A 141,955-nucleotide genomic window follows, 5' to 3' on the forward strand; every position below is an offset into this window, starting at 1 on the left:
TCCCACTACGTGGATCAGACACTGAGAAGGCGGAGGGAAAATGAAGAGTAGAGGAAGGCAGGAGGGGAAATAAATACAAAAATTCTTTTTTTCTGATTTTTTACATAGTCTAGGGAAAAGGACACCAGCAGGGGCCGAATGATATCTGAACACTGCTGTGCTAGCATGACAGCTTTACGGGGAGGCAGTACTGAGGCAGAAGCCTGATTCTCCCTACTTTTGGTTCAAGGACTGTTACACAGGGGAAAGACAGACATTTTTCAGGGTAAAAACTGTGGTACGGTGGTAGAGAGCCGACCTGAGACCTTCCTGTGCCCTGTGACTGTGTGGCGTGGTTATATAGCTAAAAAGTATTGACCCTTTCATTTGAAATAAGGGCAGAAGAGGAAGGTAGAACGCGTCCTGTGCAGCTTGCTGCTTTCTGCAGGCTGCAATCTACACGGGCGATATCCTCAGTCCCACTGACAGCCCCATGGCAGAGCAGGCATGTGGGCTCCATACTGCAGTGCAAAACCTGAGGTCATGCAACTGTAACATTCCTCCTCCATTGTTTGTGCTGGTTTTCCTCCTTTCTCTCCCCTCTTACACCTGCCTGCAGCCACTGCAGCCTGCTTTCTCTCTCCCTCCCACCCCCTGTCCTCCTGTTCCCTTGTTTCCCAGAGCCTCCCTCTGGCAAACACACTTTCTGTGGCCTAGGGAGGAGAGAGATAGGAACCAGGGGATGGCAGGTCACCTGAGTGGAACCAGAAACCAGCAGAGTTCAACCTCAAAAACACGTTAGCTGGTCAGGATGCTGCCCTGGGCTGGACAGGACTGGGGAAGGTGATTACCGTTCAAGGTAATCTGTGCTCACAGCTTTTTCTAGGCTGCTCTGATAGAGCGGTGTAGCCCAAGCCAAAGGAAATTCTGCAGTGGATTCCACAAACAGGATAAAATCTATCGTGTGCCTCTGTTGGCACAGGCAGAATTCAGCCCTGAAGGTATATGAATAATGTTTCCCTAACTGGCACCCGATACTGCTCCTTGCATGACACTCCTGTTAGCGAGAGACAAGCAAGGCCTCTCTGACCATCCAGCGGTTCGGTGGTGTTCAAAACTATTAACACCCACTTCAGGCAGGAGGAGGAACAGGACAGAATGCGATACACAGCTTATAAATCATCACTCTGATCCCAGCTAGAAACCAGGCAAGCGGTCCCGAGCCTGTTCATCCAGTTACGTGTGTACACGTGCAGACACTCAGCTGCAGGTGACATCACAGCAGCAGATGACTTCAGCGTGCAACGCGGGCAGGGGAAAGCCCTCCCCGCGCCTCCCCACAGAGCTGAAGTAGACCCATTTCTCGCGCTGCCCTTACACCCTGCCTGGAGCCATGGGTTGCTACGCCTGCCATGCTGCTGGTTCAGTCACACAGACTAAGTACGCTCTTCTCAGGCACGGAAGCTATTATTTCTTTGAGGTGAAACAGCACCTCACACTCTTATTAACCTGTGCCCTACTTCAGAAATAAATCTGTGGCTTTTGTAGTTAGCTAGTGCTGGTGTCGGCTTGTTGCTGCATCTGCTCTGGCTCTGCTGGATGCATTTACACAGAGCCATGCGTGGCAGAGCTGTGGCCTGTAAGCATTACTGCTCCCAACAGAATAAGGAATTGGGGGGGTTGGAGCTTTTTGTTTCACTGGGGAAAGGAAAAGTAAGAGTACAAATGTTAAAGATGTCCCCGCAAAAATGATTTTTTGTGTTCAGCAGAGAGTAACGTGCTGCCTGCTAAATGAAGTTTGCCATCCGGGATATTCCTGCACATCTGGTCACCTTCCACAGTGCATCTCAAGAGTCATGTCGTACGAGAGAGGAGAGAGTTTCAAAGGATTCACTGGATTTCTGATAGCAAACATCAAACAAAATGGGTGTTCTTTCACAACAGGGAAGTAACAGGGAAAGTAACAGGGAAAGGGAAGTAGAATCTTTAGTGATGGCCACCGCGGCAGCAGTACATACAGTAATTTATGGGTACGTTCATCTGTAGATTATGTTACCTAATGAGCAATGTAAGAAGGCAAAGGAAACCTAAAACCTTTTTAAAACAGTGCTCGGTATTTTCACTTACAGGCAGCACAGTTATTTGACTTTTTTGAAGGAGTCGAAGATAACTATATTAAAACCACAGAGATGCGTGGAGCACAAGTGACTTTTCATGATCTTCTTGGCGGGGGGAGGGGAAGAACAAAACTGCGATTTCAGTTCCTCAGGGATTCAGCTCCATTCTGTGTCTGTCTGACGGGAAGACTCCTGTTGGGTCGGTTATTTGGGTAGTGCCTTGGTGTGTTTACGTGGCTGGCCACTTGCAGCTGGGTGGAAGTCAGCATGCGACCAGATTAGCGTCTCGATGGCTGCCATCAATTTGCAGATTGTTTCTCCTGTCCTTTGAGCCAGTTGGAAGATAAACTTTGGTCAATGTATTATACCATGCCCTTTGTAATGAAATAACAACGGATAATATGTGTTTAGTGGGGATTTAAATTCCCGAGCTGATTATGAGTAGCTGTTAAGACTTGTAGGGTTTAGCAGCGTTCGAGCCTGGAATGATGAGCCTGGAATGATGGATAGCGTTGCAGCAATGCGCGCTTTCCGAGGGTGCTGAAAAGACTAGGACTTTGCTAGGAATAAATCCAAAAGCATAAAGCGACTAAAACTGCCAGCAATACAACTTGGTACTCCGTAAGAATTTTAGCGGTTGCCCAAAAAACTGAAATTAGCTTTAACAAGTTGCTTGCACCGAGGTCCCCGGTGTGTGACAACGTCTCCGTGGCTTCCCCGCAGTAAAATGAGCGCGGTCATATTTCCTGAACGTTACGAACCGCGACTAATGGCTGCTTGCAGCGGTGAAAGGTGGGGGACAGCACGCAAAAGGGCTGTTGCCTGTTCATGCAGGTGGAGAAGGAAGGGCGCGACTCCCAGCGCCGCCCCGCTCTGGTTCGGGTGCTGCCGCGCTGCCGGGCCCCGCGGCGGGTCCCGGTGTTATTGCAGCCCCTCCCGTCACCCCTCGCCCGGCAGCGGGTAAGAGCCAGCAGCCGGGGGGGCTGCCCACCGCCACCTGCCCGCTGCCCACGCCGCAGGCCTGGCCCCCGCCCGCGGGGTGGCACCTCCGCCCCCCGGCCCCGGGCCGCTGTGCAGCGCCCAACGCCCGCTCGGGACGCGGACCCCGAGGCGGGGGGTGTCTCCCCCTCGCCCGGCCCCGGGCGGGGGAGCGGGGCAACGGGGCAGGGGCGGCCCGGGCGCGGGTGGGCGCGGCTCGCCCCGCCCCGGCCCCGCCCCCGCCCCTCCGGCCGCCCCCGCCCCTCCGGCCCAGCCCCGCCCCTCCCGGCCCGGGCTGCCACGTCTGCCCGCCGACGTCACCCCCAGCCGGCTCCTCCCCAGCCAATCCGCGGCGCCGCCCGCCGCGCCGAGCCGCCGGAGCCGGGGGAAGAAAGGCCGCGCCGTGCGCATGCGCCGCAGCCGCCGCAGGGGCCGTCGGGAAAGCGAGTCCCTCAGTGCGGCGGCGCAGCCCGGCGGCCCCGTGGCGGACTCGGTTTCCCGGCGTGCCCCGCCGCCGCCCCCCGGCCATGTAAGCGCTGCTCGGCGAGAGGCCGCCCCGTTTCCTGGTTGGGCTCTGGCAGCCATTTTGGGCTGAGGAGCGAGCGCGGAGGCCGCGGAGCGGGCAGGGCGCCGGCGGAGGGGTAGGCCGAGCCGAGCGCCGGGCGAAGGAGGCGGGAGCCGTTGGACGCCTGCATCCGCGGAGCGCCCGCCTCGGCGGCGGGAGGTGCCAGGCCGCGACCGCCCCCCCTCAGAGCGCGCTCGCCGTCCCTCGGGCCGCGGGCCCCACGGACATGTCCAGCATGAATCCCGAATAGTGAGTGCGGCCCGCGGCGGGGGCCTCGCTGCGGCCGCGGGCTCCGCTGCCCCGCGATGGGCAGGCGGGGGGGGAGTAGGCCGCCGGGCCTGCCGCGGGCGGTGGGGGGCGGGAGGGAAGGGCCGGGCCTGCAGGGCTGAGGGCTTCCGACGGCCCGCCGCCGGGCACCGGGGCGGCCGTGGGGCCGAGGGCAGGCGTTCGGCCTGCTGCCGCCGTCCGCGGGGGGCGGGGGGTGACGGGTACGGGGTGGGGGGGGGCGGGTGGGAAGGGCGGGTATGAAAACTTAATGATGTCCCCGCTGTGAACCGGCGCGACGGGCCCGGTGACCCGCGTGGCTCCGGCTCCCTCCCCGCGGCGGCTGCGGGCACCCCGCAAACACGGGCGCGCTCGATGGGGTTTTTTCCGGGGCCTCGCAAATGCAGTAGGGCTCCAACAAGTGCCGGGGAAAGCCAGCTCTTTGTGAAAGCCGATCTTCCCGGCCGGTTGCTGCTGGCAGCTTAGTAGTCGGAGGTCCACCCTTCACTTTAGCTGCAAGTCATGTGTGTGTCACATGGCTCTTGCAAAACACTTCTTGCCTATGTAGATTTTGCAACGCTGTGACTTGATAATGAAATGCTCTTGGGGCTGTCTTGAGCTGAAATAGTACTTGCCTAGAAAACCTGGTGATGGCATAGTTTTTGTAGGTTTTTTTTTTTTCTGAGGGTCGTTGTCCCTCGTGATGTGACTGTGGCCTTTTTCTCTAATTGGGCTGCTGGGCAGTAAGGGTGGCTGAGCCCTCTGGTCAGTAGTTGTCTGTATCCTGGCAACTGTAGGAGCAGTGGCTGGCCCACCAGGATGTCGGGACAACAAACCTCGTGGCCTTTTTGAGCGAATAAGAGGAGAGACTTGGGATTAGTTTAAAAAGAGCTGTAAAAACCAGCTGCTGCACTCTCAACAGTTTAGTGTTGAAGAGTGTTCCTAGGATTCTGCCATGGACGTTGGCTTTACTGGCACTCCAGTGGGGGCCGATGAGGCCACTGTGCCCTTTAATGGAAGCAATTATGGTGTTGAAATGCACGTGTGGTATGACACTGCTGCTCTAGATACCCATTGTCTCTGTTCATGGATGATACTTCAACTACCTCTGTCCTCAAAGCATGCCTTTCCACACAGCTGAGGCTACTGATTTGCACGGTCATGGCTTTTGTGCTGCCTGCTTATGGCAGCATGGTTGCAAGTGCTCTGGGCCCATTAAAATCACCTGAAGAGCAAATGGGAGTAGAAGACAAAGTAGTCATCAGCTAGTGCAAGGGAGTTGGTGAAAGCAAAGAGGTACAGCCAGGAACTCAAGTTACATCTTGGCAAGATGACATAACAAGCTTGCTCGTGTGGTTTTGGGAAATGGCAAATCAGTAGCTGGAGGTAGCCTGTGGGTGAAGCACCAACAAATTGTTGGTGCTTCTGTGGTCGTAAGGACTCTCAGCATTCAACTTGAGTTTGCCTTGCAGACTGGTGGGTTTTGTAGTGTCAAACTGCCAGAAAAGCGTTAGGCAACTAGCACTGTGCAGAAACAGATCAAAGGGGGGCTTTTTTCCTTTCCTGAAGCCTCTCAGCTTTCTAAGCTCACGAAGAGCATAGCTGCCCGCGATGAGATACTGAAGCCTGCTATGAAGATGGGGAGAATGTTTTGAGGGAGACTCATTCTCTGTGAAGAGTGTTCATTCCTAGTGGTGAGGACAGCTGAGTTTTGGGGGGGGGCGGGGGGGGAACAAAACAAAAACCAACCAGAGGAAAAGCTGCAGTTTAAGATTAATTTGTAGTATTAAATGGCTACTTCCTGCCAGTGTTGTCTGCAGGATGAGGCTAGGTGGTGGGAAGGGTGTGGCGAGACGGACAGAAAATATCTGTCACAGTAGTGTGTGTACTTGGATCCATGTTAAACCAGGAATAAGACTTACTGGGTTATTCCTTCTAGTTACCTGTAACAGATACAGATGTCTGTTTATCCTTTTAGAAGTGCCTTGTCTATTATGTGACAGTCTGGCTTCCTTATCACAGCTGCAAGTCAGGCTGTAGCCCTGAATCATCCTGGGCATGCCAGAACTCTATCAGAGGTCAGTGGGATAGCTAGTTAAAAATTGATTAATAAAAAGTCCTGCCTCCTTCAGTTTGTCTGTTAAAGTTACAGGATTAGAAGCTGCTGGTGCAAGGGTTTGAAGGGGAGTGTGTGCGCTTCTGAGAGTTTCCATGAAGCTTGAGGGCTGTGGGACAGCATAGTGAGCTAGTTAAGTGTGCTTTTTCATTTGAGTGCAGGGGCTGAAGAGGGATGGATGAGATTAGTGCTAGCATTTGGAAGCTAAATTCTTAGAACACCTGCCTATCTAGCACTGGGATGTGTTCCACCCTGCCTTATGGTGTTTAAATGAGCGAAATGTCAATATTGACTGTTGTGACTCGATCGTGTCAGGTTCGGCATTTCCTGCCCCTTCTGCAACTTGTGTGTAGTAGTAGGCTGAATAGCATAAACATGCTGGTGGGTGAACTAACAGCTGAGAGGAATTAAATCTTGATCAATGTTCTGTAGTGGCTGGATCTTGTTATCGATGCCTCCTTCAAGGAGAGATGAGGAAATTAAGTGGCTTTTGGGGTAAATCTGGGTTTTTTTTGCATTCGTCAGAAGTATTAGGGAATACCAGGGTGTGTGGGGTGTTCAGTCTTCTATGATGGTGTTCAGTAGGTGACAATTGACAGCTTCTGAGCTGCTGGAATAATCTGAAATTGTTTGTGTTCTTAACTTCCTTAAACAGCAGTCTGCAATGCAAAGTGGCATTATGTCTTCTGGATTCTGTTTACCTACACAGCCAGTGTGTAATCGGAGTGACTAGTAGTGCTCCTTGCTCCTCTTCAAAATATCTTGGGTGGTAGAACAGAGACGGGGCTTGAGGCAGCTGTGAGTACTTGTTTACAGTAAACTCGTGGCTGACATCAGTGATTAAGGCACATTCCCGCAGTTCCTTGTTGGGGGTGGATGACTACCTAGTCTTGTTTGGTTTGGCACAAAAATTTCCTGACACTTAAAAATCCTCACGTTACCCACCTGTACAAACAACAGTAACGTAGAGGCCCACAGGTCCCTTGTTCTACACGGCTTTGGCCAGGTCTGTCCTAAACTTGACTTCCTGGTCTTCTGCTGAACTTGCTGACTACTTCATGGAAAATGCATGGAACAGGAGGATGCTGCCTCACTGCTCAAAAATTTGACAGGGCTGTTTCGGAGGCGTGGTGTGTGTTCTTTTTTTTTGTTTTGGCAGGAGGCAACTAAACTTGAGGTATTTATCCATTATCTCTTTGGCAAGAGAAAGTGACCATATCCTCTTCCTGACGGGGAGGATTAGAAGGCTTCACTCTTACTGACAGTACCTGCCTACCCTCCTGCACATATTCTTCTGGTGTGCTCTTATGGGTGCTATGTATGACTTTATATAAATAAATGGTGAGAAATAGTGTAATGATAAATCTGAATTCACACTCTTAAGTAACATGGAGAAGGCTATGCTGCATAGCTCACCCTGCTTTATGAAGGCTCCCTGAACTGGAAGATTTGATGAGTTAAGTCTTCAGTTTGGAAGAGCAAAATTCAGTGGTTTCAGAAATGGTTTTGTGACTCCTCACAGGCAAAATTAACCTGCATGGCTTGTTGGACACGCTGCTACAGCCGAGCCCATTAACACAAATATTCTAGCAGTGTAGTTTTAGTCTAGAAATAGATTTCTGAAATTTTGTAGGTTTTCATTTTTGTTTTAAACTGTTGTTGTATCCTGAGAGCTGTCTCTAGCATCCCACCATGTGTTACAGACTGCTCATTTGGTTAGGGCCCCTATATAGTCACCTGCTGTATCTTAAAAGGTCCTAAAGCAGCTGGACCTAGAAAGGAAGGCACTGTTATTGGAATGTAGAATTATTTTAATTTCTTTAAACCTAAATAGCAAAGTCCTATTTAAACTATCTCTAGATTGGTGCAGATCTAAGCTTATGTGCCAGAACCAGGCTTTTGTGGCACAATACCCATTTCTAGGGTCAAGAGACAGCTAACTCAGTAGAGGCTGTTCCCTGGCTGGCAGTGGCCTGGACTTTGGGGGGGGGGGGGCGGGGGGGGCAGGATGCTGAAGTAATCATATGAGCTTGGGGTTGTCACTTTCTTCTAGAAATACTGAAGCCCAAAGTGAGGGTGGGTCTTAATAACAAGGCTGTCAGACCCAGTGTTTAAGGCTTCTGGGTTCTTGTTGCATTAACAGCAGTGCTGTGTGTAAACTATTACTGCTCTTGTTTGCTTCTGAACAGGAAAGGGTTTAATGGCAGAGTAGGTCTGGTTGGGAGCTGTTCTTGGCACTGAGAGTAGCAGAGGAAAACAAGGTACTTGAAGTTTGGGGACTGGGGGGACCTGAATTCCCTTTGGAAGCAAGGGGAGGCTCTGAAGTGAATCGTTAAGACTCATAACTGAAGCCTTACCTACACCAGGAAGGAATTAATTTTTTTCCTACTAATTTTAGTGAAGACAATATAGTGGCAATATTCCTGTTACCATTCCTAAGGGATTATGACATGCTGCAAGCTCTAGTACTTTCAAGTGTATTAGTGTTTACTGTAAGTGATAATTCAAGTTCAGGGTCACTGAAAATTCTGGTTTTGCAGAGAACTGAAACCAAAATTCCCTGCTGTAGTAGGAAGGAGCTGTTTGAAGGCTGAGGCAATTGTGACTTCGGTTGATGCATGATCCTGGGGAAGAAGGTGTAGGTTTAACAGTGGACCAGGTCTCAAAGCTGTTGTACCTTACCCTGCTCTCCAGGTTACATACAGTATCACTACTAGTCTTGGGAGATTAAATTATTGGTGGGGGTAAGAAGGTTAAATGCCTCTTGCTACAGCTGCTGTTGGGTAGCCCCTTGCAGCAGTTCCTGGGTGATGTTGGTGTTGGAGAGGCAGCAGAGCTGCCTAGCTGAGGGTAACAGTAAAACTGGTCGATACAGTCCTTTTTTCAGTGATCCTTACGCTTAAAACATGGCGAGGGGTGGGTGGGGGTGGGGGTGTGAGGTGGCAGCTGTGGTTTGTGATAAACCACAACTGTGCATGCTCAAGTACTAGCTCATTGGTGTGGCTGTGGTGGCGTTTTGGCAAGTGGAGCTACAGGAAATATAAAACTGTTCTTCTGAAGCACACAGGGAGGCAGTGCTCCGGGCTGTGCGGAGCGATTTTGGTGTCACCTGATGGGGAGGCCCAAGTGTCAGGAACAGGCTGTCTTGTCCGCCATCACCAGTGTTACTGTGGGCAGTGGTAATGCTTCTGGTCAGTAAAAATGCTTCAGCTATCTTGAAGCCGTTATGTGGGTTGTGATGTAACTTATCTCACCTAACAGTTTGGGTTGGTAACCATCTTGCCTTGTGTTGTTAGTGTGTGACTTGACAGGTGGAATAGCAATTCTGTGACTGTAAACTGCTAGACATCCTTTGACCTCGATTTTCTTTTTTAATACCTTGAGTGCTTTTAGCTTTACGCTGTGGGGGAAGGTTGCATTTTAAGGATCAGCTTATTAGTTGCTACATTTACCACTGACTTCTCTGTAGCCTTGAGAGAAGTGCTGCAGGAGCTGATGAAGGTTTCAGTTGAGCATGTTCTTGCAGCCTGGGACTAGGCAAGATGGCAGGCGTTTGGGCAGGAGCAGTGAAAAGCGGGGCAGTTGACCATCTGCTTGGCTGTTAGCGCTAGGGATGGATGCAGTTTCCTGGCTGGATTCCTGCCAGCCAGAGTCTGTGGCGATGTTGGGGAATAATAGGTGGGGAAGGTTGATTTCAGGCATTTGCATACATGGTACTTTCTTAGCTTGGTTAAGTGGGACTAGAATGAAATCTGTGGTTAATAAGAACTGGACTCAATCCTGAGCACTGTGGGGCTGAGGAGTTGCGAACCTAGAATGGGTTAATCTAGTACTTACAAAGCAAAATAACTTGTGTAAGTGGCGGTTGTTGCTTGTTCTTTGCTATGTGGTCTCTAGTATTAAACTGGCCCTTTAGTCTTATGACTAACACAAAACTTGATATTTAGTCAACAGTGAAGTCTTTGCTACTCTTTAAAGTATGTCAGTTGGTTGTTGATGATGCTGAGTTTGGTCCCTCAGTGTTGGGAGGACTCAACATGAAGCAAAAAAAAAAATGTCACCTCTTCTGATATGACTTGAGAATTACTAATATTGCACCTGATGTCCTGTAGAGGATGAATGAATCCTCCTCTGGCAGTGGCTTTAGCTGTAATTCCTGAAAGGCAAGTGGAGTGTGTGGTCGCTGTCAGCTATTAATAGTCTGTCGTGGGGTGGATGTTCATTTTGCTTTAGCAGGCCACTGAACTTAGCGTTCACAAGTTGTACACTTAAATTGTGTTATTGTGCTGTTGGGTTCTGCTGGAGCTTACGTTTGGGTAACTTAAAGTGAGGAAGGAATTGGTTGCTTTTGGCCAGCTACGTGGTACTTGTGAAGCCAGGCAGCGGAATCAAGCCTTTGCCTTCAAAGAAGATGCAAAGATAATGGCTCTGGTGGACAGCTGGCTGTTACTGCCCTCTGTGTGTTACTTAAGTGCAAACCTCATTGTTTGGTTGAGTGACTTAATTGTGAAGCATGATTTTAATCTTGGCTAGACCGCAAAGGGCTGAAATAGGGCTGTGTTACTCTTGCTGATAGTCACGCTAATATCCCCAGGGTAACTTCCTAGGAAAGCACTGTTCTACCCCAAAATGCTGCGTTCAGAGCATCTGCCTTACTGCTTTTACTGAGTAAACTGTGAGAGTGTCTAGACTGGATAGAGAAGCTTGGAGTTGTAGGTAATTTCCCTAGTAAATTAATTTACCCTTGTCAAACATGGTAATATACTAGCTATAAGGAGCACGATTCTCAAGAAGTGTTTTTCATGAAGTGACTTAATATTTTTTTTTTCCTTCTGCAGTGACTATTTATTCAAGCTACTTCTGATTGGAGACTCCGGTGTTGGGAAATCTTGCCTTCTACTTAGGTTTGCAGTAAGTGATCATGCTTGAAAACTTTACATAAAAAAAAAAAGCTACCTGGTACTTAGCTAGAACATCTGTGCTACAAGAACTGCTTGGAAGGACTGATGTCTGCTGGGTCTGATATACCAAGGGATGATTGAAGTATTGCAAAACCCTCCTGTCTTCTGCATGTGTTTCTAGCTAATATATTTGAGTAATACAGAAATAACATAAAGAACATGTCCAGTTAAGTTTCTCATTTTCCTGTTACTTGAGAACAAGATATCTTAATTTAACTTCCATCATTGCACTAGTGATGGAACACTGAAGATGGAGGAATGTACTTGAATTCTGGGGTGTGTGCCTTCAGGCATGAAGAATACAAATGTGTCAGTTACTACTTGATCTGAATATTTTCAGCCGGATGAAGTTTGATATCTTCATTCAAAAAGCCTACCAGTTGCTTAGCCAGAGGGAGAAGTAATTTAAATGATACTCTAGGAATAATAAGGCCTTATGCTTTCTTTAGTGAATGAGTATATAATGAATGTTAAAATTGCTGGTGGGCCACTGTGGCTGAAGTCTGGTGCAAGAAGCTGTAGTTTTCCTGTCAACAGGAAAAGTTAAAATGGATTTGACAGTTCTAAGTAGAAAAAGCTGGAGTCCAGTGAACTCCTTGTCTACATCTGCCAAAGTGCAGCCTTATGTTGACATGGGAGGAGAGGAAGGATGGGAGAATATGGGGCATTAGTTTAGAAACTAGAGTTTGATGCTGCTGCAGGATGATGGCAGCAGTTTTACAGCCTAAACAGTTGCTCTAGGCACCTCTGGAAGGAGCCTCTTCCATGTTGTTAATGTGGAATGATGGTCTGGTGTGTACAAATAGCATCACCCAAGTTAAAGCCATTACAGCTGCTGTTGGTGCAGTGTTAGGACAGGGAGACACTAAAGCCACCACGAACACTAGAAAAACGTAACCTGCTCTGCTCCCAGGACTGGAGGCAGTGGTTTGGAAGCGACACCAGGGCTGGAGCAGCACTCCTGCATCAGTCTAGCCTGCTTCTCTTCCAGATACCTTGGAACTAATTTTGGCTTCCTGCGAATAATCCAGCTTTTTCTTTTTTGACAGCTACCTTAAGTTTGTGCTCAGTTATCTGGTGTTTCTTCAGCTTTTTCCTTTAGAAATTTGACTTTCTAACTGAGCTATGTTACCCTGACATAAGGTATTACCACAGCATTCGCTTACCTGTGTTCTTCCTTTTGTAGGTTAAACACCAGCAGGCTTTTCAAACATACCCTTTCGAGTATTGAAATGTGAAGGAAATAAATGTCACGTCATTCTGAAAGGCTCAATGCTTTATTCTTGCTTGCACGTGTTCCCTCAGGCAGATGTATTATCTAAGGTGTCTTCCATTCACAACCCAAAAGAAATCCCTTGCTTTTGTGGTAGCTGTTGGTTTCATAAAGCCTTTTGTGGTGCATTTTACATGAAGTTCTATCCTACTGGTACTTTGGGAATAGAAACTTCCTCCATGCTGGCAAGCTAGCAGTCACTGAAGGTAGCAAGGACTGATCCAGCGCTTCCTGTGTGCCTTCAGGCTCGCTGGAGGCTGTGGCCAGGGCCGTGCAAGCTGCTGGACCAGTGCTGCGTTCCCCTCCCCCTGCTCCGCAGCCTGTGCGCACAGCGGACTTCACACAAGTGCCCGAGCAGTAGCTCTCAACTGCCCTGGCAGCCAGCAGTGCCAGCAGCGGGTCTGAAGTTCAGGTGTGGAGCGTGACTGAGGCAGAGCCTCTGACTTGTAGGTAGCAGCTGTGTAACAGCTGAAAAATCATCAAAGGAAAATAAAAATTGAGGCATTTTAAGATCATTGTGGTTATGCTAAGTAGCTCTTCAATCTGCCAACCTGAGGAAAGACTTTTTTTAAACTGTAGTTCAAAAGGACTTAACGCTGTGGGATTTCCAGAAAAGAGGCTTTTTGACTAGGTTTTGGGAACATAAATCTTGTTGTTTGAGCTGTTTTTTAAAAAACTTTGTGGGTTTTGGGGGGAAGTAAGCATTCTGTGAAAGTATGTAGCTACCTAGTGGACTTCGCCGGGCATCATCAGGTGGTTTTGCTAGGGAGCCACCTACCTCTGTCTGCCTGGGGCAGCCTGCCTGTTGTGTGACACAGTAGGTGACTGCAGGAGAGGTGCAGCTGGCCTGACTTACGTTCATTCTTTCTCCTAGGATGACACGTACACAGAAAGTTACATCAGCACGATTGGTGTGGACTTCAAAATCAGAACTATAGAACTAGATGGGAAAACAATCAAGCTTCAGATAGTAAGTAGTATTTCTCAACTCCTGGGTACTTTAATCTGTTGAAGCATGGGATTACATTCATAACTATTGGTATTATCTTTGTACTTTAATCATTAAAATACAAGCGGTATCTTCCCTGTTACAAGAGGCTAGGCAGTTTTCACAAGATTACAAGACTTCCCGTGACCTGGCCCTTAAAGACGGGTGCTCATCAAGGCTATCTGCCTGAACGAGGAAATGACCTGTTAGAACCTTCTTTCCTGGGAAGAGAAGAAAGCTGAAGTAGTTAAAAGGTGGTTATGGGCTGGGAGCTGAAGAAGGGTAGAATCCTGTGCTGGACTGCTGTCGTATCAAAACTGGTCTAGTTCTGCAGTATTTAGCAAGGATTTGTCTAAGTGCAAGAATATCCCACAGTTGTCAGAGATGCCCAATTTCTGCAGCAGCTGTTTGTGGCAGACTGCGCTGTCTAGCGCTGCTGCTTTTGTTGACCTGAATGGAAAAACTGACACAAACACTTGTAAGTGGCCGGCCTGCCTTAGCACTGGGCAGTGTTTCCTGGTCTTTCACTCAGAGCAAGCAGGGGAGCAGGCTTGGCAGTTCTTTCCTCTAATCTTGAAGCACTCTAAAAGGGTGACTGGTGTAATGAAATCTAATATCTATGCAAGGTCACACAATCCTTGTCAGCCACTGCTTCCAGCTCGAGCCAAGGCTCTCAGGACTGGGAGGCAGTGACTCAGGGATTCCAGGCTGTGCTGTGGAGCAGGAGTCCAGTTTACAGCCAGAAGTCTGAGCCTGCAGACTCTAATGTAGCTGTCCTGAGTCCAGAGCAGCACGCTAGGAATGCAGTTGCTACTGAAATCTGTCTGTGAGTGACTTAATACGCGGCTGGCCCTGCTCTTGATGTGGCTCCAGGGAGAGGAATGTTTGGGCGACTGCTGTTCCTGCCCTGATGGGAGGAGAGGTCAAGCATGTCATGTCCCTCCTTAGCTCTCCCGGCAGGAGGAGGGAACCAGGTTTGGTTTGAGTTGTTGCACTTCACCCTCTGAAGAGGAATGTTGCCTTTAAATACCTCTGCTCCTGCTCCTGTAGCAAGGAGGTTGAAAGGAGCGGTCAGGTTATAGACCTGTGTTTCTCTGACCTTATTCCTAGCAGGTTTTCAATCCCTGGCTGGTGTTTGTTCTTCTGACCACTGAACCATGGCTTCTTTGTGGGTCAAAACTGCTTAATGTTTTCCTCTGTGAGATCTCTTGACTACACTTGTCTGAAACCAAACGAATGAGCGCTCCTGAAAAGCACCTACGGAAGTGTCGTTCTTCTCAGTTAAAATACCTTGAAGAGACAGTTCCGTAGCTGAACTTGGATGTGCTTGTGGTTGGATGGCTGATCAGCTGAGCTGTATTTCTGGAAGCTAACGTGTAACACTGGCGCAGCTATGTTGCAGTAACTGATCCTGTTGCTTTTCTTGTAGTGGGACACGGCAGGACAGGAGAGGTTTCGAACCATCACTTCCAGTTACTATAGAGGTGCTCATGGCATCATAGTTGTGTATGATGTTACAGATCAGGTAAGTGTTGAACCTGTGCCTGGAGAGTTTCTCCAGGTGGCATATGTTAGGCTGATAAAGTAAATAAAACCAGGAATTTAACCACTTGGCACTTCTTAAGTTGACAGTGACTGTGTTAGGCTGTGTTAAGGTTTATCAAGCCAAATGTATGTGTTTAGTCTCTGGTTGGAGCCTAAACAGAAATAAAAGGAGCAGTGGGATTGCTGGCTCTAAAGCAGTTGTATCTTAGGCTTAACCTAAAGCTTGCTGGGCATGTAGTTGCTTGTTCTATGTGAATACTTCTCGCCCTGCCTTTGGTAGCAGGAGTTTGAGTTACTGGTGGAAGCTGTTGAAAGATTTGTGAATGTACTTGAACTTTGGTCTACGATAAAACTGGCTTTTGAAACAGAAAATTGCCAGCATGTGTGCAGGATACAACTGAGCCAGTGTTTTCTGTGAAAGAATCTCTGAAGATTACTGGTACAGTTGTCATGTTTGAGGGACTCTTAGGAAGTGTAGAGTTTCCTGAATTAATAGGAGAACAACAATCGGGTTCAGTTGTGAACTTGAGTATCAGTTCTGCATTTCTGCAGTCAAAGATCGTTCCAGCATCTCTGCAGTGATGTGGTTTGCACTTGATACCTGGTGTTTTGCAAGTGCCTGGGATTCTTCTAGTTTCAGCTGTGTGCTGTGCCTTATCTCTGCTGCAGGAGGAGAGAGAGTTCCAGGTGGTGGAAGTTCTTAACTATTCAAGATGTGGAGCAGGGAAAAATCATGGGGGGGAGTGCGGCACAGGGCTGATTGTGTGGGGCTTGGAGCAGGGGCGAAGGAGCTCCACGGGCCGTGTTGACTCGCCTGTCGTAGGCAACTGAGGGTCCTGTTGAGTGAGTTCTGTTGTGGCTGTGAGTGGCACTGATCAGTACGCTGCTTCATATTCTTCCCTGGTTGTTCCTGAATAGAGCGGAGCTTTCCCCTTGGTTAAGGGTCTTGCTTACAGTTCTCTTATCTCCTAGGAGTCTTTCAATAATGTAAAACAATGGCTGCAGGAGATAGACCGTTATGCCAGTGAAAACGTCAACAAGTTGTTGGTGGGGAACAAATGTGATCTGACCACAAAGAAAGTAGTAGACTATACAACAGCAAAGGTATGTTGATACCGATGTGTTTGGTTGGTTGAGTGCCTGGTCTGGATTGTAATGCACTTGATTGGAAGTGTCGTGGTACACGGATGCCAAGGCAGGTGTGAGCAGTTCCATGACACCGTGCAGCGCGAGTCGCCGTCAGGCTGAGGTTTGGGAGTAGGGGGGTGGTCTAGGAACTCATGGCTGATGCAGCAGCACACCAGGAAACGAGGTGAGGCGTGAACCGGTGTATGAGCTCACTGTTCACTGTTTCTCGGTTTGCAGGAATTTGCAGATTCTCTTGGAATTCCGTTTTTGGAAACCAGTGCAAAGAATGCCACAAATGTAGAACAGTCTTTCATGACCATGGCTGCCGAGATTAAAAAACGAATGGGTCCGGGAGCGACAGCTGGTGGTGCAGAGAAGTCCAATGTTAAAATTCAGAGCACTCCAGTCAAGCAGTCTAGTGGAGGTTGCTGCTAAAACTTGCCTCCCCCCTTTTGTCTCACAACAATGAATTTGCAATCTGAACCCAAGTGAAAAAAAAAAAATTGCCTGAATTGTACTGTATGTAGCTGCACTACAACAGATTCTTACCGTCTCCACAAAGGTCAGAGATTGTAAATGGTCAATACTGACTTTTTTTATTCCCTTGACTCAAGACAGCTAACTTCATTTTCAGAACTGTTTTAAACCTTTGTGTGCTGGTTTATAAACGTGCTATCCTTGTTGCTTTTCCTGATACCAGACTGTTTCCTGTGGTTGGTTAGGATGTATTTTTGTTTTGATGTTTCTATTGGCATGTTTAGATGTCAGGTTTAGTCTTCTGAAGATGAAGTTTAGCCATTTTGTATCAAACAGCACAACAGTGTCTGTCACTTTCCATGCATAAAATTTAGTAAGATATATGTAAGATCTGATTTGCTAGTTCCTTCTTGTAGAATTATAAATGGAAAGATCACACTATCTGATTAATAGTTTCTTCATACTCTGCATATAATTTGTGGCTGCAGAATATTGTAATTTGTTGCACAATATGTAACAAAACTGAAGAAATGTTTAATAAATATTGTACTTATTGGAAGTAATATCAAACTGTATGGTGATAAATATTGTCTTACTTTGTATGGCTAAGGGGGAAATCAGGCTCGCATTGTGCACAGACATCCCTGTGTGCAGCCACGGCGCTCAGCCCTAGTAACCAGAGACCTTCCCTGCAACTAAAACTAGTGACTATGGCTTAAGAGACCGCGGTGTCGTGGTGCTTGAGCCACGTAGGCTGTACCAGGAAGGCCCAGCCACTGCTGGTGGAGGCATAATGCACTCTGAATGTACAACAGTTCCCTCACTTAGCCTCGGAACTTAATTTATTGCTCAAGGACTCTACGGAGGGAATTTCTGTCAGCTTTGCGTAGTGGGGGAGAGAGCAGTATTTCCCTAGCAGGAATGAATTCGGTGTAGCCTTGAGGTGGTACAACTTTCTACCAGTATATTATGTCTTTTCTATATACTGTTAATTCCATCCTCTTCTAACCAGTACTTCTGACTTAGTGCAACAGCTTAGCTTCTATTCTGTTACACAGAGGCATCGGAAGGATGACACGGGGACACCAAGGCCCCGCAACAGACTGTTGCTCAAAGTAGGCACTATCTTGAACAATTTGGAACTAACCAGCAGCCAAGAGGTTTTGGACAGTGTGATTCTTTGTACAGAGCTAATCAAATCATTAGTGCCTGATGTCTAGCTAAAAGCCACAGGAAAGCTAGCCTATAACACTTCCTATACATGTAAAATTGTTCAGCTTTATCTAAACTCAAATGTTCAGCCTATTCTGTAAATAGTCTCATGTTTGAAAGACCATGTAACATTCCCCTAGTAGCAAATACGCCCTGTGATAGTAAAAATATAGCCTAGGTATGTTGTGAGGTATAAACTAAAACTGGTGCAAATATCCTCTGATTTTTTTTTTTTTTTGGGGGGGGGGGGTGACTTTGGCTAACAGCTTTCTTCAACATAGTTGCATAAATCAACAGGCAATTGTAATACATAAAGTATTGTCATGGTTAAGTTGAACTCTTCCACTTGAGACCTTCACAATAAAGTGATGTGCTTTCTATTAGAGATGTGCTTGTTGGTATAATTCATTATATAATGTGACTTGCTCCTCCTCGAGAGCGGGAGCAGTAGGAGTAGTGAGTGCCGCTAAGATCAGGAAGTGAACCAGGAGGTGTATTGAGGGTAAAACATCTTCCCTTCAGAGAAGTGCACAAATGAACTTAAATGTCAAGATGCCTGCTACATACTATCCAAAACAATGTTAATATATACAGTAATAAAAGCATTGCAAAACCAACTTGGGCTACACCAGTTGTTTGGTGGTGGTTTTTCTTTTGGTGGTTTTTTTTTTGTTTGTTTCCCCCCCAAAGTCATTCCTGTGTTACCGTGCTGGTGCTGTTACACACTCGAGCCTGTGGCTGCCACGCTGGAGGCGTGTGGCAGAGGGCAAGGCAGGCCTGAAAATCCTGGGCGAGGGGGCTGTAGCCTCTTACCTGTGAGCTGAAAAGTTAAATACCTCTGCCACCACGGGTCAGGCTTACAAGCAGTAGCAGAGGGGCGGCAGTTCCTCCCCTCACCTTAGCGCCCATCCTGCCCTGCTGTAGCCTTTGCTCAGGCATCACCCTGAATGCCCCTAGGTGGGGACCTGGCAGCAGTGGAGCCAGTGAGACCTGTCTCGCTGTAACCATCTGCTGGAGCCTTTTTGTTGAACTTGGGCTGATCTATGAATTGCCACCTGCAACTTGGCAATAAAAAAATGTGCCCTTGAAGCTGAGAAGAGGGGAGAGTATCAAAACCCCCCACAAACCCCAGCAAATTCTTTTCTGTTGGTAACAGCTTAACTGTGCTTTCACCTTGTGCAATACAGATGCTTTGTCGTGTTCACTGGAACAGGAGGAACTGATGTACTCTGCGCAAGAACGTGGTAATTGCTGTTTAGCTTAAAGGTTAATTAAAGCCAAGTACCAATATTCTGTGGTTGGCTGGAACTTTTTGGCCACTTACCTCATTACGTTGCTTCAGAGATGCCCTTTTCTGTTGCAGAAGGGGCCGGGAAAGCCTCTGTAAATGTTTTTTGTGAGCAGCGATCAGCTGCGGTGGCTGCAGGAGGGGCAAGGCGCGGCTCTTCCCCCAGGGAACCAGCACTAGCAGCTACCGCAGGTAACAGAGTAACAGGTAACACAGCTTGTACAGGACCTGCATCCTCCCCGAGTACTCACCTCTTTGTTATTTTATTGAGATTCATGCAGCACACCGGCTCTCTTGTCTTTATGCATAAGAAAACCAAAAGTTAAACAGTCTGTGCTTCAGCAGGGAATGGTAATTATAAACAAAGAGTTCAGTTTGCTCCCAAGAACCAGGAGGAGTTTCTATTTCTTGGCTTCTAGCACCTATTTTTGAAGAGCATAAACAAAACATGAGAACACGGCTATTAAAATCACACGCCTTTACTTAGAAGTGAGTTGCACGGCACACTATGGATTACTCAGTTAAAAAAAACAGTGTGTTCCAGACTTTCTGCTAACACATGGAACAGGCCACTTCAATAAAAAAAAATAAAAAAAAAAAAAAAGGAAAGCTACTCTGAAAAACAAACCCAAAAAAAAAAAAAAAAAAAAAAAGGCCAGCTGTACTGTCCTTGCTCTGGGAACATCCCGATGGAGCCAGCACGAGTAGCTTGGGCATCCCAGCAGCCAAAGAACGGCAGTACCGCTCGCCTTTCTCAAGCCACGGTTCGAAAGAACAACGAACCACAGCGCACTCAGCCCAGGCTGGCTGACGCTGAACACACAGTGGTCGTCCGGGTTTTTGGCATCTCTGCAAGAGGAGGGAGAGGTGCTTCGGTGCTGGCTGCAGTTCTCAGCCGTCCCGAGGCTGGCTGGCACAGCCCAGGTCTGATCGAGGCGGCACCTGAAATCAAACGGATTAAGTGAGGTTGCTGCTGCGCTTTGGCTGCCGGCCAGCAAAGGAAGAAACCCCCCGCCACGCTTAAACCACCTCCACATATGCTCGATAAGCTATAGCACGTAGCTATGTATATTTAGCAATTAAAAAACCCCAACAACCTACTTTTAAGATACTGTTGTTCTCCTCTTAAAGCGCTGAGAAGAGTATTTCCCCTTCGCAACCCCCAATGCGAAGGCGTGCGGTGGAGGGGGCGGTGGGGAAATCAACAGGCTGAGCTGACGGGGGTAGCAGGGGACTGGGACGGGGCTGCGGGTGTCCTGCAGTTCCTAAATCCCTGCGCTTCCTGCTCGGGAGCCGTTAAGAGCCTTCCTGCCTCTCCGGACCCAGCGCCTTCCCCAACACCCGTGACCGTGATTTTACAGTGATTTTACAGTGATTTTACAGTGATTCCCATCACGGCGCGAGGGGCTGCCCTCCACCACCACGCACCGCTGCTGCCCCCTCCAGCCCTTCACCTCCCACTCCTGCCGTGCCCTCCCGAAACTTTTGTCTCTGCAGTTTTATTTGAAGGAAAACGGTCGAGAAATGAGCAAACACGTTCCCTAGCCTCCCTCTTAACCCTGAATTCACTTGCTTCCCTTTCCCACCATTACGTGGCAAACAGAACGTTTCTGAGAAAATAAAAAGCCAAAAAACTACCCCTTCCTCGTGTTTTGTCTGCTGTCCCAAGTGATTTGGGTGCAGCAGCTGCCTGTGCTGCCTGCTGCCGTCCCCTCCACCGTGACTGACGGGGACCTGCCTGCCGGCCCCCTCCCAGGAGCTGCCATCGCTCTCCTCACGCTCTTGGGTTTCATCAGCTGGTTCACCGACACACTGTGCTGCCCCTGACACATTTAAGGGTGATGGGGCATCCATTCTGAGGTTGCCCTTGCTTTCTTTTCCATGTAGGCTTTCCAAACACCACATTAAAATAATAGTAAAGCCTGATGTATAGCATTTGCTTAATTTGTTTATCTTCCTATGCTTCCCTCCCTTTCCCCCTGTCGCGGAAAGGCTGGTTTGCCCCCACCACTTACCCACGGAGCAGCCGTCTGCTGCACCCCCTTGTCCCCCAGCCCGTCCTCGCCCTGCACGGGACCCACGGCAGCTAGGACGGACTCGTACAAGCGCTCCGCGTGGGTTTCTAGCTCTTCTGACTGTTTCGCAATCAATCCCAGCGTGTCTTTCAGAGCTGGAAAACAAAAACGCATGAGCGGAGGTGGTAGTAACGAGACAATTCAATGTCCGTAAGAGCAGTAAGAGTCCCACTCCCCTGGGCAGACCTTTGAAGGAAATCAAGTGTTAGTAGAAATCAGTAAGCTGATCTTCACCCCATCGCCAAGTGGTGACGCAGGGTTTGGAGGGGGTGAGAAGCCACCTAGGAGGCTCCAGGTTAAGAGTGCGGGTACAGAAATAGGGGCTCCTAAAGGAAACCGCTGGGACTGCGTAAGAAATCCCACCTGCGATGCAGCACTCGCCCACTAAAGCTGCTCTGGTGACCGCAGGCGCAGCCTGCCCTTTAGCAATCCCTTGTGCAGGATGCACCAAGTCACCCGAGCGGCTGCTCCCTGTGTGCTGTGCCACCAGCCAGGCAGGGCTGTCCCCCCAGACTGGCTCCTGACACCTGCCTGGGATGCACCGAGCGCAAACAAGGGGCAAAAATCACCCTGCTGCTGCCCTGGACGAGAGCAGCTCCTTCCAGCTGCAGGCCGACAGCGTCCCACAGCCCAGTGGCAGCTGGCCACGCTGCGGTTAAGGTAAAAACCTGAGGGACCCATAGAAGGCAGAACACGTCCATCACCAGGATGGACGGCACGGCACAAGCGTGGTGCAGCTGAAGCCGCTCCGGAGTTATTGCTTCAAACCTCCAGGTCCCCGGGCAGCAACGCGGGCGTGAACCCCTTTACATTCCCAGACAGCTGCTGAATGGCAGACTCTGCCCACCGCCTCCCCACCCTCCCACACGTGGGGCCAGGGATTTCGGGGGGCAGATGCGCCACCGGCTGTGTCTGCAACCAGCCCCGCTCAAGCGTTCCTTCTCACCTGGCGAATTCGATGCCATGCAGCTGAGGAGAGCTTCTCCCCTCTCCAGCACGCTCTCTGTCAGGCTCTGGTGGTCGGCCACATCTTTCCTGAACTCCTGGGAAGGAAAGGAGAAGAGGAGCGCTGCTTAGGAGGGTTTTTGGAAGAGACGCACCTGCGGCAGGTTGCCTGGGGAGCAGGTTCCCCCAGGCAGGTTCCCGGTGCTCCCGAATTCAGCTTTGCACACCCGGTGCACCCGCCAGGGTTGTGCCGGGGTGCCCTGCTGTGCACTGCTTGCTGCCCCAGTGGGGAGAAAAGCCAGCGGTGGGACCTACCAAGTAGCGATGCAGCGATGCCTTCACGCTCTCTGCATCCGGCGAGGGTGGTACCCAGCTGTCGGTGATGTCCGCCACATTGTACAGCCAATGAATGAGCTCTTCCAGCTGACAGCAAAACATCTACTTAAAGTATAACAAAAGGGGTTACTGATCGATTTCTGCAACGAAGACAAGGCAGGGCCAGGAATAGGTGATGGGTTTTGGAAAGCACCTGCTCCCGGCCCCTCTCCTGCACACCCACCCCCACACAAACATCCCTAAGCTTGGGAAACCAAGAGTTAACAGAAAAAGAAAAAAGGCAAAAAACAACTTAAGCCCCTAAACACCCCCCAGACCCACTGAGGGTCACCACGAAACGGCTGCTGCGGGGAGGTGTTGGGGGCCAGCAGCAGCCAGGCTGAAGGAAGGGCTTTGCCTCCTCCACCTCCCAGCCGAAGAGACACCCCTCTCCTCCTGGAGCCGGGCAGTTAATTAGCAGCTGCTTTTCCCCAAGGGTTTGTCTCGTTCAATTAAGCGCTTTCATTTATTTTTAAAGCGTCTTGGTAACGGATTATTTTTGTAAGATGCTGCACGAAACCCAGGGGCCTCCGCTCTCACCAAGCCCAGGCTCCAGCCCTGCGCCTGCTCCTCAGTCAGGGCTTTGCTCTAAAGCTGAGCTGCTTCTCCCGGGCACCGTGATTTGGGGCGAGAGATACACTCCGATGCTGACAGTAGAAAAGACCCTTTTAAATCAGCAGCATTATTCCCACACAAGAGGGGGGGGCGAGCTGCGCTGGTGTTTGCAGCTCTGTGCACGGTAAGAATCGCTCCCTTGCAAACAGCGCAGCTTTACTTCCAAATTCAGCCCAGGGCTGGGGCGGGGAAGAAGGCAGAGGCGAAGGCAGGGAGCACAGCACCAGTGGCAGGATGGCCATGAGGCATCACTTGGCCAAAAAGTAAAAATCCACAAAATAATCAGGACATTCTTCAGAGAAGCCCCACCCATTCTACCCAGCCTTACTACCCCCGAAGCAGGACCCAGCCTGGGGAGGACGAGCGAGCCCGGGCTGAAGGGCAAGTCCAGCCCCACCACATCACCCAGTCGGAGCTACGGGGCAGGCAGCAAACCCTGGGTTTCACACTTGTCCGGCCCCAGCTGCAGCTCCTGCCTCTTCCCCGGGGCAGCAGGATGGGTGCGCTGGGGGAAGCCAAGTGCCACGTTTCCACCGAGCCCCAGCCCTGCGACGCTGAGCCCAGGAAAAGCAAGATGGGCTCTTGCTCCATCAGAAAAAATTATCTGCACAGGTGAGCCCCCCTGTGTAAACTACTACCAGCTGCCAAGGCACCAAACATCATGCAAGAGGGGAAGCCTTAACTAAGTGTGCCATAAATACAGGCACATTTTAGGCGAGGTCTTCCCGTAATAAACATTATTTCTGGTCTCAGCCTACCTTCACGCACTGGGCAAGGGACTCGCTCGGCTGGCTCTTCTTGGGATGCCCCTTGACCCGCGGTTCATCTAGGTACGGCCCATCCAGCGCATCCCTGAGGCCGGTTGACAGGTGAAGCCCCGGCAGAGGATCCCTATGGATCCAGCCACACGATTCAGTGTTTTCCCAGCTGGGCTTTTGAGAGCTGCAGGGGTGCCACAGCCCAGCATAACCCTCAATATTCCCTCTTTCGTCCTTGCCACCCGCCTCTCTGAAAGGAGCCAACCTGGGCGAAAGGGGCTGCCTGCCATCGCTGTGACGCGGAAGGTTACGGCGGTCGTGCCCGGGCGTCCTTATACTTAAGGAAAGATTGGACAAAAACTGAGCCAGCCTTTCCAGCTCCCGCAGTCTCGGAGGCAGGGAGAGAAATTCTTCATCGCCCTCCCACTCCTTCCTCAGGGGGAGCACTCCTGTTGTAGGTAAAAACCTGCCAGTGCTTTTCGCCTGCCCTTTGTAGTTCGGGAAGGGACTCCCTGCGGCACGCCAGCTTCTCCCGTCCGCAGCAGGGCGGGCAGATGAGCCTGGTCCAGCTGACTCTGCCATGACATCCTCAGCAAAACCCCTGGCAGGGTGAGAGGAAGCACTCTTTGCGAAGGATGCTTCTGCAGCAGGTAGAGGTTCGTAGCACAATCCAGCTCCCGAGCGGCCTCTTTTTCCAGGCCCCAGGGCGGAGAACCTCTCTGCAGAGGCCAGGAGCCCCCAACATCCATCTTCTCCACTTCCCCCAGCCCGCCCACCTCGGCTGTAGATGCTGGTGGATCTCGACGTGCCCTCAGGGGAAACGGAAAAGCTGTCCAAACCTATTCCTGAGTCATGGAAAAAAGGCTCTGGCATCTTTCCCAGCTTGTACCTTGGCTTCAGTGGATAAGCATAATCCAGCAAGTCCTCGTACTCTTTATTGGGGTTCCAGTGGGGCGAGCGGCGGTCCGGAGACGGGGGTAAGGAATCCGGTATGGCACATGCCCAGTAATCGGCTTGGTAGGGTGACACCTCCCTGATGCGCTGCGCAGTGCCGGGGTCAGCGAGCAGAAGGCTGAAGGGCCTGGGCACCCGCGGTGCTCTGCCTGCTGCCGCAGCCCCCCGCCGGCACAGCTCCCGGGCGGCCGCGGAAGGCAGGTCCGTGCTGGCCAGCCAGCGGCGGGGTGGCCCTTCGGAGGGGCCGTTTCCTTCTGAAGACGGAGTGGAGAAGCTCGACGCGGAGCGGCTGCGCAGGGCGCTCTCAGGGCTGGGGGGGGTCTGGGGCCGCAGGAGCTCCGGGGTGGAGGAAAATGGGGATTGAGCTCCCGGCCTTCGGCTCTGCCGGCTGGCAAGGGCGTCGTGGCAGCTGCCGGCGAGGATGCTCCCCTCGGCAGAGCTGCGCCGGCGGGGAGGGCCAGGCGCTGGCTCCCAACGGCTCGGTGCCTTCACCTGCTCAAGGACAGCGGGAAAAAGGAAAGGGAGAGCGTGACGCATGAAAGGAAGCACAGCACCCAGGCCAAAGGCTCCTTCGTACTGGGACGTGGAGAGAAACCCGCCAGCCCCAGCCCCACCGTGAGGAGAGGCTGGAAGGGGAACTCTGCTCTGCCTGCGGGGCGGCACGCGCTGCCCGGAGCCCAGCGTGGGGCTTGGGTTCAGCGAAAGGCATCCTGAGCGCCTGGGGAGCTGCACGAGTCACTTATTTCAGCAGCCCCGTCCCCAGTGACTTCCCAGCTCCGCGGTGGCGATACGGGAACGGAGACCGTCCGTCGGGCTCCAGCGCCACAGCCCTGCCCCACGGCACGGCCCAGCCCGGGGGTGGGCGCTCCGGCTGGAGGGGACGGAAAGCCTCTGCCAGGACAGCCCAGACACACAAGTCCCCACCTCACCTGCCCCCCTGGTGATGCTGCAACACCTGCACGTACAGCGCTCTCACCTGCTGCTCTTCTGCGGAGAGGCACTGCTGACTACCACGACGAGGCACATCCCCGCCATCGGCACCTCCGCACACCAGCGTCCCTGCCCCCGAGAGGCTTGCTCTCGCTCTGGGAAATCGGGATGCGGATGCTGAAGACACTTCTTGGCAGTAGCTTGAGCCTCCCTGGGTAACACCAGCGCCCAAGTGACTGCGTCTGCTCATTGCCACGTTCTCCGTCCCTTGCGAGCAGGGCTTGGCTTCTTCCGTCCCTAAAAGCCAGCACAGGCTGTCCGTCTCCCCCTCCGCGCAGTCCCACCTGCCATCACCCTCGGCCTTCCCGCTCAGGGAGGCTTCAGAAAGCGATTTTCCCATATCCACGGCCATCGGGGCAGAACTTCTTCCACAAGATGATGACAAGCCTCGGGCTCTCTGAAATACACAGGGCACAGTAGTGGCAACTCGCCAGCCCCCCTCGCCTCCACACCAAGTAAAGAAACTGGGTATGTCTAATAACAAGGAGATTAAGCATCTTCTGGGCCAGATCCCACAAACCATAAAGCTGCATCTCGGTGCGTCAAGTGGGACAAGAGGAAAGAGCAAACTTCCTCGTCCCAGCAGCATTTGCTGGTTCTGAGGACGTGACACACAGGGAAAATCTAATTAAAGCTCCGACCAGACTGAGACCAAACCTGTGCTTTACACCTTGCCGGCATGGTGCAACCGTCTCCTGAATTAATGCCCAGTCTCCGTTTGTGCACCATGAGGCTACTGGGCCCAAATGAGCCATCATTAACTGGGACATAAAGCACCTATTAGCGTGGCTGAGCCCTGAGGGCCGCTGGGGTGGAGACTTGAGGGTTTTTAAGAGACAAACTCAAAACCCTGCAATGGAAGCCACCCAGAAGTGAGAATCACATATAAAAAAAAAAAAAAAAAAAAAATCAGAGGGGGAGGTAGGAGGTTGTAAACCCCAAACTCGGCGCTTAGCTCTGCAGTTTCCACCTTAATTAATGAAATTAACTCTTTGAGCAAGTATTGCCATTAATTAATTTCACAACCAATGACACATTTTCAAGCGTGCTGTACAGCCAAGCTCACTGCATCTTGCTGCAAAACCTTCTAATATGAGATACTGTTCTCAAAGCCTGAGCCCCAGGTGCTCCACACGTGGAGATGCTCCACCACCCTGGTCCTGCTGCCCACGCTGGACTCGAGTGAGGAGCTGCACAGGACAATCGATGAGCCAAATCAAGGAGAGCCAATACAGCAGACAGAGGACCTTATTTTGTGAACACCAGGCAGAGTCAAGCACCTCTGCCTGCATTCGCCAAGCTGGCAGGGCTCAGAAATACTCTCAACATAAATGACATCTCGTGGGCTCCCCACAGAGCATCAAAAATGGTGCTGCCAACCCTCAGCCACAGGTGGGCATCCTCGGAGCCCCAGCGATACCAAAGCCTCTTCCAGCAACTCCAGCCTGAAACAGAGCGGAGAACATCGGCAGAGCGGCTCTGCCAGTACTCGCCCAGCTAGTGCCGGGCTAGCGCTGGGGAGGCCAGCCAAGGGAGCAGCAACAGCAAATGCAAAAAGAATTTTTTTTTTTAAAAAAAAAAAAAAAAAAAGGAGAGAAAAGGAGGAAAGAAAGTATTCCCAAACAATACTTGGAAGTGGGAAACAAGTTGATACTCACACCCTCCGTCAGCTCTTTTGTGGTGATCTGGTTTTATGACCCACCCCTCTGGAGAGCGGCATTTTCCCACGGCAGAGCCCGTGCAGGCGAACAAAGCGCGGTGGGCGCTGCCGGGTCTCCAGGGGAGCCCCAAAGGCCAGCACAAGCCATGGCAGGCACCGCAGCTGCCTCCCCCTCCCCGGGGGCTGGCAGCCCCGGTCACTGCTGAGCAGCTATATTCAGCGTGGCGGCAGCTGCCGAGGGGGCGAGTGAAGCCTGAGCCCCCCCAGCCCTCCGGCCAGCCCCGTCCCTCTGCCCACACCTGGACTCACCCACCCGACCGCTTGAGTCGCTCCCAAATACAACCCCACACACATCATGTTATCCTAAACCAGATGGCATTGCTTTTTCCTCCAAAAAAAGTTTCTATATCCAAACAAAAAGGCATGGTAATTGCAATAAAGGTAATTGATAAACCTTTCCCTGCTGAATTCCTTACGTATTATACAACATATCGTTTAAATGTATGTAAGCATGTAAATTTTGTTTAACAGAAGGCAGATTTCTGATGCTAACAGAGTATCCCAAAGCACTCACAGTCCTTGCATTTCCTGGGCCCTTTCTTCACAAACCTGTCACATCGATTTTTAAGGTCTCCCGACCCCCAGCAGGCAGCCCCCCGTCACCTGCCGGCCTTCACCGACTCCCATCTGGCCCTTCTGAATTAGTTCTGCGTGGACAGTTGGGCAAGCAAGTATTAGCAAATCAAATAGCCAAATCCAACTTACAAGTGCTTTAAATGCCCAGAAAATCCCGAGATACATCTATTTACCGGCTCTGAAAGCCAGGGCCTCGACTCGCAGGTCGGATTCCTCCTCTTCCAACAAAAACCTTAAAAGCAAAAAGCCAGCGGGGTGACGTACCGCAAGGTACCACGTATTAAATTCCAGGATCCAGTTCAGACTCCAAAAGTCTGCTCCACATTCACCATTTTGGGTACTTTGCTCCACGATGAGCAACCAGCGATTCCGCAGAGGGACGTCACTAATTATCATCACATGAACGGGTGTCCCAGTAGCTCTGCTCCCCGCCCCCTGCATCTGCCGGCAGCACTGGACGTGCAAAAACCATCCCATCAATACAGATCTTAACAGAGGGGAGGGCACCAGACACGCATAGCTTAGGGCATAAATGTCCCATCCCAACAATCGGTTCTTGTTGCGGAGTGATTTTAAAAAATATGTAAAAGAAAGAAAAGCTTAACAAGGCAGACTTTATAGAGTTTTAAACGGAACGTGCAGTAATTAACTGTCGACCTCGGCACCTCCTTACTCTCAAGAGGATGCCATATTGCATTCAAAGTGATGCTGAATATCAGTACCCCCATCAGATTTAGTGGCTTGAGTCACGTGTCGGTCAGCCCAGTAAAAACAACTATAAAAACCACATGTAAGCTTGGCCTTAAATCTAAAAAAGTGTGTTAAGCAACATTTTACAAAATAATTACAGGTCACAACCCATCTGTTATTTTTGTAACTGTGTGCAGGAGCGCAGCGGTTGAACTGTTCTGAACTTTCAAGACTTATCTGTTGATCTTAGGGACGCAGCATGCAGTCATATACATTTCTATGATGATATCGGGCTTTAAAAAAATGTACTGATTCACATGTTCATTAAGTCTCCAGAAGCTAATTGGAAGCTAAAGAGAAACCAGGAAACCTGCCAATACACACAAGTGGGAGTAAATCTGCTTCTTTCAGAATCTGTAAGAATATGCAAAGGGACTCTGGAGACTTCACTGCATTTTTAAAGGTCTCTTAATTCAGGCAGCTAACTGCAATTAATTTCAGGGGGAGCTGGACACTAACTGCACCTGGCTGCACAGTGGATGGGGAAGTCACACACACCCCCCCCCCGTAGGCAGAACCACCAGGTCAAAAGTGCTATTTCAGGACAAAGCGACAATGCTAACGCCACTAAGCACCAGCTCCCAGCGCCAGCAGCCAGACAACAAGGTTTCTCACCATTTTCCAAGAAAACCAGAAAAAAGCAGAGGTCAGGTTGCCAGCAGCGGTGACGCAGCAGGACCAGCCCTCACGGTGGGCAGGAGCAAGGCCTGATCCTCGGACCGGACTGGCAGGGCGCTGGGGAGGGAGGGATGCACCACCCCAGCTTCAGGCACATGGAGAACTCCCACCAGCCTTAAAACCACGGGAAAACCGCCCCAAATCCCGGCTGCACCCGGGCCTGCCATCGCCTCACCAGTGACGGCGGCACAGAAACCCTACCCGCCACTGGGGCTGAAGGTAACAGGTGAAGGGGGACAGTTTCATCCATCCGGAGAGGGGCAGGTCCCGCAGAAACTCTCAGAAAAAGCGATCCCTGAGCTTTGTCAGCCTGTCCCAAGCCAACTGACGGCCCAGCAGCCTGTCCCCACCAGTGACACCCACCGCCTGGGCACCCTGCGGCCCAGCAGCCTGTCCCCACCAGTGACACCCACCGCCTGGGCACCCTGCGGCCCAGCAGCCTGTCCCCACCAGTGACACCCACCGCCTGGGCACCCTGCGGCCCAGCAGCCTGTCCCCATCAGTGACACCCACTGCCTGGGCACCCCGAAGCCCAGCGGCCTGTCCCCACCAGCGACACCCACCGCCTGGGCACCCCGCGGCCCGCAGGGGTGGCGGGGCTGCTCCCGCCCCCACCGTCCCGGCTCGGTTTTGCTGAGGGGGGCGGTTGTTGTTTTGGGGACACACCCCCCACCCGCGCCTCTCAGGCCTGCGGGGTCGGAGTTCTGGGAGTGTTTTGCTTCGTTCCTGGCATGCTTTCTGCCCGAAAAGCCTTTCCGCAGCTGAAAAACCCGGCTGATTAACCCATATAAAATAAAATAAATATTAAAAATAACATACAATTAGTTTTTTTAAAAAGGGAAACAAGCCGGGGGGGCACCGCACCCTGCGGCTGCCCTGAGCTGCGGGGGGCACGGCTACAGCGCGCCGCGGGTAACGGGACGGGCTCCAAACGGAAAGAAAGTCGCTCGCTGTCCCCTCCCGGCCCGGCCGCCCCCCCGCAGCCCCCGATCGCCCCCGGCCCGGCCCACGCCCGCCCGCCCCCCCAGCAGCCCGCAACCCCCGGCCCCGCCGCGCCCAGGCCGGGCCCTCACCTACCGAGCGGCGGCCGCGCCGCCCCGCCCCCGCCCCGCGTCCCAGCCAATGGCAACGGGGCTTGCTACGTCAATAAGAGCGCCCTTGCGGCTCGGCAGCCAATGGGAGCGTGCCGCTGGGCCTCGCCGCGCGGCGTGGACGGCTCCGGGGCTGGGCGGGGAGAGGCTGCTCTGGCCCCGCCCCCGGCCCGCCCCCGGCCCCGGCTTGGCCTCAGCGCCGCTCGGCCCAGCCCGGCCCCGCCCCGCTCCCGGCCCGCCCCGGCCCCGGCCCCGATCCCGGCCCGCAAAGTAGCCGCCTGCCGGTGGGTCCTGGGGCAGCCCCCCGGGCGCGGCGGGCGCTGCCGTTGCCGGAGCGGGGCCCCCCCCCAGCGCTCTGGTGGGGCCTGGGGCGGCCCGAGGGTGCGTTACCCCACACACCGCCGTGCCGGGCCAGGCCGCACCTTACCGTGCGGTTCCTGGGGTGGGAAACCACCGGGAAAAGGACGGTGCCTGTAACGGAGAAGGGATTTTAAGGCCCCTCCAGCCGCAGGAGGGCCGGGGGCACGGGCTGGATGCCCAGTGCGGGGTCTGGGTCGGGGCCAGGCCAGCAGCGTGCCCAGGGGCTGGCTGCCGGCTGCCCGCCGTGCCCTCCGGCCGTGCCCTCTGGCCATGCCCGCTGCTCTGGCTGTGCCCTCTGGCCGTGCCCTCCGGCCCCTCCGGCCGTGCCTGCCATGCCCTCCAGCCGTGCCCTCTGGCCTTGCCCTCCAGCTGCTTTTGGGACAGATTCTCCTGCCATGTCCTCAGGCAGGTGGCTCTGGGCTTTGTACCTGGCCAGGCGCTTCTTTGGTGGACGGGGTAGCCGTATCGATGTGTGCCCTTGTCCCGTGAAACATCCACCCCTTTCTCCTTGCTTCTGTCCATAGGCTGATTCTGGTTTTTATCTGCTCCTGGACTTTATTTCTCCCATGATTTCCTAGAGGTCAGTCACTTGATAAAGCACTCGATGAAGGACATCACTGTCAGCTTTAGGCTGTGAAGGACCAAAGAGACACCTCGGATTTGCTCAGTAGTCTGGCGGCAGCTGAGGGGAACAACGCGGGTATCCCAAGCCCCTGGCTAGTGCTTCGGTCCGCTGGCCACGCTAGCCCTGCAGCGTGCTCCAGCTCTGCCACCCTGTGTGTCATGGTCCAGATTCCCAGCTGCCATCATCTGGGTTTGTTCTCCTGACCTCGATGGAACCAGGTCATCCTGCACGCATCCATGCTGGATGATTTGCTTTTTTTTCTCCAAGAGAAACAGTGGGAATATTTTTTTCAGGCCTGCTGCAAAAAAGCAGAGCTATAATGCCCCAGTATAACGCGGTACAGCACTGTCAGAACTCAGTCGAGACAAAACCCGCATCAGCTCTGTTCCTGCGTAATATTTCTATATTCGGGGTATCCTTGATGAATGTTACAGCAGGTCTTCTGGAGGGCTGCACATCCCCTGCCTTGGATGCACGCTTTTGAGAGCCGGCTTTTTGTTGGAATTCACACAGGCAAAGCTCTTGTGAAATAAAAGTCCTTTAAAATGTTGTTTATTGCTCATTCTCCAGGCAGCCGGTTGCCTGCCAGTAGAGCCCGAGCTGATTTCAGGCGAGTCAAAAGGCTGAAGCAAACACTGACGGGTCATGATTCATATCCAGGCTCGGCTGTTTTTAGCTGATTTAAATTTCTTGCCAGCTGCCAGGCATTGTTCTCGGAGCTGAATAGCGCTGGGCTGCGGCCTCAGCCCCGGCAGGAAAGGTTCGCGTCCTGTTCCGCCTCCGATCAAACAAGTGCCAGGATGTCTGCAAGAACAGCCAGAGCACCACAGAATCTTTCCCCTCTCCTTAGGCTCATGCTGAGAGGGTGTCTATATTTTTTGTCTATATTGTCTATATTCTGTATACAAAGAATATATTTGTATATTTGTATATATTCTATATACAAAGGGGGGGGAATAAACTGGTGGTCTAAAGGAGTGATTATTTTAAAAATTCAGAGAAACTATACCAATTTTCTTCCGCTAAGATCTGGCCCTCTGTTAGGAACTTTGCTGAAGAGGAACTAGCTTATTTGATCTATAATACAGGGTCAAACCCAGCCAAATTCACTCAAGGCTGGCAAAGACTAACATGGATATTTTCTTGCTGATTTGAGACCTCGGGATTCTTTGATACTGGTGTTTTTCAGCAAGAAAGTTCTCCAGCAAAGACAAATGATTTCACTGCATCTGTGGATGCAATAATTCAGCAGTAATCTCCTTACCTATGAGGTGAAGTAGAGCTTGCTTATGATAATCAGATTTGAAAGCGGTACATTTCTAGTATATGAGAAGACGGGATAGGAAGACTCCATTTTCTTCAAAAACTTCTGCCTTCTTGGTGGGAATATCCATGTTTCTGTGCAGAGCTGTATCTGTTGGGAGCAGCAGCTGTATGTAATCCAGGGTTTTAATAAGCCCGTAACTGATGATGTGCTGTAATTCAGAGTTTTCAGCACATCTATTTGTAATTTTTTTCCACCTTGAATGCTCTCACACTACAAGCCAGTTAACGCTCTGCGATGAAACCCGAGGCCTGGATGTGTACCATATGCTCTTGCAAGAGCGTTTGCACCATCTTCAGCGTCAAATTTCAGTCTCACAGTACAAACGTTTGGGATGGATGAGATGTCGGCAAATGCAGGGCTTGGACCTGACCTGTTTGTTCCCAGAGCATTGCTAGCAATATTCATAGAGTACTGCAGTGACAGGGAAAACCGCGTGTAATCATTTTGCCATCTTTTGGCCAGCACTACGGCATTATCTATGGGGAGGATTTGCCTGCATTTGGAAAATTATTCCATTTTTGATGCAGTGCCTCAGACAGCCAGAGAGGTAATATTACATGTAAGCTGTTAGCACACCTGCCTATCTTCCAGTGCTACCGTCGAGGTGGGAAGGAGCTGCCACAAGCCTTCCTTGCTTCTGGTGGCTACATCAAAGCGATTGGCATTATTCCTCTCCCATGCTAAAGCTGCTCAGACACTGATTTATAACAATACCTATGTTGTAACCCGACAGTGCTGCATTCCTTGCTCCTTAAGGATGGGTGGGCTGGCACGCTCTCTCACTGTGGTTCTGAGCAAGAGCTATCTTCGTACAAACTGCTCAGGACTGTTCGCTGCGCACTCGCTCTGCCTAACTCCTCTCTGAAAGGTGCTTGCAGGGAGAGGTCCTTCTCTTCTTGAGGCTAACAACCCTTTTCTTTTCTCTGGAGGTCAGGATTTCCACGTCTTGGACCATTCCCCTTGTTCTTCTCTTGCTTCTCACTCTTTGGGCCACCTTTCTTTGAAGCTCACCACCTAAACCTGGTCCAAAACTCCAGCATGGGCTGGGCTGTGATTAGGCAAAACCAGTATGGTAGTCCAGGCTGCATTCCTGCTTACACACCCTGGTATAGTATCTGCTCACAGCACAGGGCATTGACTCATGCTTCTGACTGCCCATAACGTCCTGCTCCTGCTCCTTAATTGACTGTTTCCCGCCAGTATTAGTGCAGTTAATTACTCTCATCTAGATTAATTCTTTGCAGCCTCTGTTTCCCAGACCCCTGTCTCAAATTTTCCTGTGTTGCTATGAACTTCAGCCCTGTGCTTTCCCATGCTCCCAGACCTTCTCCTCCAGGTAGGACCTGCAGATTTTAGCTATTCCAACATTTGTGTCGTTAATCCACTAATGGTCCCAGATGTACGGTCAGCCCCTGAGGAGTCCACTCGTTCTGCTGAACAGTTGCTCTAGACACGTCTAAATCAGCAGGTGCAAACTCAGCCACGTTGCTTTAGCTTCTTTATAAAAAGTCATGAGAAGACTCATTGAAAACCTGCAAACTTCCCCTCTTTAGGTCATCACAGCTACTACTATACCATTACTAAATATTTCCTAAAAAAGGTAGCTACTTTTTTTCTTTCTGATTTTGGAGAAGCACTTTAAAAGAGTGTTGAGGAATACTGCACTGAAACTGTCTGGAATTAACTGCTTAGCATTAGTAGCTAAATTTGCTGAAGGCTTAGGCCACAAGCTGTGAACTTTCACCCAGATATGTAGAACTTTTACCTAATTCCGCGAAAGAGGGCCTCGAGAGCCGCTTCGAGCTGGAAGCTAAGAAAACAAGGAGGGCTGCTACGCTCATCAGCAGAAGCTGCGACCTCAGAGGTAGAAGAGCAGCTCGCCCCAAGGCAGCGAGGGGACCCGGTGAGCAACAGGAAGCCCCCAGACCCTGATACTACTACCTGTCAGAGCTGTCACAGGAGGGGTGAGGAATTTAGATTGTAAAGGTGTAATTGCCCAGGAATTTCTTTGTTCGGGGTCCCTCTGCGGAGGCAGCCAGCTTGAGCTGTTTCTACTGCGGTTCCACTCAAATAAATTCCCTTATCGGACTTGGAGCCTGAGATCCTGCTATGGGATGCCCCGGGTGGGGAAGCTGCTTTAACGTACGCACACCCAAGGCAGCTGACACATGAAACCTGTAAGGCAGGATTGATGAAGAACAGAGGGAAGACTAGAGCGGCGTCTGTTCTGGTGTTGAAGCACGAGCAGTGCCCCCGGTGCCAGCGGCCGGGCAGCCCCGCTCTCACCGCCGGTGCGCAGCCGGAGCGGCAGGGAAGGGCAGCGAGCAGCACTTCTCCGTTCTGCCACACGATGTACCCAGCACACCGCCAGAGCGGCACCCAGCCGCAGCGCAGCAGTCCCGGGTTTCCATACACCCCCCAAAAAAACATCTCCTTACCTCTACCCACCCCCCTAAAGCAGCCACAGCCGCAGGTCAGGGCCAGGAGCCCTGGTGCGGGAGGGGGGGGGGGGGGGGATGGAGGGATGGATGGGAGGGAGCTGGTGCAGTCCAGACACTTCGCCTTTCCTCTTGCTGGGAGAAGGTGACACTTGCTGTGAAATAAATAGGAGCCAGATGGTCAAGAGGTGGTGGCAGCTTTTGATCGATGTGAATTATAATGGACAAAGAATATTTGGAATTCATTTTACTTCTGAAATGTGAGATTTTGCTACTGCTTTGAGTGGGGAATAGGAGAGACTGTTTCATTCCAGTTGCAGGGATGTCTCGGCCCTTTGTCATTTGTATGTTGTCCTGAGAGGAACTGAGAGGCTCTTCAAAACCAGAGCTGGGATCTGCAGGAACGAGTCGTCAGTGCAGAGACTTGGAAAAGAAATGTTGGGATTGGTATGAATGAAAATCCATTTACATAAGCATCAGAAGAAACAGCAGAGCAGAGGAGTTAAAGACGGCTGTATTCGTAACAAATGACACCATTGCCAGCAAAAAATGTGAGACTATGTTGGTTTTGTCAAGCCCAGAAGGTGTGCACACCAATAAGACCATAGCACGCACACCTCATTTGTGAAAGACCCTCCTCCCTGATAGCAGGAGGGTGGCAGCACATCATGTCTCCCACTCCTTCTCCTGGCAGCCTAGCAGGAAGAGAGACTGCAGCGAAGGATGACCACAAAACAACCATCAATTCCTAAGGATTGTTAAAGAAGTGTCCCCAGACTGGGAGGTTTAGTGACGCTTTGACAGCCGTCATCCCTTGTGTACGTTGCATGCAGGTGATGGGGGCCAGACCGCTTGAACAACCACATCTCGCTTGTGAGTGTGAGTGAATGAAATCTGTAAGAGAATGAGTGCAGGTGTAAAGCCAGCTTAAAATGTAAATAAAAACCATATTCCCCCTCTGTAAGGCCTCACGCTAGGTTTGGCCACACTGGTTTCCTACCTCAGCAAGAACGGTACTGCCAAAAGGACAAAGCCTGGTGCCTTCAGGATGCTCAGTAAGTCAAATCACTCGAGTCAAGTATTGATGCAGTACCAGGGAAGCTTAATCTTAACGATGTGGATGTGGGTTGGAACCTACTCAGTTTGCGAGATTTGAGTTGCAAATGTTTGTAGGCCCCCCTCAAACTCTAGTAGCTGTAGGCATCGCAATTTAATTACACTCTAGCACAACACGGTGAAGAGAATCCCGATCTGCCTGATTGTGTACGTGTTTTGGTGACGCAGTAATGACAGTAATTTACATCGTGCTGCTCATCACCACTATCCTGTGGAGACGTCGAACCGTCGAAGCCTGTGGAGTGGCTTTGTGTTGCGTCTCTGGTCCTAGGTTTCACAGCCAGTTTGCAATTTGTCTGGCCCCTGGCATGTATCTTGGCAAACCCAGCCCTTATTATCATGAGGATAATTTTCAAAACGTGGAACTAAGATCTACCCGGCCTGCCCAGTTTAAAACCACAGGTACCCTCCGTAGCATGATGGCTCGACTCTAACATCCAAGATGCAAGAACCTGCAAGAACCAGCGAATGAGCTGTAAGCTTGCCAAGCTATTTTCATGCACATCACCGCTCAGCAGACTCCTTAGAGGTACAACACACGTGTACATTCGCTGGAATGCTCCTAATGGGGCGATCGCGGGGATTCTTCAACAAGCTAGCGCCAGCCTATGTATTTTAAAGATGACCTGTTAGCGCAGCTGGTACCACACAACCTGTTTGACTCAAACCATTCATCTCACAGCAGAACAAAATGGTGTTGTCTTCTGTTTAACTCACAAAGCACTTCCCTATAATTATATCTATCTTAATCAGACAAACTGGGAATTAAAAAAAGAGGACTAACCTGCTTCTTGGCCATAACTGGATTTCCTCTGCAAATACTAGTTACAACAGTAGCAGCAGCTTTTGTTATAAATTTATTTTAAAATGCTTTTTCTTCATCTGAGCTAGACAAATCTGTGTCGCCTGCCTAGAGCTTTTTAGAAGGGAGAAGTGAGGAGCACTTTCCCAAAACTCTCTTCCTCTCAAAAGAAGGTGAAATTATTAAGAAGTTGGAAAGCATTTGGTAGCCAGATTGGTAGGTGGTGGTAGAAAAAGAGAATAAAGTCATTGAACTTTAATTAGAACTTCTTCCAACTTTTATGTCTTTCTTTAAATATCATACGAAACTTTATCTATTTATCTGTAATCGTGCCCAGCGAGCTCTGATAATGTCTGGCTTGAGTCAGGTGGGACCCAAAGGCTTGACTCAGTTCTCGGTAAAGACAAGCAACCATTACACGGTTTCCCACGGGTCTCGTAACGGGGTTTTCTCTTCATGGGTTTCAAAGGGCGAGGGCTTAGGGCTCCGCCAAGCACCACTCACCTCAGATTTCAGGAAAGCTGCTTGTTCTAGGCAGCAGCCATGCCTGCAGGCAAAGCTGATTGGGATGGCTGGAGGCTGGGGCTCAGGAGGACATCCCTGGTAGCTCGCTGGTCTGGCGTTCCTCCAGGTGCCTCCTCAGGGCTCCAGCTAGGAGACAAAGGCACAACCGTGGAGTCAGATAGGGTTTTTGGAAACCAGCACATTGATGGCTTTGTAAAATTTACATACCAAGACACAGTACCAGGCACAATTGTAAGCCATACATGGGCAGGTCCTTCAAATTCTACTCTTGGTACTTGCAATTCTTGCAAATTTTGCACCCTTGTTTATTAGCTGTGGGACCAGAATGCAATGCTTGAAACTAATGAAACTACACTTACCCAATAGATTTTTTTCAGGATTTGTGATGTTCTGCATTGTGCATCTCTGGATAAAATCTACCCTATGGAGACGTTTGAGCTTTTAATGGAAAAGCTGCACCAAAACCACTTTGAGAGCAAACCCAGGCCCTCAATTCTGAAACCAGCACACTGCTCAGTCTGACTGCAAAATCACCCTGAATTTACCAGTCCAGTCGCCTACTGCAAAGGATTTGCTAGATGATTTCTCCCACTCCTCAGTCCTCCTCCAGGGAGCAAAGTCCATTTGCTTGGCAGAAGAGGCAGCAGGTCTGTCTGTCAGCCCTCCTACTCCACTGCGACACACATCAATAGGAAGCAGCGAGTAACCCAGGCTCTCTGGAAGCCCTTGGAGCACTGAGCACCCGTGCAGAGGGCTCGGAGGAACACTGCCCTGCACAGGCTTGCCTGGGGCTCCAGGGGAAGGGCTGAAATGGAGTGGTAATGCTGATCATCAGTGAGGCAAAGGGCACGGGCTGGGAAAGCGGACCCAAATCCCAAGTTACGACAATTCTCGTTCAGGGGCATTTCCAAAGGAATCGAAGAGAGTTTGCTTGGGTGACAGAGCCCAAGAGCCCAGAGCCCAAGACACCCAGCTGCTATTGCAACACGGATCCAACTAAAAGGCTAGGTCTTCTCCAAACAAAGATGGAAACATGAATTCTGTTTGGGGTTATTTTTATTTCAGATTGAGAAGCTACACAAAAGGAGAACAAACATACATTTCCATGAGGGAAGGGGAAAAGAGAGAGAACATCCTGTTGTGTCACCCTCCTACAACAAACCATCTCAGCCTGAGCCACGGGGCTGTTTTCTCCCCCGGGCAGGCAGGGAGAGTTTTTACACTGAAGGGTACACGACACAGTAAACATCTGTGATACCTACCCCAGGGTCACACCCCCAGACACAGCAATATGGTCTTTTTCTGCATATGTGCACGTACGTCTGTTCTTGGTAGATAATAAAAAGGCTGATACAGAGTCACATGGATCAAACCCATAGCTGTAAAAGAGGAACAGTTACAGATGTTCACAAGGATCAACACACCCACATGGCACAAGTACTTACTCAACAGAGTGGTTACTCTAAGCACTAGGTTTTACCTAAAGACAAATACCTTTGTATCAGTGATACTGGATTGTACTGGAGCAGATGGCAGTGAGTTCCAGAGTTCATCTGTCTGTCATTTTATTAAAGTAATTAATCAAATGGCTTAGCATATAAAAATACAAGAATCCTCCCTCCTAATCAGGGCAATTTTTGTCCATGTAGAAATAAAAGCACACACACGCATACATACATCGAAGCAGGATTGCTGACAGAGAGCTTACAGGATAAAGAAAAGAAACCCACTTTCCCTGTCCCACACCAGGACTTCATGTTCTTCCTCCTGTCTCCAGGGATAACGGAGTCTCTCACCTTTGGTGCATAGTTATAATCGAAAGCCAAACAGCAACTTGGAATTTGTCCTGAAGGGAACCAGGACAAGGCACCTTTAAGGATAATAAGGCAGATTGTACACCTCCGCTGTAGGAGACTCCTCGTGTCTTAGGTGTGGTCCCGCTGTCCCCAAATCTAGAGGGATTAACCAAAATCTTATCAAACTCTTCACCTTCACAAAGCATGAGTGAGTCAGTCTCAGCTTGCTCTAACCAAGAAGCAATTCAGACAGAGAGGCTCATCTCCCATCAGCAGAGGTGCGCTCAGCTGTGGTCTCCATCCCGTAGAGCATGTGCTTGGTGGATGACCTTACAGAAGTGTAGCCAGGGTAGCAACGGAGAAAGTCTAAGTAAGACTATATTCTTAAAAGATTGGCATTTTCAGGGATAGCAAACACATTACCTCCACACTGGTTACTTCAGGGAAGTAGTATCAACAGAGCCTCTGCTGCGGGACGGAGCAGGGAGGCAGTCAGGGCTGGGCTAGCTTGGTCACAATCATTTGACTTATAAAGTGTAAAAGATGTCATTAAGGTATTGCTTTAATGAAGCAGGGTTTCTTCAGCCCAGCCCCATCTCCTACAACATCCCCTCCTACCAGGATGTGAGATAGTCTATGTCCTCGCATAGGACCAGAATATCTTTAAGTTTAATCCATGTAATACAAGACCCTGGTCCTGCTGGGGTTTGGGCAGACTGCAAGAACCACAGCAGACTCTGCAAGGGGGATACAGAGAAGGAAAACTGATCAAAAAATGAGGAAGTTTTGCTTCTGCATAAACACTGACCATCTAGAAAACATTTTTCATGTGGGAAGCGCCATGTCGTAAGAATACTGTGAGCACGCAAAATGCCTCTAGTTATAGCCAACAAGTTTTAAAAATGCTTCTTTACTGCTGCTGTACTGAACATGATAATCTTAAGAGGACCAGACCAAACCCCTATGCTGCTAAGGAGGTATCTCCATCAGAAGCCCACAGGCCACTGAAAGCTCAGGAAACTACATTAATGCACACCAGCAAAAGCCCTGGCCCGTCTACATTGCGGCATTCCTTCTGGTTCTTAAAAAAGCTACAATCCAAACCAGTTAATATTTGGAGTATTTTTTTATGGTTAAGCACAATTCTTCCTGTGGGAATGTAATCCAGGGGGATTCAGGCATGTGCAAACAGTTTCCTTCAGAAAAGATTTCCCTTGGTAATTTCTTTCTGCAACATGTAACTGCAATTAACTCAAGTTGCACCAACATGCCATAAGCAGTTTAGCATCAGTTGCTAAATACACACTTGCAAAAGAAGGGTATTACTTTCCCAGTGGTGTTATCAGAAGGAGCAAGCGACAGCTATCCTGAGGAACATCTAATACCAAATTTCTTGGTTTCTGTGGCTTAAAACCATGTTAACTTTGCATTACAACAGGGTTGGCTCAGAATTCATTTCCGCGCGCTGGTTCCCGTCGGCAGGCCTGCCTGCCTGCCTGCCAGAGAGCATCCCTGGCCTCGGGAAGGACGAGTATAGATGGTTCTTGAGCAGGACATCAAACAAGAGCAGCTGGCCTGCTGAAATGTCCTCAGTCCTCACCTCCTGCTGGCACCGAGATCAGTGGTTAAATCCAAGCGGGATTTCATGGCTGTTGAGGATGATATATCTGCCGACGCTGAGACAGAGTTTGATAAGTAACTGTACTGTGACCTCTTCAATTAAAGAGATGTGCTTTTTCCTTTTCTATTAGAAAATCCATTCTAGAGGGAAGATAACTCTCCTACGTCTACTCTTCTCCCCTTCCATCCCTCCAAAAAAGAGAAGTGATCATCCTGCACTAACACACTATTATTACCATGGTATCAATACTCAAATACACTTAGAAACCCCCGGACATTAATTTTTTTAGGGAGGTGATAGTTGTTAGCTGACAGTGAACTTGGCTTCAGGATTGAAGATCTGCTTCTAGCCTGCTTGGTGACCCTTTGCATGATTCAAGAAAGCATTCTTTCACCTTTTTCTACGTGCATTCTCTTCTACAGCTGTGAAACGGTGCCTGCTGGTCACAAATGTCTGTAAAGAACCCCATGTGGAGAATGAATATCATGTTAACATGAACTTCCCGAGCCAGCGCTCAGATGTGAAGACAGAGTGCTACAGGAGCCAAATAAAGCTCTTGATCACTCCTCACCAGACTTAAAACATTCAGTGGCAACTATCTCAACGTGTTGCCCAACATCTTGAAAAAGTTTCGTTTTCATACTCATTTTCCTCTTCCCTGAAGCAGCCAGCGAACAAGGCTTTCATCAACATGCTTGCATAGATAACAAGGCTGCCTTTGTCCTCGGAGAAGAATGGCTACCACACATTCATCTGAGGAGCAGCTATCCTGCAAGGAGGAATGTGGGTCAATCCCTGATCCAGAGCCGTACCGTTATTTCTCTGTGGTCATGGCTAGCAGCCAGAAGCAGCTTATCAGAGCCCCACACTGCACCCTGCATGCTTTGCTGTTGCTCAGTGACAATGCGCTTCAGAAGCATCAGCACTTGGCATCCGCCTCCCCCTGCAAATCCCGGCCAGTCAGCGGGCAGGGATTTGCATCATTTCTGCTACATGCCAGGCAAATGCCTGCGGTCTTTTTGTTGCTATCTGTATCAAACCGCCAAGGAAAAGATGCTTTCTTCAGGTCCTAGCTTCTTTATCCGCTCGCTTACCCTGCCTTCTGTGATACTCTCCCTGCAACCCTCCAGCTCTTCCTTCTTTTTCTCCACCTTTTTCACCCATCCTGCCAACAAGACAACTTGTTCTTTTAGTTGAAAAGCTCTTTCTTGCATCGAACCTAGACAAAAACCAAGCTGTCAAGACTCCTAATTTAGATGTTGAATCCATGGTGAGGTCTGTTAATTTACCTGAACCTAAACTTTCATGACATGGAAGAAGGCAAATATAACAGGGCACTGGGCCCCCCCTTGACTAAATCACATCTGCTTTTTAAAATGCAACTCACACTGACGCTCGCTCCCCTGCTTCCCCTGAGTTAGCCCAGCAAACACATATACTGGATCTCCTTTCCATCACACAGTCATTCATACTCCAGCACAATGCAACCCTGACTTTGTGACACATAACTATTTGATTCCTTTCAGATTTTTGAAAAGTTCATTATTATTGAAGATTTAGTGCTCTCTGTCTTAAAGAGCGCTTTCCAAATGCTGCGAGTCACTACCCTCCACACTCTTGCCTGTGAGGGACAAGTAAGTATCTGTAAACTTAATTTACAGAAAAGGAAGCACAGGCAGAGAATTTACGTGACCTGCCTAATTCCGTACTGTTCATCATGATCAGTTATTACGGGCAGGTCTGCAAGGGATTATGAACTGCCATGGCCCAGTTAAAATCAGTGAAGATGTGACATTATTAGGAAGAAACTCTTTACCGTGAGGTGGTGAGGCACCGGCACAGGCTGCCCATGGCAGCTGAGGGTGCCCCATCCCTGGCAGTGGCCAAGGCCAGGCTGGACGGGGCTGGGAGCAGCCTGGGCTGGGGGGAGGTGACCCTGCCCGTGGCAGGGGGCTGGAACTGAGTGATCTTTAAGGTTCCTTCCAATGCAAAGCATTCCGTGATTCTACGATTTTTCCTTTGGTGAGAGTTTGTCTTTTGGTCCTTTTCCTACGTGAGGCCCATAGCCCACTGCCCATGGGAGGGTCAGGATTAACAACTGTGATTTTCAACAGGAGGGTGCTTTCCAGCAGCTACAGAAACATGCTGCACTAGCAGAGGAGCAGAGTGAAGATTCAGCCAGGATTGTTGCAGATTTGCAGAAAGAGATGGTGGGTTTGTACCTTTTGCAAGCTCTCAAGGACATAACCCACAATATATGACAGGGTGGTCAGGCACAAAGACACCAGGGCCTTTGACTTGACTGAAAGAGGAACTGCCCTAAACATCTCAGTTTTCATTATTCTTGCTGTAAAATACGGAGGAACCACAGCAGAATGAGTCTAAAAATGGTGACGCGGGGTTACGTGCATCTCCGGCGCTGGCCACAGCAAACGCCCAGGGAAGACCATAGGAACAGAGCAAGCACATATATAACCTAACCTTCCTGCCCCCCATACCGTCCCCAAAACCTCTCACCACCTCCAGCTCGGGGCACTGCCTCTTCAGGCAGTAACAGGGCTGCCCAGAAAAGACCAAGCAGAGACGGTTTCACCAGCTGATTTGGTATTTTGGCTGGTTCCACATTTCTGTTATGTCCAAAGGACAAAGTCCTGCCCGTCACATCCCTGGATGGGGAGCCCTGGGTTTGACTCTAGTCTGGTCTCAACACTAAAGCCACCCTGATTGCAAAAGATAACCCCAGAAGGGTTTAAAGTCCTTGGCAATTACTGAATCTTGTAGGGCAATTACCAACACCACATCTGAGACTCAGCTAAAGCTCAGTTCCTAGGAATAACGGGTCTTAACTGAAAATTTCCTAATAGCAACCAAGTGCTAGCACCCCCCATCACTCACTACAGCTTTTCGGGCATCGATAGCCACATCTCACGGCACAGAACAAGCACCTTTCTCAGGACAAGAGACAGATACTGCCCCACACTCTCAGAGTAACTCTTTATATTAGTAAGTTTCACAAACCTCTGGTGAGTTAAGGACAAGGAGCAAGGCAGAATGCAAACTACTTTCTCAAGGACCAGCTGGAGCCCTCAAAACTTTGTCCATTCTCCCATTTATACCTGAGCCACTGATACATAAAACCAGCCCAGGGCATTCCAGGAAATGGGATGAAATCAGGCAATGTTGGATAAAGCATGGAGTGGAAAGCCAATCCCGGAGAAGTAAGTAATAAAAGATGGTTCAAAACAGTCAGAGAAACTTCACTGAAAAAGTTAAAAGTGGAAGAATGAATGGCATCAGAGAAAAAATGGGATTGACATGCCAAAGGCTTGCAGGGTCCTCTCTTCCACACTCCCGCATCTTTCTCCCAAAACACAATCGCTGTACTAGAGGGTAGGACATGAGCTGGTTTTGTAGCCTTCTTTCCTATGGAGAGAATTTGTACCTTCCAAAAAAAAGACTAAAACCAAAAAGAAAAATAGCATTTTCTAGATGGAATTTATTTCCTCTTGAAAGAAAAAGCAACTGACTAAAGGTCTCCAGTTTACAGTCATGTTGGGACAACACAAACGTAAGTCCAGTCAAGAGACATTGGAGTAAAGTACCACATCGGCACCAGATTCGCGGAGTGCCTGGGTGAGAGCAGAGCAGGTACTGCTGGCTGCACCTCCACCGCTGCCGAGTACCTGCTCAGCTCAGAGCCTCTTGAAGTGAGGCCGCACCGGACCTGAAACAGGGAGCTCCCAGTGTAACACACTGCACTGCAGGTCAAGGACAGCATCTAAAATGCACATCCTTCGATAGCCCTTTCATTTTTCTCCCAATGGCCTTACCTGAAGACCTTAACCACTTGAAGCAAATGGTAAGTCTTCTATCTCATCGGGCTTTCGATCAGGATTCGCATTACAAGGACAGTCCTTGGAATGCATCAATTTTTTTACAGTCTGAGAGTGTAATATTGGATCTTTCACATTTGTACCTTAAGGAAAAAAATATTTGAAGCCAGGTTGAGAGCCCTAGAAGGTACAGCACGGCTATCATGAGGAATCAGAACATCACAGAAAAATCAGAAATGTGATTTCTGGCATGGATGATCCAGAAAAGACCAAGATGTTCTGCCAAGCAGTTACTCAGCATTCCTGCTTCCATGGATCCCTCTTGCTGTAAACAAACAACAAAAGAACTGGCACCTTTGTAACTCTATAATAAAGTAGGGCTTCTGTAAGATTACAGATATCTAGCAGGTTAAGACTGGAATACTCATGGTTCATATAAATCCTATGGCACCTGTTTCCAGGAGGAGGAGCATTAGATTTCCTTGGTTACACTCCTGCTACGAAAATGATCTGATCTCCTTAAACCTGACTGCTCTAACAAGCTTTACATGGGACTAGACATCCACATTGATGCAAAACGTGGCAATCAACTAGTGGGGAGTGAGAGAGACATTATTCAGCAAAGACTTTTGCTCAAGTGTTGCTTCTGCACTGCTATTGGAAAATACTAAGACAGCTCTGAGGTATTGGCTTTGATTTACCATCTCCTGGGATCTACTGTCAGGAAGAACGTGCCACAGCCTATGGCGTGCTGCTGCAAGGATGAGGCACAATCAAGCTGCAGCACCACAGGGAAGAAAGATCAAGACAGCAGTGGCAAGGTGCTGCCTGCGAGGAAGGACTCGCCTAGGCTAGTACTTTTACCTGTGGGCAACACCAGCCTTGAGCTGGAAAAAAATAAAAGTTGAGAAATGTTCTAGTCCTAAATGGTGCTGTGATGCTTCACGAGAATTGTCATTTGAGTGCTGCTTGTTCCCGTGTCCTGATCCCAGCTGCACGTGTCATGGTGAGGGAGAGCATCAGAGGAGGCAAATATTTGATGGGGGATAAAGTGCAACTACAGAACCCAGCCCACAGGGAACAGCCATGATTTTCAGCTTCTTTGAGACATTCCACATACTACTTTAAAATCAAAGTATTTGGGTTCTGGTGCATTCAGATTTTTCAAAGAAATACTTAGACTTGTTTAAAAAAGAAAAAAAGGTTTTGTTGAGAACTTATTTTTTCAAACCTCCAACATTGTTCAAAACACCTCTTATTTGTTGACTTTCACCGTCAGCTACAAAGTGCGCTTTTGGTTTCCTGAGTTGAAAGGAGTTGGGATGATTGTAATAGGAGGAAATACAAAGTTTCAGTGGGTCTTGATCTGCTAAAAATGAAATAATAAATAGTGGGCGAAGGATGTCCCTAGCGAATTGTTTGTCTCCTTCCATTTTGCAGATGAATCAAGGAATGACCACATTTTGTGGACAAGGTTATAAATAAACTGGTTAAAAAGAAACTCCACCTGCAGTTTCTCAGTGGACTGACTAATCTTTTCCTACTTCGAATGTTTGTATAGCCCTGCTGCACGTGGTTAAACAGCCAGTAATGACGCACTCACTGTGTTTTCCCTCAGAGGTAGCCACATCTCATTCTGAGCCTTTTTGCAAAATTCATTGTGTCCCTTTACCAGCAAGGATGCTTTGCAAATGAAGGCTGCTGCTGCTGCTATGCAACTGGAGCTGCCTCTTCCTAGTGCCGTGACCATAAACATCAGCAACCGGGTGTCTTTCCAAGATAGCTTCCTCTGAAGCAAGAGAGGAGAAAGGAAAAGGGAGACTTAGCATTACTTTGTATCAAAGCCTAAGTGTAAATATGTATTTTCTGAATTAACAGTGTGGAGACTGAACATACGCAATCATCTTGCGAAGGCAGCCAAGGGAAAGTGTCACAAATCCAGGCAAACCTTGGCATATGCACAGCCTAATTTTATAACTATTTGCTGTCCAAAAAGCCAAGATAAATCAACAGGATCTTTGCAATGAGTTTGCCGGACTTTGTTTAGGTTTAGGGTGCAAATTCAGGAAGTATGTTGTAAAGGAAAAAAGGTGGAGTCGGAATCCAGGAGCATTTGGCTCAGCCTCAAGCACAGGTTACCACCTGCCACTAAGCACCACGGTGGCCCAGCACCACCCACCATCACTAAATGTAAGCTGCGGCTGGAAGAGCATTTACAGCGGGACCAAACTCCTACGGGAACAGGTGTGCGGCTGTCCCGGCGCACGGAGGTCACTGCACTACACAGGGTTACCACCTCACCTCTTCCCCTTCCGAGCCAACACTCAGACTTGCCTCTTGTCAGTTCCCACGTGATGTGGGTTCAGATTTTCCCCTGTTCAATTTTGCTGGAAGAGGCTGGAAAAGGCATATGACTTAAATCTGTTTGGACTGACCCATTAAATAAACATGAGCAGGACACGGCATGCTTAGCAAAGGAGCATGCGTGTTTTCATGAAAGGAACCAACTTCTTGATTTCTCGATGTTGTCACAGGCAAGCCTCTTTCAGACGTATTTAAGCTGGAACAGACCCTGTATTTTTTCAGCCCCATAGGGATTGCTTTAACAAAATTTGTGTTTTCTCTGGATTTTTTCCTTAACAGCTCAGTTAGAGGAAAGGAGAAACCAGTCCTTAATCTACATGAAGAGCTACGTTTGGTCCCAAAGTTTGGGAGTTACTCACCAAAAGGCAGGGAAGCTGCTATGAGCTGCAATGCAGTGGGGGAATGGAACAAGGGTTAGACCTCTATAAGCTACTAATTCAGATACGAAACAAAAAAGATTTTTTTTTAAAAGAAAAAGCTAGTTTTCAGGATATATTTGCCGGTTTTAAGGTATTGGAGAACAGGAGAAGAAGGGGAGTGGGAGAAAAACGTTGCTTCGTATCATGTCTGTAATGGTCATAAGTGTTTCCAGGCCAGAAAATAAATTTAAGTAATGCTTTCACTCAACCTGGAGTTTCTAGACTGCATCTCCATTCAAACAGCAGCACAATAAGCTTACTAAATTTTCCTTACAATAAGCACATACTGGGTATGTCTACTTCCCCATCTCCAACCCACGTGAGCCTTTACTAACAGAAGTCTTGTTAAACCAGAAGTCTCAATGGCATTGTTTTCACATACATGTGTATGTGTGTGCACGTGCAACACATACACATGTATACACACGAATTATCAAAATAGTGTTATGAAGTGAGTGTTCTTTCTCAACAGCCCTTCGCTGCCCACCCCACCTCCCTCCCCCTCCCCAGGCCAGCATATTTCATTAACAGACTGGAACTGAAAGTTTCAAGAGCTATCCAGCCCTTGTTAGCACTGCAAACGTCTAGATGCGTTAACAAGTCCCAGTCCACCTCTAGCACGTGTGAAGATGAACGGCCTCTAGTTCACAACACTGATTCCTTGGATTCCGGGTCTGCTGTACTGGTTGTGTTGGAGACTTGATTTTTGTGGGTTACCAAAGGCGACGTTTCCCCTTCAGACTTGCTGTTAGCAACTGCTTCTACGTTGACTTCCTTTAGCTCCTGCTCTTTGTCTTTCTTTTCTTTCTCATTCAGGTAATTAAGGATGCCTGCTCCTAGGGCATCCCCTTCCACATTCACAACTGTGGTGGTTCGGTCCCTGGTTAAGATCACAAACAAAAAACAAAGGGGCAGGCTTTTAGCTTAAGAGAGTTAAAAACACAATAAGGGGAGCTGACTCACCCCTGCTGATCCACTAACATCGCTGGAGCTAGACAAGGGAGATGTCATTACCATAGGTATTTTCCACAGAAGTATCTTCACCATTTCAGAACTAAAAGCATGCACCAGAGCTGGTTTAAGGTTGGCCCAAGCATTACTGGTTCTGGTTTCTCAGCGGGCTGGAGCAATGGTACTATTCTTTCTCAGACATGCTGCTTTTCCCAGCCCACCTCCTTTCCCTTTCCCTTCCCCTTCCCCAGGCCAGCATTTTTCAAATGCAAGTTCAGAGCAGGAACTTAATTTGGGGTTATCCAGAAGGTGACGCAGAGTACCCAGCTCTCCTTTTTAACTACAAAAACTTGTACCTTAACCCAAACATCTACTCAAGGTTTCTCCTGAAGGCAGGCAGAATGGCTGCGTTCTCTCGCTTTCTGCTGGTAGCACCTGTCTTAATCTTTGGTCCTACGTGTCCCAGGGTCTAATGGAGATTTACGGGTCATAAAGATGAACAATTCACGCCTCCCGTTAGTCATTCTGCAGCCTAACTTCAACATGTGCTCAGCTTCTAACTGTGGTCCTCTCTGGTAATTAAATGGCTGGTATTTAAACGAGACACAGGACTTTTCACTCCCCCCTTTCCCCTTCTGTTACCACAAGGCTGAGCTCCCTGACTAGAACAACAGTGTGGACCACCGCAGGACACTACATATTGTGGAACGAAGGCAGCCGGCACAACACAGGCTGAGGGCAGCCCGGAGCGAAAGGAAGGGCAAGCTTTCCCCTCTTGCCTCCAAGCACTTGCAAGGGCAGCTTGCGGAACACACAGCTACTGCTGTAATCCGTTAGGAAGATGGGATACAAAGGGCTAACCACCGCTTCGCCTGTCTCTCCCATCCTTTGGAGGTGGCTGATCCCCAAGAGGTGACAGCAAGAAAGAGCTCAATGGCCCTAATGAAGCCATAGGAATATGATTAGGCTCCATAGACACGCGTGGTGTGGGAAGGGAAGGAGGCAATACAGCTGCTGCCTCCCCCAGCCTCTGGAATTCAAGAGTGTCCTCAGGCATCCCGATTACATCTGCTATGGAAGTACATCATCTGTACATAGAGGCTGGTGTTTCCAAAAAGCTATGCAGAGGGATTACGTAGACTCTAAACCAGGAACTGCCCAGAAGTCTACCAACTGGAAAAAAAAACCCAATGGGACTCAGATCGCTGGACTGACCAGCCATTTCAGCCCACTACCCAACTTCAACAAGATGGCTTGAAAGCAGATTATGCTTTTCAATTCTCAGATCATGCTTACTTCACTAGCATTTAAATGCTAATCATGCTGTAATTCTTGAGTGCTCAGAGAAGTCCTTCCAGTTTGATTTTCTAGTATTTGAAGAACAGCAGTCAGCCAGGTTTGGTCAAGGAAAAGCAGAGACACCGCTTTTCCACAGGGCTTACCTAAGCTCTAAGCAATCACCTGCATGTGGCATTTACACCTATCACTCACTTGTGGCTGGCTCCCCAATACTTAAAGCAAAACAAATTTTCTAGGCTTTCCTTAATCTACTTCAAGTGGTACAGAAGGTAAATTTACACCTTGATAAGGACATAACTACACTGAGGGGTGAGATAAGCTCTTCCAAACAGAGCTGGGCAAGGAGATAAGCTCCCACATTTCAAGGAGGGGAACAACTCTTGGAAAGGAGAGAAGGAGCTGCCTGACTTCTCACCTCTTTCCTAGAAGATGGAAAGGAAAGGTGGTAACATTGTACTAAACTTGTGACTCCCAGCAGCGTGTTCCAGCTGTGACACTGCCCGCAGCTGTGATGAGTGCCACAAACCCTCTGGGTCCCTGCCCTGCCAATGGATTGGCACCTCTCTGTGATGCTTGTGTGGGTGCCCAGACCAGTCTTGAACTGTAAAAATAGTTCAAACCATGGCTGACAACAGCTTCTGATGGAGCCTGCTTCCCATATGTGACCAAGAAAGCTTTCCATCACTTGCCAGACTCTATTTCCTTTTTCTTCCTTCCCTCCTAGCATCCAACTAATCACCAGCAATATCAACACCTCCTGAACAAACTTTTAACAATCCTTCTAAAAGGAATTGAAACCAGGAAGAAATAAGTTTCAATAAAGGCTGAGTAAAAAAGCTGAAGAGGGATTTTAGCACACTAACTGCTTTAATTGAGAAGGGACCGTGTTTTCCATTCTCTCTCAAGAGTTACCTGTCCTATAGACAGTCGTATCTCGTAGGGTTTTATTTTATACTGCGCTACTTGGACTATCCTGCCTCATGTTTCCAGCTGAGCATGCTACATGTCATACAACAGCAGGTAAGTGTGTCCTAAAGTACTTACACAATCCAGTCCACTGCTAATATCAAGGAGAGATCGTTGGTTGGAAGTCCAATGGCCTCCAAAATGATGGCGATGGTGAGGACTCCTCCGGCTGGGACCCCGGCTGCGCCTACGCTGGATGCAGTAGCTGTCACACTGCAAATCAATTTGTGTACCTGGTTAGCAGGAGCTCTGCAGCACTCCTCTTCTACACTTGGGTCACACATTTCCCCGCCATGGGAACTGTAAACAAACTCTACAGCATGTGACACACAGACCATTCGCTTCCTAGGCAAACCCTTTCCTGCCTGCTGATGCAAAGTAACAGGTACAGAGCACAGCTGCTCAGCAGGCATCCACAGCAGCTACCAAGGCAAGGGCTATGTGTTTAATACCATGATTGTCTTTTCAAAAAAAAAAACCCAACCAACACAACTATATTGCAGCCTTACTAATATACCCATTTCCAAGGCATTTATCAGTTCAAGTACGTTGAGTGCATCACATCTCCTGGCCCCAAATGTACACAGGTAAAGCTTGCCATGCAGGGTACTGCTGCTTCTCTGTATCTTGTTTGCATTCAAACACAGACCCTAAATCAGGAGCTGGAAACCTGCGGTGCACGTGCTACAGACATGGACCACGCGCCTTTTCGTGTGCAGATGTCTACGACTGAGTTTTCCTTGGGCCATAACTGCACCATCCTCGGGCCTGTGCTAACAGCTGAATCACTAAAGGGTACCTGAAAGGCTAATTGGGTCATCTGCAAAGAAAACAGACAAACAATATACTGGGAAATGCAATAAGAAGGAAAATAAAACCTGGCCAGGGAGGGTCAAAAATGCCAGGAACCAGCACTAGGAGGCATCTGGTGGATACAGCTATGGCTTTTCAGCACAGTCAGGGGCCAGAACGTCTTGTAGGATTGACTTAAGGAATTCTGAGGGACGTGAAGAGGATGACACTTTGTGGGATATGGGACATGGAAGGAGATTCCAGGCATGGAGGAGAGAAAGAGTCCTAGAGAAGGAGGCAGGACCGAGGTGGTGGGGGGGATGATGGAACAAAGCGGTCAGGAGGGGAATGATAGCAGGTCTGACCTAGGAAGCTGGCAATGTGACGGTAGGAAGGGCAGAGACAAGCAGGAGCAGAGTTTTTAGTGTAAAATTTATACATAAGGAACCGAGGAGGTTGCAGGAGGATCTTCCAAGACATCCAGAGGGGGAATGAAGGGCAGCTTTCTGGGTAGAGCAGCATGCCTCAATTACCCAGCTTAATGGTGAGTTGAAGGTGGGGGAGCGAGATGCTTAAGGAAGGAGAATTTCCATGTCAGAAACAGCTTTAAACAGCTCAAAGTCTGTTTCAGAATTCAATTACCCCTCCCACGTTCCACCTTTTATTAAATAGAGATTCTGGCAAATCTTATAAAGCTTGAAAGACTCCATCCTTTAATTACCGTATAATTATGTTTCATAGCAGTTTGCAAGCTTTAGGTCAGAGATGTGGAATGCAAACTGCTAGCTATTAACAGAAAGACCACAGACTTGAATGTGTCTAGGGGCCAAAAAGATGTGGTTGCAATAGCAAGCAACTTACAGAATTGTGAAGATTTGCCCAGGGTTGAGGTCGACATTGTTCAGCTGAGCAATAAACACAGCTGCCATGCACTGAAAAATAGCAGCTCCATCCATGTTTACAGTCGCCCCAATGGGAAGGATAAACCTGCTGATCCTCTTGTCGACTCCATTGTTCTCCTCAATACACTTGATCATCGATGGGAGAGTGGCTGAGCTAGAAACAGAGAACAGAAAAAATCAAACACAAAGCATCAGGGTGCACTGAATGGAAAGTCACTCTCTCATGGCTTTCGTATCTCTGACACGCTGCAGACGGGACCGTCAAGACATTTTATAGTCCCTCTCTTGTCATGACAGTAATGAGGGACCCCCCTTGTTCATCTTGAGCAGTGGTATTTAATAATCTGCTTCCATCCAGAAATAGCTGATCAGGATTCTAATCTCCCAGAGGCAAGAACTCATGACTTAACGCAGTAAGCAGCCGAACGAGGGTGTGGAATGACCAAGTCTCAAACCACAAAAATACACCAATAGATACCAATATAAACAAAACAGATACAACAGCAATCTCTGTTAATGTTGTACTAGCACCTTCTCAAATGAACAGACAAATAATAAAATTTTAAAAACAATCACTGTTGGATTTATTTCTTGTGTTATAAATGACACTGGTTTATTCATAAACCCTCTCCTACTTCATGTACTTCAGCTCCTGTGACAGACATCCATCTGCTTTTGAAGACGACCTGAAATGGTTTTATATAGTTGTGGTATTTGATCAGGTGTTTGCCCTTTGAGAAAAGTGTAAATGACATGTTTGGTAGCTTGGTTATGACGAATAAAAGCTGATCAGGCCAGATCTTTGAAATCAGAAATGTTAAAGTCCCTTTACACTACCCAATAAATCTGTTTTGCTCCTGCAAAATTAGTCTAAAGCTTGTTCCAGATCCTTCTGAACTTGGAGAACTAAACTTGTCAGGACAAAATCCCTCGCTACTGACCCTCACTTTACTTAAAATTGAAAGAACAGCTGGCAGAATCTTTTTAAGGCAAACACTTTCACCTTTTCCCCACAAAATTTCCAACTCAGCATCATGCTACAGTCCCATTATTTTGAGGAATTGTTTTTCACAGCTCATTACGAGTATGTGCTGTGTGGCAGGCCGCTGACAGCAGTGAGACTCTACGCTCAGAAGTCTCTTTTTGCAATCTCAGGAACAACATTCACACCTAAAACTCAACACAGTTTGGTGTTGGGATATAATCAGTTTACAGTGACAAATATAACCAGGCTATAATTCCCAAAGAAGCACAGAAACCCACCTGGAGCAAGTGGCAAAAGCAGTGGTTAGTGGTGTGATAAGCCCTAAGAGGAAGCGATATGGATTTTGACGTGTGGATGCAAAATAAATAAGCGGCAGAATGATTCCTCCATGGATGAAGTGGCCCAGAATAGAGGCGAAGATGTATTTTCCCAGACTGGTCACCAGAAGCACAATATCTTCCATTTCCACAATCTTGCTCCCAACAAGGAACATAATGCCAATAGGTACATACCTGCATAAATAAATATCGTCTGTCATTAAGTACGAACAAAAATCCATAAAAACCATGCCATTTCCCATCCTGGAGATAAAATTCTCCTAACGAGTATGCTGCTGCTGCAGGGTACCACCTTATCCACCACACACTCAGGTTAAGCAAACTTGGAAGGCCTCTTTGAACACTCTTGCTTGTTGGAAGGCAAGCAGTCAAACTGCAACAGCTCTGATCCCCCAGACCCTCAGGGACACAGCCAGCAGAGTGCCGAAGGGAAGCCAAGTGGGAAGCAGAAACGCTGGCAGAAGATATCAGGACAAGACACTGGTGTGGAGTTTTAGTCCATCAGGGAGGCAAGCAAAGACCTAAAGCTGAAGTCACTGTGGGAAGGACAGCAGGTGGCAGGAAAGAAAAAGGAGCAGTTATCGTGTCACTAGAGCACAGAAAGGGGTGGAGGAGTCGGAGCCCACACATGCGGTGCCTACCAGCACAAGTACGGAGCTAGGTCATTAAAATGGCAGACATACTGGGAGCCAACATATTCAGCATAGCAAAGCAGCAGCTATGCCCATACCAGAGAGCTCAGCTAAAGGCACATGCCAGAGACAGCAATTAACTGCTATTTGCCTGCAAGAGACTAAGTTAAATGATCAGATTTCCAGAGCTTCCCTCAAGCCAGCAGCCGCGTACATTCGTATGCCTCCTGTCTAGAAACATGCCACGTCTTAGGCTGCGAGCATTTGAGGTTTCCTTTGTCAGGAACACCCAGAGCTGCTCCAGGGGAAGGGCCACAGCCACACCTCCGGTCCCAGCGGCGCAGCTGGGAACAGCCCTGAAGAGGCAGAATTGCCCTTGCACCTACAGCACAACAGCTACTAAATGAACTGCAGGAATCACTTCAGGCCCAGGGTCCATTCCTCCAAAGCTCTGCTTGGGATGCCTGTGTCCGAGTGCCTCTGCTCATGCTGCCAATGCTCCATCCATTTCTGCTTCTAAGATTAAGAAACACTAAAAGATCACCCAGCCCTCCAAACCCTGCCCCAAGCAAACACGGGGTTACAAAAGATCTGCCAGTACACCTCAGGAACAGAGCACAGAACAGAGCACATTTTTCGCCCGCTCTCCCCTCCAACCCAAAGCCCATGTTCAGCAAAGCTGATCTGGGACGTGAGGACAACCTCCGGGGCTGGTTAGGGTTTGGAAAGGCAGGCAAGCCTTAAGGTCACCCAGATCACTCCTTCCTAGCCTGCCTCTCCCTCAGCGGCTCTGCAGGTCCTCTGCTCTGTGCAGAGCACCTCCATGTCCCAGATCAATGCCAGCACCCTCTCTCTGTCCTCCCCTGGCCAAATCTCTAGCGGGGGGGATGATGAACCTTCTCCGCTCAGCCTCTGCCAATTCTGCAACATAATGCCTTCGAACGACGTTTCTGAGCACCCCGATGAGCCAGATCTCCGTGATCCCTGGTCCTGCGCAAGCGCTGCAAACATGAGCACTGGATTCTGAGCTGAGCATGGATCCCTCCCCTCGAAGAGGGAGGCTGGAAAGGAAGGAACTGAAAGTTGAGACCAAAGTGCTGCTAAACATGGGAGCAGCCGTTGAATGGGACCAGCTATGAGCTCAAGGTGCCTTTTCTCTTGGTAGTACGATTTCACCCATTCCAAAGTATCCTTTGGGAAGTACATGCAGCTTGACAGATTTTGAATAAATACCAGGACGACAAAAGAGCCTTAAGGAAGGAAAGAAAACAAGTAAGGGCTATGGTGCACTGCAGTGTTAAGAGTCAGTTGTGGTCCTGATAATCCTTTACTTTGTGGATTATACACCAACTGATTGGCTTGAAGTGTTAGCACCGTAATCAGCTGAATACAAGAACTGCCTCTTATCAGTATTCAGTGTCCAAGGAATTACACTCAAGAGTAAAAGACTTAAGCTGCTTTGAGACTGAATTTTTCAATCCCCTATGACGGCAACTAACAGAGAGATCTGCCTGTGTAAAATCAGGTGTTTTGTTAAAACCTTTCTACTTCTCAAAGGGAGGAAAACAGTAGGAATGAAAAATGCAGAAAAAGAAGGGAGGAAAAATACCTCCACTAAGGTAAGCTTATAGCTTTTCCAACAGCTTTGGAAAGAGAGTGATAAATGTCCCACTGTTAATTTGTGGGACTAGCTGTCCTCATGAGTATTTTTATTTTTGCATGTGACATATTAGTACTGTTGATTTCACAGCAGCAGTCTCGACCCATCCAGCTCCACACGAACAGCCATGACACTGCTGTGAGGCCCAGGTTCATCCTACCTGACAGAAAACCCAGTCAGGAGGCTGGTCCTACCCCAGCTTAGGTGGGGTAGAACTGCTCTCTAGACATGCCTGCCTCCTCCAGTGCTGGTTTCTTGCCTAGTGAGGAAGTTCAGTGTGCTTCAGTTCCTAATATACAGACTTTTTTGGCGTCAAAAGCTTCGTGAAATCAGTCAGAGTCACATTCACCCCATAAACATGTGAAGGGTAGTAAAATAATGGATTTGCTCATTAATAGGCAGGAGATAAAATAATCAACCTTAGGAAATACCAACTGTCAGGGATGTGAAATGAAAAAGAAAAGAATCTCTAGAGAAGCAAACATGAACAAGAAGCAAGCAGCTGACTGATGACTCTGCTAGTAACATTAGTTCTTGCTTCACCCTAGAAAATGAAAGAGTTCTCAGAAGAGGAACAAAGATTTAAAGATCCACTGTATAACTCAGGCTCTGACGACGGTAATAATGACAAAACACTCAACAGGCAGCACTACTGTTTCTGCAGGATGGGGAGCATAGCCCTGGAGACTGCTCCTCCCTCTTACACAAAGGGATGCAGGTTCTCCATCGCTCTTTGGTACACGTGGACAGGTGGGGCTCTGCGCTCATGCACTCAACAGGGTTTCTCTCAAACCAACACCAGTGAGTGGGCTGTCTTCTGATCTTCTCAGGTATTTTCCAGGTCAGTACAGGAAACCTTTTGACCAACAGAAAAATGAAGGCATGAAGCTGCGAGTCTGATTTTAGTTACACACCGCATTTGCAAGCACTCCCCAAGCACAAACATCCCCGGCCTTCACATGGAGCACTCCTCACTTGCTCACATCTCCTTTATTCATTCAAGGCCAGTGCCTTTAGGCACAGGATGGCAGCTAGACACAGCCTTATGCTGCTTTGAAACGAAAAGTCTTCTTTCCTCTAATTCATCAAAAAGAAGTCCCGGAGAGGATTTTTTAAGCAACCCTCTGAAGTGTTCCAGACTGATACCTTAAGCTATGCATGACTGTCTAATTACAGGGCACAAGGAAGAAGAAAAGATGCCATCATGTGACACCGTGACATTCACTTTTGCTGCGATGAGGGATCTGACAGGAAAAAGCTGGAGAGGCGGATAAATGGTGAGATTCCTGAACTAAGCATAATATTGTACTACAGACGTATCTGCAGCCACACACTTACCACATAATCCAGGAAACCAAGACCATAGTTGCCTCATTGAATGAATTAAAGAAGCGAATCAAATCTTCCCCTTCCTGGCCAAGCTTTTTCAGAGCCACTCCTAAAACCAGAGCAAACAGCACCAGTCCCAGGATATTCATCCCTTCAATTTCAGTACCCACAGGGACCTGTAGAGGCAAAAAAAGGCAGCCTGTTAGATGCAAGACCCACACAAAACCCAACAATAGGGTCACCTCATTTTGTTGGCTGCATGACTGATCTGAAATCAACAAGCTGAACTTGTTTTGGGAAGGAAGAACCTATTTTGTCCAAGGGAACCAAATGAGATCTGGACACAGTACAGATACAAACCTCCCTAGTGATGAGCTGGCGGGGATCCACTGGGGAAGGAAAGGGCCTCCCACTACCTCCCTTCGTGCCCTTCAATACGATACAGGTGCCCTCAGTGACCTGAGCAGGACACCTCCCCAGTTTACTCAGGACAAGCACCACTGCAGAAGTGAAACAACATGGGCACCAACCACACATCTGCAGTTAAAAGACAAACTTTCCTCCCTGTTTTCCCAAGAGGGAAGATGGGTGTGGGAGAGAGCGCAGGTATGAATGGCAGATACTGACGATACTGACTTGGTAGCTCTGCTTATTCCACCGAGCATCATCCACTGTTGCCACTATGATATTCTACTGCCTAAACAAATCATACTTGCAAGAGGCTGGCGGCAGTCTGGCCCCAAACATGCTCTTATTTCCTGACACCTCTGATGGGAATCTGCTCTTCCAAAATGCCAGCTCCATCACCTTAGCACAATATTGATACCAAGGTGAAAACCACAAGAAAACAATCAATGTTATGAAGCAGAAAGGGGGGGAGAGGGACAGAACAAGGTAGCAAACTGTGGAAATATACTCGTTCATCTGTCCACGTCAGCCATGGGAGATACAGAGAGAACAGAAGAAATACCTGTTCTGCTTCTCAGAAATCATGTGGCTGCATGGTAAAAGGATAAAACCAGGACCCACCTATTGACAAAAACTAGTCTGCTCTGCTGGTCCTTCAGTCTGTTTCTCAAAGAGAGCTGGAGCTTGTTTGGCAAGGTGGTATCATACGAACTGAATGAACGTTCTTGTGGCTATGTAAAAAATATAATTGTTTTGACAAACTGGTTCTTTTTCCTCCCAACTTGGCAGTACAAGCTCAACATGTCAAATTGTTGTTTTATTTGGAAGAACTTCTAAAACAGATTAGGTTTGTGTACAAGTTTTGGCCTTCTGGCTAGTTTAAGTAGACACTAGCTCAATACTAGGAAAGAAAAATATATTCTGATCTCAAAGCTTGAAATGAACATTGACTGAAGAACTTGGGATGCTGGATCTGCTAAACCTGAGAAAACCAGCCTGCTTGAGAGGATATTTTTGCTGGAAGTATACTATTGAACTGGACTGTCTCTTAATGGCAGGTGGAAACAAAGTACTGCAGGGAAGAGGATAAAACAAATTACACGCAAAAGCATGAAGGCTAAACTGCTGTTAACAAAAGCATTTACAAGCAATGAAGGTTCTGTGTTTTTTCATTTGTTAGCTACAAAGTAATTAGATGTGGGACCTTCAATTTTTTAGGGTAATTACTTGTTCAGGGCTAAGTTATCAGTATTTATTTGATTTCCAATTGAAAGAGCTGAAAACACGGACAGGATATCAAGAATGGGGCACAACGTATCTCCAGAGACGCCTGAAGAAATGTGCTGTTTTCTCCACACACAGTAACACTTTTCTGTCTGGACAGTTTTGTCCATATTCTGTTTTGTGTGCCTGAAAGCCCTAAACTCTTCTGTGGTTAGAAAAGACAAAAAATGACACCCTCCCATTAACTGCATAAACTGTGCGCATGGCATGCACACATTTTTCCAATTTTCACTTCTGTTGGCAAAACATAGCTCTAGGGTAGGAGATAAAATTTACCATAAGGCTGAAAAGAATCTTCAAATTTCAGTGACAATTTGCTGAATTTCAGCAACTTGTTTACTGGAATTTTATTTCAGTGACAATTTACCAGTAACAGTGTACAAACTGATGTATAAGTCTCAAATTTTATGACTTTTAAAATGATTTTATTATAGCAGGAACAGAGTCAATGCGAAGTAAAATAATGCTGCATGTCATTTCATCAAAACCAAAGCTTTCTCTGGGAAATATCAATTTAGGCAAAATGTGAACGTTTTTTGAACAGAAAAGAAACACTTGTTTCATTCACATGGAGTGAATGCAACACTTTTTCAGTTTGACACAACTTTTCACCTTGTTGTTTTTTGTTGGTTTTTTTCCAAGTCATAGTTTTATAATATAACATCTTATATTGGGTTCGTTTTTGATACAAGGCTAATATGAAAAGTTCAGCTTGGAACAGAATTTTACCGTAATGGGCTAAAATTTTTTCCATAAAAAATATCTTGAAAACATTGAATGCTCTTTTGTTCTGGTTCTCATTCAGAAAAAAATATTATGAAACTTTGCTATGAAACAGGAATTCAGTGTTTCAAGCTGCTGAAAAGTACCCAGCATCCTGACCTGGATGTTACTGGGACAGAATCTCATTATACTACTTAATACCGATGTTTTGCAAAACATCTCCACCCTTTAAACTCCTTCTTCCAGAAATTTGCTTCTCAACTCATTAAATGCAGCACTGTGAGCCTGAAGCCCAGAAACCTGCTACCGTCTGGGCTTCTCAGAGATCTAGGCTCAGGAATGAGACAGAAACGTACTGAATCTGCAAGAGGATTGCTCAGCTTCCCACCAGCCGTGCAGGTGGTGGGTCACAGAGCAGGACAGAGCTCGAGAGGCATGCAGGACAACCAGGGCCAGAGCTCCTGGTGCTTAATTTGGAAGGTCACTTCCCTGACTAGAGAAGCCCAGGGCTCTTCTAGGTCATTCAAACCCCACAAACATCAGTTCTACCTTCTTCAGAGCCATGGGTGCCAAAGGCTTGCCAAATTTTCTTCTTGGGAAGCTAGAAGAGAGCAGGAGAGAGTAGTGTCTCCAGTTAACTACAGCCAGGACCCAGGTGGCTTCTCACCTTTTATCTTAACCTTCACATAACATAAACTGGCCAATTCTCCTCCAACTACCCTGTACCTCTCCAGAATGGCCACACATGGAATTTAGCCTTCTCTTGCTCCTGGCATTGTGATCACTGCCGCTGCTGTTCTCCAGGTGCTCACACTTACTAGCCCTTCAAGCCTAGGTCTTGTGATCTGGGCACCCCTAAATTCTTGGTGACCGGAGGGAGGACTCTGTGCACAGCCACCAAAAACTTCTTAGCTGTTTCCCTCTATTCACTGTCATCCTGTTCCCCTTCTTTCACGTCTTGCTCTCCCCTCTTTCTCCCTCTTCAGCCAATTTCTTTACAACACACAACATTTACCGTTGTCTCCCATCACCTCAGATGCAGGCAGAAGGTGCATCATTTGCACAGAGTAGTAACTTACTGCAGGAAGTTGCTCCCTGCAAATCAAGGAGGACAATCTGCAGCGTTCAGGGAATTTCACCTCCTTGCAGCACAAAATGGAGAGAGTCCAGCAGTAAATCCTCAGCAAAAGATCCTCTCAATCCCAGCCTCTAAAACTGGCAGATGCTGAACAGCCTTTTTGTACTCTTAACAGAAGAGTGCATCACCCCAAAGGAGCTGCCAAACCAAGCAGCATTGTAGACACCAAACAAAAACAGCTTTAATGAGAGCTTTGTTCCTGGATAAACTATGGGACATGTTATCGTTTGCTGGAAATTATGTGTTCTGGTAGGAAGATTCATGGAGCTTTTCTGGGCCTTGAATCTCTCTGAAGATCCTATTGTTTTTAGCTCTTGAAACAAAATGCTTATAAAGGAAACAACTGCTGATGTTGAGCTGTGCCGGTAGTAGGTGGCTGAAAAAATGCAGCCGTGTGATGTGAGGAAGAAGAGCAATCACCAGTTTGTGTATTTTTACTGCTGTCACAAGAGGAACAGAGTCCCCCTGTGCTACAGATGGGGAACTGAGATACACCATGCCCCAGGAAGCCTTGCTGCCAAAGGGGGAGAGAGGATGCAGCATAAAAGCTAGGTAAACACAAGGGGAGCGCATGAAACAACAAAACCGACATGGCTACGCAGACATCTACGTGCTCCACTATTCATATCATCAGCGAGAGATGACAGGGCCTATTAACCAGCGGGGGGCGGGGGGGAAATATAATCAATGGAAAATTTTGCTCTACACTGTTCATATGGAAAGAAGGAAAACATTTCTCCTCTTCAATCAAATATTCTGCTGATGAAAGAAAACTTTAGATAGGAAAATCATCTTGTTTCCCTGGAACCCAAACCTATTGCTATGATATTTATGCTATCTGTTACCCAAAAATCATACTCCTCCTTTCCAAACTTAACCCTCATCTGTCCATAAATACTGTGGTCAGACCAGTACCGAAACCAAGTTAACAAAACTGAGATGACGTTTTCTTTCTCTTCAGTCCACTCTTCCCTAGACACAGTAGGGCGTCTTCTGGAATTAAAGAAGCTCAGCTCTGGTTTTGCTCCAACAACTGAAGAAAAGTTTTGGAAAAGTAATAGCGGAAATAACTTTTACATCATAACTGCTGGCAAAAACAGGCACCAGTGACAAATTTAGAATATTTTTTCTGATATTGCATCAAATAGGAGCCTGATAAGTGGGAAAAGGAAAGAAGAAAACTAAAAAAGAATCCCACATTTTAAATTGCCAAAAGATGCATTCTTACCTCTTGAGGAAGAGTGGTGGTTTTGAACAAGCATTAAGAAAAAAAAAAAAAAAAAAAGTACTTGACAGCCAAGCCTATGTCCAATGGATATGGTTGGCCCTAATCCATGCTGGCCTGCCAAGAAGCCCCTATCAAACTTAACACTGAGGATGAATAATGAGAGTTTTACTCAACTTTTGCTTAAATACCCCTGCTTAAATGAAGAGTAACTCTACACCCTGTAAGCAAACACACGTGTCTGAATGCACAGCTTTTCATATTGTACCTGGGTTTTAGCAGCACGAGGCTGCGCTGGCACGTATTGCCTAAGGATACAATGGCATGAGAAGAGAAAGTGCTCTTTTGGGGTGACATGGCCCTTCTGCTGTCATTGCTGTGCATCCGTGTCAGACAGGGTGAGTGCAGATCTGGGCAATGCAATCTTACAGGCACTGGCAGAGCCTGCGCAGACGGACCTGCCTTCTTCCCCAGCGTCATAGCAGGCTTCTAGGCAAGGGCTTTTTCCCCTGCTCAGTTCTTGTGCCATCCAAGTCACCTGCCACCCTGCCTCCAGGGCTGGGGAAAGTTCTGCCTGTCAACCAAACGCAGGGTTTGGAGACACACTGTTCTGCACCACCTGCTCACGCACCATACACGACGAGAAGTTAATGGGGCCAGTGCTTCCTGCACCCAGGGATATGCTTCAGAGCCCCTCTGGATGAGCATAAGCTATTTTTTCCTCGATGGTTTTAGACTGCTGGGCAAGCCCTGGCTGAGCCCTTCTACGACAAGTACAAACATTACAAATCTTGCCCCAGGGGCATGCAAATCATATTAAAAAATACAGTAACACACCATCTGATACTACTCTCAGATAGTCAGAATGAGCCTGAGAAACAGAAAATAACCCCAAAAGTCATTTCCAGTCTCAGACCCCTCTCCCCAAAATGCCATGAAAGCACGGGATACTTCATTTGGAGTGAGGTGACATGCTGCAGGCTGGGACACCAGATTGTTTCATAGCATGCTGCCTGTAAGGCCACAGTAGTTATTGCTGGACCTGCAATACGTTGGCCCTGGCCAACAACAAAGATGTTTGATAGCCCTGTGCTGCTGGAGAGATGCCGCTCAATGGGATATAGAGCTTCTCTGAAAGTCCTATGAGCTACATATGGAAGATAACATTCTATCTTAGCCACCCCTGCAAGTTTCCTTTTTGACACCACTGCAACAGCAGCCTATTTGTGATATACCGTCTCTAATTTTCACTCCTTCAGACCACTTGTTCCTGCTTCAAGCAAAATTTCAACAGCATGGCAACAAGAAAAAATTCTCAACTAACCGGGTTTTTTTGTTTGTTTTTTTAGAAAGAGCCTTGGGTAGTGGAAAAAGGCTCATTCTCTCCAAACTGTTAATGAAGAGTAAGGTTTAAGGGACTGCTTTCAGCCAGTCTGATTGCTAATTAATTCCAAGTCTACAGAAAGCTATCTGGAAACATTAGGCAGAGCAACTAATGAAAATTTAGATCAAGTGAGACCAGGTCTAAGAAAGCATAGCCTAAAAATAAGATCTCAAGGCTCAGATCAGTTGAATTCAACTCTCTTATCCATCACAGCTTTCTTGTGTGGCTGTGATTAACTCATCTGGCTCATGTGTGCCTCAGTCCCAGGCGAAGTACAGTACTTTTTTCTTTCTAATGACTGCTGGAAAGGATTAAAGACTGTGTAGTCAAATACTACAGTTGACAAGGGTTTGCATAAAAATATAAGAAGTAACCTTACCTTTTCCTCTGTGACATTTCCAGAGGTAGTATTTCTGAGCAGCATCTTATATTCTGTCGCATACTGCAGGTAAGAAAAAAAAAAACACAACAAAACTCCACAATGTTTGCTGATCAGATCATCAATACGACTGTACCATCTAGCATTTCACAAGGAGGAGATTACGGGTAGGAAGATCTTTTCTGGAGGCCAACTAGCCTGTCCTGTGCAAGAAAAGGGAGTGACAGCATATACAGCCCCTTCCCCGTGTGGCAATGGAGAACTGCTGTGTCCCCCCGAGTTCCCAGGTTTGGGAAGCAGCCAAGGAATTCCCCTTTCCTGCACCCTGCTGTTCCTCACACACCATGCTGTCACACTGGCTCCTGCAAAAGGCAAGTGGCACTTGTGCTATTTCACTGTTAGAAACGGCGAGGCAGGCATTTAAATTGTCAGTAAAATATCGAAAATCTAGGGCAACAATTTACTTTGCTGAATGAGCTAGACACCTTGCAAAAGCAGGGCACCTCTTTCGGCTTGTTTTCTTCAGGTATAAAATAAGGGAAAGAAAAGCTTATGTACTTGCCAATTACCTGTGACAACAGCAGCACAGAGGAAAGGATGACTTCTTTATCTCATCCTTGAACACACAGAACCCTGACACCTGAGGTATCACAGAATATCTTTTTCTTAATGGTATTTTTGTACTGCTCTTATTTTTATTTATGGTACATCGACTTGTACTGTATCATATACACATTCAAAATGGAACTTAATTTAAGAGTTTGGCCTTGGTTTTGATACAAAAGCAAACCCACAGAATAGCATGAAGGCAAAAACTATTATTCTGCTCCTGTATCATAAAAAATGACTCTGCCCCACAGCAATATTCTCAACAGCGTTTATCCCAGCACCTAAAATTAGCAATAAGAACTAAATCAAAATCTTGTTGGTGCCCCACAGTTCCTGTCCATCAGTTTAAGCCACACTATATTCTGGTGTCAGTTATCATCCCACCACACTCAGTCCTCTGTTGGAAGAGAAGCCAAGCAGAGCACTTAATCCAGTGAGGGATACCATGGAAGATAATGAAAGCATCAGGTAATGCTTACACACATGGGAGCCTAAAAATCTTTAGCCTTGTCTGTTCTAAGCCAAGCTCCAAATTATGTACCCTAAGGTTTCCCAGCTAGCTCCCACAACGTGACAAGCAGCCTGGCACAAAGCAGAGCTGCCACTGCTGTCCAACACGGCACCCAAAGTATAAAAGTTCAAGGAACATTTTTGGTGGAGGCACAAAACATAGGCTACAACTATGCTTTTGTTTGAGGAGTATTTTTCAAAATCAAACCATTTGCCATGGAAGTTGTATGTCTGATTACACCAGAGTGCTTTTAAAACTCCTACTTACTGTAAATAAATTAACTTCTGGTATTTTCTACATCATCTTTCTAGTCCTTTTCTCAAAAAAAGAAAGCAGTCACTTGGTGTGCTGTCAGCTCATGTCCAAAGTGCACACATATCTTACCGTTCGGAAAGCTGCAGCAACAAGATTTGAAGGAAACAGGTTTCTGTAAAATACAAAGAAGAAAATGAAGTATTTCTTGTAGATCTTCTGAAACAAACATACCAAGGTGTTTTACTGTCAGAAACAGAATTCTATTTGCAAAGGCAAGCACATTGGCATCAGTGAGGTACACACTACAGAAGATACTCTGGCAGCACGGAGCAGATGTCTTGCTATCTCTCCAGAGGCATGAATGCCACCTTCTTTTGCTCACATAAAAAAAGGTCCCTGCTTGTCTGCCACACCAAACCAGTTGGGTAGGGACAGGGACACCAGAGGCAACCAGACATGATGCCAGTTACACACACCCATCAGGCAGTGGCTACAGAAACTGGCTTAGCCACACCAGCTGCAGCAACAGCTTATGGTCTCCAGGGTCAGGCAGATTTTTAACATTACTCATGTGATTACTCTTTGCTCGCTGCATCAACATGAAGGACAATCCAATCAGCAAAATCCACTTAAGAGAATGGCTTAACCCTTCAACACAACAAGGGCAGCTCCGTGAACACCGAGGTAAAGCAGAACAATGTCACGGGCCAGATGCAAGGGCTTAGGTGCTTAAACAGCACAGATGAAAGTAGGGGCAACTCATACAGAAAGTGGCAGCAGCTGAATTTGGCAATGCCTTCATACAGAAATACAAAGGGTTTGTACAGAGGATAGCATGCACAGCGATGTACGCTTCTACTGCACATCCAGTGTATATGTGCACCTACAAAGCGACAGGGACAGGAAGAACCATTAACTGGCCCATGGGAGAAGCAGCTGCTCCTTGTTGCATTTTATAGTTGATTAATGCTACACTTCCTTTCTCCCTTACAGTGGGCAAAGAGCACGTGTCCCCCTAGCCAAATGGCAGCTTTTTTTGCTGTGTCAGAAAGCAGAACAGGAATAATAGCTGACCTCTAGGGCCACGGCAGGAGCCTAGCTAGCAACAGCACGAAGGTCAGGGGTATGAACGAAAAATACCACCAGCCAATGCATCAAGGAGGCAGGAGAACTCTTACGGTAAGGAAACAGAAGACCTTACCCAGAGCCAGTTAACTGTGGCAAAAAGCGTTTAGTAGCTGCTCTCGTCCTTTGCTCTTCGCACTGATCTGAGGGGGCTGCAGCTACCTCCGGGCTGTGCCCTGCTAACCTCCCCGCAGCTTTTGCCATAGTTACACCAGCAAACATGACTGGTTTTTTTCCATTGCAAAGCTCTGCTACTCTGCCAGGCGGTGAGGGCTCTCCCACAGCCTTGATAGCAACATAAAGCACACGGACCTTCATCAAGCAAGTGGCTGCTGTGAACTACTACAGCCTCTCTGATGCGTTACAAGTGTACTAGGAGGCAGCTGCAAGTGCCAAATTGCTCTAAGAATAATTTGGCTTCTGGAGGCTATGGTCCACTGACCACAAAAGAAACAGCTACTTTTTCACCTTAAAATTTGTCAATACAGCTGTCTGCTTGAATGTAGGAGGGCAAGCTCTAACTCTGCAAAGATGCTTAAAAATTGGTCAAATAAGATCAATGGAACAGCAAACATGAATCAATTCTCACATAGCTGGAACAGTGGTGGATAAAAGCCTCACGCAAAGTAAAAGCTATCTTGCTTTTATCAGGAGTAAAACATCACACATACAAATGGGCCAGCTCAGGGCACAGCTTTAACAAAAAAAAAAAAAAAAAAAAAAAAAAAAGAAAACATGCTGTTGGGAAAATAAGGGTATTTCTTTTCAACTTTTCATAGCAGGATGATTACATTTTCAAAAAAAAATAATTGGCTGAATTTTGAAGAAGCAAAGAGATGAAAAAAGACTGAAAACCAAGCAGAAACCGAGTAACTTTTTTTTGGTTATAATCAGCTTTTCCATCCTGACAAAACAAAGCCAAAGGAAGTAATTCTAAAGCCTAAACATTATGGTTCTCCAATGTTTAAATGTGGCCGAGAAACCAAACCTCCATAATTTACACAGTATGTCAGCCACGGGCCTCAGTAATTAAATACTAACTTAACGCAAAGCATATACTTAAAGCACATACTTGAGTGACCCCAGCAGCCCCACTACAGCAAGGCAAGGGGCAGGTTCTTGCTTCGAGTGTGAACAGCACTAAAGCTATTCAAATACAAGCATATAGCAGGCACTCTTCTTTCTCCCTGGAGCACCGGTCACAGGACTTGCGAAGGACAGGGAAGAGCATTTTTGACAATCCACCAAGTAAAAAAATTTGGATCTTAATTCAGCAGCTTAGAAGGAGCTGTGCGTTTTGTTCAGTCCAACCAAGTACACCTAGCTGCAAAGTCCCAGCAACACGTAAAATAATGTTTTGTTCCTCTGTTTCAAATCCTGAAGTTGAAAACGTGTTGGGTCATAAAAAGCAATCAACAAATAAATGGCTTCTCTTGAAGGCATGAGTTCTGCACATACTACACTGCTTTCTCACCTAAGATCAGTCAGTGTATGAATTAAATTAAACTTCAATTATGGGCGGGCCAGACCGCAGGTTTTTACCTTAAGATGGATTTGTGCAAGAACACCACAGCAGCAACTGAAAAAACCCAACTGGTCAGGATGCTGCATGCTCCAGGGAGAGCCAAAAGCTGGCTGGTGATGTGCCTGGGCTCATCGTGTGCTCGTGCCTGCAGGCTCTGCTCACCGCGCGGCGAGGCAAAGTTCACCCACCACAGAAACCCAAATCCAGCTCTGTCCCTGGAGCTGGTATTCACCGTGTCCCCAAGCCCAAGCAGAGAAGTCGCACGGGGAAGTGCAAACATCCCTCCTGTCCGAGTGAACTGGCAAACAGGAAAGCTGATGAGCTGGGTAATTGGGCATGCAAATTAAACATGGGTGTCTGCCAGCTGGTTTTTCCATGCAGACCAAATGTTGAGAAGGGTTTTTTTGCTTTAAAAGCCTGTACCAGATGTGAATGTGGAATTTAAGGAAATCAACACGGTTGTATCACTGGATTGTGGACTGTTGCTGCTGTTTCTAATGGCCCCGTCCCTGCTGCTGCCATGCCCTGCGCCAGAGAACACCGCTGCCTTTTTGAAGATGCAGGCTACTGCAAGAACACACTGCTGAGAAAAACCTGTGACTGTGCGATAAGGAGCCCCGCACAGCTGTCTGGGATCAGGCAGCCTTGGTCCTATGACACAGAAAGACAAAACTTGCTATATGTGGCAAGAATGAGACGAACCAGCGATGCGTGACATTCTGGCAGGGGGACAGACATGCTGCATGCGCCCCAGGTGCTCCACAGCTGCTGGGCCCTTGCTCCACAGAGCAGGATGGATTTCCCACGCACAGACCCAACCACCTTTGCGGCATAAAGGCAAAGCAGGTGGCACAGAGAGCCTTTACACCCCTCGCCAAGCACCGGGCAGGAAAGTCTCTCTCTGCCTGTTGCAAGTTGTGCAGACAGCTGTCCCCTGCTCCCCCTCAACAAAGAAAATAAAATCAGAAATCCATCAGACATGTGTCCTGGGGCTGAAGCGGCAGCTGGGCTGAACCACAAAACCCCTGTGTACCTGCGCAACACACAGTGTGAGAAAGCACCCGTCTCAGACCCTCTTAAAATAGGAACCAGAAAGCAGCAGCACCAGGGGCGGGAGTTTCAGGGTTTGAATGCCTTCTGCTCGAATACTGTGCTCATCAAACCATCTCCCCATGCACAGCTGGATAAACCCAGCTTTTTCCTTTTCTCCAGTGAAAAGCTGCTCCTACCAGTCAAAAAGGGACCATTACTTGCCTAACCAAATGCAACAGGAAGGTCTCACTGTATTTTTGCCTTTCTTAAACTAAGAAATCTTAGTTTAGCTGCAGCATCCACTGCTGGGAATCCCAGATGACTAAGGAAACCTGGAGCTGTAAAGGTAGGAAAAAGGGGCTGTAGCTCCCACCCTTCTCAATTTTGATATTACAGTCAAATTCCTCTCCTTTACCCTGTTTCTTTCCACCAGCAGGGTAAGGATGGGACAGGAAATCCTTCATTGCATGTGTAAGGGATTATTAGTAATAACTGTTTCTAAATGATTCTTTTGCTAGAGCTCTGCAAACAACTCTGCTCTGGCAGCAAAAGTGCAGCAGAATGAAACCCTAAAATACTACACATTCCTCTTTCCTTGCTTCTTACAAAAAGGTTCCACTTCTAAGGCCAAAAACCTTGCTGTTGGAAAACATATTTTTCTGAGGAAGCCTAGGGAAAAAAAAAATCAACCCACTGTGTTGCGTTATCTCCTGGCTTTTTTTCAGTGAAGTGTTTTCACTGGTAGGAGTCCACTGACAGCAACTTTATTGCCATCTGTGGCAATCTGCAAGAGCCCGGTTTGGATTGCTCCCATGCCTTTACTTTTCTTTCTGTCCCAAGATTTTCATTCAATATCACACAAATTTTCTCATCTGCTTTTTGATATGTATGTGGATGCACAATACATGCCCTGGACATACACATGTTGCCGAGTACTGCATTCGCTTTAACACAGAGAAATTTGAAAGTGTGTTCACTTAGATCAGACATTTGATACTTTTTTTGCCTTAATGGTCCAGTCTGCATCTTTGTTGCTCAGAAAATAAAACATAACTGGGGGGAGTCAATAGTAAAAGGCAATGAATATAAAGAATAAAAGAAAGGAGCAGAAATGTTCGGAGGCTTTCTAAAAAGACCCCACCAGATAGTGCAGGCACATCAATGAAAACGTTGAGTTCTTCCTACAAAAATCAGTCAGCAATCCCTATACTTCCAGAGAGGATCCAGGATCAAAAAAATGACACAAGCGAAGGTGGACATTTACTACTTTCCTTATCCTGATGGCACCCCCGAATTAAGAGCTAGCCATCCTAGCTACCCAGTGGTTAGCCTACCTCTGGGACCCACTGTTGGTGTACTGCAGCGGCTCCCCAGCCACTTCTTATTCTGTTTATCACTACAAAGGTGGCACCTCCTCCTCCTCTCCTAACAGTCAAGTTTTGCTCTTTCCACATTGGGATTTGAGAGTTTCTCCCTGCGCTCAGGCTCGTGCCTGCCTTCCCTCCAGCTCGAGAGGCGCTCGGAGCCAGCGCAGGGGCTTGCTGAGGGCGCCACGGGTACTCCCTTTGGCAGTGGGACAGAAAGGACACTGAGGAGCAATTAAATTTAAATTGCTTTTGCAGACTTGCCTGGCAGCCCGAGAAACCCTGACATTACTGCTCGGGGCAGACACCTGGACCTCTGTGTACCCTTCCTATAAAAAGCAGTTGATGCTACTGTCTTCTTCCCTCCCCGGACTGTTAGGGCTGGATTTAAACCAGAATCCCCTTCCCAAAGCCAATTCCACAGTTTCAAAACATGTTCTCATCCCAAAATTGGGCAAAGAAAGCCTGTTCTAGACCTTTTTTCCACTAAAAACAATAATATAAAATACTTTGTTGAAATGTTCCTTTTTGATGAGTGAGATTTTCTTCTTAAGTCTTTTGTATAAAACTATGGCAAAACATTGACCTCACTGAAATGAAATGCCAAGATCACCCACTGTTGGAAATTTTGACAGGATCAATAGGTTCCTGTGAAACTGTTTATTTTGTTAAATTGGCAAATACAAATCAGAGCTAAAACAAAACTCTGACCTTATCAAAACATGCAGGCTTGACAACTGCCCATCAAAAGTGTTAACAAATCAATAGATTCTTGCAAAACACTTGATCCTGCCATTTCAGCCGCTTTCCAACAAGCCACAGGTGGGCTGTTAGCTGGTGGCTGGAGTCACCACCTCTCTCCTCACCTGTTTCTCCCTGGTTAGATGCCCAGCACAATCAGAGCCACGCTGGCTCTCTGCAATATCACCCACTCAGGTGGGTTCTGAGCCCCAGAGCCCACCATATCACAGCTGGCCTCCTTCTCCACCTCCTACCCACTTCACAGCCAAGCTGACAAGTGTTTTTTATTCCCTGTTGCTCTGCCTTCTCCACCAAACAAATGAGTAAGGGATGAAACCAGAAACTCTAAAATTTCCCTTCACCCTCCTCATCTTCTGCTGGCACTCAGAGCTCACCTGCTTGGTACAACAGAGCTGGTCTCCATGCCAGATGCTCTGGAGATGTTCACAAGGTCCACCTTCAGCTAAGGCTGTGTGGAGTAAGAGTGAACCAGAGCCTGGCTTAACATAAAGAGCCTGAACTGGCTGCTGTGGAGAAGCCTGTCTTTCTTCCTTGACACAGGACAGAGTTAAGGAAAGCCAAGGTCCCCCACTTGGCTTCAGAGCACATCCCACTTTTTTTTTTTTTTTTTTTTTTTTAAAGCCATCAGCCTTGTGGAAGAACCTCCGAACTCTTGCTGGATCCCTCCCATGATCACTGAGCTGCAGCCTCTTCCTACCTTTGGCCACGCTCGTCTTTTAGGGAGCTCCAAAGAGCTGCCCACATGACAGACCTGAGATGAGATGAGCCATCAGTACCGCTGCTGTGGGGCACAAAGGCACCTCCAGGACAGCTCTGCTGTCCCCATCCCACATCCTGGGGCAGAGGATGGCTGCCTAAGCCCTGGCCAGGCAGCTCCAGGCTTGCCTCCTGCACTTGCCAGAAAGGAAACCAGGAGGGTGCTCTGGCACCTCCAGCCAGACAGATTAGACCCAGGAGGTTACGGTCAATGGACAAAACAAAACAGAGACAGCCTTACGGTTCACCGGTGAGTCATCATTCATTTGGTGCTAAGGCCCAAGACAAATCTCTTTTCTAGAGGTTGTGTCTGCATGCATAGGTACAAGCTTTAGACTTGGAAGCATAAAAGCATGACCAAGAAATTAAGTTGGCATGCAGACATTGCTGAGACAATGGAAAACAACATCTCTGGTCATTAACTAACACACTTCCCAAAAGCAGAAGGGATCTGCATCCCAGGAAAGGCACCCTGTGTCATCCCTGCAGAAGCCGGGACATATACAGACTCGCAGCTGTGATTTCCTTTTTGCCTGTTTCTTCCTTGGGCCATTTCACATCTGCTGTCACTTCTGTAGGGGGACTCAGCTTGCCCATTTGCACCTCATTTTCACCTTTTATCTGAAACAGTAGTGAAGCCTTGAAGGAAACAGCCAGTCTTGTGGCACAGTTTCATGACCTAAAGTGAGAAAAGGAAAAGCAAAGAGGAGGATGCTGTGGGACCCACCCACGCCAAAGGCAACAGAGTCTCCAGGCTCTACAGACTCAAGACCTTGTTAACTGAAGGTGGGGTTACTCTGGTACCTTCCACCACAACAGTGACCACGATCAATGCTCAGACCAGAACACCCACATTTTCAAGAATGAGTTAAAAAAAAAAAGTATCAAAAATTAAAAGGCAGAGGGAGAGAGATGATATTTCCAGAAAAATCACATAACCCACTCCATACCACTGTCAGGGATTTGTGCTGTGAATTTTAGTAACAGCCGTGTCCAAACACATCCTTTCTGGACTGGATTTCACTGTCACTGCTGTGACAACTGGACTGCCCAACAATGTGGCTGCAAGAGCCCTTCCCTGGGGCTCCAAGAAAAACCTGAATTCAGAGTCCACTGTACATGCACTGTGGGAAAGCCCCTGGCTCCTCGTTTCCCAGAAGGAAACCTCTCTGCAACCTGTATGCTTTACCCAAGTCTCATCATTGCGAGTGTTACTTTAGAGTTAAGGACTCAATTCCACCAGTTACAACCCCTTTGAAGATAAACCCTCCAACTGCATTTACAGACCAGAGCAAGAAGCGGTTTTCTGCTCCCAGCTTCACAGACGCTGTCCACAGCCTGAAGCTCAAGCTGTTTCCCAGCTACATCCTACTCCACGCTGCGTGGCAGCACAGGAATGAAACACCGGCTACAGCAGCCACACCAGGATGCAGCCAGGGCAGCCACCGCTACAGGCATCTTCCCAGCTCTCCCAGTTGTGCTGATTCCTTTTTTTTTTTTTTTCCTTTTTGGTAATTTTCCTTCACTTGCCTACACTTCCATTCAACTCCATATCACCTGCACAGCCAGCCAACTACTCCCACTGTCCTGTTATTACTTTTTAATGTGTTCTGTTAGGAATTGCCAGTTCTTAAGAGAGGTCCTTAATTGTCAGCAGTTAAGAGAGGTGGGGCTGAGAACACACAGTGTGTAGCTGCCAATGGGACAAACCAGAACTTACTTTCTGTCCAAAAAGGAACATACTTCTCTCTGGGGAACAAAAGGATATTAACATGGATTTGCAAATACAGCTGGGGGGGCGTTGGTTGTTTGGGTTTACTTTAGAAACTTTTTATCATTGTTGCCATATCTGTTTACCCAGACAGTGAAAAAGTCTCTCAGCTGAAAAATTGAACTCCCAAGTGCAAAGCAAACAATCTAAATAAAAATCCCACACTCAGCTTTGCAATTACCAAGGTATCAACTAAGTACAACTCTCCCGACACTTTGCTGGTACACAGGTCACCTCCCTTACTCTTCTGTTTGCATCTTGATAACAACATCTACCACCTCCAAAGCCATTCATCTTCCAACATTTCAGCAAACCTCCATGCTCCCTATTGATGTGCTATCACTTCCCATCACTCCCTCAGCTACACTTGCCAGGAAAGACCCAGCTGCCACTGCTCAGTTTTCCTTTATTCCACCACTTTTCTCAGGTACCTACAATACACTTTTCCACATCTGCCCAACACTACTCAGGTGCGAAAAAACTGGCAGAGCCAGACCTGGGGTAACAAAACAGATCAGCTGTTCACATCTGGGGTTCTGCACCAAGACTCATCAAAGCACGAGAGATTGCAAGTCCAATACTCAAAAAGCTAGCTGTATGTCTGCCTCATTTGTGTAAGTGTTCCTCTCTTATTTAAAGAGCTGGACAGATCTCAACAAGACATGACCTTTAAAGGGAAAAAAAAAAAAAGGTAAAGTCTGCAACTTTGCAAGGCGGAATAAAACAAAAAGACTATGATCTGGTTAGAAGCAGAAGCCTTGCTTCCAGGAGGTTTTGAGTAACATGTCTTGTCTTTGCAAGGTGCAGAGATGGGAAACTCACGAACATGCAGGGTGTCCTGACACCAGGCTGTTTAGGGTATGTCCCCGATGGAAATACAAGGTTGCATTTCCATATCCATACCTACGCAAGGGCACTACATGAGGCAGGTTGGCATCTGTACCAGGAGACTGAGTAAAGCGGGGGGGGGGGGAACAAAAGAAAAAGGTACGTGTGAGTGATGGGTAGAGCTCCCCTGCCATGCCTGTGGGAGATGGGCACCAACAGGCAGCGGGGCAGGGGAAGTGCCCGGCAGGGCCATGGCTGCCCTGCAGCGAGCACCCAGGGGCCACTCTCCTTCAGACGGGACCAAAAACGGGCCCAGGCACCGAGAGATCCCAGCCAGCCTCGCCTCATCCTCACAGCCACCCAGCCAAAATTAAAAATAAAGGGGGGAGAAGTAGAGCATCATGCAGCCCTACACCCCACTGGGTTGCAGCTACCTGGGCAGCAAGTGGTGGCTCTGGAGAAGCCAGCATGAGAGGGAGTTGGGGGAGAGGAGGAAGAGGGAGCTGGATAAAAAGGAGCAAGAGAGGGGGACGAGAGGGAGCTGGACGAGAAGGAGCAGGAGAGGAGGACGAGAGGGAGCAGGAGAGGAGGGTGAGAAGGAGCTGGGTAAGAAGAAGGAGGAGAAGGACGAGGAGGGGGTGGGAGTTCCCCGGCTGCCGCCGCAGCGTGCAACACCGCCGGGTCTGTCATCATCCTCCGGCGAGGGGTGGGGGTGGGGGGTGGGGGGTGACGGCCTCACCTGACGAGGTCCAGGAAGGAGTCCACCGTCTCCTTGGTGGTGGGCACGGCGCCCGGCAGCCCCAGCTCGGGGGCGTTGAGGGCAGAGGCGCCGGCGCCGGGGCGGACGATGAAGCCGAGGGCGACGGCGAGGCCGGAGGCCAGCAGCGTGGTGCCCAGGAAATAGGCGAGCGCGATGCCGCCCAGGCGGCCCAGCGAGCGGGTGTCCAGGCTGGCGGCCCCCGACACCAGGCTGCACACCACCAGCGGCAGGATCACCATGCGCAGCATCCGCAGCAGCAGCTCGCCGGGGAAGGCCAGATAGGCCACCTGCGCCGGGCCCAGCGCCGCGCCGCGCACGGCGGCGCCCAGCGCCACGCCGGCCACCACCCCCGACACCGTGAGCACCACCAGCGCGTTGCGCCGCAGGAAAGCCCGGCAGCCCCCCAGCCGGCCGCCGCCGCCGCGCTCCGCCGCCGCCGGCCCCTCCGCGTAGCCGTTGGGGCCGTTTCCCGCCTTCCCCTCAGCCGCCTCCTCCATGCTGCCGGCCACGGCAGGCGGCGGCGCCCTCCCCGCTCCCGCTGCCCGCGCCGCGCCTCAGCCGCGCGCTGCCGCCCGCCGCGCGACTGACGCGCCGCGCCGCGCCGGGCCGGCCCCGCCCCGCCCCGCCCGCCGGGGGCCGCCCCGCCCCGCCCCGCCCCCCGCCCCGCCGCCGGCCCCGCGAGCGGCTGGCGCCATGGGGGCCCCGGGGGTCCGCACGTGCCCTCCCAGCCCCAGCCGCGGGCCTCGGTGTGCCCGCCGGTGGGCACGCGCCGCCCCTCTGTGTCCCCCTCGGTGTCTCCTCCGTGCCCTAGGGCTCACACACGGCCCCTCAGCGTCCCCTGTGTCCCCCTCCTTCCCCCTCGGTGTCCTAGAGCTCACACATGTCCCCCCGCTGTCCCCCTCGGTGTCCCCGTGGCTCACACATGTCCCCCCGCTGTCCCCCTCGGTGTCCCCGTGGCTCACACATGTCCCCCCACTGTCCCCCTCGGTGTCCCCGTGGCTCACACATGTCCCCCCGCTGTCCCCATCGGTGTCCCCGTGGCTCACACATGTCCCCCCGCTGTCCCCCTTGGTGTCCCCGTGGCTCACACATGTCCCCTCACTGTCCCCCTCGGTGTCCCCGTGGCTCACACATGTCCCCCCGCTGTCCCCCTTGGTGTCCCCGTGGCTCACACATGTCCCCTAAGTAGCCTCTTCAGTGTCCCCTCAGTGTCTCCATGGCTCATGTGTGTCCCTCGATGTCCCCCTCGGTTTCCCCACAGATCACACGTCCCCTCGGTCTCCTCATGGTTCATACGTGTCCCCACAGCGTCCCACTCAGCATCCTTGTGGTTCACCCATGACCCCCTCAGTGTTCCTATGGTTCATACACGTCCTCATGGTCCCACCCTTCATGCACACCCCTCAGTGTCCCCTCCCTCCCTCCAGGAACCCCTCAGAGAGGCAGCAGCCATCCTCTGCACCGGGACAGCTTGCGGCCATCCCCCCATCCCCTCGGCCAAAGCCACCCGGCGTGCCCACGGGCCCATTGGTGGCAGGGTGGCACGAGCCCGCGGGCTCCAAGCATGCTTCCTTGAGGAACGGGCTGACCCCCGTGCCTGGTCACACAAGCAGCGTGTCCGAGGAGCAGGCCGTGCCCTGATGGCGCGAGGGGCTGGCAAAGGACCCCTGGGGCTCCCAGCTCCGCGGGGGCCGGGGCGTGCGGTGCTGCTGTGCCTGCTCCCGCAGCCGCTCGCACAAGCTCCGGCCGGCGCCTGCGGCTTTGGAAGGGGCTTCATCCCCACCCGTTCCCTTGATGTCAGCAAAGCGCAGCCCGGCAGAAACCGTGCTCTGACTACAACCAGCCGGCATCGGCTTTTCGAGTAGACCAGGCTAATTAAAGAGACTGATAGGGCATGACGGGGCAGCAATCCTGTTCGATAAGGGTCTTTTCTGCTCTCCAGCCTCGTGGGTAGACCTGAGGATCTCTACACCATGGCTGGAGCTCCTGGGTGTTGTCTCCATCTAAACGGGTCACACCACCACGGACAAGCAGCTGCATCCACCGCCACCCACCTCAGAGCTCCATGCAGAGGCTTGACTCGGAGCTTGCTCTTGCACCAACATTTGACTCGCATATTCTTATTAATTTTATCTTTTCGTTTCCTGGTAACATTCCCTCTGAGGAACGCTTGGTTTGTGCAAGTCTGGGAATGAACGTTCCACCGTGTTAAGGTAAGTAGGGAGAGGAAACAGAGACTAAACTAAACAGAAAAGCAAGTATCCGGCAAACACTCTCACAGACATTCAATTCCACCAGCCTCAGAAAGGAACAAAAAGCTACGTGGGCCTTTTAAAATTGGTTTCAAAATTATTTTTTTTTTTCAAATAGGTTTGTGAATAATAAACAATTAATCCTCCAAAATAATTCTTTCTTTCCCCATCAGAAGTGTTTCCTAAATGGATTTTTAATTAATCTTTTGGGAGTATTCCTTGTGAAAACGTCATTCTTCATTTTTCCCTTGCATTTTTCTCTACTGTTCTGCCCTGGTCTCACCCTTTTTTCACTCCATTTACCTGTGAAACAGGGAAATGAAAAGGGGAATAGAAAAGGGGAGAAGAAAAGGACAACAGTAAACGATGAAATAAGTACAAAAACACAGAAGTCTTTATTTTCTGTTTCAGTTCAAAAAGGATTCTAAAACTAAACAAATGAGACATGCTGTTCCCATATGTAAACTGAAAAGCAAGAAAAGAAATGTAGGATAGTGCGAATAAGAAGAACATATCAAACCAGAACATTTATCCGTAGCAGCACATGTGTGAGACCGGTGCAAGAGTCAAACCAGAGCCTTCACCACGTGAGTCAGTAGTAGTCTCCTCTGCCCTGGGGGATCTCCCTGTGTCATTGTGGGGCTGGCGGCTCCAGCAGTGCCACGAGAACAGCCAGGTGATCTGCAGGAACACACACCTCCAACATCGTAGATCCCGCTGAGTGTGTTTTAGCCTGTGCTAAGGCAGGCTGACGATAGCCAGCCCTTCCTGAAGAACGCCTTGACACAGGGATGCTTGCATCAAGCTTCCCGGTCAATGGCATCAGGAGAATTTGGATTCCCAATTTCCCCTTCTTTTTTGTCCCCTCTCGATTTTCTGATTTAAACACCGATCCAAACAGTTATCCTTCTTCTCTTAGCAAGGCTTTTGCCAAGAAGACAACAGAGCACGTCACCCTCCCACCATATGAATGGGTACCACCCCAAAGACATTCTAGGCAAGGCTGACTGTTTTCCTCACCCAGCTCATGGATGGCTGCAGTGATTAACTCCGAAGCCCGCTGATTTATTCAGTAGTAATCGTTGACTGATCCATTGTGTCATGTTTTCATTTCAGCGCTTGTAGATCTTGGGAGCTTTCCAGTGAGTGAGTTTGCATGTTTCCAATGTCCACCCTGCTGGTGCTTCTAAATTAGGGGTTTCAACTTCCCCTATTGCAACTTGAACAATTTTTTTGTCTTACATGGCTTTCGCCTGTACAGGGCTGGAGTGCTTCCTCCAGAACTCAGCAGAGGGATCATAAACAGGCAACAACAAATAAACAAAACAAACAAAAAATCAAGTTCCTTTTGAATAAAATAAAAAAAAATTGTTTTGCTTTGGCAATGAGACAGCCAACATTGTTTTCACCACTGTCCCAGGAAGGAAAAGGTCCTGATGATTTCCAGTCAAATTCTGCTTAGCATCATTTTTTGATGGTGGGTATTTGAAATTCCAGCCTCAGCGCAGGGAATGAAAAGATCTCAATGGCTGTAAGGGAATCAGGTCCCTCCCCCCCATGTTTCAGCACCAAGCAAGCAGAGTACAGGACTTATTTTGAGCCCTTTCCCTCAGAAAAGGTTCCACTCTGTTGAGGGAAGTTGATATTGAGACGTCTCTAAGGAAAGTCTTACAATTCCTTTTTCCAACCGTTCATCCATTCCCACTGCTAACCTTTCCCACAATCTTGCTGCACATCAGGGGAATGGACACTTAGGATGGGATCTAGCTGTTGCCACCTAGAAATTTAATGTCTAATTCTTGCCTTTTCCGTAGCCAGTAAAGATACAGGGAAGGTCACCCCTTGTAAAAGATGTGTCTGAGGCAGATGAGATGAAATTCCCATGAGGGTATCCACCATGCTCCACTGAGTATGGAAAAGATCTAGATAATTGGTTTAGGATAACAAGGTTTCAGGTAATTTCTGCTGTGTGACCCCCTCCTCCCTGACTTACAATGCAGGTCTCGCCAAAATCAGATCGTCCAACAATATCATAGAAAATTGTTGGTTTCCTCCCTCTGTGGTTTCTGTACATATTGTACTCACCCAACACTACAAATTCAAGATGTTTTTTTGTTTCTCAGAAGCGATTTAACCTCACATCTGAACTGCATCCTACTTTTGTTCTGTCTTGGCCTCCAAAATACAAACGTACCCTGGCCCTGACGGAATCGGCACCTGGAGGTAGCTCTCGGCTTCGTGGTGGCCTTTGTAACCACATCAGACCTCTGGATAGCAGCAGCTGTGATCTCTGGGGAAAGTCAGGCTTCCCTGCTAACGGCGCAGTGCCGCTCATCGCGGCCAGAAATGAAGTTATTAAAGACAGCTTCTGCCTTGTGCTTTTAGTTTTTGAGGAAGGAAAAAAGTGGGAAAAACATAAAGTGGGATCCACTCTCCCTTACTACGTAGTACCTGTCTGTCCTATTGCATTTGTTAGGTATTACTGTGTACTGCCACGAAGCGCAAGTATAATGTACTATACGTAACAAGTACTTCTGACAGAGCAAAACCAATGGAATAAAGTAGCAGTTGCTACACCTGCAGCTTTTGAGAATCCATGATGATAACAAACCCACCCGGTGGGTGTTTTCTCCATCACTCATACCTCAACACGTATTAAGTTGCTGGCACAAAAGCGCTCCAATGATATCCGTTTCAGAGGGCGGAAAAGCCCATAAGAAACAGAGAAGGTTTTCCACACCCGGGGAAGGTCAACACAAATTCTGAAAGAAATCAGGCTTGAGTTTCTTTGCTAGGGGAGGAGAGGAAGGCTTTCAAAGAGCGGTTTGCAGCTCCTTGAGTCTCACATCTGATACACACCCTCTTGGCACAGGTCAGAGAAGCCCTTGGGCCACATTTCCTACAAATCCGCTCACCAGCTGCTTGCGAACGCTCATCGTCCCACCTCTGTCTTCCTGCTGCTGTCTTCCCCTTCATAAGACCAGCAAGGTCATCTGCAACTTTCAGGAGCTTCCTCAGGTCTAGCTGCTGTTTACCCTCAGTTCTTGGGAGAGCTAGCAGAAACCTCTGCGGGCTTAGAAAGATATCATTAACCAGCCCGTCTGCTGCAACTGCTTTGATTTGAAGTGATTTGAAGACTGATGCCCAAAAGTCATGGTGGGGGGAGGAGGAGGGAGCAAGATGAAAGGGAAGAGGGCAGGAAGGGCCTGGGGTTCATGTTTGTGTTTTTCAAGAGAAGCTTGAATAAAGGTGCTCCCAAACATCCCAACAGAGATGTTCTGGGCAGCCTGCTGTGTCCCAGGGGGCTGTGTTACAGAGCGGCCTTTTTCTGAGGAGAACACATGAAAAGCGTGTGGGAGAGAGCTTGTTTTCCACCAGGCAGAGCGAAGTCCTCAGAAGAGCCACAGCATGCTGGCTGAGGCAGAAGGCCTACAGCACTTCCTTGGTATGCAGACTTTAGCTTGGCAAGAAGACTTTGCTGGCTTGAGATGCCAAGCAAGTTGGACAGACTCCAGCCCCATCACCAAAACAGTCTGCCTGCCTCTGGGAGGAACGCGAGACGTGCTCCTCAGCTCTTCCCAGCGCGAGCTGGATGCAGGACCAACCACCCACACGCAGCCACCTGGACTTATCGGAATGAGCCTGATTGCAAGACATCCAAACCCATGGAAAGAACCCCCCTGGCCCTCAGTGATGACAGATTCCAAGAGTATTCCTCAGGTCCTGCTGCACATGGGTTCCTGGCTAGCAACCGAAATAATCCAGTCCAAAACACAATCCCACCACAGTGTCACATGTGGATTCACAGTCTCTCCAAGCCAGGTAAATTCTCATGTCTGATCAAAATTTTTCCAAGGATGATTAAAAAAAAAAAAAAAAAGCCTTGTGAGTACATTTGGTAATAGCAGAGGCAGGCAAGGAATTCTGCAAATACCACTTGCTTGCCCAAACTCCAACAAAATATAAATTCTGCAGACAGGGATGGTTGACCTAGGGTAAATATTTAACTTTATCCTCCAAAGGCACATGCAGTTTTACCAGCAAGAAGATGAAAAATACACAATAATATCCCGCCCCACACATACCTTGTTTACTCTAGGGCTCGTTTGAATGGGTATGGAAACAAAGTCAGATTGAGACAGGAGTAAATTTAAAACTGGGTGTGTTATTCCCTTTCCAAAACCATAATAATGTACAAACATGAAGAAAAACAAGTACATGCTGGAAGAGAAGGGCCCTGAGTCACCTCCCAAGAATATTGGTGTATTCTCCTTCGTCAGGTCTCCCTGAGATTTTTCTTTGAGGGTCAAGTGGGGAAAAAACAGGAAAAAAAGGGTAAGAATGAGTGGAGATGTCCGAGATCTTGGATGTGTGACATCCTGTCCTAGCAGGGGACGTTGCCTTTGGCTGGCGGGGGAAATGCAGGGTCAGGCTTTTCAAAACAAGCTGGGCTGATCTGAAAACAAGCTGTGTGATCTCCTCTCAGGGTGCAGCTTTGCTACCGAAGAAGCAAGGGGAATGATCAGAGGGCTTCCAAGCGTATGGAAAACAAGCTTGAACGAAGAACTTGCGAGTGCTCCGAGCAGAAGTACGTCTCGATTTCTCCAATGGCTGTGGGTGGACAAAGCGCCTTGCCGGTGGCAGGAGCAGGGTATGTGAGATAGCTGAGGACTGGCCCAGCATTCAAGGATTTATACACCAGCAGGGCATGCCTTGATTTACATCAGCTGTATGGAACATGTGTAAAAAGCTACATTATGGAGAGAAGAAAGCCTGAGCGATTTCTGAGCGTTGGGTGATTCGGTGGCTAGAAGCAGCAAGGGCAATCTCTATCCTTACTCATTTTATCCCTGATTACAGTATGACAATGAATACTGTATCCCTGATTATGGCATGACAATGAATACTGTATCCCTGATTAGGGGTGACGGTAAGCTGGGATGGCAGCTAACAGGAGTGGTAAAGCTCTACTAGGGAACGTAGGGGATGTGCAGCTGCCCTTTGCCCACTGGCTTGTGAGGATATCTTCCCCTGCCCCCAGCTTGCAGCAGGAGTGTGACAGTGGCCACACCAAGGGGCCATGGGAGAGAACACGTGGACCTAACAGGTCTCTGAGAACCAACTGCAGCCTTAGAGACCCTCAAGGCCATGCAAAAAAAGCAGCAAAATACCATAAGAGCAGTCATACTGGAAAGGAAGAATATATGAATAAGCAAAGTAAGAACATGCGTTATTTTCTGAGAACGCTTTCCAAGTATCCACCAATCTGCAGCTCAGATGTTTCCAGCTGCAGTCCTTTGGATTTAAAAGCCTTCCATGTGTTTTCCTCCTGCAAATTTGCCTGCTGGGTTTTCTGAACCCCATCATCTCTTTTCCAGAGATGCTGTTAGTCCCGTATAGAGCTCGCTGCATGCTTTTGTCACCCTTTGCACCTTTTCTGGTTCTGTACCCCATGAGACCAAAGCATAAGAGCATGGCACAGATTGATGATCGCTGGAAACTCTCTTCTCCCCTGCCAGGTACCACTGAGGCAGCAGAGTCAGCAGGCAGGAGCTAACGAGGGCAACCCATTACGACCAGAGAATCTGTTTCCCTACTTGACGCTGTGCTTCAGCGGTAATCCTGCTGCATGCACTGCTGCCAAGGTCCATGGCCACAGATTCAAGCATGGCCAGTGGTTACAAGGCCCCTGATGGATGTGCGGGATTATGCAGAAAAGTAACCAGCCCGGAGCAAAGAGCAATTGTTGCGTGTGTGTGTGTGCATGTTGCTGTAATGCTGTAACAGAAGTAGAAGAGCTGAGGAGAAATCCAGTACCTCCCTTTTCCAGACTGCTATTTTAGCACCCCGCCACTTTGCCTGAGACTGTTAGATGCGGTGTTACTACAACAGCTATACTTCGGCAGTGCGGGTATCCAAAATAATGTTTATGTCTGTGGTCAGCATAGAGCCCTCCCCTCCTCCCTGAAAAATTAAGTTTATACCTGAATGGCATAAGAAATTGAGACTGTCGAAGAAAAAAAGTACTTGGTCATCTATGCCAAGACCCCAGGACCGCACAGATCTCCTTCGGGGCAGCGAGAGGCAGGTAGCTACCTGGACTGCATCCAACCTACTGCAGGAGGTGGCATCTGGCCAGCGATGTGTCCTGACTAGGTCTTGATCCTCCAAGTGGGTGTATTAACTACCTGCATAAAGTATCAAACCACTAAAAACTTGCTGTGTTTGCTACACCTGTGAAATTCAGTTTTAGGGAAGTGTTACAGCTTCTTTGCTTCTGCTCTCTGAGGCTGCCGTTCAGCCACCGAGTGCAAGTCACTCCTTTGAGGCGAAGGGACTTTGGCGTTCAGGCCCAGGAGATGCCTAGGACCAGCCTGTGTGATGAGGCTGTAGGTCTCCGAGGCTGTGAGTCCTCGGACTTCTGCTCAGAAGTGAACTCAGACAGCTCCTCAGTGGAGGCTTCTCTTCAGCCAACTTGCCTATTTTTATGAATCTCACACAAATACACTTCTGTATATTCTGCGTTCTTTCTATTTAGTATGAAAATTACCTCAAACTCTTGAGAAGTCACAAGAGCACGTTGCATTGTCACCTTCTTCCTTTCCCCAACAATCACGTTTGCATCGTAGAAAATGAGCTTTTTGCTGCTGAGGTCCACAGTTTCAGATGCAGTTCTTAGCCACACCTAGAAAAGCACACAAGTAGTTAATATTTTTCTGGGTGTTGTAATTTTCATTGATTTCAAAGCTTTTAGGAATCTGAGCTTACCTTACCTGTTGTACAACTTTCAAAGCTGTCCAGGGTACCTGCTAATGTAGGTGTCTGCGACAACTGCTGGGAGCTCCAAAGGCCCTTTTATTAGCCTGAACTGAAGCAATTTTGTCTCCCTAATTAAGCAGCGTCGTTATCAAATCCAGGAGAAAAAGAAACAAACAACAACATACCCGTGCAGAGGAGGTTACACACGCCTGTGTCTGCAAGAGGCCTGTCACTGCAGGTTTGGAGTGACAGCCCTGCTGGGAGCTCAGAACAGGGGAATGAGGAGCACGCTCCTTCCACCTGCCTCAAATCAGAGCCAAGACCTCCTGCGTCGGGGACGCTGACCCACAGGGCACGTGTGCTTCTTGGGAGGGGTGAAGAGGTCCTAACTCAGCCTTGTAACCCCCAGCTTGCAAAGGAGCTTTAAGAAAAACTAACAGAGGCAAAGCCATCCTCCACCCCTTGCTCGCACGCCACCTCTTTTCAGAGATGAAAGAGGGGCTCTATTAGCAGCAGAGGAGATGCTGAGCAGAGCCACCACATCTTTCTGGTGGATAAGGAGAGGCAGCAGAGGCAGCAGCTGGAGCAGGCTGAAAGCTTTTCTGAGTGCCACAGGAAAAGAAACCATTATGAGAGTGTGCTAAAAGCCTATTCATTGCTAAGGAAAGGGCTACTGAAGAATGTGGGACACATGCCGAAAGCTGCCAACCAGAGCAACAGGAAGATTATTAAGGCCCTTTGCAAAGATGTCTCCTTCCTTTGGCAGTGGCATTTCTGCACATGGAGTCGTTTGGGACCTACCCATTGAAATCCTGTAAATAGCTGTCTGCAGGGAGGGAGAAGCTGGGTACAGCTACGGCATTTCGTCGTGTGGGAACCATAGGTAAAACACCCGTGTCACAGCCAAGCACGGCTAGGGAGGAAGGCAAATGCACGCTCTGGAGAAGCTCTCCGTGGATGATCAGGCCTTATGGGGAGTGATTGAACCCCTAAAGGAAGCAAATGCGGCTGTTCCCCGCTGTGCTCCTCAGCAGGGAGCCGCGCTGACCTTCTCCACGCTGGCCACTTGTGCGGGGTCTGTGGACGCAGGAGGCTGGGGCTGGGGAAGCTTCTCGGTCTTCGGATGGGAATATTTTGCCCCCGAGTCAGCAGCCACCTGTCCTGACAGACAAGAGAGCTATCTCGTGCTTTCTGCCTCACAATTTCTGCCTTCCCGCCTGCTCTTCCATTTCTTTCCTTTCCCCCAGCTCAGCATTTTATTTCCTTGGAGCTGTTTGGGAAAAGTGCCCATGAGACAAAAGCTAGCCAAGGGGCACCCATCCAAGGAACAAAGCCCCCAGTAAATGCCTCCTACAAGCCAGGCTGTACCCTTTGCTCTCTACAGTGATGCTGATCCTGTGGCTTTTGAATGAGATTGCTGTGCCCGTAACTATTACTTTTTAGCACCCGGACGCAGTCTGTCCTGGTGGGAACCCTGTAGCAGTATGTGCTGCAGAGACACGGCACTGCCATCAAGGGTGTCTGCAGGGTGAGCAGGCAAGCGGAGGCACAGGGAGGCTACCCAGTACGTCCAGCTCTTTGATCTGCTTTGTCCCATGCTGTCCCCTCCCTCTACCTGGAGCACGTATTTAAGGCAACCCACGTGGCTCCAAGGTGGGAGTGTTGCTTCTCTACCTCTAGGAACGGCTTGGTAGGGAACCAGCGTGGGGGAGTAGGCGAGGCGGTACCCTCGGGGGGTTGCAGTGGTCTGTTGACTACTCTTGGCTACAAGGAGACTTCAACTCCAGCATCACTGCTTTCGTGCCCAAGAGTTAAATCATGAGTCTGGTCCCTCCAAAATCACAAGACTTTATGGTTTGAAAAGCACGGGGTTTAAAAGAAAAGTAAGTGCATGTTCTTCATTTGCTTTTGGATTTGGAGCCCTTGGGTCATATTTTTGAGCTTTGCCCCCCTAAACCACAGTATTTACTCTTCCCTTTGGTTAGGGAACACAGAGCATCTTCCTTGTCTGCTCACTCACACATATTCACGAGACTTTTCAGAACTTGAAGTCTGAGCACGTTAACTCTCCGTCCACTTTCATTACATTTGGCTAACGGGTTCAAATTATGAGGGAATCAACCAGCAGATATATACATACCCATGGACAGCACCATTAAATACACCTTGTGTCCATAGAAAACGGACCAGGAGTAGAGATGTAAAAGGTTACTGCTACTTTTTTAAAGGATAAAACTAAATCTTCTCAGAGCAGAGGAGACAAAAGACATGGAAACACTTAATGTGTTGGAAAAACAGCCCAGGGGCTGGACCAGGAGTCTCTCTGGAAAGAAGAAAGCACATTCAATAACCAAGCTCAGCTGAAGCAAAACCATAGAAAGCAAACTGCTTGCACTAGGAATTTGGGGAAAGGGCCAATACTGGGACAGGGGGAGAAAAGAGCATGGAGAATTGTTTCGTTCGAGTGAAATCAGGGCAGTACATCTGAGGAACATAACAGGGAGATGCATGTTACAACGGGCTGGGATGAAGAGAATCAAAAAAGAAAGAAAGGGAGGCGAAGGCAGCTTTAGAGGTAATGACAGGGAAATCAGATTTTCAGGCAGAGCTCAGACATGTCAGCTAAGTGGAGCCTTGTGAGCGCCGCATGATGCTTAATCCGAAAGGCATCCCAAATTCCACTAACAATATCCACTTGAAACCAGCAGATGCACTGTCTCACCTACACCCTTCGGGCTCAGAAAAATACCGGGGTTTGGAGGTTTGCCCTTCGCTGCATCCATCCCGAATCCTGACTTACCGGTGCAGGGGCCACAGCTGCTCACGAGGCAGGAAAGGAGATGTCCCCTGGGCCCGGCTAGCAAAGGGGCCGGGGAGCTGCCTGCAAAAGCCTCGTGGCATTTGCACCCCAGCACGCCCAGGAGATGTGTGGCTGAGATGGGGTTGCAGACCACCTTGATCTCCCTGGCTTCCCTTCCCAAAATGAAATCGTTGGGTTCTTATCAACTCTCCTCCACGGGACCATGCACACTGCCAGGAAGAGCTCAGATACCTCCAGTACTGCAGTGGCTGGGTGGTACTCGGTCCCTTAGTGAGCTGGCGCTGAGCAGGAAGAAAGGGCAGCAGCCAGGGTACCCCAGGACCTGCACAAGGATGAATTACCACCATGAGTCCCGGTGGCTGGAGACCGGCAGCCCCTTGCTCCCGGCTGGAAACAGCCAGAGAAAGTGTTCAGGGCAAATTGTGAGATCCAGCCTGAGTTGAAAAGACAGAGCTGGTGGGATCAGAAGGTCAGTACAGCGGGTCTTGCGAAGAAGGAAATTCCTCCGAGGTAAAACACCGCTGCCTCCAGTTCAATCCAAAGTGCAGCACGAGCAGCGGCGCACGGCCATGTCCCACCCTCAGCAGCACGCTCGCCTGTCTGGTTGATTCAGTTCATTCCCAGTGGGGCACGATGGGGCAGAAGTTGGCCCTTTGCCTCTCAGTGTCTACACAATCTGAGGGCTTGCAAGCAGTGAACCATAAAAAATGAAGAGTTGACAATTAAATGCTCAAAATCTGCTAGGACTTTGTCCGGAGTGGGCTAAGCAAACAAGTACGGATGGAGTGACCTATGATCTGCACAGTTAAGGGTGTACTCTACACTGCTTCATTTAATTGTATTAATTTATGACATGGGTTTCTTGCTTAATTATTCAAATTAAAAATGAAAAGTGAATGCATAGAAGTAAGCCTCGACTTGTTCAGCTGGCTTATAACCTCCACCACTGAGCTGGGATGTATGATTTGGTGCCTGAAGCTTTTATGTGCCTGTTCATATGGTGCAGAAAACGGTGAAAAACCGGCAAACAAAGGGACTGATGCTCAGTAGCCCTCAGCCTCAGAGCCTCTCAGCGAAGACCAAGGCAGGCATCGTATCATGGTCTTGGAAGGACTATTTTGAGATGCTGCTGTGTACAACATAGCATTTGTCCGGAGACCTGGAGCAACGTTCCCACGTCATCCCCAAATGATTCCCCCAGGAACGCAAGGAGATCAGCAGGGCTTAGCGTCTCTCACAGGGGAGCATCACCAACCAGCTCCAGCAGGTTCTGGACGCATTTTTCTTCATGGCACATTGACCACTGTTGATCCTGCTCATGTGGAACAAGGCGACACCATTTCTCATGTGCCTCCAGGCGATTAAAGAGGACTGCTGGAAAGATGGCAAAAAATCTTCCCTGGGTCAGCATTTTCAGACAAAAAACTGTTTCCAAGGAATCAGTTCTGATGATAGGGCAGGGTTGGTTTTTTTCCGCTTTGAAACCAATCTTTTTCTAGCTTCAGAGGGTTGTTCCATCTGTACTGTCAAATAGGAAAAGTAATTTAAAAAAAAATCAGATGTAAATGCCTCTGTTTTCTTTTTTTCCTCCCCTCTTTTTATTTCTGCTGCTTTTAATTTTTGGACCAACTCTATTATTGGATAACTGCATTGGCTGATCACATTTAAACAGTTTTAGCAAGACTGGGTAATTACATTCAGAGCAGTAAGGCTGAAAATGCACAGAATCTGGCGGAAGTGTTGCACAAGAGGCTGAGCCAGATGAACAAGAAGGGATGTGTGAGCTCGTGTGAGGGCACATGCACGTGCTTAGGTACACAGGTCCAGCCCTGAAACAGGCAAATATCGTATTCAGGACCCCGAGCCCTTCCACAGGACATAGGCTCTACGGAAAGCAATTCCAACTGGCAGTGGGGGAACGTCTAAATGTACGCCTAGATTTTCATTAATGCCAGACAAAGCAATTCCGATAGTGAAGAACCCACAAATATCTTAGGAGCTTCTCTTGTCATTGTATCAGAAGCCTCACTGCCAAATACAGCTTTTATATCTAAATTCAGTTGGTGAAATTCAGGTTTCTAATAATTAACTGCTGCCATCAGGTGTGTACCTGGACTCTCAGCGTTCTTGTAGCCAGCAGGAACACAGCAATTCCCCTTTAGCCTTGGGCATATCCAGATTTAATTTCCTGGGAGCTTATTGCCCACCACGTGCGAAGAAGGTGTCCAGCATGAGGGGGACATGGGACAGTTTTACCCAACCGCTTGTGGCTGGCTCCTTCCTTAGGCCTCCCTGCAGCTGGTTACTGTACACAGAGTTTCCTCCGCCAGATCTCAGGCACACGGGAATGCTGGTGGGAAATGTTACGGATTTTGGTGAGGGCTTCCTGGTCCCCAACCACATGGAGAGCCGTGATGGAGCCCCGTACACATCGCATGGTCACTGCTTGCGAGGTCCCCGTGGCACACAGGCAGGAGGGGTCATTTCACCTTCCTAAGATCATGCTTTGGTCCTGGTGAAGGAATGAAATCCCCTCATTTTGTGCTCCCAGGGAAGGGTTAACTGAGGAGCAGGCAGTGTCCAAAGCCCACTAGCCACATCTCTGATTTAGCTAAAGCAGTTTGCAGAGCCTGGGATGAAACCTGCACCAGTCTGCCTATTTACACATCTTTCCTCTATCTGCCCCTCTCATCTGAAAGCAAGACACAAGTCTGTGAGTCACAAGCAGCCTAATTTGAGAGAAGCCAAAGCCACTTCTGAGAGACACCGGCTGATGGGCCAGACTCTGGTCCTGCTGGAGAAAACCTCCCGGCAGTCCCACCAAGGCATCCAACTGAGATAAAACGTGGCAAAACACGTCTTGTTAAACGACCTTGGCAGAAATAATTTCATAAAGTGCATCCTGTTGATGGTAAGTCCTTCAGGCCAGGGCTGTGAATCCTCCACATTAACCGTAGTGTCCACACTCAGCATGAGGAGGAGGGATGGAGAACAGTTTGGTGGACAAGCCTGAGCCAAGGGCTTCAGCCTTGGGGCTTTTTGAGTGCTGCAGCCTGTGTGGGCACTGGACGGGCACAAGCCTGGGCAAAGCTTGACATCTCCCAGCTGCGTAGGCAGAATTTAATTTTGCCACACAAAGGATGAGGAACGGGGCATACGCTGTATGGGCAGGGGGTAAGGGGGACAGCCCTCGGGCGATGAACTTCTGCTCCCTTTGGAGGAAGAAAGATGGGGGGCTGGTCTTAGGAGAAACTGGCCCCCCAGGCTCCGGCATAGGTGGCAGGACCATGGTTGCCTTGCCTGATTTTCCATAAAGCCTCACGGATTTCACTGCAAGGGCAGAGTTTGGCTTTTCCACCAGCATATACAGAAGCCACACCACACTGACAGCACAGCGACAGACATTGTCACTTGGTGCTCCCCTGCTATTGAGCACCGTCCATCCGAGCAGAGCAGATGCTGTGAAGTAGAGGGCGAAGGTCTGGCCCATGCGGTTGGCATCCCTGAGCGCCAAGGCCCCTGCAACAGAAAGCAGGGAGCCTGACGTTGTGCTGAGGTTTTTGCTGGTCCGGATGCCGAGGTGCACAGCGGCAGCATGCCTCGGGGAAACTGGTGTTTTCTTACACCCTGACATCTCCCCTGGGATGAAAGCCCCTTGTTTTCCCATCTGGTCTCAGTAAGACGAAGCTTGCTGGAGCTACGCTAAAACATATGGCATCATCGTCAGCAAACAGGCTGAGCCAGCCCCTTGCTAGCGCAGACTAATGTAAATCCACTGTTCTCCAAAGCCCGGCTGGTGTACAGACACCAGAGAAGCTGAAGTGCTGGCATAAAGTCCAGGGAGTCATTTGCTTTAAAATAAAGCAGGGTATGACTGTGACACAGCCACAAAAGGGGACACGCACAGACACACACTGTCAGCACAGGGTGGTTGGGGCTGGTCAGGGATCTCTGTTGTAGGAGCTGTCATCCCTTGAGGTGGACATAGTGGTACCTGGAGATACTGGTCACTCGCCCCGGCCTGCAAAAGTGCTTTGTGGAATGTGCTTTTTAATTGCCAGAGGTCGCCTCTGGAAGAGGAAAAAGCAGTACTTCCCCTAGCATGGTCATGTCCTTTGCTAGTATAGCTCTTCTGGGGTCTGCAATCAATGTCCACCATGGTGCAAGAACCCTGTGCATGCTTGTCCAGCCTCTCACTGCACTTCAGGGGGATTTGAGGTCCATCACTGTTCTCCCTGCATGTAAGGACTGGTTTTCTGAGTGCCCTGAAAGTCTCTTTTTCTCTGGTCTGGGCCCCAAAAAGAAGCACGGTTATTCTCCCAAAAACTTCCTCCACACATCTAAGAGAATGAAGGATAGCTCCTGCACAGCTCGAAGGTAAATTACAGCTTTCTGAGGTCCTGGGGATGCTCTTTTCGCGGAGGCAAGCTCCGTCCCATGTCACCACCATAAGCAGGGTCACCCCCAAGCCCTCCCAGTTGCCAGCACAGACCCCATCATGTGACATTGAGCATTTCCAGTTTGCAGGCTAGCTTTCTTTGCATTTTATTTCCCAGTTATGATTTATATCCTTGCTGATGGATGTGTCCACACAGTCAGCGTGCCAGGCTGGGCACAGCCTGTCCTCTAAACTGAGCCTGGGGTGCTGTGGGCACAACCAGCCGCTCCCAGGCTCTCACAACGTTTTTGGCTCTGAAGATGTTTGTGTTCCAGTTTCCTCATTTGGGTCTTCATCCACCTCAGGGAAGTTGAATTGGCCATTATGTGACAGGGAGTGGAGGACCCTTGGATAAAATACCCTCCGGGCAGACGATGTACTGTTGTTTTACAAACCTTCCATCACCCTGACTTCAGCAGGTACTGCATTACGTGAGCTACTTGAGCGTATTGCGAGCAGAGTGTTTTGCTCCCAGCATCCTGTTTAGGGGTTGTTTTCATTTCGGGTGAAACCAGGACTTGTACGAATGTGGATGGACCCCTGTCCTATTTGAAGAGCCAAACAGAAGGTACAATTCCCCCACCGACCTCTTTAATCGCTGCTGCTCTGCTCCACGGACCATGCTCCACTTGAAAGCTGGTCCCATTCCTCTGCTTAGAGCCGGAGCAACTGTCCATTGCATAGATCCCAGCACCAGCATGGGACCCCACGGCAAACCCTGCAGCTCCTACCCCAAACGCCTCGCCAGTGCACCGAGCAGGGGCAGGAGACACTGACACCTCCTGGTGTAACGTATCGCTAGGAGATGATTCACCAGCCACCACCTGAGAAATTCTGATTTAGGAAATACCCAGCACAACACACTGGATTCCACTCTGGTGCATGGGCCACCCTGAAACCACGTCTTCCTTTGAAGCGCCACGAGATGCTGCATTGTTATAACTAATGCATGGTTGTTTTCTTGCTATTTCTTTAGCATCCCACTGTTTCCCTGCCAAAGGCGTGGCTTAAGTAAAAAATAGCCATTCAATTTTAAATACAGTTTGCCATACAGCTCAGCGTTTGCTAATATCACAGAAACATTATTAATGTCTTTGAGAACCCTTTTTATGCAGGCTCAAGCGCTCTGTGCTCCTGTCCAGCCCAGAAAACATTTCTGTGTCCTTTCCCCCAGCGATGAACCTGAATGTACCATCGCTCATGGGCTCATGGACCGCTCCGTCTTGCTGTCATTCACTGGCACTCAGTCCAATTCAGCAAGTTTGCAATGGGAACTAATTAGAAAGACCCTGCTGATGAGAGAGTCCTAGGGCAGATGGAAGCCAGACCCCAGTATCTCCCTTACATCTCTGATGGAAGAGAAATGCAAAGAAAAATCATTGCAACAAATGCAAATCAAGTTCTATATCCCTTGTTATCACAAGCAAGTCAGAACGCTGAGTCCCGATATTTTAAAGTTATTTGTAGGACAGAGTGTCACAGACTAACACCATCCTGGAAAAGTGGACCAGCAATTATTCCCTGTGTTTTACAAAAAAAGAGGACAAAAAAGAAGCGACCATACTCGATTTTTCCTGATATATATAGATTATTCATAAAATAGATAATTTTGTGTCTAAAATAATAGTGTCTAATAAAAATAGGCACTTCTTGCTCCTTAAATAGAATTTAAAAAGTGATGCAGAGCCCAACTCGAAGCAGGCTCAGCCTTCAGAGCCACACTGCCGTTCCTGATTTTCCCAGGGAAGCATCCTCCGGGCAGCCCTCGGGTTCGGGATGCTGTCACTGTGACATCCCCGGCCCTCCCAAACCGCCCGGCTCAGACCCCTCCCGGCTGAAAAATGAAGACAGTGGAATAAAAGGGAAGCAAAACTCTTTTGATTGCATAGTGCCACCCACTGTCGGAGAGACAGACGGCACCGGGGCTGCTGCTGGGGACATCACTAAGATAGATCCGAGACGTATCATTTTGATATCTAAGACAGCTAGGAGAGCTATAAGGCAGCACTGTACGTACAGCGGGATATACACACCCCCCTACATACAAACTGTGGGGTCAGGCGGACGCCAATATTTATCCGTGTGACCATCCTGAGTCCGGAGGGGGCAGAGCAAGCTGGGGCGAAGCGAGAGGTCCCGCAGGGTGAGGGAGATCCAGCAGTGAGCAGCCCTTGCTGGAAAAACTTTGGGTGGGTCTGGGGGTCACAAGCCCCCAGGAAAACATGTCAGCTGGGCACCAGCCCCTCTTGGTGGCCCGCAGATGTAGAAGGGATGGGTAAGGAGGTTGGGAGGGGCTGGAGATACGGAGGTAGGGGGGAACGTGGGCCCACGTGCCACGTTTCTTTGGTGAAGGTGCGTAGTTTGTTGTTTGAATTTGACATGTGCGTTGATTATCATCTGCTTAGGTGGGATGGATGGAATTATGTGACAAATTTCCTCTGTCCAGACATCAGGTGGAAAAAAAATCCACCCAAAGCATCATGTCTGGATTATGCCTATGTACGTCTACAGAAGGGAAGGTATTTCGACCATCTTACAAGGAGCTCAGACCAGAGCATCCCAGCATAAGCCCAAACCCATGAAACGGTGTATCCTGGGCACACACCACGCTGTGTTTCTCTGTACATCCACCACCCGTGGCCAAAGGCAACTCACGGAGCTGGCGTGCGGGGTGTGCTCTGGGAGCTCTAGCAGGATGGTGTGCTCTTCTGCAGAGATGCCCTTGGAGAAGAGATCTTTCATGCAGATTGTCATTTGCTGCCATTTCCCTCCCCGCAGAGGCTGCCTCCTCCTCAGCAGACACTGTCCCCAGGGAGGGAGGGCTTGTGAAATATTCATGTATCAGAAGAAATTACATTTGTAAGCGTGGACTGCGGAGTGACAACTGGCTGGAGGGTTGAGCAGGGAAAAACAATAGGAGAGAGGGAGAGAGGAAAAAAAGGCGGCACACGGGAAATGAAAGGTGAGCTGTGATTTCTCCGCACCAAAATGCACACCGAGTCTCCCGGTGACAAGGAGCCTCCCCGGCTCTGCTGGTGTTCTCGGCTCTGGTGGCCACAGGGATGCTCCAGCATCCATTAGGTCAGGAGTGTGGCTGGCTCTGACCATGGGAAGCGAATTGATTTTCTCCTTGCTCAGTGATGGCTAAACAGCATTTGCATTCACGCTTCCATGAGGCTGGAGGGTAACATCACCCGAGCACACACAAGAGGCAAAACTGTCCCCTAACCACCGGCAGGTCTGTGTCACTGGCTGGAGTTGTCTGGCTTCTCTGCAGAGGCTATCCCGGTTTTAAAGAACTTTAAAAACCCCACAAATCCACATTTTGGGATCTTCAGTCAAATTAGATTGAGCAGCAGGGGAAAATGCAAAACCAAGCCCATTTAGTCCTGCATGACAGGAGGCTTCAGATGCACGGTTGGCAGGACACAGCTGGCTGCTTGGGGCAGCCCTCAGGTATCTCCAGCACACAGCTGCAAATCTTTTACATCGTGATGGACCCCTAACATCCCCGGAGCTTAGTGCAGGACCTCCTTGAGAAATGCGTATTCCCCCTTAAACCACCCGCTTTCTCTTCCTCTGCTCTCCGTGCCTCAAACCGAGGACCGGATTCCTGACCAAGGTCTGGAGGCAAAGACTTCTAGCAGTGACAATAATAGTAAACCCAGGAATAATCAGGTATTTTAATGCTGTGATCATTAGGATCCCCTCCTAGCTGCTGCTGTCTGTTGCCCGCTGCTGCTTAATTTACTCAAATACCTATAGGGAAGGGGTCTGAAAGCATCCTATAGGTGTTTTCTCGAGGGGGTTGTTTCCCCCCTGCACAGGCTGGGTCCTTGCAGCCTCCCTGCACCCTCCTCGCTCGGTCCTTGCCTCCCTCGCAGCAAGCATATGCATGCTCGCATGATGTAGAAACAAGTTTTGACTATTTTAGGGCCTGAAATTTCCCTGTCGGCATGGCAACTTTCAACTCCTCACCTCTGACGGAAGCTGCTTAAAATAGAAAATCTAGAAAGCAGGCATCAGGCTCCAGGCTCAGCAAGCCCCGCTCCAGCACTGCAGGCAGGGCAGGATCTGGCCTCTCTGGGCTGGAGGAACGCCGGGGCTATGGGTGACCCATCACCACACACACGCTACAACTGCAGTTTTTAAAACACCACCCGCACCTTCATGATCGCTGCAGTCTAAAGTACCCTCTCCCTGCCAGCCCTCCTCTGCTCAGCAAAGCTTCATCTCACTGTTCTCGGATCCATCTGCAGCCACTGAGCTTCCACCTTTCCATGGATGCCTGCTCCATATACTTTCTCGCAGACCTCCAGGGCTGCTCAGTGCCATGGGATTGCAATTTTGAGAAAGCCTCAACCCTCTGAGATTCCTTTTTATTATTACTTTTTATCGGAAAGCCCATTCATTTTTACAACTATTTTTTTCCCAAACCATTTTTTCCCCCGCTCACACATAAACAATTGGGATCGCACGGGGCCATGAGGGCGTGTGGTGTGTCTCTAATCCCTGCTTAACCTAATTCATTTTCTGTCTAAGAACAAAACTCTGCGAGATTCATTCAAGGAGCCCGGATTATGTCTCTCTCAGCCTACAATGCTCACATAGGATTAGGGAATAAAAAACCCTAGAAGTCATCAGCGAGCCACTAAAACTGCAACAACCCAAACATGTAGAAAATCCCTTTCTGCACCCAGATTTCAGCGAGGAGCCAGGATGTGCAGGAAGAGCTTCTCCGCTGAAATGGCATCGCCAACGCAGCACCCAGTCCCCAGAGATATTTTTAGGGTCTTTCAGGACCTGGACCTTGTTGTCGTATTTTGTTTCTGAGGTTTTTTTCTTCTTTTCTTCTCTCTGTTACCCAAAGTCTTCTGGAAAGTTCAACAGGGTCAAGTCGGGGTGTCTGGGGTTTTTATTTGGCTTTCTGGTGGGAAAGGTAGGTGATCTGAAATTGGAAAAATAAAACCGATCTTCTGCGCAGGGAAGGAGGGCTTGTTTTGTACAAACATAATCACTGCTGCTTGTTGTTGCTTCTAGGAGAGCTTGTTGACATTTTTCAATCAAAATACTTTCCCCTCTTCCTCCAACTGATGTCTTCTTTTTTTTTCTCTCCCTTCAGTTTTGGCAGGTAAATACTATGTAACACATGTTTTTTTAAACAATTTAGGTGCTTTCACTTCTCCGTGCAACAAACGCCTAAGCATTTTCCCCCCTTTCTGCAACTGGGCAGGCGTATTAATACAATGAAGGTGCCTCTCCCCTGGCTTTGTTTTATTCATTCCCACCCTTTCCCACTGCTTCCCTCCCTCCCAAACTTGCCAAAGCTGCTCCAGCTGCAGGGCAATCCCCAGTTCTCCTCCAGAGAGCCTGAAGCACCCCACTGAGCCAGGCTGAGCCAGTAACCTTTGCTTCCCAGGATAAAAAATGGACTCACTTCTTAAAGTGTTCCACTTTTCCCTTCTTCCTGGTAATTTGGGATGCGCAGGTGCTCGGCTGAGCCCCCTTTAACAAAGCATCTTTCACAGGAGCCTGCTGAAGGCTCCTGGCTCCGGGGGAAGCAGGAGAACAGCTGGAGGGGACACCAGCTCCAAGCGCAGGGCTCTGGCCAGGAGCAAGCTGGGGGGGACCCTGCTCCCTGCAGCTGCTTCCAGCCTCTTTAGGGTATACAGGGTCCCTTAAAAGCTGCCAGGGGAAACGGGGATCCCTGTATTCTACCTGATTTGTGTTTCCCAGCCACCGTTCACAGATTCCCTTAGAGGAAAATCAGGGATGCCCATTCCCCAGACAGAAAACCAGGAGCCTGCATCTCTTCCGCATGATGCCAGTGAAGGTTTATTGCTTTACTGCCACGAGTGTGTGCTCTTGTTCGGCCTAAGAGGCAGCAAATCCCCATTTCCCAGGCAAGGCTCCTCCCGAGCTCCTCTAAGGACAAGAGAGCTGCCACAGCCTCCAAGGAACACCGGGAAGAGGCTGGGATATCAAGAAAATGCAGCCAAGCTGGGCAAGCAGGTACCAGACGCTCACTCGAAGGACTTGTGGATAAGAGAAAAACAGCAAAAGAAATTCCAAAAGAAGAATAAGGGAGGAAAAGAAAGCACTTACGGTCTCATTTCCAGGCTGTCATGGTGTGAGCCCTGCCGGGCCAACAAATTCGGGGTCTGGAGGGATTTACCAAGGTGTGATCACTCCAAACATAAGCTTTCCTTCAGCTACTGAACAGCAAAGCGAAGTTAATATACTCATGTAGTTGCATTTATATATGGATCCGTAGTATCGTTATTAACACAGTCAGCCCCAGGAGCTCTATTACTTGATTCCCCTGGGAGGGACACGCGTCCCAAGGTGCCCTGGGCACAAAGCCCATTAGCCTGGAGCTGCGGGTGGCTTCCCGCAGGGCTGGGAGGGCTACAGAGGGTGTCTGTGCTAGGGCCGACGGAGCAGACAGGGTAAACGCCCTCGGCCCCAACTATTATAGGAAAGGGTGAGCCCAGAGCCCTGACTCAGTCCCCAGGAGACACCCAGCAGAGGAGCTTGTGGTCACCCGTGCATCCCTCCTGCCCCACCGCTCGCCTTTGCTGTGGCTGCAGCTGGCCCCCTCCCAACGGCTGAGCCTCTCTGACCTCTGTTCCCAAGGGAGTGTACCCCTCCTTTCCCAAATTCACCCCACTTGCCTCCTGCTCCTCCTCCCAGGCAGCCCCAGTTTCTCCTTTGGGTGCTCCCTTCTCCATAGCGGGGACTGGAGGTGATGGAGTTCCCTCTGGCCAGCCCCGGGTTAAGATTAGCCCATTGCTCCCTACTTGTAGTGTTTATCTTGCTGTGTGAGAGCTGAGGTGGAAAAAAATCACTGGAAATAAATCCAAGTTAACTCTCTAAGCCCTCTCCCTGGTTTAAGCTTCTCCGTCAGCCCCACAGCCTTGCCAGCTTATTGAGCGACAGCCACACCATCGCGTCGGGATGGTCAGGAGGAAGAGGAAGGATGAGGGAGCAGTGCAGCAGATTTGTCCCAACAAAGCAAGTTTTTCCTCTGTGCCACCTTTGCTCCTGCTCCCCTCCTCCCGGCCCCTCAGCAGCCACGAGCTGAACCCCAAACCAGCCCCGAGGCTCTGTCCAAGGGAGCAGGAACCCGCTGGGAGAAGCACAAGTGTTGGGGTAAAGGCTGTCCTGGTTTCGGCTGGGATAGAGTTAATTTTCTTCTTAGTAGCTGGTGCAGCGCTGTTTTGGTTTTAGTGTGAAATAACCTTGGTAACACAGGGATGGTTCGGTTGCTGGGAGCAGTGCGTACTCTGAACCCAGGACTTTTCCAATGTCCCAGGCTCTGCCAGCGAGGGTGCACAAGGAGCAGGGAGGGGACACAGCCAGGACAGCTGACGCCAACCAGCCAAAGGGATGCTCCATACCACAGAGCATCATGCTCAGTGTATAAACTGGGGGGAGCTGGCTGGGGGCCACTGATCGCTGCTGGGGGACTGGCTGGGCATCGCTCAGTGGCGGGGGAGCAACTGTACTGTGCATCACTTGGGTTTTTTCCCCTTGGGTTTTATTCCTCCCTCTCCCTCTCCCGCTTCATTACAATTATTGTTGTTACTACTATTTTTACTTTATTTCAATTACTATCTCAACACATGGGTTTTTCCTTTTTCCAGTTCTCCTTGTGCCATGGTGGGGGGCGAGCGGAGCGAGCAGCTGTGTGGTACTTAGCTGCTGGCTGGGGTTAAACCATGACAAGGGAGAAAGGATCTCTTAAAATTATTTTTAAAAGGTCAATTTACAAAAGGCTACTACTTAATTTAGAATATATTTCTAATGCAAATTGCCTGGGTATGTTGTACAGACTACTAGAAAGTCCCTTCTATACCTCACAGTTAGCCTGACTATTTAAAATCCCCTCTCTCCCCTCCCCAAATACCTCCTCGACTGCCACTGCTTGCAGGACATCTGCCAGGGAAGGATGATAAGACAAAGAAGCAAACATAAATCACAGCCGCTAATTGCAAAGCCATATGTATCTGTCCTTGCCCTTTTGTGCCTTCACCTTCAATCCACAGCTTGCCCATCCAATCCATCTCCCTGTCATTACTGCTTTTTCGCATCTCTCTGTGCTGCTCCCCTTTATGTTTTGAAGCACAGCCTCTTCTTCTCCATAATCAGCTTGACTTCGTGCGTTGCCATCCTTGAACACCTCTGGCCTTCCCTTTGCCAGCTCGTTCGCTCCTTTTACATTTCTCCTCTTCTTCCTCTAGCGTCACCCCCTTCCTTACCTCCCCGCTTGTCTCTCTGAGCAGATAACATGAAACATTTCGCTGATGCTGTGTTTCTTCATACATAAACTAATTATGGTCTACAAGCTAGCAGGTCAGCAGTATGATCCTTATTTTTGCAGCCCTTGATCCCACTATGGCAATGCAAACATGTGCACAGAGGAAGGATGAAGATCTTTCGGGGACATGGTCAAACCTGGCCACCAAAAACCTGTAAAACCAGTAAAAAGGCTGCTTCACATCTTAGAAGCACTCCCTTGTCAGCACAGGCTGCTCTTGGTGCTCAGGAGGAAAGCCACGTCAGCTGCAATTTAACATCCAGAAGTATTCTGGAGGCAAAGCTGCCAACCTTGGGGTCACCTCCTCATCCTTAAAACATGAGCCGGCTCCCAGATTTTGAGATACAGGGTTTTAACTGGCCAGAAGAGTGTTGGGAGACTGTAAGAGGCCACAGTTTTACTTTCAAGTGATTTATATATATATATATATATATCTCTCAGGGATAGATCCAAGGGAAATAAGGAAACCCCTTAGGGATGGATGACGAGGGGTTAGTTTATCGTGTCCCTGGGGGGAAAATAAATTGCTGGGCAAACCAAGAGCTGACTGTCTTCGTGGCCGTGTGTGACCACCCGCAGCAAACAGTGCCTGACATTTGCTGCCAGTGCTTTGTTCAAGCCTAAACTGCCTCCACCTGAGCAAAGTTGCTCTGCAGGTTTCAAACACTGAAAAATCAGAGGGAAAACAGGGTTAAAATCCTTAGGGGAACAAAGCAAACCAGAGAAGTTCTTCCCTAAGCCAAATACCACTCTGTTTTGCAGCATTGGTGGGAAACTTCTGGACTGTGGGACCTCAGCGTTAGCAAACCTTGTTAACAAGCTGCTCAAGTGTTCATGTGAGGCACCAGAAGAATGGGTTACATGTCTTATTGATTTAATGACAACTATCAGTGCTAGGAATTGATGCTTTCATTAGAAAAAGCAGATTAGCAAAAGGCTTGTGGATGTTTGGCCAACTCAGGAGATGGCAGGGTACGAATGGTTTGCCCTGTTGAAATATAACTTACAGGCAAGATGTAACGGAGGAAGGATGTAACCTGCTAATACCACAGTGCTGAGACACAGCCCTGCTTTAGTGGATTTAAAAATCCCATAGCTGCTGATACCCACTGAAGATTAGGATCCCATCCCTCCGGAGAAGAGTGGCAAAATCCCCGATGGAAGGTAGCGCTTGTTGCTAAATATCTGTCTTTGAAGCCCCAGGAACAGGATTCGGTTTCCCCATACTGGAAATCTTGGCTGATGATGCCTAGAAAAATATAGGCAATGTGAGGCAGAGGCAGCTTCCTCAGTCGGATAAAAAATAAATCAGAAAGGGAATCAGAGAGTGACAGAGGGGTTGAGGTGGGAAGGGACCTCTGGGGATCATCTGATCCAGCCCCCCTGCTCAAGCAGGGCCACCTAGAGCCAGTTGCCCAGGACTGTGCCCAGACAGCTTTTAAGCATGCCCAAGGATGGGGACTTCACAACCTCCCTTGGCAACCTGTGCCGGTGCCTGGTCACCCTCGCAGAGAAAAAGCACTTCCTGATGCTCAGGAGGAACCTCCTGCATTTCAGTTTATGCTCATTGCCTCTGGTCCTGTCCCAGGGCACCACTGAGAAGAGCCTGGCTCTGTCTTCTGTCCTCCCTCCCTTCAGGAATTCATACACACCGAAGAGATCCCCCCTGAGCCTTCCCTTCGCCAGGCTGCACAGTCCCAGCTCTCTCAGCCCTTCCTCATGTGAAAGATGCTCCAGTCCCTTCATCATCGGATTGGCCCCTTGCTGGACTCTCTCCAGTATGTCCATGTCTCTCATGTAGTGAGAAGCCCAGAACTGGACCCAGCGCTCACCAGTGCTGAGCAGAAGGGAAGGATCACCTCCCTCCACCTGCTGGAGGTGGATCATCTCTTCCAGCCCAACCTGTTGGCTTGCTTGGGCACAAAGACACGTTGCTGGCTCATGTGCCACTTGGTGTCCACCAGGACCCCCAGGTTCTTCTCTGCAGAGGTGCTTTCCAGTCAGTCAGCCCCAGTATGTACTGGTGCCTGGGGTTATTCCTCCCCAGAGGCAGCACTTTGCATTTCCCCTTGTTGAACTTCATGGCAGCTCAGTTCTCCAGCCTGTTGAGGTCCCTCTGGATGGCAGCACAGCCATCTGGAGTATCAGCCACGCCTCCTAGCTTTGTGTTGCCTGCAGATTCACTGCAGATGCACCCTGTTCTGTTCCTGAGGTCATTAACGAACAGCTCTGGCCCCAGTGCCAACCCCTGGGGTGCACCTCTTGTGCACCCCCAGTAGACTTCGTGCCGCTGACCACAACCTCCTGGACCCAGCCATTCAGCTGGCTTTCAACCCACCCCACCAACCCCTCATCTCACCTGTCTACGAGGGTGTTATGGGGTGTCAAAAGCCTTACCGGGGCAGACAACATCCACTGCTCCCCCGGCGTCCACCCAGCCACCCCACTGCAGAGGGCGACCAGGTTGGTTAAGCGCCATCTCCCCTTCGCATTCCCCTTTTTCTGCTGAAATAGTAGCAGAGCCCAAGGAGGTGGCATTTTAAGAAAACAATGAGATTAAAAGACTGACGCTAAGTGTTCACAGCACTTCTGACAGAGATAAACTGCGGTATCGGTTTCTATCAGATTGAGAGCACGCGGCCGCACTTCAGGGGAGAGGCTTAATGATTCAATAGGGCTTTCCCAACCCTCGCTATGAGCTTCAGCAGCACACACGGGTATGGGAGCATCAAGCAGCGACAATCGCAGATGTAAATAAATAGTTAGAAGCACTCATTTGGAGACCAAGTGCTGAAGGTGTTGCTTGGGCGTATTTCACACAAGAAGCAAAGCAGGTTTCCCTGTGCCAGGTTATGTCCCACACCTCCTGGAGAGGGGATAACAGTTGGCTCTCTTCATCCATCTACCGGCCCTGGGGCTACAGCCTGTGTTTCGTTTGGTGTTTTGGGCTTTCACTGGCACATAGTGTTCATGTGAGTGCACAGTGATCACACACGTGGTGGGAAAAGGGTCAAAGATGAGTTTTCCAGCTCCTGCTTCCTCTCTTTCTTCTTTTTCTTGTCTATCTCTCTTCCCACTGTGGCCCCAGTTCCTGTTTCCCAGAGGAGCTACTCTACGTTACCCTGCCGAACAAGGACATCTAGGGTTCAGCTCTGAGTCGCCATCCATCTGTGGCCTCCACTCTAACCTTCTACCTTCAAATAGATGGAAAAGGAAGAAAGAAGAGAAAATTCCATGTGGTTGCTTGTGGTGCTGCCTGTACCATGTTTGCTGGGGGACAGGGACTTAAATCTCTGGCATCCTCACTGACCTCATTACTGAGGAGGGATGTCCTCTGCAAGCTACATCTTCACTGCATGATACTGAGGCTTTGGCCACCAAGGGACAATGTTTAATCATTGAAACATGACAACACGTGTGGACCCAACAAGACCTACCAAGTTTTATCTGCAAGGAGAAGGGAAGCTCACAACGGTACCAACTGCTCTGTTTCCCCTTAACTCAGCATCATTGACAGGTATTTACTACAGCAGCTAAAAATCACACAGTTTTCCTTGATAAAATTAAGGAAGAGAAATGGAGAAGGACACAACTGAAGATCAAGATCAAGTACGTAGATTGCCAGAGAGTAAAAGTCCTGAAAATGCCACAAAGCGATCAGACTTCCTTATTGCTGCCACTGGGGAAGGTTTTTTTAAGTGCAATAGCAGCAAATAGACCAAAGAAGGAAAAGGAAAGATATGCCTTAAATGACCCCCAAAGAAATCCTCCTCCTTGCAGGAGTCTCTGTGAAGCTTCACCTTTCTGATTATTTTTTAACACCCTGCTTAGACCACCATACTGACTATGAACTTGATTAAGTTGCCCCCCAAACTTAAAACCAGGAGATCTGTGTTAATTAACACCCCAAAAAGCTCTAGTTCCAAATCCCACATAAGAGGCTCCGGCACCCACAAATTTCACAGGATTTTTGGGTGCTCACCACCTCCCAGGCAGGGTGCGTCCTCAAATGACAGAGCTGAGAAGGAAAAAAAAAAAAAAAAAGAAGAAAGAAAGAAAAAAAATACTCTCAAAATACATGTAAAACATGCTTCTGATGCAAAATTAGCATTTGGCAGAGAAGTGACTCACAGTGACTGAGGGCTTCGTGCATCCCTCCTCTGAAGCAGCCAGGATCTTTTTCTGGCTTGTGAATCACCAGAAAATGGTAGATGAGCACGTCTTGACCTAAGCAAAAACTGAGGGTGTTAAAGAAGATGAACGGCTCTGCTCTGCTCTCTGAAACAGCGCTGCTGGCAACTTCGCGGTGCCAGGAAGAGGGCGAACAGCATTTCCAGGAGTCAGTTAAAAGGCAGAAAGCCTCTTTTACAGTGAATTCTCAGGCTTTGGAAAGCCTGACTGTGAACTAAAGGTGGATTCAGCTCTACGTGGAGCAGGCTCCTGCACGTGAAGGGGATTTTTTTTTTTGCAGGACCCCATCCTTTAGAGGGTTTGAGGTGTTTTCCAGATGCTTTTGTGACCCATACCCCCTCTCACAGTTTAAAAATCCCACTTTCAGGCTCTTCACAAAACCCCTTCAGACTCCTTGGAGAAGAAGCGGTGGGAGTGGGGACAGTGGAAGCAGCCGAGCATCACCTGAAAGCCCACCTGTGTGCTCCCCCTTCCCCACACAAGCAGCACTGGGGCAGCAGAGCCAGATATTCAAGGACAGGCCACATGAATTGCAGTTTTACCTGCTAAACTGCTACAGGTCAGAAGGAAGGAGACATCTATATGTTTATTAAGTGGAGCACATATATAATTAATTTGGGTTAGAGTCTGGCTGCATGAAACCAGGCAAGCACGGCACCTCCAGCTCCACAACATTTTGGCAAACCCTTTCTGACCAAGGCAGGGCGCTGCATGAAGCTGACAGACACATCTGGCTGTGCAAACACTACCCTGACGCCCCAGATGTGCTGCTCTCTTGCTTTTTGCCCCCGTGGGTGTGCTCTGTGGGGTGGCGGGGCAGTGACCGCAGGAGCCCTGGCTGTCCAGGCAAGGAGAGGTATAGAAATACCTTCTGTTTGTGAACAAATAGCCGTCCTGACTGGGTTTTCTGATTGCTAAGGTGAAAACTTCAGCCCTTGTTCTGCTCCTTGTTTCCTAATTATCCCTCTTGTCATACATTGTTCCTACATCTCCTTAAATTATTTTTTTAATCCAATTGACTCCTCACAGCAACATCTCTGACTTGAGCAGTCTCTCATCCTGCAGCACAGAGAAATGTTGACGATGATCTTTTTTGTTTCTCATCAAGTAGAATTAAGTGCCAGCTTTTGTCATGGCTACAAAACAGTCTCTTCTCTCAGCAGAGGATTCCCTTCGGATAATTGCTCATCACAAAATAGTACCTTCCCAAGCATCCCTCATTAATTATCCCCCTGGTCAAGATTTCCAGGACCTACAAAAACATCATGACACCGATGTCATGGGTTAACCTGAACTCATCTTAAACAATCTAGCTCAGGTTTTGCGGGAAGCATAGCCACAACTATAGAGAAACACTGAGGGTAAATACTCCAGGTGGTGGTAGGGAAAATCTTAGCTGGGTTCTGTGCTATGGCAGCACTATGGTGTCGGTGCTGCTAGAGGCGCTTGAAGGATGCCCGGGCGAGCGGCTGGGTGCATCATTCCTTGTGACTCCAGACATCCAGGTGCAAAACCCATTTTTGCCACTTGTGTCGCGAACACAGGCAAGTGACTTCAGGCTTTTGGGCTTCCCTTCTTCAGGCTCTAAAGGAGGGTGAAAATTGCTTCCCGCACCGCAGAGAGCCGTACAACGCTGCTGCTGCAGGGGGCCCAAGGAGGAGCCCACAGAGGCTTTCCACAAGGATGCTGCTCGGTAGGATCATCCACTGCCCTAAGGTACCTGCTGAAGCTTTTTGTTGAGCAGCAAAGGAGCGATGCACAAGCGATGTCAGGGCAGCTGTGCAGATCTGAGCACAAAAAGCTGCCTTAGCAAGGCTGCCACGCTGAGCTCTTCAGCTAAGCATGGCAACAAAGACAGGCAAAGAAAGAAAAAAAAAAAAAAAAAAAAAGGAGTAAAATTCAAATACTGCCATGGCTTTCATGGTAATCAGCACAGCATTATGCAGAATGATTTGTAATTTTACACTGACGGCTATTATCTTCTGACAGCCACCATGACTTAAACAAATGTCTGATATTGCAGAGGGCTGAGGGTTTTGTGCCTTTGACAAGAACCTCACCACAATAAGGAGCCCAAAGAGAGGGAAACGCTGTTCTGCAGCCTCCGTTTCTTTCCTGATATATGAATCGTGGCAGTCCTTCCTTGGCGCTTATTAAGCTTGGTGCTTACGGTAGCGCTTTGATGTCAACCCCGCTTGAAGTGCCTTTTGCATAGCAATAGAAGAAACAAGCCCTGTGGACTCTGCTTGTAACATTCTCCCTTTCTTCAGATGGAGTAGCGCTCGGAGGGAGAGAGGATGCAAGGCCGAACTCCACAGCTTGACCCAACACGACACATTTTGAATATGAACAAGTAACGTCAAAACAATATTTAAATTATTTTTTTAATGCCTTCTAGATGGGCAAAGCAGGTAGCAAGTGCCTGGGTGATATGTAATTAAATAACTCTTCAGACGTACAGGTTCATGGCAAAGCATCTAATCTTCCTTATAACTCATAAAACAAGGGAAGCAAGAAAGCAAGAGGCACAAAAGAATCCAGAGAATGAGAAATACTCTCATTTACCTTGACTTTTATCTTGTCGTTTCAACCTAATTTCTTAGGAATCCAAATTGTGAACTGCCCCAGTGACTGGGAGAGCTTCAGACTCACAAGCTGTCTGGTCCTGGACACGGAATAGCATCGCTCACCAAATGGGACGGGGCGCCAGAGCCGGACTGCTCCACTTCTGCTTCATTCATAATAATAATATTTCTCCTGCCATCAGGTCTTGTTCATTCAAGATGCCTGGGTTGCTCAGGCTCTCCCAGCAACCACAAGAATACCCTGCCAATCCACAGGGATTTCCTATAGCACTGTTTTTACAAAAAAATTAGAATTTTTAATCACAGAAAAACTGCTTAGGCCAGCGTTCCATCTGTGTCAAGCCTGGCTGGTTTTCAATCAATCTTTTGATTAAATTTTCAAGTTTTGATAGAAAAGAAAGAAGGACTGAGTACACTCTCTAGGAAAATTTCATAGGGAAAAATTTTGCCTTTCAAGCTAACCAGCTGTAATTTGCCCAGAGCTGATCCACACTCACAGAACTTCTTTGATTTCTGGGGATATTTCTAGTTTTTGTCTGGCTACTTTTCATGGTTTATTTAAGGTGTTGTTGGCACGAGTGAAGTATTTCTGGGCACTTTTTTAAAAGCTTTTAAGTTTGGGGTTTTTTTGCTTTTATTCTGGAAGCGTTCGCATGCCCAACAGCTGACAAGCTGTTTCCAGCTCTAGTGGCTTGTCCAATAAAATATATTAACATTCCCTACGGCCTTGATACATTTCTGGGATGCTCAGAAAAATAAAGAGCTGGCATTCCCACCTCAAAGTCTCTTACCAAATACTCTGTTTGACATGTAAAAACCCCGCTGTCCTTAGACATCTGTAATTTAAAACTGAGGGGATATAATGTACTATCCCCTTCAGTTCCCATTGGGCCAGATTCAAGTTCATCTCCCCAGTAGCTTCAGGAGTCCTTTGGTGCAAAGTCCATGGCTTCTTGTTTTATAATTATAAGCCACTTCTGAAAATTTTGCCTGATACCACCCAACAGTCCTTAGCCCAAAGGAAGGTGTTTTGCAAAGTTGGTTTTTTCCTTGCAATGCTTTTTTTTTCTTTTTTTTCTTTTTTTCCAGGTGGTTCTTTTTTAGGGCAGGGAAACATTAGCATCTTTTTGAGGTGTTGCATGCTGGCAAAAGCCAAAGTGAGGTGGTTCAGTGGTCCCCCAAGGCAGAGGGACAGCCCTCCCAGGTGGCCACAGCACATCTGTCGGGAATTTTGTGCATGGTGGCCCCTTGGGTCTGCAGGCATGCAAGCCCAGCCAGCTGGTTGATCAACATCAAACCAGCCTCATCCAAGTAAAGTCATTTTTATTTATTATAAAGACGTGACCACTCTCCCCCGCTGCCGGCAGTGGGCACAGCTCCGTATCCTCTCCACCCCCCTCCTCCTCAAGCCTTGGCTGGGCCCTGAGGTCCTCTGATGTTTGAGATCTTCCTTTTGATCTCGGATTTAGCCTTGAGAAGAGTAAACTCTCTGCAGTCTGGCTGGAGCCGGCCAGGAGCTACTCCCCAATAAACATCTTCTCCTTTGTTTTGCCCGGGAATGTTATCTGGGTCATTGTTTCACCTTTCCTGCTCCTTCCAGCTCAAGGTAACCCGAAAACACATATAAACCATAACATCGGGAGCTCCTAGATTGCAGGGTCTGTGTTCACCTACCCTTTGGATGCCTGCCTTGCCTTCATCATCCTGTTTTCCACCACGTTGAGAGCTCGTGAGATTACTCACTCCTGGTGGCGAAGTCTCACCAATCCCCTCATGTGTAGGATTTGCTGGGATAATTCTGCACAGAGGATGTGGCCAGATCCTCATCCCTCTATGGCATTTGGTGGGGAGTTAGGATGTCCCTCATCCACCTGAACAGAGTCCCTGTAAAAAAAAACAAACCAACCCTAAGGCTCAGCTCCATAACAGCAAGCAGGTCTGTAAAGAAAAAATAAAAATACAAATTCAGAGAGAGCTGACTTTTATTTCTCTACTCAGTTTCGTGTTTACTTCTAACATCAGCACTCACGGCAGGGCTCCTATATAACACACACACACACCCTGCCATAGATAATTACACTCAATTGCTAGTGTTGGTGGTGCAGGTGTCTGCCAGGCTCCACCATGATTATGGCACTCGGCCCGTGAGCAGGTCCACCATGCATGGTCCAAGCTGCATCCCGAGGATGCTCTGCTCCACTGGCAGCTCTGGGAAAATCAGAACCACCCATGATCTGTTCCAGTGGGATGCAGAGGTCTGCCCCAGCAGGCAGGCAACTGGGGCCAGTAGTTATCTAGGAGGTGGGAATAGTCCCTTTCATCTCATCAAATTAACTCCAAAGGACAAGATGGTGACGGAGCCGAGAGCAGCTGAGTTTATCACAGCTTTTAATTTAGAAGAAACCGGCTAATGTGCGCTCTGAGAAGATGGATATGACAGGAGCCAGGGTTTTAGAAAGCATTCCCGATTTTTCCAGACTTCTCAAGACCTTCCCATTACCTTTTTTTAGCCTCATGGAGATTGGCAAGGGCCAAAGTGGGATGGTGGTGGAGTGGCAGCCAGGGAAATGTAGGAGGGACTGGCTGGCGGTCCTCCAACCAGGACAGGGAGCATGGAGGCTGGTGTAACTCTTGCCCTGTGAGGATCTGCAATAGATAACCCTTTCCCATGGGCAGGGGATTTGGTGCTGGAGCTGTTGTTCCTGTGCTCACCTGCTTTTCTCCCCCAGAAAATGCCCTCTGTGAGGGAAGGACCTCACAGAGCTTTCTGAAGGCAATGGCCTGGCCCCAGCAGATAATGGAGATGCCAGGTTTGCAAAAGCCTCTAAAGCGTTTTTTTTCCTTCCTTGAATGGAATACGAAGAGAATTCCTATTTCTCTGTCTTATTTTTCAAGACCTTTGCTTGCTCTTAGATTAGTTTTCCAAATGGCCAACACAGCAGGAAGTTTAGCTAGGGCTCGGTGTTCGCCCCTTGGAGTACAAGCTGGGGCAAGTGGGCACACGATAACTCATTGCTTCCCTGCCTGGCTGCTCACTGAAGGACCTGCTCATCGACGCACACAGTACCAGGAATTAGGGCTTTATTGCCAAATCATCCTTCATTCTTGAAATCCTCTACCCCAGCACCCTGAAATATCAAGAGATAAATGCTAATTTTGGCGATACCCCGAGATGGGTTCACAGAGCTTGTTCGCGGAGTTTATCTGTATCACTTCAGCCAAAAATTGTCATAATACTTCTCGGTAATTATTTGGAAAAGCCACCTGCCTCTCTGCACAATGCGCCTGTCCTGCTCTTTTACTGGCAGCTATAGGAACCAGATGCCAAGGTGCAGAAGGTAATTTCCCCATGGCAAGGAACACTTGGCTCTTCGGCAAACTCAAAAGACCATCATGCTGACCAGCCTCTCTGGTCTTGCTTTCGGTTGTACATGAGTTGGCAGTAAAATCTTGCTCTTCCAGGCACCTTCTGTCTTCAGGTGACTTTTGAATGTAGAGGATTTGTTGCCTTGCCCGAAGGACTTGGTGTCTTGAAAGCTTCTCAGCTTATCTGGGCCATCCTTGTTTCTCAGGTGAACTTTTTTGCTATCCTCTAACCTAACCACCCTTCTGCTGCTTACATGGCCTGGTCTTTCTTTGTAAAAAGTTTGTTAAGTGCTACACCAAGATTTGCCGACCTTTCCCCCCCGCACCTCACTTTTGCCTTGTTTGTCTCACCCATCTTCAAGCAGTTCTCTGAACAGCCTAAATAAAGAGTTTTGTCATCCTGGGTGGCCCTTGTAGTCAATGGCCCAGAAGACGCAAGAGACATTTCTCCCAGCCGGAGTTATAGCTATGGGGGATTGTTTTCTATAGGGTTTCTCTTTTGACTGAGTCTAGGTGAGGCTTCCTAGATGCCAAGATGGTCATCACGGTCCCATCTTGGACAGCTTAGCGATATGCCATTAGCTAACTTGTAATTCACTTATGCTCTGATGATACCAAAGATGCTTTGTCCAGACCTCAGCCAGGCATCACACAGGTATCTGGGCTGAGATCTGGGCTATGGACAGGGTGGGACTCTCCAGGTCTCAAGTGAGAAAGATTTTGTGGATATCTGCTTTGGGGATGCAGGAGGAGTTTAAAAGAGCCAACAGCCACATGAGGTGCAACGCAGTGAAGAAAGTCGCCTTATACTAATGTTACTTTTTGGCTGATGAAAAATATGCCTTCTGTCTTCTATCAAACACACTGAAATGTAGAGGTATTAAATTAAATAATCTTCTCCTCTTCTTTTTTTTTTTCTTTTAATACCTAGCAGGCTTTTTCATATATTAACATTTGCTATAGTGGAGTGGTGAATTACTGTGGTAGAGCTGAACTGCTGTGGCTTGAAGAGTTTTGCAAAAATAGTTTTTTTATATTAGACAAACATGGAGTTTTGCTTAGTCTGAAGTAGCAGTGAATGAGGCAGAAATAAAAAACTTGGAAAGTTAAGAGACTGTGCGCTCTGTTCATTTTGCTACTTATGTAGGAGGCATTCTTGATTTTATAAGAAACCTTCTTTATGCCCCTCCTTAATCTGATGTTGTTCTTTGCTAGGACCTGGAACATGAAAATGAAAAATAATGGACTGTCCTGCATCAATTATGAGACATTTACACTTTGAACACAGCCTGTTGCTATTATTAATCTATTATTAATCATCCTTTTCCCAGTACGGATCAGGAAAACCAGGCTGCTTTGAAAACAAGCTTCCCCTGCGTGTTGATGGAGTAGGGATACTGGATGTGGCTTGGGATCCACATCTTGTTGCTCCTGGGGCACCTCCTGCCTGTTCCTCCCGCCTGAAGGGGAGAAGAGGAGCCCAGAAGCACAACTGCCAGGCCAGAAGTCACAGTCTTCACTAGGTTTCCTCCCCAGATCCACCAAGATGCTCGTGCAGGAGGGTTTCTCCCTTGCAGCTGTCCTTTCGGCAGCTCTAGCTGAGCAAACAGAGAGGGCCCACCAGGTCCCTATCACAGCTGTGGGCAACAGCCCCGGGAGAGCAGGTCAGCGCAAAGCTAGGTGTGGGATAGCTGCTCTCGTGAAATGGCTGCGGGTTAAGCGTCTGAATGGAAAAACTTCACTAAGAGGTGTATTGTGCTGCCTAAAAATAGCTACCACTTCTTTATCCAAACCACATCCCTCCGGAGAGCTCCAGTATTTAAGCACATTTGGATGCTAAGAGGAATCCTAATCAGTGAGACATTTCTCTTTGGCCACAGACCTCTCTAAAGTCACTGGGAAGCGTCCGCAGAGGCGATGGGAGAACTTGGCCGGCACCCATGCCTATGCACGGCAGCAGCCAGTTTGCTGTTTTAGTGGTTTCCTTTAATTGGGGTGACCGCTCGCATGCAGAGAAGCAAATTAAAATCCCATGAACTCAGCTATATAAGGAAGCTCACGGCTACGTGGACAAGGCTGAACGGACTGACTTGAACAGGAGGCATCACTTGTCACCCCACCCTCTGTCCCGTAGGAGAAGATCCCCTCCAGACACCATGTTTCCCTTTCCAAGAGTGTTTTACCTGGAGGGAAGAGGCTTCCCAGCATGTGATGTCTCCCTGTGAGCTGCCCATGGCATACTGAGGAGACCACGACCCACCGCACGGAGCCTGTGCCTCCAATCTCACTTCTCATCTGCCTCCTGCATCGCCAGGAGTCCCGCATCTCCCCCTCCAGCAGGTGGATGGGATTTTGAATGGGAAGGGTCAAGGTCCAGTTGAATCCAGGAGCTCCCGTTCCTCCACCACCCTCACCCTGCCAGGGCTGCCCTTTGTGGAGCTCAGCTTTGCTCCTCCCGCAACAGCAAGCGATTCAAACATTACTTAAAAAAACATAATAAAACTGTCCCACAACAGTTCCACTCTCTAAAGCACCTCTTTTTCTTCCTTCCCAGTGACTTTCTTTCTTTAAATTTAAGATGGTGCTGGTCACCTTTGCTCCAAAAATACACAAAGCTGCTGCATAACTATTTTCCAAATAATTAATCTTTCCAGTGGAATAACTTAAAGCCCCACGTTTCCTGCTATGTTATACAGCTGCAATTTGTAATGAGAGATCCTGCGCTGTGCTACGTGGGCAGAGGGCCAAGGACGTGGCGCTTTACCTACACAAGAGCCCTACATAAATAATCCTCAGCCACAAGTTAAACAGTTAGGTACTGTTCGGTTCAAGAGAAAAGGAGAGGGAAAACAAAAGCCTTTCTTCTGGTTGTCATTTCACCGTTTTGTGTTAAATTTTCAGTGGTATTTTATTTTATTTTGTAAGCTTCGGGGGCTGGGAATGCTCCCTATTCACGTGCCAGGGAAATACATGCTAAATTCCACCACCAAAAAGCAGTTTTATTGATTCATTCATGTTTCAAACAAATATTTTTTCTGCCATAAAGATTATAGCCTCCTATACTGCTAGGATCTCAGGATATGCCAAGCGTAAGCGTAGCGCTCCTTGCTTCTCTGCTCAAAACCAGGCTTGGGATGGAAACCATGGGAGATGGCCAGGAGATAAGGCAAGCACCCGGTGCCCTGGCTGGGACAGCCCTTGCAGGGCCACGAGAGCCAGGCGTAAATCACAGTCTCCTGAGACAGCAAGAAAGGATGCCAGGAGCCACGCTGGTCCCCTGCCAGCTGCTGCACAGGGGCAGCCCCAAGATGATATAAAGACGCCGTTGGCAAGCCTTCGTCCCTCCTCCGCCTGGCACAATGGGCAGCACCGTCACGCTGGAGTATGGGGGGTCTGGAGTCCCGAAATCTCTGAGTCTCGCTTGCCACGTGCATTTTATATATCCATAATAACAGCGTCGTATGTACTGGGCCGGCGGGGGGATGCAGGGTTTAGCTGCACCAGTAGCAGTGTTTATAGGTGTTATAAATCATTGTCGTCATCAGAATCATGCATACTGCTATTATATTTTCAGGATAATAGTGAGAAGGACTGGGATATGGCAAAAATCTGTTGTTAATCATTGTATTTGCAAATTGAGGGAAAGCATTTCAAAGGCTTACACCCCCGGGCTCTAATGCAGCAAAACACATATGCATGGTGTGCATGCTCACGGGTCAGATTCCCAAGGCTATTTCATCCCTAAAGACAGAGCAAGGAGCTCAGCAGAAACTGGCTGTAGGATGGGAAGGTCTAAAAGCATCTAAGCCAGTTCAGCACCTAACTCCCTGTGCTGTCAGTGGGATTTTAGGCATCTATTTGCACTTCCAGGCCCCTAAATACACTCGAAGCATCTAACCAGTGGTTAACGGGGGCTAACGTGAGGGGGGTTGGGATGGAGTGAAGGATGTGTCCCGTGTAAGAGCAGACACTGGCTGCTTGCCTCCTCTTTTTGGCGAGGAGATGAGGATCTGAGTGCATTCCCTAAAATCACAGCTCGCCCAGCCCAGTGAGGGAGCAAGCTGGGAAAAACTACTTCCAGCACCTCACAGATTTGCAGGATATCCCTATTTTGGGGGGTACCATCAGACCTCCAAGCAATGGAATGGGCTCGCGGGGAGAAGCGAGTGAGGAGACCGGAGGCTGTGGTTTCCCCTCGGCCCCATCCATGGCTCCTGCTCACACCGATGGGAATTATCCCAGGTGACGGAGAAGAGGCAGGTGCCCCTGTCAGGATCAGTCCCAGCTGGTCGATGTGCTGTCCTGGTGTCTGGGACATGTGGCGTCACATCAGCCACAACATACAGGAGTAACCCATCAAAAAGGAAACTATTCGAAATTAGGCAAACAGGAGAACAGCTTCCAAAAGGCGTGAAAATTATCTTGTTTCATGCTTAGAATAACCCCATTACTACAATATCCTGAGTGAATTATGCCAAACTTTCCATGCGCGCATACACACACAAAATCCCCTTTGGGCTGCACAACAACAGTGAGAAATTTCAGAATGGGAAGCTCCTGAAAAGAGGGAATTTGAATGAAAAGTGTCCTTTGGAATGTAACTACAAAGTGGATATCATCATGCTTTGATATTTATAATGGCAATTGTTCTCCTCATTGTGAAATACATTTCTTTTGTACCAGCAAATTCTTGAAAAAAGCATAATTTTGCACACATTGTGCATTAGGAAACTACTCAAATTAAGACCTCTTTGAGATGCTGATCAATGCAGTGGCTAGGAAGGCCAGGAGAAAAAAAAAAAAAAAAGCAGCTCAGAGATGGAAAATTATTTCCTCCTGGCAAAAGAGGGTTATTTATTGTAAATACAGACGGGGATAGCTTACACTGCATTATGTGTCTTAACTTTTCCTATCTGAGACCATAGCTGGTGGATTTTCACCCAGGCAAGAAGCCCACAGAGGTAATCACGCTTCAAAAGCATTTTACGTCCTCCTTGCACATGGGTAAATACCCCACATGCCATTAAACTCTGGGCGTCTAATGGAGCTGATACCACAGAACTGGAGAAGTGATTAAATCACAGTTGTCGTTACCGTGTCTCAGTGGCCGATCGGGCTGTGATGACAGAAAAATGAAGCCCTTGCCAGCAGGCTGTGGAAAGAGATGGTCAGAAAAGAAGAATGAAACGTCACCTCGTTTCATTAGCTGGCTCTCGGCAGCTAACGAGAGGTGTCTATCCCATCAGCAGACTCATCAAAATTCATAGGTGCTTCCTAAAGCTACCAAAATATTGAGAGGTTTTAATAGAAAGACCTCCTTGCTTTGTAGAAAGCTAATTTTGGGGGGCTGAGAGTGCAGATTCTCCAGGAACCGCCAGGCACAGCTGTGACCTCTTGGTTTCAGCAAAAATAAATAGTAACAGAGGGGAAATGTCTTGGAATTAACATTATGACCTAACACGGGTAAAATCAACCCTTCGGGGTGCAGGGTGGATGCAGTGCCTGTATAATCAGGTATGTTTGACTGGTGTGTGAGCACTGGGCTGCCCCTGCTCCATCCCGGGCTGAAATCCTGCTGGTGGAGAGGGACAGGCTGCAGGAGCAATTAATGGCAGTTGAGAAGAAGCCTAACTGCTAGTGATGAGCCGCCAGTATCAGCAAGTAAGTTCACAGGGGTTATTTTTAGTACCGCTACGGGGTTACTTTAGAGATGGGAGTGGGTGAGCATGCTAAGGAAGGATAAGCCTTGTGAAATAAGGTGGCAAACTTGGCTGAAACACTGTGAGGCACCTTTGGGGTCAGCCATAAAAGTATCCTCTCACTTTCTTCTTTTGTCCAGTTGAACTTTTTAGAAAGTTTTCCTACAGAAAGGCACTTGCTCAGTCCTCAAGTGTGTGTCTCTCTCCTGACACATTCCCCTCACTCCCCGTTCAGTCCTGTATCCCCTGCAGAAACCAAATTCAGCAGATGGAGAAGGGACCCAAAGGCTGTGTCTATGCCGCTGGGTGGGATGTGGGCCTGGCAGAACTGCCTGGCTGTTAGCCGGTTCCCTGGCTCAAATGCTGTAGATGCTCTCCTGGGACAGACTCTGGCTGAACTCCAGCACCGCTGGCCCCCATCTTCCCACATTATCCCACTGAGGTTTTTCCACCTGAACACCTTCATGCCACCCCCTGGGGCATTCAGAACCCCCTTCCTGCTCACGCCATGAAAACCTCTTGTTGGCAGGCTGCAACAGAGACCTGACGCTATTTTAAATACTGGGGGGAAAAACCCAAACACACACATGAAAAACAGTAAGAATGGCTTTGCACTATATGGGGTGCTGCACCGGGAACACACGGCCAACCTGGCATTTGCCCTTGGGGCTGAAGGCTGCTCCCTGGCTCTCTTATTGAGCAATATATGAGATGAATGCACAAAAAAAAGCTTTTCCCCAAGGTTTTGGGTAGAAGACCTCCACTGAGGGAAAAGCTAATGAGCCAACATTTCCCTGTCTCCTCGGGGAGCCCCACAGATTCACGGTATTGCCTGCATTGGGAATGGCTCGCAATACAGCTGGGCGCTGGTTTAGGTGACCAGCAAAACACCACATGTTTCTATTGCTGCATTTTTAGCGCAATCACAGCCTAAGCAAGTGCTGAGCAGCAGCTGCAGGCACGTGGGCTGCATGGGCAGCCTTGGCTCAACTGGTGGAGCACCATTCGAGGGACCTCCCCAAGACGCAGGCAGCCCATGAGCTCCCCAAGCCCCTGGAAATCAGACTAGCAAGCAGGGGGCTGGCTGGCCACCCGGGCGAAAGCTGCCATCAGTGGTGCTCCTGACTGAGCATTTCCCATGGATGGCGAGGGTCGGAGCTAAGAGGTTGAGTCCACCCAAGTCCCTGAGCCAGCCTACAGGCAGATCTCACCGTGCCAGCATTCAGCTTGTGCCTGGAAACCACCCACAAGCAGTGTCAGCACTACACTGCAAGCAGGGGTGCTGGTCCATGCTATGCTTTCAGTTTAATGGAAGTATTCTGGTTTTCTGTGAAGCTTTTTCTCACAAGTAATCAGTTTTCCTTCCTTTTTTTTTTTTTTTTTAATTTATTTAGCATCTTTTCTTTTTCAGCAAGGAAAACTGCAGAGGGAGAGAGAGGCCAAAGCAGGTGAATAAACAGAAACCAACATGCTTAAAAACCTGTTCATGAATGTTTTCTGTTTCAAAGCAAAATAAGCACAGAATAAAACATTGGACTTGCATGAAGTTCTTAACTTTTCCTCATTCTTGCTTGCAGTTTCTTCTTCACGTGTGACAAAACCATGAGTCCACTTTTTTCATCAGAGTCATCCTGAAGACCACGTACCACCTGGAAATAGCTTTGTGTCAGCACAACTCTTCTTAGACACCAGAGCATCCCTACCAGCAAGTTGCCCCAACCCTGGAAAAACTTCTATCAGCTCTTGCATGGAAGAGACAGAAATCCAGGATGAATTTGACTTTATTTCTTCTACCGCTTACAGAAATTCACAGTTTGGGTAGTTTCCCCCATGTTTGAAGCAATGGGTGGCAAACAGGCAGAGAAGGCTGGGGAAGAAATGGAAAAGGCAGGATGAGAGATCATAGATGGCTCATGGAAAGGGACATTGCAGGAAAGGTGATGAATTGGTGAAAAAAAAAGGAAACCAACCAAAAAGTAAAATAAACTTACAGAAACATGGAAGAGTTCCAGTAAAGGGGGAAAGAGAAACAATCTGGAAATGGCAGGCAGCGATGTGCATGGTATATTTAGTTAAGCCACTGGCACTTTCCTCTGGTGGGAAAAGTGACAATTGCAGTGTTTAGGTTTTAATCCAACGAGGGAATTTCAGCGTGGGCTTATTTTTAAACATGTGAGTAATCCTCATGATTTCAGTTCAGGAAAGTAGATCCCAGCTCATATCAAGCCTGTTGCCAGTGTGGACCTCACTATTGAGAAAAAAAGATGTTTTGAACCTCTTTTACATCACGTTTTGTTTTTCCCTGTGAAAAGATGTACATATCCAAAATTACTTGGGAGGATGTGGAGGAGGCTGCTGTGAGATGGGGAAACAGGGTTTGAGGTTTCCCCGGGACGGGAACGGGTCTGCCTCAGGAGGCTGCTCTTGCCCTGGTTGCGTTTTGCTGAGAGCAGAGCTGGGGACCGAATCAGGCTGATGGAGATATTTTCAGCATGATGGAAAAACACAGGCAGCTGGTGGGACATGGGCACCCAAGACATCACATCCTCACAAATGGGATGTGCCTGGTGCAGAGAATCCATGGCAGGGCACAATCAGCTCCATCCCAGGCCCTAGCAACCTGCGTGGAGCTTGGCTTGGGTGCAGAGGGATGCAGAAGAGTGTGTCTGAGGGTGAGCCTGGCTCTCACACTCAGAGCTCAATTTATAAGAATTATATTTTATATGATGTAATATTATTATTATAATAATTTATTGATTATTCCCAAATCCACTGTCTCCTCTTAAAAGTCAACCTAGGCAGAAGTTTCACATCAATAATTTTATTTGCTGGGATTTAGGGTGTTTTTTTGGAGGGGAGGCAAGATTGCTAGTTCTTTCTGCATCCATCCTTTCAAAATGCTCACAAACCCAAGTGCTTTGAAGCTTAAACTTTTCAGACATTGAGAAAAGAGTGATGCTTGGAGTCAAACACAGCTTGGGAGTGAGTTGGTCCTATGTGGGGACGGTCCCACTCTCTCTCAGTGGCATTTTATCACTTGCTACAAGCACTGCAGCCTCTGCTGACACAGCAGAGCCCACCACGGGCTGATCCTTAAATGCCAGTCACCTCCGTTGATACCCAAACTGATTAACCATCACCCTCACCCTCCTGTCTCTGTGCTGGGTTTTGTACTGACAAACCTGCTGGGTGTTCAAACACCCACAGAGAGTTGCACCTCTTCTTGCAGAGGCTGCCCTTAGCCAGCTCCACGCCGCTCCCGGAGCTTCAACATCTGGAAATGCAGGAAATTAGGATGCCTGGAGGGGTCTCCAGTTGCTGGGTGCAGTGTGATTTCACAGAGATGGTTGCTCTGCTGGATATGGATGAGGCACTGGTGGACCCCACGGAGATCCCCAAATCTGGGAGAAATCACCAGCTTCCTTGAACAGGAGTGTATCTCATGGCATTGGCTCAGCAGAGAGACCTGTCTGTGTCAGCCTGGCATCTTCTGGTTTAACAGGTCAATTTTTGAGCAAACAGACCCAGGCAGGAAGAATTTGCCTGTGGGTTACTCCACTTCTTTCCATCGGGTTGATGTGAGCAATTTCCACAGTGCTCCGTAATGAAAAATTTCTTTTGGAGGACGGTTGAAACCAGTGAGATTTGGTTAGTCTGTCCTCACCCTTTTATTAGTGGCATCATAACTCACTGAAACCGGTGTCTAATAAGGAGATCCCCATTAACTGCACTCCTACAAATACACATCAAGATGCATCTGAGTTTGCAAAACCTTCCAAGGAGCAATGAAGGAATACAAAGCAGATGGGGAAGAGAAACGACTGATAGGAAGCAGGTCAGGATGCTCAAGAAATACTGCAGTGTTGCAAAAAAAGGGAAAATGACTGAAGTCTCATTTTAATTAGTATCAAAAGTCCTCCCCCTATTTATGCAAGCATTTTATACTGCGTTAGATAGAGGCTCTTTGCAAGAAGTGCTTTACCACAGCTTGCTGCTATGGGGCCGATAGCTGGAGCTCAGAAAAGAAAGCACCAGGTCCTCCAGCACCCCAGCCCTGAAATCTGGATTTGACGGCAGTGTTCTAAAAAGACCAGCCAGAGCAGTAGCCTTATGTATGAGAGGGTTATCTACAGCGGTGAGGGGGGTGGTGACAGGCGTGGGGAATTTGCGTTAGAAATCCCCTCTAGTGTCCCTCAGACTTTTGCCTTTAGTCACCTTTGAGAGCAACATTTAACCCCATGATAAGACGTCGCTGGCTGGTAGCACTGAACCATCCTGCCCGTCTTGCCCAACTTACTCCACCACCTATTCTTCCTCCTCTGACCCTCACTATGGGGTGAGGAGGAGTGAGGTGGGGGAGAGAACAGCACGGCAGGACTTCAGAAATCCCCCCAACATCCGCATCAGGCTGGGACACAGACCTCAGACGCCCATTTATTCCAGTAAGAGGCATTTCACCGGTGCCAACTGGGCAGCCACAAGAGCAAAACCTAGAATAAGCTTTGCAACACCCGGGCGAGGCGTGGAGGCTCGTAGGACGCGTGGCTCGTTTCTCCCCTCCTTTTTCCCTGAGACAAGCTGCAGCACAGAGCGCCAACCCCCTCTGCACCTCCCGGCCCCCCTCTCCCAGCGCCGTGGGTGCCAAGCCCAGCTGCTCAGCTCTGGGTGCTGCTGCAGCTCCCGCCCCTGCTGGCACTGCTGCTGCCGAGCGGAGCCGGGGAGGGCCGTAATGACGCACCCTATTGGTATTAGAAGACTTCACCGGCTATTTATAGGCCCCCGCCGACCGCAGAAGGCTCTCGGCCTCTTTTTCTCCTTCCCTCTCGCTCACTGGCTTTAGCTCAGTGCAGGAGGGGGAGCAAAAGAAATGCTGTAAATAAACCAGTGGGTCCAAAAGCACGACATTCCCAAGCGCAGCAAAGTTGCTGCCCCTCCGTTATTGAAATCACCCAGCGGATTCAGTCTGAACAAATTATTTCCAGCACACCAGCTTTTTGCTCTGGTGTTCTTTCCTCCCAGCTTTTCAGCTTGGATTTCTTTTTTTTTTTTTTCCTTTTTTTTTTTCTTCTTTTCCCTGTCTTTGCACAGTTTCACTTTCCAGTTCCTGGCATTGGCTTGGCTATTGCTCAGCAGGACTGGATAAAGCCCAGAGAGGGGGAGACCTCTCTATTGAGCTTGGCACACTTCCCCAGTTCCCACCAAGTGCTTCCCTGCGTGTCTGTTCCCAATACCCAGGCCGGTCCCTGACCCTTATTTTGGCCCATGACATATTCTGACACTCTCCTGACTGTGGGGCCAGGCTACAGCTCCCACGCACAACTCTGAGGGACACTGAGGGACAGACCCACCGGTCCAGCCCTCTGGTCACCCACGCGTCTCTCCAGCCCCTGCCCTATTTCCGTGCCAGTGGGGAACAAGCCGAGCCGCAGATGGAAATGGTACCCATGCATCGATCCTGGGCGCTCCTGCGACGTGGATAACCACAGCAATAAGTTCTGAATCACTGCTGCAGGAGCAATCTGCCCCAGCTCGGGGGAAAGGCAGCATTTGGAAATGTGAATAAAACATTCAGTACACCTGGGTATGGACAGTGAGGTAAACACAATGAATAGTGTCCGCAGCAGAGGCATGATGGAGAAGTAAAGCCATTTATAATCACTTCAGTGGAGTGAAAAATAGAGGTCACTGAAGGTGCACATCCATTCTTTTTTTAACAAAACAATGCTGATTTTCAGAATATTTATTTGCAGAAGCATTTCTAACAGAAACACTCCCGCCTGCACGCAGGCCCTCGGGTTTACAACAGAGGTAAGACAGGACAACTGTAGGAATTAAAATTGTAGCAAGACATTTTCCTTCTGCTCTTACTGAATTAACCATTGCTCTACCTGAGACTCCACCCCTGCAGCTCCATCAGCACCACAGAGATAAAGCAATCAAGGTGTGTGTGTGGGATCTTCTGGCAGAGGTGAGTCTTATCCTGAAGTAAATCACTTTAGCCCTCTGGTTTTGTATGGTGCCCTGCTCCATGCTTATCTCTTGGGACTTGCAGGCTCCGGGGAAGTCTCCTGCTGCTGGGGAGGGCTGTACAGCACCAACCCCAGCCACGTCCCCCCAGGGGGTTGAGCCTTGCAGTGATGCTGGCAAACAAATAACGGGCCCTGGGTCCTTCTCCCTGGAGAGAAACCGCATACCCAACTGCAAACAGCTAGTCCCAAAGCTAACGTATTATGTGTTTTATTGTTATCATTATTATTATTATCTTTAGGAAATAGTTTATTGGAAAAGGACACAGGTAATTCAAGAGCTATATTTGAACTCGGGCATAGTGCTTAACATATGGCCTCAAAACAAGAGCACATCACCTTCTCTTTGACAAGCCCATCCCTTTGCAACTTTCTGATTTTTAAACCTTGATATGCGAGAGGCTCTTGCTAAAGTTGTCTTACTGGGAGCTGTATCATGACCTGGTCTTACGGGTTGTGTGGGACCAGGCCTGAAAACAGGGTAAAATAAAATATTAATTTTTTTAAAATAATTTAAAAAAGAAAATTATATTTTAAAAATTTAAAAAATAATCTTATTACCACTGTGCAACTCCTTCAGAGGTCTCACAAAATTGCATTGGCTGCCCCTGCTAAGGTGAGCAGGCGGCCACCAGTTAGAAAAAGTTGAGGGGAAATGTCCTGGTGCATGGAAAGCACCCCTTCTCCTCTGGCCACGCTGGAGGGTGCACAGTATGATACCGAAAAGCCACGTCAACCATCGTCTTCCCTCCTCTGCAGAGCAGAAAGCCTACAGACCCTTTTTCAGAGGCAGATCAGCCCGTACAGATTCCCCTTGGATTGCCTCTTGCACGCATGGATTACCCTCAGCACGCCAAACGCTGTGCCACAACTGACAGTCAAGACACTTGGATTCTGCATCCTTCTCAACGTGGAGATGTTCCAGCCCTGCCTTGAGAACTGCATGGTCACCCTGGCAATGTGAGATAAGCCAGTAAGATTTCAGAATGCCTCTGGAAGGCTGGTTTAAAAGCAAATCAGAACCAACAGCCTACACAGGAAAATTTTATTTTCCAGTTGTTGGTTCTTCAGTTTTGGAGATGTACATTCGTAAACCATAAAAGCAAATTATCCCTCTGCCGGCACAGATCCAGCCTTGACCTTTCTGCAGCATAATTAAAATGTAAAAGCGCTGTGCCAGATTGCCATATGACTAAAATTGTTCCCTTCATTTATACCCTACTTTCTGCCAGCACCAACGTGTCAGGAATTGGTGGTTGCCACTCACAATAAATATCTGGTAGATCTCCTATAAAAATCCTGTTTGAGGAACTTGCAACTTGAGTTCAACAAACACCTCACAGGATATAACCTTCCCTTAAATTCACCATGCTTGTCCACATGCAGCTTAATTTTCTCAAGCTGTTGTGTTTGAAATTTTCTCATGGGATATTTCCTACAGCTAAATCTTGTTCTCATGGACCACACGAAAGCAGCCTGGCTATAAGTACTTGACACTTGGCATCTGACAGAGAAATTGTGCTTGGTTCATTGCTATTATTTATTGTATTTTTGTCTCTGCCACTCCATCCCTAAGCAGGAAAACCCATATGACTTCTGCCCTGAACGAGCTGTAGCCAGATGACAACTGGCAATACTGAGGTGCTGCAGGTAACCTTAATGCTTCTGACATGCTTGGTGCGGGAAGTTTGCAAATAAATACCCATTAGGCATTTAAGAGGCCCATGTAGAAGTTCTGCTAGTTTCTAGAATAAATGTAGGGGAAAAATTAAAAGAACATATTTAAACTGTGGTTTGGACTTTGGACTTAAAAGTGAAGCATTCAGGAGTGTATTTTAATATAATAAATGTTACATGGTTTCTAGTAATGGAATAATACAAGCAACTCTGCACATTACACATCCATGTACTAGATCAAAAATGTTCATAAACCAGGCAATAACGCTATTTGAGCAGAAGGACTTACAAGATATTACTGAAGTAATTTCAGTTTTAAAATTACAGGAAAAGTTGGTGTTTGACCATGCTGTGTGGGGACAGTGACACGGAACCGCCCAAAGCGTTAACCAACAGCAGCAGCATGGTGTAAGGTGTAGGAGCAGTTTACAAACGCGCATGTAAATGGCACGCTTTAGGGATAAAAACCATTACAGATTTTTCTGCCTTTAGGTAAAGGAGGGTCTGTTTTCTTGCAACAGGAGCTCTGGATCTTCTCTCAGTCATTTGTGAAGCAAAGAGATTAGGAATGTAATGCTAAACTGCTGGAGCATGCACATTAGCCTGCTTATGATACGCTAGTAATGACATTAAATTTAAATTTCAGTCTTTTAAACTGCACAATTATACTGCATGTCCTGTAATAAACCTGATAATTTTCATGTACCTATTTAGAAAGATGAACCTCGTTTAAGAAAAGTAAGTATATTAAACTGGTATACCTTTGATCCTGATTTTACCTAACAATTGGCAACAGAGAAAGAATAAAAAGTATCTGAAGATCTAAATGAAATGCTTAAAAAGGCAATTGGCTCGCTCTCAGCACACAGTATTGTTATTTCTTTGCTAAATTCAGATGGTCTCCAAGAATCTATAAGCTCATTGCAGCTGGACAGTGTTTATAGACATATGGCAGAGGATGGTTTTCAAAGGAATTTAAATATTGCAGGGAGTGGTTTTATATTCCAGGGCCCCAAGTTTGCTTTGTGATAGTGGTTTACTTTCACTGTTGCTCAAGAAAGGAGCCTTCTGTTCAGAGGGAAACGCAGGAGGTGTGAAGCGAACAAATAAAATGTTACGTTTTCCATCCCTGGCATAACAGAGGAGTAGGAACCAGCACGGCAGGAAGAGAGGAGACTGGACGAACGGGAGACACACATGACCTGAACAAATCAGACATGTAATACTGGCTTGCATTTCCCGAGTTGACAAATATAAATTAACACTCAGTAAGATGACTGTGTTTTTGAGATAAAATTATAAAATTTTGCTTTCCATGAATACCCTCTAAAATGGGCTTAAAATTCTTTCCATAAACATTTCCAGCCACTAATCTAATTGACTGGAATGTTTTCAAAAAGCAAACACAGCTGAAGGAAATTCACTGCTTTCATTCACATGTAAGTGAATATTTGCAGGTTTTTAAAGGTATTCCCTGAGTTTGATAACTAACAACTTTATTTTGTAAACAGCTATTGTGCTGAAAAAAACCCAAACAACAAGCTCAGAGGTCTTTGCGTGAAACTATCTACCAAATCACCTCAATTACGCTCAAAAGAACAAGTATTTTTAGCAAGCATTCCCTTGAACACGATACATACCTTCTGACGCTCCCTGGAAGATGCAGCTCGAAGTGAAGTTTACGTCACCAGGGCACCTGCACGGGTATCAAAGATTTCTGCTTGAGATGCACCTGGATGCAATCAGGGAGAGATCAGGCCCCTCTTTTGGGCTTTGAAACCTCAAATTCATAGGCTTCAGGGGAACTACTCTCCACTTACAAGGATGGGAGAGCTGCATCAAGCTCCTGGGACCTCACCTGGCTACAGGCACACCTTGAGCAGGCCTGATTGCCTGAGCTTCTTTTACTTTGGGTTTTGTGGTTTGGTTCTTTCTCCCGAATGACTTCTGTAGCAGCAGCTGTGGAAACCTTCGTGCAAAGCCAGAGCCAAACACAAGATGCTTCCAGAGTTTTGCACCACACAAATTACAGAGGGGGAGCTACTGAATTTCCAGGCCAGGGACAACAAGCATCCGTACTGAGCTCATCCTTGTCTAAGCGGCACTAGTTTAGTCGTAAGCAGTTCTGAAGCAGTTTGAGGAAACGCTGATTGCTAAACCCAGCCTAACTGAAGAGTAGCTTGGCTCAGTTCAGCTGAAGCAAACATGCTCCTCGACAACTGGCTCTAAAACAACCAAACTCACAAAACCAAAAACAAACCACCTCAAACTGAAACCTTCGGCAGCAGGCTGTGTTTTCAAACTTTTCTCTCTAACTGTGAAATTGAGATTTCAGAAGTAAAAGCCAAGATCTCCATCTAATCGCTTCCTTGCCAGCACTGGCCCTGAAGAAAAACTCTTGTATATTGGGAAACCTGCAGCACCGTGATGATATGAAATATTACCTTGGTTGCTGTCTCTGGAAGCGCACGCATGCGAAGCCCCCGTAGTAGGTTGTAGCAGCAGAGCAGAATGATTGCTTGTAGACTTTAACCCTCCAGAAGCAATCGTGCCCAAATTCACGAGCTCAATTTCTGTCTCAATTCCCTTAGAATATTGCTGTTAAAGAAGATACAACTACGAAAGGACAATCATCTACCCTTAAATTCTCACCCCTTTCAGGTCTTTAAAGAGGATGTGTGTGTGTGTATATATATTTCTCTCTCTATCATTGAATGGTAATACTCTTTTCTTTATTTTATTCACCAAATTGCACAGAATCTGATGCAAAGCCCTCTTTTGTGCAGCATTCAGAAGTTGCTAAGCACAAATCAGTGCACGAGCACTGCTGATGGTTACAGAACCTGCAAGTATTTTAACCTCTTACTACGGCAGGAAAAATAAAGAGACAACAGATCTCATATTCTCTGCTTTTGCCATCAATTCAAATATGGGGATCACTTATAAAAATCCTTTGTTATTCCCAATGATTAGCCGAGATGAATCCCTTACGCCAAGGCAACTGCCTTGGGTTTCAGTGGAAACAGGTCTGTGACAAACAAAATGCATGTTCATATTCATAAATTCTAATGCAAACAGCCAATCACTCAGGAGAAGAGCAAAATGCAGTATGTGTAAAATAAAATGCAACAGAAGAACAATAGGGTGGATTCAGTTCATTCTAATCCAAGAGCAGTTAAAGCAAGAGCATTTACAATAGCAGAGCTCAGCAGATTCCAACACGAAAGGAAATATTAGTCAACAAATCCTCAAAGTTTTATGAACACGCCAGTCGGGGTGGGGAAGCCTTCAGATGCTTTCAAAGCAGACTGAAGAAACAGGGAAGATGTGGTAGTTATTAAACATTATTTTCCCAATAATATCTTAGAATGGAAGGGTTTATGGCTTCATGCAGCTGATGAGCAGAGCAGTGCCACTGCCCAAGGACTTCTGCATGTAAGAAACTCCCTGGGCCCTCAGCATGAAGAAGGCTAATTTCTTACAGCTCATTCTGTGCCAGTGCTAAATGCTCAGGAAGGCATAAGATCCCACTTCTCTTTCTTTCATGAAAGAAAAAGAAAAATCCCACTCAAATCCTGCACGTCTGTATGGCACCATTCCCCCCCCCCTCTTTTTTTTTTAATTTTTCATTACATGATGGCCTTACTGGTCTTATTTGTCCTTCCCCTTTCACACTAAAGCACTCTGAGCACCGTTCATCCTGGATTTCTTGCAAGACACTGCGGATGATAGGACAGCTGGCAGGATGATGCCTTAGATGCTAAGAGACAACTCTGAAGGCCATTTCTTTGGTGTGATTTAACATTCCTGCTTCAAATGAGCAACTGTGAAATCTTCACTCCAGCTCCCTGGATCTCGATAAAAGCAAGCAGGAAAAAACTGTAATTAGTCCCATTATTTCTAAAGTGAAAACCAAGAACAAATTATTGCAGGTTATAGTTTTTCAGCTCTTCCATTACTGTGGATGCCAAAATAAGAAAAAGAAAAAAAACCCAACCCTGTATTTATAGCACTCTGTCCAAAGAACAAGTTTTTAAAGCAAACAAAACTGTATTTTTGCAGCCTGGGAAAATGCCAATGTAGTCCCTTATTCTGATAGCATTATCTCATTATCTTACAGAAGTCTATCAGCTATTTTATGCTTTTACTGAAAAAACCCCAGGTCTTATTTTAACAGTTTGTATGTAGAGATGAAGAGGTGACACACAATTTGAGTATCTCATTTCCTTCACCAGGATTAAATTTTTGGTAGGGCTCCAGTATTTGTTGGAAACTCTTTACAGGCAGTACTTCCTCACTCTACCCAAAATAAATTCCTCCAATACTAATCATTTGTGAAAACAGTGTTGCTTTTTTACACCGATACTGCTCCTATTTGTCAATCCCCCCCAGCAGCACAAAAGAAACTGCACTTTGAAATGCAACTGTCAGTACTATTACTTTTATTTTTTCATTCATCTGGTCAAATTTTGACATCACACTGGAACTTGAGATGGGCTTTGTTCTCTAAAAATATCAGACAAAAAAAAAAACAAACCCGAAACACCCAAAAAACCAAACCAAAACCAAACCAAAAAAAACCCTCAAAAAATCCACCCAACAGGAAAAGGTGGACGAGAGAGCTGGAAATACTCAGCCCTTCAGCCGTGACACCTGTCAAACACGAGCAAACCCCAACTTCCCTCTTCCAAACCCCGCGGTCCTTTGGGGCCGAGGGAAGCCGAGGCTTTCACAGACCAGGTTTTCCACCTCCCACCCGGCTGCCGGCCAGCCCTTCCCTGCCCGGTGCCAGCGGGGCCGCCCCGGTTTCCCCCGGAGCAGGCCTCAGCCCCGCTCTCCTTCCTCCCGCGGGAAACGACCTTGGCTGCGCCGCGCTGCCCCGGGGCGAACCCCTCTCCGCCCCGGACATCTCCCGGCCGCCGGCCACGCTCCGCAGGCAACCCCGGGGCGAGTCCTTCCCCTCCCCGGGGTCTCAGAGGCGCCGGGCCCACTCCCTCCGCCCCGCCCGACCCCGCCTAGCTCGCTGGGGTAACTCCCGCCTCAGTGCCGTGCCCTCCCCCCCCCGCGCTGAGGTAACTCCCGCCTCAGCCAGCTCGCTGCTCCCCCTCGCTGAGGTAACTCCCACCTCAGTGCGTCTCCCCCTCAGAGGTAACTCCCACCTCAGTATCGTCCCCCCCACAACGAGGTAACTCCCGGCTCAGTGTCCTACCCTCCCCCCCCCCCCCCGCTGAGGTAACTCCCGCCTTGGTGCCCCCTCACTGAGGTAACTCCCGCCTCTAGGGCCCCCCTCCGCCGCTCGCTGAGGTAACTCCCGCCCGAGCGCCCACACCGGTGCCGCCTCGACGCCCCCGCCCGCCGCCCTCGGGGCCCGCTGGATGCCCGCTCCCCTCCCCCGGGCCGCCCGCCCTCCAGCTCCAGTCACGCTCGCTCCCTCCCCCGCCCTCCGCGCTCTGCGTGAGCAGCTCCCGGCGAGAGGGCGGGAACAGGCTCCTCTTCCCCCCCCCCCCCTCCTCCCTCCACCTTCCCCCGCAATCCTGATTGGGTCGCGCCTCGACACCCATCAAGCCAAGCCTCAATTCTGATTGGCCGCAGCGGCAGGCCAGTGCACAATTCCCGCCCCGCGGGGTGTCCCTCCAGCCCTCCCCAACACTTCGCGGCAGTGTCCTCAGAAGACTCATTGGGCGGACGGGGCCGCTCCACCGCTGGCGGCAGATCCGCGCGTTCATTGGCTGGACGCCACGCCAATCCGCTGGACCGCGGCATCCTGTAGGCTGGCGGGGCGCCCGGGGGGCGGGGCGGGGCCCTCCCCCCCCTCCCCGGTCCCGCCCTGTGACTAACTCCCGTGTGTGAGTCACGGCGCGGCCCGTCAGCGCCGTTAAATGCCGTGTGCGGGCGGGCGGTGCTGCCTGGGCTGCCCCGGCCCCCTACGCGCGGGTGGCCGCCTCCCCCGCCTCCTCCCCCGGTACATGGCTGGCGGGCCGTACTTGTCACGGTGTCACATCCTCCCCGCCGGCTGCGGCCCCAACTTCCCCCCCAGCTCGGCTGCCGCCGCCGCCCGGGGCCACCGCAGCGGCATGGGATAGAGCACAGCCGCCTCAGCGCCCCGGCCGCCGCCTCCGTCGCGCAGCCCGGCGCCTCGCCGCACGCTCATTTTTACATTAATTTCCCCCCTCCGGTTTAAATTCTTCACCCGCGCGTACCCCCCTCCCCTCACCGCCTCCCCTCCGCGTCCCATCTTGCCGTTGACCCCCGCTCCCCTCAGCGCTTCCCTCAGCGGTCCTCAACGGCCCTCGCCGCGGAGCCCCCCGGAGCGGGTGAGTGCCGGGCACGGCCTTCCTGGGCTCGCTCTTTTCTGCCGGCCCGGGGCTGGGGAGGGGGGTTGTGTGTGCGGGAGGGGGCAGCGGGTGGGCGGCAGGCTGGGGCAGCCCCCGGTGGCCCGGGGAGGCGGCGGGCCGGGTGCCTCCGGTGCCTGCCAACTGTTGGAAAGTTGGGGGCATTCTCCTCACGGCGCAGCCTGGCACCGACCGCCGAGGTACTTTCCCCCTCGGGCTGGAAAAGAAGCGGGGGGGGGGGGGGGGGGATTAAAAAAAAATAGAAACCCGCCGTCGTTGCCGGCTACAGATGCGTGTCATGCTGCCGGTGATATGTTTGATTTTTTTTTTTTTGTTGTTATTTTATATCCTCTCCCCCCACCCCCCTTCGTTGAGGCTGTGGTGAAGGTTGATGTGAGGGGCAAGCTGCCCGGGTCGAGTGGTGGGCCAGACCCCTCCAGACTGGTCTCTGGCCACTGTCCTTGGAAAATCAGGGAAACCCACCTTTTTTACTTCCAGATGCACCATCCTTCCCACCTTGTCATGCCTGGATCTTTCAGTATTACCTGAGCTTGACTTGGTATGGCAGGAAAATTTGTGTATCCTAGGGTGAAGCTATGGTCTGCAGTGGGGAGTCTTGGTGGCTTGGATTGATACTGGGAGTGCTTAATGTAAAATAGTTATGTCTCTATTTCATTGCTATTGATTTTTATTTTTTTTCCCCTTCTTAATGTATTTTTCTCGTGTGCCATACGTTCAGAGTAGCTAAAATAAAACAGTTACGTGGAAACCCCCAGCAAGGACAGCAGTCTTTCCATACACAGGGCATCTGAAGTCTTGGTACTTTGCTGGGTTTAGTTATTAATATTAATTGCTCGATCTTTGTAATTCATATCATATGGAAACTAATTGCTGAATTGAAGGTTTACCAAACCCCACAGCGCTCCAAAATCATCTTTCCCAGACATCTGACAAATAAATGTGCTGAACTTTAGTGAAGAGGAAAGGCCAGCATCATTCTGAGAGTCTTCCACATGAAGTTTATTGTTTTAAGCCAAGCACTCTTGTGAATAAGAAGTAGTAAAGTATAGCTTTACTCAGAGACTATTAAAGCGTAGTCTTAAGTATGCTGAAGATCAGTAAATTTCTAGAGGAAACAAAGTATTTAACAAATCTTGTCTTGCCTTTATCTATAAAGAGAGTGAGGGGAACAGCCCTGAGATTGATACCATACAGAAGATCAGTCCTTATCCCAAGGAGGAACTTGCCTAGCGTATCCCCGGGGCTTCTTAAATGCCTGTTTTTTTGCCTTTAGGGGGGTGGTCCTTGAGATGTGGTCTCTTAGATTAATCTGAAGTAGACTGCTGCCTCTGGTACTAGTTTAGCACCAGTGTAACTTCTTTAACTTTAACGGGGTGGATTTGCATTAATGTGAAAAGTAATCAAGAAATGCATGTTTTCAGAAAGGCCCCTATAATAGTGACGTGACAAGCTCTGATTCCTTCTCTCATCAGACCCAATTACGCCACCCTTACTCACGCTGAGTGGTACTTTACTGCGCAAGTGCTCCCTACGATGCTTGTATGACTACTTGTGTACTACAGTATCAATCTGGGTGAGGTTCAGTGGCACTTATTTTTTCATAACTATTTTTTTCCCTTCCCTTGAAATAAGAATATATTGGATAACTATTTTTCTTGGGTCATGAAGAAAACTGCTGAGGATTAAATGTAAAGCTGCTGTGTTAGGTGACCATACAAAAAAAACCTCCTGTGCTACCAGTGAAACAGGCAGGTAAGTTTTCAGCATGTTTAGCTTTCCCTTGTTGCTATGGAAAGTAGGAAAATATTGTTGAAAAATTCATTATCTTGTCCTGAAATTCCTCTGTGCCTGAGGGAATCCATACCTACATGCAGTGTTCAAGTTGGAGTTGTTTTTTTTCCTTCCCCTCCTTCTCCAGAACCCCCCCAAACATTAACATCACATTGTTTAAATGTTTGCTAATGAAATCACTGGCAGCAGGATCAGGCCCTCAGTTGTTTTTCTTTGAAGCAGTTGATAGTGGCTTGGATGTGATGTTGTAGAAAGGTAATATTATCTCGTGTGTCCACAGCTCAGATCCACTGTCTTATTACAGTCTCAGAAGAAAGCTCTGTACTAAGGAGCCTGTAAAGAAAATATGTGTAACAAAGCACAACTGTCTTCTGCCTTTCTGTTCTTATTTGTAAATCTCTTGAAAGTTTGCTTCATACTCTTTCAGAACAAGACATAATCTTTTCATGTTTTGTTTCATGTTTTCACTTCCTAGTATGACTGTGTTCATTGCTAAGCTTTTGTGTCACTGATTGAGATGTTATTGTAATTAACATTAATTATGCAAACTAGATTGTTTTTAGAGGCTCTCCAACTCTGTATTGATACTGTCAACTTGTTTGTTTGTGGAACAAAAATCCACACATTTCACCATTCTCAGAGGAAATAGATAAACTGATTCCAAATTAATAGATGCATGGGAAACCATACCAAAATTAGGCTATTTTAGCTCAAATGGTACATTGAATCTTGATGGAGATGGTGAATACAGTATGGTTGGTACTGAAATATCAAGGCAGGGTAAACAAGGGGGAGCAAGAAAGGGGACTAGGTACAGCAGTTCCAGGAGGGTATTTACACTGCAGAGTTCCACCACATTCTTTCCAGATAGACAGTACTAAATTGGGCCAAATTCTGCAGTCCCTAATTGAGTAAAACTCTCACTAAAGTGTACTGGAGCTGTCTGCTTGGTTGTGGGCTGCTGAATTTGTTTGAGAAATGGAGAAAAATGGCAGAGTTTACTTCATTAATTATTTAGGGTATTTTTGATCTTAGACTTGGAGAAGATAGCTTTAATTTAGTTTATAAGGTGTTCTATTTTTTTTTAAGAAGAACTTTTTTAAAAAAAACTTTGAAATGCACATTCACTCTATAAAATAGTCCCTATAGCAATGGAAACATTTTACAGGTTTTTATAGTGTTAATTATAGTGACATTCACAAAAATCTCTGTCTGATTCTGAATCACCCCTTTGAAACACTTATGATCTGACAAGGGCTTTAGAATCTATCCCTAGAAATCGTAATTGTTGCAATATTTATATGTTGTATTGTTTTGTACGCTCAGGAAGGAAAAAAAGGGGAGGTGGAGAGAGTTTAAATGAGAATTTGTTGTCACGATATCAAATCTGAAAATATATGCGGACGGGCAGATTATTCCCTGTCTTAAAAATTAAGTCTCTCTAATTTCCCATTTATGTAAGCAAAATTTGGTTTGCATTTTGCTTTGGGTAATGAAAGAGAGGTTTTTTTGTTTCTACTTTCAGTGCAGTGGTCCTCTGGAAAGTTAGAAACAGTGCCCTGGGGCTCAGCAAAGTGGAGGGTGTACAATTATATGGGAAGGCTCCATAGCATCAGTGAATTAACGTTAGCAGCTGACTGAGTTTTTTAAGCTGTAGAGATGGTATTATGGAAATCAATAAAATGCTGATTTCTTTTTCTTATTGCAGATTCTGTGTTAAAAGGAAAAGATGCTGTTTGTTTGTCTGCCTTTCATTTAGGCTTGCCAAACCGTTGGTTGATTTGGGAAGGCAGGTTTTCCATTTAAAACAATAAGTAGTCAGATTTTATTTTATTTTATCTCTTTAAAATCTTTATTTATTAGATTGCCTTGCAGAAATCACACTTAACAACCTGGCTTGCAAGTGGCTTCAAGTGTGTCTGTCAGCAGAGGCAAGAGTGAAGGTCACTTACATTTCTTATGACATGCTGGTGTGGCATTGTTTGTTGTAGCCCAGATGCTGTATGTTCCTGACATGCTTGTTTCTGCTTTAAATTAAATTATCTCAAGTATTTGGAGGGTTCTGAGGAGGTGTACTGAAATCCATGGTAAAAATAGAAGAGGAATAGTGACCTTAACTGTTTTTCAGAGATGCGAGTCAGGCGGGCTGATATTAATCACTGTAAGATCTGTAATATGCATTGGCCTTTATTTCTTTGTCTCAGAGCTTCTCTCGCTTTTATACCAGATAGACTAGTAACCTGATCATTCATCACATTAAACGCTTACAGAGAAATGACAGATCGACAGCCTTATGTTCAGCACTGTGTAACATGTATGATGCATTAAGTTCTGATGATCTATATGAAACATTTTAATTGTGAAGAACAGTAAATGGGAATGGCTGTCTTCTAATCCAAGGACTTGTGTTTTTTTCCTTTCTGATTAAAATTAAACTTAACCCCATAATCAAATTATTTTAAAATACCTGTATGCTATGGCCCTTGATAAAATCCTCTGGAACGTTTTATTCAGGCTAAGATACACTGAGGGCTTTGGGGGAACCTGGGAAACCTGGCTGCCTTAGTGGTGGGTAGCATAACTGGTGGTAATCCAGTGGACTTTGTGGAACCAGGAAGGTCCAACTTGGCAGCTTCTTTAGGTGGGCTGCAGCGAGCATCTGTTTTGTGATATGCAGGCAGCTGCGTACAGAGTTCAGATATCGTGAGGCGTGCAGAGCATGTTCTTGTATGAATAGAAACAGTTCAAAATGCAGGATTTATGATGCAGGCAACAGTAAAGGTCAGCAACTTGGAAAAATAATAATATGGTTCGTGTTGACATTTCAGAGGGAATTCTGATGGGGGTGTGGTTCCAGTGAATGTAAACTCGTCGGTCCGGCTTCACAGATAAAATAGGCAGCCATCCTCTTATCTGTTTGGTAACCAAAACCTTTTTACTGAAAAACTGGCAAAATTATGTTTATATTCTCCCTATGTTTTATTGTTTCTGCTAATCTCTAATTAAATAGAGCCAGTGAGGGCCAGCATGGTGCTTTTAGTGCTCAACTCCAGCTTAGAAATGACACTCTCCTTTCTAATGATTATGAGCAGGTGGTCATAGGAAAGGTTGGGGGAGTTAGAGTAATGTAGTATGCAAGTAAATTGCCAGTTCTCTAAAACATTTGCCTGTAGTTGTCACGATCCACAGTACTTCATATCTCTGTCATTGCCACAGGTGTCCAGTTAAGGACACTTTAAGAACACAGAAATGAAAAAAAAAAAAAAAAAAAAAGGGATGAAGAGATGTCAACTGAACCTGAATAGAACTTTTTAGCTCCTACCCTGTGAAATAGGGAGGAAGGCCCCAAGACGTAACAAGGGTAAAGTGTTTCATAACTGCAAAATCACAGTAGTGATGGTGACTCTGAAAAAGTAGCTTCGAGATAGGGAAGGAACTGTAGTCAGTTTGTTGTCTTTTCATAAGCTGTTACTAATGTGGTTAAAGCATTGGTTCTGAGAACAAGTGCATTGAGAACTTAGAAGCTTCCTCTTTAAAAATAAGTGTCTATTTTTATGTATTTACTGTGGGGGAAAATAAAATACTGCTCGTTTGGTTATCCAAATTCAACATTCTCATGAAAAAAACCACCTTTTTTTTTTGTTAAAATGAAGTTAGCTCTTTCTGTGGAAGCCTTTTTCACTTTTGGGTATCTTTATCTGGTTTCCTTTCGTGTAAGTATCTTTTCATTATCTGTCTTCCTTTTTTTCTGTCCTACTGAATTCCTTTTTCTGTTGTTGTTTTTGATTCCCTCCACTTCTTTCCAGCCAATTTCCCCCCCTCCATTTGTTGTTTTTCATTCCAGTCTTAATCAACTACCGGTGTTGCTGCTTGCTTATAGAATCACATTTAACAGCTCTGAACTACACTGCTCTACACAGGGTGCAATAAATAGCAACTGATCCTTCCTTAAAAAGCTCACAGTGGGAATGTGAAAACTGGGGGACTGGCATCCAGTTTTTGTTTTTTTGTGGCCCACATTGGTTTTGTATGGAGAGTGGTTGTGCTGCTGTCATGCAGTGTGAAGGCACATGTTGAGGTGTGGGATGCCAGTAATATTTAGTGTCCTCTGCCCTTGGCAAGGAAAAGGTTCGCCACCGCTGACCTATAGTCCAGAAGGAAAATGTGAGGGGAGAGCCTGTTGGAGGTGTGACATGAGTTGGTGCAGTCATCCAGGAGTCAGGACCACAGTCAGGAATAATACCCAGGTGTCATCAGCTTCAGACATGTGCCCTGTGCTGTAGCAAAGCAAGTTTTTTGCTGTTTCTGTTCTTTGTGGAGCTCAGTTCTAGCTTTTTTTTTGGTTCTTCTGCTTCTATTTATTTGGTTGTCTTCTCTGTTTTAGTCTTTTCTCACCTCCAGTATGTCATGGCTAATAGTGACCTCTCAGACTGCATCACGAGGATGTTATTAAGACTTAGTGGCTTTTCCCTCTTCCTGTGCTGGAATATTTGGCCATTGCCAAAGGACTTGAGGTCAGAGTCAGGGCCTTTTTAGTACCATGCACCAAAAAGTAGGTACGTATGCATTGAAGGTACTAAAATACTCTTAAAAAGAAAAAAAACAACAAAAAAATCACCCTAAAACAAAGATTGTGAAGTTAAAAAAGCTAGTATGTGGTTCATGATGCAAGGTGAGAACTAAGGTATAAAATGAGATAGGCTTCCAATGGTGATGTAAAGGTCAAAGGTGCAGCTTTTTTAAGAGAACCTTTAAATTATTACACCTTTTTAAAGGAACACACTAATCCTTTGCTGAACCTGCTAATTTGAAGGTTTTGGAAGGTAAAGAGGCCCTCTTTCCTGTGACAGGAACATACCTGGTAGGTAAGTTTCTAAACAGAGCTTAAGTCTCTAGGCCTGGTGGTGGTGATAGACAGTGGGAACATGCCCTGGAACAGGGCATCCTTCCAGTGTTCAGCCAACACAAGGAGGGCTGTTTAAACTGCTCTTTGATTTGGCATATTTAAATTTATTCCCTGTTTCAGTGCAAATTCTCGGAAAAGGCAGTTTCTGTCTTTTCAGATTGGCAGATTTTTGTGTCATACCTACCTTGGAAAGTCCAAAAGAGGGTTGAGGGGGAAACCCCAACAAAACAAAACCAAACAAAACACCACCCCCCCCCCTCAGGTATAGGTTTCTACTCTTCCCCTGCCATGTTCAAAATGAGGTAGTCTTCCCTTGTTCAGAATAAAAGCTGTGATAATCCATTGTCTGAATGTTCTGGTAGCATGATTTGATTGTGGTGCTTGGACAGCTATCATATCGTTCCTATAAAAAAAAGTGTTTGAAATGATACAATCCAAGAAATCCAGAGTTAAAGTGCTTACAGCAATGACTAATTGTGTAATATTGAGTATTACTCTATCTTCCCGATTTATGTCCCTCATTGGCCAAGACAGACTTGCAGGTGAGTTCTTAACGTACTATTTAACAAGACTGTAATGCTCTGTGCTTAAATTGCTTGTTGTGGTTTTTTTATTCTCTCCCTCCCCAGTGTGGGGTTCAGACCTCATTAGTTTTATGGGAAAGCCACAGATCCAGATTCCTTCTGGAGCTGTTGCAGCCTGAGTGAACAAACTGCATGAGGTTTCCTGTTTTAAGAGCTACAAAAGTAGCCCGTGCTCCTTACCAAGAAAAGAATCTGTATTATCTGTGTGACTTTTCTGTTTTTTTGTTTTATTTTTCCTTCTTCCTTTCCCTTTCCTCCCCACTTGAACCCTGATTCTGAAGCAGCTGAAGCAATTACCCAGCCTATGTTGCATCTTTCTATTCAAAAGAGGGTGGGGTGGGAAGGAAGGTCTGCACTGGACTGCAGATGTTCTCTCTAGCCCCTTTACCACCCCCAAGTCACACTTCTTCAACCTGAAAAACAGCAGATGAAAAATTCCCACTTGAACACTTTTTCCCTGGTTTTATTGAGAAAATAAGAAAAAATATAATCTTACTTTTACAAAGAGAGGAAGTAGCATTGGTAAGTGCATCTAGTGTCCTTTAGGAAAGGATCACCACCATGGGGGTGCTGCTAAGAAAGGTTGCCAAATCCTCCTGGACTATGCACCAGGCTGTTCTGAAAGCCTCCTGTGAAATGAAGTGGCTATATAGCCAGTGTATGCATGCGTATTTCTGAAGGTTATGCTGGATTTCTGCCATGCCACAATACTGATTAGAATAATTTATTATAAAAGTGGGACATGGATTTCAGAAATGGATAATGTGATGGGGGAGGGAGAGAAGCGGGTGGCAGGGAAAGCAAACCTGAAGGTTTTCCTGGTTAGTGGATGTACCCCAAAGCATAGATTTTCTACCACTGTCTGTAGGAAGAAGCTACCACCCTCACTTTTGTTGTCAGAGGTGACTGTTATATGCTTAGCTTAATGTATGTATAGCATGCTTGTGCATTGCTGTTTATTTACTTGCAGTAGGACTCAAGATATTCCAGGTGCTTTCCAGATGCTTATGGATAATCTCTGCTGCAAGGACTTCACAAATTGGAGAGAGACCAGAGGAAAGTAAATAGGTGTGAATTTGCACATTAGTAGTGAGAAACAGAATGAGATTCACAGGACACAGGGCCCTTGAGAGGAGTGAGAGTGTGGCAGAGGTGCTGTGCAGGTGAGGTGGGGAGGAGGTGTGCAGTGGCCTCCTTGAAAGAAGCAGGCGTGACGCAGACAAGTGCGCAGACTGCTGAGCCTTCTGTCTATTCTGCATTTATCAGCCATCTAGGCCTACTAAATGTGTGCGTTTTGGTCCCTGGTGTTTCTGGGAAGAAAAGAGAGATCCTTTGCTTTGCTTCTGCATTACAAGTCAGGCCTTGGTCAGCTTAGAGCTCCCGACACCTGATCCATCTCTTGGACGCTTTCCCCTGTATTTGTCATTGCGTGATGTGACAGCTGTGTAAGTGGAGTTATTCTGTCACGGTCTGTGCAGAGAAATGCTGCGGAAATGAGAAAGCGGGGGAATGAGGCATGTGAGGTGTGTGCATACAACATGAGGCTTGACAAGGCTAGTGAGAAGTAGCATTGGAGCTTTGCACATGCATTCCTTGGGGCACAAAGTGTCATAGTCTTCAATTTTTGCTGCGATTAAGGCCCCTGAGCATGTCTGTGACACAAACCAGAAAGAAAATGTTTTCTCTTCAGCTGTCATTCTAGCGTTGCTTATGTGTGTATGAATCATTCCTCCTCCATCTGGAAGGATGAGATGCAGAGCTCTTTTCTAAGGAGGTATCTAACATACATCCTCATAGAAGCCAGCAATTGGCATGACAAAAGGGTTACAGCTAGTAGCTGGCATTTTTCCCATCCATCTTGCCACTGGAAACATTATGCTTTTGCAATGTGCTTGTTCTTCAGGCACCAGCGTGCAGAGCCGGTCCTTGGGACATGCAAACAGAGCATGTTTGCTTTTGTTTGTGGTACCTCCTCAGAGGCCCAAGAACTGGGAAGTGGGAGTAACAGCGATGAATTGGTTTTCTTCAGTAGTTTGACATGGAGTGGATGGGAACAGTGAGGTACTCCTGGAACATCCTCAGGTGTGGGAAGATGAGCAGCAAGACATTCAGCATTGCCAGTGTAACATCAAGTGTGGGAGAAGACCTTGTTTTGCTTCTAACCTTGTATGCTTTGTACAGGACAATGCAAAATTTAGTAGTATTGAGTGCGCAAGGGAAGCCTGATTTTTTTTAAAATGTCATACATTGTTCATGTAAACTACCTTGTATATATTCTGCCCTTCACTTGATTTGCAAGACCAAGGCCCCAAGTCAATTAAGTTAGTCTCAAGTGTTCCTTGATGTCAAGAAAGAATTTTATTGCCCATCTTTTTGTAGAGAGGTGTTTAATGTGGTGTCGGAATGGGTAGTGGAAAGAAGGGCCCTTTAGTCTCAGTACTGTGCTTTAACAAATCTATTGTTATCTTTCTCTGTTGCTGAGCATGACTGGAAATGTCCTCATCTTGCAGCAGTGAACAGCTCAATATGCAGTTCAAACCTAAATGTAGAAGCTGGATGTTCTGCTGCTGAAGCTCTTGAAACTCAGCAAACGCATGCCCATGGGATTGGACATGTCTTTGCTGCTTCCCTCTTTTGAAGGACAGTTGGAGATGAGGTGGAGGAGAGTCCAGCATACACCGTCTGACCCCAGGGCCTTTACATTTAATGAGGTGATGTTTGGACTACCTCGTCTTGGAGCTGAGACCAGTGACTCTTTCTCCCTGAGGAGGAGCACCTATGTGAACAGGATGAGCCTCTCTGCTCCCGATTCCTGCTCTGCATTTTAACCAGGATCCGTTCTGCAAGGCAGGCTTATTTTTGCTGCAGGAGCTGGGAGTCATCTCTCCATCTCACACAGGACAGTGTGAAGGTTTAGGGCACCACTCCTGCGAGACCTGTGCCAGCTTGGGTTGGGGTAGGAATGGCAGGTAGGAAATAATCAGTCTGCTTCACCTGAGGGAGCAAAGTCCTGCTCAGCTGTGTGGAGGATACAGACTTGTCACCACTGCTATGCCCTGTATATGAAGGGCTTTCTGAAGGACAGGTTCCTGCCTTAGTGTGTGGATGGAGGAACCTCCTTTCTGCTTCTTTGTGATGGATGGGTTTAAGTTGCAGCCCTGTTCTTAACATCTCTTACTAGCTGACTCTAGACAGTGACACGCTGAGCTCAGGAGTACAGAGTACTGGTGTGTCCCCTAGTGCACTTTGGGCTTGGGGAAGAAGGACATGGCTGACAGGGTCTTTAGGCTTTCTGCAGCAGAGTTCTTGTCCTGAGGTGAGAGCAGCTGTGCTCCTTTCCTTTGGAGCTGTTGTGACTCAGGCAGGGACTGTGAAACCCTCCTGTGCTGCTGAAGCTGAAAGCTGCATGAGAGAGACTGTAACTGCTCCCTCCCAAAGTGCGCTCGGGGAGACGTTTTGGAGTTGGGATGTGAAACAGTGTTGAAGAAGGCCACTCTGCCCCAGAGAATGAAATACTCCTGCATATTAGGGCTCAGTGCTGGACTTCGTATGTGAGGAGAGCTTTTCTTCTACTATGTCTCAAGCTTCTGCTTTTATCTTTCCTCTGATACAGGACAGCCTGGAGAAGACCCTTCAGGCAGGGATGCTCTGTTACTTTCTTTAGCTTCATGATTGCTGTTTATACTGTAGTGTAATAAACATGATTAGCATTTCTGGCTTATTTCAGGGTGTGTGCTTGCATGTGAAAAGATTTGGATATGTTAACTCTGCCATCTTTCTTACCTGTGCCTGAGATACTATCTACTCACGATCCTTCCTGATACATAACAGCTATGGAAAGGAAATAACACTCCCCATTGTCTTGGAAACATTTCAGTAGCTTGACTTGGGTAAGCTGTACAGTGGCAATAGGAATGAGGGGTGATACGTACACTCTCTTGCTTTGAAAACTGGCTTCTGGATCCTGCAGAGCATGGTCAGCAGGTGGAGGTTGTTCACATTGCAAACTGTACCTGCAGTGTCCAGTTGGAACATGCTCCATGTATATAAATTCAGTTCTGCTTTTCTTTGTGTGACAGTTCAAAGCCTGGGGACCCCCAGGGCAGAATTATTGCATTGCTGTCTGTGTGTGTATGTGTATGCTCAGCAGGTGTATTTCTTCTGCAGTGTATTTAATATTTTCCAGGCTGCGCCAGCTGTGGGTATTTCCACTTGCTGGGAGACTGAAGACCAGGTTCTCATGGCCTAAATTCTACCTAAGGCTCTCTGCTTGAAGGCCAGGAGTCAGCTGGAAGGAAAGAAAAGATACAGGAACTTAGGTACAACTTAGGACATCTGAATCTGGCTCCTTCTCTCCTGCAATACCAGTGTGGCATAAGCATCTACTGTAGCAGTGAACATGCCAGGCCAACGATCATATTTTCACTTTCCAGAGTGTTTCTAGACAAACCAAACTGGACTCCCCACCTCTAACCCAGGTTCGGTTTGAATTCTCAAGCCAGTCCTATCAGTGTTTGGCAGAGCAAAGAACCTGATCCAAGCAGTGCTGCTTATTCCTGGAAAGGTCCTGACATCTCACAGTGTTCACCTTCTGGAGGATAACTGGAGGGGAGATGCCTGGAGCTGTGCTGGTGCATGTGTTGTTTTCTGGCTGTGGGGTTTTATTGTTATTGTTTTCATGGATTCTTTTGTTTTTCCCTCTTACAAAGTTTCAAAGCTTGCATTGCACCTGTGGCCTAGAAGGACTAGGCAATGCTCTGTTACCAGTCAGCGCCAGGTAGATCTGGTGTTGAATGGGGGAGGCACTTGAGCTCTCAAGCAAGGGGTGCTGAGGGCGCTTTGCTGCGTAG

At 48.2% G+C, this 141,955-nt stretch overlaps 4 protein-coding genes and 1 long non-coding RNA gene across 19 annotated transcripts in view; 2 read left to right on the forward strand and 3 right to left on the reverse strand.

Moving 5' to 3' along the window:
- Window positions 1-3,468: 3,468 nt before the first annotated feature.
- Window positions 3,469-17,988, forward strand: RAB1A (RAB1A, member RAS oncogene family). The gene is given in 10 exon segments (XM_080387924.1): window positions 3,469-3,529; window positions 3,532-3,671; window positions 3,673-3,766; window positions 3,769-3,803; window positions 3,806-3,888; window positions 10,858-10,930; window positions 13,128-13,223; window positions 14,671-14,766; window positions 15,759-15,890; window positions 16,152-17,988. Coding segments are annotated over 10 exon segments (993 nt in total). The 5' UTR covers window positions 3,469-3,483; the 3' UTR covers window positions 16,350-17,988.
- CEP68 (centrosomal protein 68) lies at window positions 17,846-38,516 on the reverse strand. Of its 13 annotated transcripts, XM_080387919.1 has the most exons (9): window positions 37,591-38,516; window positions 31,207-36,062; window positions 30,846-30,889; window positions 25,590-26,000; window positions 23,660-25,105; window positions 22,227-22,349; window positions 21,913-22,009; window positions 20,907-21,061; window positions 17,846-19,833 (listed from the first exon to the last, which is right to left on the reverse strand). In XM_080387919.1, exons 2-9 carry the CDS (start codon window positions 31,298-31,300, stop codon window positions 19,783-19,785), a joined length of 2,421 nt encoding a protein of 806 aa, XP_080244045.1. In that variant the 5' UTR covers window positions 31,301-36,062; window positions 37,591-38,516; the 3' UTR covers window positions 17,846-19,782. The 13 variants fall into 13 exon arrangements, with proteins under 13 accessions (XP_080244045.1, XP_080244044.1, XP_080244042.1 ...); XM_080387918.1 differs by lacking the exons at window positions 30,846-30,889; window positions 31,207-36,062; window positions 37,591-38,516 and adding exons at window positions 29,265-29,384; window positions 29,529-30,302; XM_080387916.1 differs by lacking the exons at window positions 30,846-30,889; window positions 31,207-36,062; window positions 37,591-38,516 and adding exons at window positions 28,073-28,131; window positions 29,265-30,301 and having other exon boundaries at window positions 25,590-27,970.
- A 133-nt stretch (window positions 38,517-38,649) lies between these two features.
- SLC1A4 (solute carrier family 1 member 4) lies at window positions 38,650-75,922 on the reverse strand. Its single transcript, XM_080387923.1, has 8 exons — window positions 75,317-75,922; window positions 65,544-65,586; window positions 64,040-64,102; window positions 57,508-57,674; window positions 53,818-54,051; window positions 52,514-52,708; window positions 50,939-51,073; window positions 38,650-48,524 (listed from the first exon to the last, which is right to left on the reverse strand). Exons 1-8 carry the CDS (start codon window positions 75,832-75,834, stop codon window positions 48,290-48,292), a joined length of 1,590 nt encoding a protein of 529 aa, XP_080244049.1. The 5' UTR covers window positions 75,835-75,922; the 3' UTR covers window positions 38,650-48,289.
- Window positions 75,923-106,494: 30,572 nt separating this feature from the next.
- LOC308064054 lies at window positions 106,495-128,782 on the reverse strand. 2 transcript variants are annotated; one of them, XR_013928181.1, is made up of 3 exons: window positions 128,597-128,780; window positions 125,112-128,554; window positions 106,495-124,673 (listed from the first exon to the last, which is right to left on the reverse strand). It is a non-coding gene; the product is annotated as an uncharacterized lncRNA (long non-coding RNA). The 2 variants fall into 2 exon arrangements; XR_013928180.1 differs by having other exon boundaries at window positions 106,495-128,554; window positions 128,597-128,782.
- A 355-nt stretch (window positions 128,783-129,137) lies between these two features.
- Window positions 129,138-141,955, forward strand: part of SERTAD2 (SERTA domain containing 2) — an 80,607-nt gene continuing 67,789 nt past the window's right edge. Inside the window, exon 1 of one of the 2 annotated variants that reach the window (XM_080387926.1) lies at window positions 129,138-129,785. The gene's annotated coding sequence lies outside the window, so the exon portion shown is untranslated. Of the gene's footprint in view, window positions 129,786-131,420; window positions 131,577-141,955 lie in introns of those variants that run through there. The other variant, XM_080387930.1, reaches the window with a different exon arrangement.

Source organism: Falco punctatus (assembly GCF_963210335.1).
Source record: "Falco punctatus genome assembly, chromosome: 5".
Taxonomy (NCBI): domain Eukaryota; kingdom Metazoa; phylum Chordata; class Aves; order Falconiformes; family Falconidae; genus Falco; species Falco punctatus.

Excerpts from the sequence above, each read along its gene's own strand:
- CEP68 (XM_080387910.1), bottom strand. The coding sequence starts at position 26,192 with ATGCTGCTGGGACGAGGAAGTTTGCTCTTTCCTCTTGTCCCACTTGAC. Across the intron at positions 22,010-22,226 it reads CATCGCTGCATCGCTACTTG|GAGTTCAGGAAAGATGTGGC; the intron begins GTAGGTCCCACC and ends TTTCCTTCCCAG. Across the intron at positions 19,834-20,906 it reads AGCAGACGGCTGCTCCGTGG|GTGCCGCCTCGATCAGACCT; the intron begins GTAAGTGGTGGG and ends GTTTGATTTCAG.
- SLC1A4 (XM_080387923.1), bottom strand. The coding sequence starts at position 75,834 with ATGGAGGAGGCGGCTGAGGGGAAGGCGGGAAACGGCCCCAACGGCTAC. Across the intron at positions 52,709-53,817 it reads GCTTTTGCCACTTGCTCCAG|CTCAGCCACTCTCCCATCGA; the intron begins GTGGGTTTCTGT and ends CTCTGTTTCTAG. Across the intron at positions 51,074-52,513 it reads GGGCAAATCTTCACAATTCT|TGTGACAGCTACTGCATCCA; the intron begins GTAAGTTGCTTG and ends ATTGATTTGCAG.